General features: G+C 48.1%; 4 protein-coding genes across 15 annotated transcripts; 2 read left to right on the top strand and 2 right to left on the bottom strand.

Moving 5' to 3' along the window:
• The first annotated feature begins 50,724 nt into the window (after positions 1 to 50,724).
• ECI2 (enoyl-CoA delta isomerase 2) lies at positions 50,725 to 68,141 on the top strand. Its single transcript, XM_052649800.1, has 10 exons — positions 50,725 to 50,843; positions 54,040 to 54,193; positions 56,420 to 56,518; positions 56,732 to 56,920; positions 57,143 to 57,212; positions 60,451 to 60,553; positions 61,066 to 61,186; positions 65,699 to 65,788; positions 67,105 to 67,248; positions 67,850 to 68,141. Exons 1-10 carry the CDS (start codon positions 50,788 to 50,790, stop codon positions 68,003 to 68,005), a joined length of 1,182 nt encoding a protein of 393 aa, XP_052505760.1. The 5' UTR covers positions 50,725 to 50,787; the 3' UTR covers positions 68,006 to 68,141.
• PRPF4B (pre-mRNA processing factor 4B) lies at positions 56,953 to 120,677 on the bottom strand. Of its 12 annotated transcripts, none has more exons than XR_008200197.1 (18): positions 120,541 to 120,677; positions 114,158 to 114,253; positions 112,334 to 113,530; positions 110,287 to 110,463; positions 109,769 to 109,924; positions 109,305 to 109,386; positions 107,804 to 108,014; positions 106,809 to 106,882; positions 105,720 to 105,810; positions 105,020 to 105,167; positions 103,751 to 103,888; positions 102,982 to 103,135; positions 100,364 to 100,478; positions 99,651 to 99,802; positions 98,523 to 98,609; positions 96,560 to 97,850; positions 95,965 to 96,047; positions 93,395 to 95,707 (listed from the first exon to the last, which is right to left on the bottom strand). XR_008200197.1 is itself a non-coding variant. In XM_052649796.1 (16 exons), the coding sequence occupies exons 1-16, from the start codon at positions 120,675 to 120,677 to the stop codon at positions 97,647 to 97,649; spliced, it is 3,219 nt and encodes a 1,072-aa protein (XP_052505756.1). In that variant the 3' UTR covers positions 93,395 to 97,646. The 12 variants fall into 12 exon arrangements, 2 of the variants coding, with proteins under 2 accessions (XP_052505756.1, XP_052505758.1); XR_008200198.1 differs by having other exon boundaries at positions 93,395 to 96,047; positions 96,560 to 96,605; positions 97,112 to 97,850; XR_008200199.1 differs by having other exon boundaries at positions 93,395 to 96,040; positions 96,560 to 96,605; positions 97,112 to 97,850.
• Positions 68,170 to 75,125, bottom strand: LOC128056998 (uncharacterized protein C6orf201 homolog). The gene is made up of 3 exons (XM_052649841.1): positions 74,933 to 75,125; positions 69,185 to 69,383; positions 68,170 to 68,443 (listed from the first exon to the last, which is right to left on the bottom strand). Exons 1-3 carry the CDS (start codon positions 75,123 to 75,125, stop codon positions 68,170 to 68,172), a joined length of 666 nt encoding a protein of 221 aa, XP_052505801.1.
• On the top strand, positions 82,651 to 90,788 carry FAM217A (family with sequence similarity 217 member A). Its single transcript, XM_052649799.1, is given in 6 exon segments — positions 82,651 to 82,710; positions 85,814 to 86,021; positions 86,024 to 86,070; positions 86,692 to 86,766; positions 86,856 to 86,923; positions 89,332 to 90,788. Coding segments are annotated over 6 exon segments (1,671 nt in total). The 3' UTR covers positions 90,545 to 90,788.
• Positions 120,678 to 142,320: the final 21,643 nt, after the last annotated feature.

Here is a 142,320-nt window from a genome sequence, read left to right as displayed (position 1 = left end):
TCTTTTAATTGCCTGGCTGCAGTCACCAGTGATTTTGGAGCCCAAGAAAATAAAGTCTGTCACTGTTTCCACTTTTCCCCCACCTATTTCCCATGAAGTGATGGGACCAGATGCCATGATCTTAGTTTTTGAACGTTGAGTTTTAGGCTAGCTTTTTCACTCTCTTCTTTTATTCTCATCAAGAAGCTCTTTAGTTCCTCTTCACTTTCTGCCATTAGAGTGGTATCATCTGCATATCTGAAGTTGTTGATATTTCTAGAAAGGTGCTGACTTTAAAAACTTCCTATGAATTAAACAAACCAAGTTCCTAGAATTAAAAAATAAAAAATCACATGGCCACCAGCTTGCAAGCTCTAGCCCGCAAGATAAGTTGAAAGCCCATCAGCATGGCATCCGCCACCCTTCATGGGTTTGTCTATACTTTGCCTACAAAGGTCCATCTAGCCAAAACAATGGTTTTTCCAGTGGTCATATGTGGATGTGAGAGCTGGACAATATGAAAGGCTGAGTGCCAAAGAATTGATGCCTTCAAACGGTGGTGTTGGAGAAGACTCTTTAGAGTCCCTTGGACTGCAAGGAGGTCAAACCACTCAATCGTAAAGGAAATCAACCCTGAATATTCATCGTAAGGACTGAAGGTGAAGTATCGCTTCCAATACTTTCGCCACCTGATGCCAAGAGTCGATTCACTGGAAAAGACCCTGATGCAGGGAAAGATTGAAGGCAGGAAGAGGAGGGGACAACAGCGGATGATATAACTGGATGGCATCACCGGCTCGATGGACAGGAGTTTGAGCAGACTCCGGGAGATAGTGAAGGACCGGGAAGCCTGGCGTGCTAGGATCGCAAAGAGTCAGAAACGACTGAGCGGCTGAACAACATTTTCTGCCCCGTCAGACTTTCCTCCCCAAACCCCTACGCCCTCCAGTGGCTGCTCACGTTAATACGGAGGATCCAAAGGGGAGGAGACGGGCGTCCGTCGAAGCGGAGCCCACCGCGCAAGCTCACCGCTTCTGGTGAGCGTCTTTCAGGCGGCGCCTAAGGAGCTGAAGGGCCCCAAGCCCCCTCGGGCTCCCTCTTGGCTCACGGCCCCTCCAGCCCTCTCCGCAGGTTTAGGCACCCTGTTTGCTCTCACGGGATGCTCTGCTGCGTGCTTATCCCCGCGGCAAACTTAGACTCGGCTCAGACCTCCCTGAGGACCCTGCGGAACGAACCCGGCGCTCGCCCTCCCGTGCCCGGCTCGCGTCTCCCGGTCGCCCGGGTCGCCCGCTGCTGTGTTCGGTGCTTCCGGCGCCCGGCGCCCCCACGTGAGCTCGGGGCGGAGGGCGGTCACGTGTGACCTGGCTCGGGGCCTGGCTCGCGCGGCCCTGCTTCTGCTTCTGCTTTTCGACCTCTCCGGCCATCCGCAGGCACCCGCACGGCCAGTAGCCGCGTGTGGAGACGGAAGCGAAAGGGGAGCTGAGGCTCCGGGCTCGCAAGGTCCTCGGAGCCGCACCTCTTCCTCCGCACCTCCTAACCCGGACCCTGCGCCGAGCCCCGCAGGCTGCAGCGGGGGCGCTTTGTCCCGAGGCCCGGGCGCACCGTGTGCCCGAAGGGCAGCGGGATGCGGAGGCTCCGGTCCCGCCTGGGGAGCGGCCGGCCGCGGAGGGGCGGGCCTGCGGGCTGGGATAGGAGGCGGGGGTGCGGGGCGCGGGGGCGCCTCCAAACCGCCGTGGGATTTCTGCGAAGGAAGGGTCCTGGGAAAGGCCTTGCTCTGGGCGGATGAAACTGGCTGCTGTTTTTGGCCGAAGCCAAGGGGAGCGACTGCACTGAAATGCCCGGCCTTGTGGGCAGCAGGCGAGTGGGCAGGGCCACCCTCTGTCCACCTCCTGCCCAGGCAGAGAGCGGGAGGAGGCGCTAATCCCTGGCACCAGCTGCCTAAACCCACAGACCATGGCTCATCCCCAGGGGCCGGAGATGAGCGGAGGAAGCAACTCTGACTCCGAGTCTGACCTTCATCCTGGCCTGGAGGGACCCTGTCACTCCTCAGGAAGAATGCGGGGCGGCGGCAGCGGCGGAGGGGTAGCCCAGGGGCCTGTGCTGGAATCACTGGCCTGGTGACGTTTCCACTGGGGCCTCGAGACGTCTTTGGACTACGTGCCTTTAACCAGAAAAGGGGTCTTAACACTTCAATATTTTAAAACCCAGGGGCAAGTGTCTTCTTTGTACCAGGGCTTTGGGGGAGGAGGGGGCATTGTTCTCTGTTTATTTTGCTTTATTTTAATATATTTTTACTTGCCTTACTTCTGTTAATCCTCATGACGTCTTTGGGAGTGGGCGACTTTTTCAACTTCAGGAACTCCTGCAGGTGCCCACCTGTTGTTAGTGAGATGCCCACCAAAATACACAACTCACACACACACTCACACACACATCCTCACACACATCCTCACACACACACACTCATGCACACACGCACACACATCCTCACACACATGCATGCATGCACACGCACCTCACACACACACACCCTCACATTCATGCATGCACGCACACACATCCTCACACACACACTCTCACACTCACACTCACACACACCACATGCTCCTTTTCCCCAGGTGGGCAGGCATTCATTCAAGCTGCTGTCTGGCAACCCTGGAGGAAGGAGGAGGGATGGGGCCGAGGTCATGGAAAGCAGAGGAGAATGGTGGGGGGCCGGGTGGGAGGCCGGGGTGGGGGGCTGCTGCCTTGTCCCCTGGAGTGCTTCAGTCCCACTAGAGTGTGAGGAGGGGTCCAAGGGCCCCAAGCCTACTGGATTTTTCAAGAATTCTGAGAGAGTTGCTGCATTCAGGTGGATAAGACTATTTTCTTCATCTGTGTAGGGACAGCTCTGCTCTGGTGCCCCACAGGGCTAGGAGATTCAAACGAATCCGAAAAAGTGCCCCTGCATGGTCTGGTAATCCAAGGAAGGGCGTCTCCTGGAGACGGGGTGCTGGACGGGTGAAGAAGAGGCAACGGGCTGACAGGCTGGTTCCGGGTGGGTGAGCTGCCCTCCCGGGACTCACAGAAGCACGTGGGGGACAGTGTGAGGGGCTAGACCTGGCGGGCTCAGGCAACTGAGGTTGTCATCAAAGGAAGTGTGATTTATATTAAAGACACAGGCCTGGGAGGTCAGCTGGGCACCTGGATCACACCACGATTATAAAGAGAAAGAAACAGATTCAAAGAAATGCAATGCTTTTTTATGAATTTCACATAAAAGTAGATGAATGGAGAGCAGCCAGGATATGAAAACAGCTCTTGCTTCAACTTTGGGAGAACACAGGAGTGCAAGAAGAAGAGCCTCTCGTTTTCATCTCGAATCCGCCTGTTCTTGTGCGGCAAGTTGGGCAGGGCTCTGAACGCATGTCTTTCGCCCTGGCTTTCCCATCACTAAAACAGAACCGTTCTGGTTGAATAAGTAAGCGTAAGTTAAGTTTGACTGGTAAAAGAAGATGATTCATTTACAAGGATAAAGCGTTCCATCTTTAAAGTCCCTGGAGGAAATAGGAGCTATTGCAGGAAAACTGAAGAATTGTGGGTTGAGTGAGCCGAGTAACTGCTGAAGTTTGCGTTTGTTTTGGTTTTTAAGAGGGGCACGGTGGAAGACTAAATAGCGCTAAGATGGCAGTACTCCTCAAGCCAGTCTACACACTCAACACAATCCTTTTGAAAATCCCAGCTGCCTTTTCTTTGGCATAAATTGACAAATAGATTCGTACAGAAATATAAGGGACTCAAAATAGCCAACACCATCTTGAAAAAGATCAAAGTTGGAAGACAGATTCCCCATTTCATGACTGAGGACAAATCTACACACATCGAGATCGTGTGTACTGGCATAAGGATAGACATATGTTGAGAGTCCAGGAATAAATTCATATATTTATAGGTAACTGATTCTCACCAGGGGTGCCAACACAGTCCACTGTTTTGTGGAAAAAATAGTCTTTTCAACAAGTGGTGCTGGGATAACTGGATATCCACATGCAGAAGGACGAAGTTGGACCTGAACCTCATACCACACACAAGTTGCCTTGGATCAGAGACGTAAGTCCTAGAAGAAGACAGGAGTAAGTCTTTACGACCTTGGGTTAAACATACACCAAAAGCACAAACAACACAAGAAGAAATAGATAAATCAAACTTCATTAAAATGAAAAATGTTCGTATTTCAAAAGATATCACCAAGAAAGTGAGAAGACACCCTGCAAAGTGAGAAAGATACTTGCAGATCTAAATGATAAGAGTCTAGTATCCAGAATATATAAAGAACTCTTACAAATCAATCATTTAAAAAAAACCAAGTTTTAAATGGGCAGAGGATTTGAATATGCGTTTCTTTAAAGGTACACAGATGCCAATAAGCACATGAAGAGATGTTCTATGTCACTAATCGCTAGGAAAATACAAATCAGAATCCCCATGAGATACCACTTCACAGCGACTAGGATGGCCATAATCAAAAAGATGGACACGTGACAAGCGTCAGTGGGGACATGGGGCATTGGGACCTTTCGTGCCTGCTTAGCTGCTCAGTCTGACTCTTTGCGACCCTGTGAACTGTAGCCCACCAGGCTCCCCTGGACTTGGGATTCTCCAGGCAGTCCCAATGCTGGATGTGGGTTGCCATTTTCTCCTCCAGGGGATCTTCCTGACCCAGGGACTGAACCCATGTCTCCTGTGTCTCCTGCATTGGCAGGTGGATTCTTTACCACTGAGCCACCTGGAAAGCCCTATACATCACCGGTGGGAATGAAAAGCGTGTTTCCCTTTGGAATCCTGTTTGGCAGTTCTTCAAGAAGTTAGGCTTGGAGTTAATTCCACTTCTAAGTATATACCTGAGAACTGAAAATATTTGCACACAATAACTTGTATGCAAACGTCCACAGCAGCATTATTCATAAAAGCCAACAAGTGGAAATAACCCAAATGTCCATCAGCTGATGAATGGATAAACAAATGTGGTCTAGCCAAACAATGGAATATTGTTTAGCCATTAAAAAATGAGGTTGTGATACATGCTACAACATGCATGAACCTGGGAAAGATTATGCTAATAGAAGCCAGACACCACAGGACACACGTGCAGACTCCACTTATGTGAAGTCTGGAGTCAGCAAATCTATGGAGACAGAAAAGTTCATGAGTTGTTGCCAGGGGCTGGAGGAAGGGACAATGGAGGCGTGACTGCTAAAGGGTGTGGGGTTTTCGGGGGGTGATGAAAATGCTCTTGAGTTAGATAGTTGTGATGGTTGCACAACTTTGTGATTATATTAAAGCAGTTGAATTATACGCTTTAAAAGAGTGAGTTTATTGTATGTTAATTATAGCTCAATTTTTTTTAATGTTCAGTTGTGGGTAAAAAAAATAAGAAAGAATAACACTCACGAAGTATGGTCTGTCAGTGCAGCCATCAGCTCATGAGACATGAGCCCTGACTCTCCCAAGAAAAGGGGCTGACCAGACCCTCACAGAGAGAGAACCAGAATTAGGATCACCCCACCACCACCCCTCACACTCAAGCAGAGACTGCCTCTCCCTAGAGTTGGTACAGAAAAGAATCCCCATCAGTCTCCTCCAGAAATCTCAGCCACCCTCCCCAGGGCCTCTTGTAGTCCACATCACGTTGTGGACAGCCACAACGTGTTGTGTTACCTTCCAGATACCAGATACCAGCTTGTGTCTAATACTTGCAATGGTTTCCATGTATTCCCCAAGTCTGAAATCTGAACGGCCTTAAAGAATTCAGACTGCAAAGGAGGCAAGCCAGAACTTAGAGGTACGGTCTTTGCAGCATTTTTTGTAACCCGGAAAAACTGGAAACAGCTAACTACCCAACAGTAAGGAATGGGGTAGAAAAATCATGGTGCACCCTTCCCATGGAGCATTATGGAACTCCTGAAAATAGTATCTAATAAATAATTTGCAGTGACATGGGGAAACGCCTATGATAATGGCAAGCAAAAAATGCAAGAGATGTGATTGTATGGGTATCATTTTCTCAACCGTGATAAAAATACACTTAAGAAATGCGCCATACTATTAAGAATGATCTTTAGTGGGTGGATCGCTTCCATCTACATTTTCTTTTCAGGTTGTGCACAGTAAGTATGTGATGTTTTTGTTATTTAATAACTCATTTGGGATGAAATCCAGTGGCAAAGTAGAAGAACAGAGTTTTGACACAGCCTCGGATGACCCATAGGGGTTGAGCAGGAAGACGCAGTTGGCCTCACAGATTCTCTGCAGCGTCCACTTGGGCAGAAGCCGAAAGGGGAGGTGTGGCGTCACCTTGAACGTCAGCCGTGCCCTCCGCAGGGCTTGAGGTGGTGGCTTGTGGTTCCACGACCCCTTCTGCTCGGGGAGCCTGGCCCCAGAGCTGACCTGAGACAAAACCTGTGCATCTAGTACCACTAGCTCTGTGACTAGGCTGATTAGCAACACTGACAATTAGGGCTTTTAGAGTTTCTGGTGGCTTCCTGTACATTATTTCTTTCGATTCTCTAACAACTGAATAAGGCCCATGATGACCTCCTGGTACTGACAAAGAAAACAAACCTGTATTTGTAAACGAAATACAAGACGCAGCAGCAGGTAACCCCTGGTTTCTCAGGGGCTCAGCACAGCTGAAGCAGATGCACTGTTCGCTTAGCAGTCACATCCACAGACCACTTCCGGCGGGGCGGCCTGTCACGTAGCATTTCAGGACCTGGGTCCTGGCCTCTGTGGCTCTGCCCTCTTCTGCGTGCTCAGAGCTTTCTCCCCGCCAGCAGGTGTTGGTTGGAGGTCAGGCAGCTGACCAGAGGCAGAGCCTGTGGTCCCGCCCTCCCCCAGCGCCTCCAAGCCCTCCCCTCTGGGATGTTCTCTGGTCTCCCGCTCCCAGCATCCCTCCAGGGCATTGATGCGGGAATGGTCACCAGGAAGGGCGAGGAAGTCTGCGCAAGCGTTTATGGGAAGAGTTGTGAGCCCTTCCGGTTCCATCATCCACCCCTCTGGCTTGCTTTCTCTCCAGCTTTGCTCTTCCGGGATTACCTCCTTAAACATCAAAAGGGAAGCAGACGCCCGTTTGCAGGCAGTTCATTCCTGGGCTTAGGAGCCACGCTGTCATTTATAGGTTTATTTCTGCAAGAGCAGGACTTCAGAGGCTCTTTCAGGCCACTTAGGGCCTCTCCCCGCCACAGGGATGGGCTGCCTGCCACATGGAGGGCAGTCCTCAGCTCCGCTCCCTGCTCTGAAGGTTAACCTCCCCAGGAAGGTCTTCATTAAAAAAGCCTGAGTAACAACATGAACTTGGTTGACTACTTATCATCATCAAAGGGTCTATAATTCAAACATGCTTTAAGGAAGTGCAGGTACCTGGACATACTTATTAATTCACAAACATTTATTAAAAGAAACGAGAAGGGATCTAACTAACATCATCTCGACACTTCAAAGAGTTTCTTACCTGAACATCACATGAACTCTGCTGAGACAGAGTTCCTATTCTGTGTTATGTAGCTGGAAACTGGTACCTTGACTGGTGAGTGAGGGGACAGGCTTCGTCACCTCTGCAACCTTCGTTCCTGGCTTGTGATCTCCTTGAACCCATTTCCTTGTCTATAAAGTGAAGGAGTAAAAATTAGTCAGTTAATAATGCCTACTTTTCAGAGTTAGGGAGAATGGAATGGGATAAATAAATTCCCTGGTGGTTCAGTGGTAAAGAATCTGCATGCCAGGCGGAAGACCCAGGTTCGATCCCTGGGTGAGGAAGATCCCCTGGAGAAGGGAATGGCAGCCCACTCCAGTATTCTTGCCTGGAGAATTCCATGGACAGAGGAGCCTGGTGGGCTATAGTCCACGGGGTGACAAAGAGTCAAACATGACTGAACGACTTAACAGCAAACAGGAAATCCATAGCATCTGAGACACACGTGTGACGACTGCTTCACTCACAGATAAGGAAACGTGGGCACAGACAGTGTTTTCTCAAAGACAGGCAGCCAGGAGTAATAAGGCTGGTGAGCCTCTGGGTTGAACGCCCGAATCTTCCTCTTCTCCCTTTGTTTTCCAGGAAATGTGATGGATAACGCACAGCCCATAGTTCACAGTTAAGAGTTCTTTCTATTTAATTCATAAAATGTCTCAATCACTGTCTAGTCAAACCGCGCTACTTTTAAAATCATTCTTTATTCCAGCTTCTTGAATTAAAAGCATCTCTCATTTCTCTTCACTCTTTCTTACCCAGGATGAATACTCAGCTGGGCATTCTGGAATTTCCAAGGCCATCTCCTTAAAATGCAATAAGAATTTATCAGCGTCTCCAGCCCCCTCACGAACAGGCCTGGAGGAGAGCAGAATGAAGATGGACGGACCTGCCTCCTGGAGTCCTGAGGCCCAAGGGCCGGTCCACCGGCTGTTGTATCCTTGCAGTTTATTCTGAGTCTTGGGATCCTCAACCATAAACTGGAGATACCTCTTACCTCACAAGCCCACAGGATCAGATGGAGTAAGTGTTAGTCACTCAGTCTTTACAACCCCATGGACTATAGCCCGCCAGGCTCCTCTGTCCACGGGATTTCCCAGGCAAGATTACTGGAGTGGGTAGCCATTCCCTTCTCCAGGGAACCTTCCCGACCCAGGATTGAACCCCTCAGGCCCTGCATTGGCAGACGGATTCTTTACCGCTGTGCCACCACGGAGGCCCCCAGACGGAGTAAAGCTCATGGCAAATTGTAAGTTTCTGTGGGATTGTTTTTTGCTGCCGAAACCGCCCATCCATCACCAGGCACTTCTTCAAATAAGAGCCAGATCTCTTTCCCCTGGCAAGAATCGTGACTAATATATTCCAGGATGCTTTGCGTGATCCCAGCCTTAAAATAAAACTGCACCCAAGCAGGAATGCAGACTTGGTCCTGCATTCTCCAGCTCTCACTGAGTCTCTCCTCTCTGACGGGCTTCGAGCACAGTGCTCCGAGATGACAGGATGAATGCTGTTAGTCCACCCTCGGCGCCTTCCCAGTCCAGTGCAAGAAGCCAGACGTTCGTGTAAAGTGGCTTATGCTTTAAGAGGGGAACGATAACCCAAAAGTGTTAGAAAAGCTGAAAGAAGCAGGGGTTACTTTGAGTTTAGTGAAATCAGGAAAAGCTTTTTGGAGGAGAAAATGCTTGAGTCTTAAAAGTTGGCTCATCTTTGGCAGGTAAAGGGAACCACATGAGTGTGGCTTGGAGGCAGGAAATGGCAGGGTTTGCAGGGACCTGGGAGGAACATTTTGACTTGACTGAATCAAAGGTCCGTCAAGAGCAGAGGTGAGGGAGCTGGAAAGTCAGACAGATGATGTTTTCTAGGAAAGGACCCCACCAGGGATTACAGAGGACCTGGAGTGGGTGGCAACCGGAGGCAGGCAGAGCTTCACAGAGGCCGAGGCAATGGCCCAGATGTGAGGATGGTGGCGCCAGGGACCTAGAGACCCCACAGGCGTGTTTAATAGAATCCACACGACTCATCTGAGTAATATAGAAGGTCTGGGACTCTGCAGACTGGTAAGCAAGTCAGGGTTTGTCTCCATGTTGCAAAATCCCCACATACTCAGCCATTTGACACATCCACATTAGACGTGTGCTGGGGGCTGAGGACACAGACTGGGGCGGGCTGGGGGGCGGGCAGGGAGGTGGACCCTAAACAGGCACTGCTGTCCAGAAACGAGGGACCAAGAAACAGGGTGACAGGACAGTGTCCTGAGGCAGGACACTGCCGCTCAGGTAGGGAGGTGGCACTGGACTGAACTTTAAGAGCCAGGGCAGACAGAGCTGGTGAAAGAGCCATCTACACAGCTTGGAATCCAAATAGCCATTTAGCGTGTTCCCTTTGGCCATCAAGACGCCAAGGTCCCAGATTTCCATTGTAGTCCAGGGGTCAAGAATCCGTCTGCCATCGCCTGGGACACAGATTCAATCCCTGGTCCAGGAAGATTCCACGTGCTGAGGGGCAATTCAGCCCATGTGCTGCAACTACCAAGCCCATGAGCCACCACTACTGAGCCCTGAGCCAGAGCTACTGCGCCCTGAGCCACAGCTACCGAGCCCTGAGCCACAGCTACCGAGCCCTGAGCCACAGCTACCGCGCCCTGAGCCACAGCTACCGCGCCCTGAGCCACAGCTACCGCGCCCTGAGCCACAGCTACTGCGCCCAGGCACCTCAGAGCCCCGAGCTCTGCAACTGGAGAGCAGCCCTACTTGCTGCAACTAGAGGAAGGCCGCGTGCAGCAACAAAGACCCAGTCTCAAAATAAATAAACATATAAAAAGACTCCACAGTCCCTCTGTGGCCCCTAAACAGGGGACGGGCTCTTGTTTTCCATCCTGTAGATGCTTCAGTTGTCTCTTGTGTTTAGTAGACTCTCAATGGCACCCCACTCCAGGACTCTTGCCTGGAAAACCCCATGGACGGAGGAGGCTGGTAGGCTGCAGTCCACGGGGTCGCTAAGAGTCGGACACGACTGAGCGACTTCACTTTCCCTTTTCACTTTCATGCTTTGGAGACAGAAATGGCAACCCACTCCAATATTCTTGCCTGGAGAATCCCAGGGACGGGGGAGCCTGGTGGGCTGCCATCTATGGGGTCACACAGAGTCGGACACGACTGAAGCGACTTAGCAGCAGCAGCAGCAACCTCTAATAACTTCTTTTTTCTCCCACGGTGGTTACAGGCCAGTTTCCCATCTCTTCTTCCAAATAGCTGACCTTTGGGTGTCTGGCTGGGTTTTTATTAAGTTTATCTGAGAGACCAGCTTCATAGGTAAGACTGGGCACTACACAGAAGTGCCCTAAAAGCTCCTAGACATTGGATGGTTGCGACTGGTCCATGGATATATGATAGGGTCATAGGCCACTAGGCGATTTTCACAAAAAGACGAACTTTTCAATCCAAAAGGTGAGTCCACCCATCTGGTCTGACAAATGCTGTTTCTGGCTTGATTCCTTGTCTGAGACCATTTGCCAAAACCCCTTTCATGAATCAGTGGTTAATCTGAGGAGTTCCCAATCAAGTCAGTAGTGCATTGGTTCCAGGCATAAGATATCAATTTGATTTGGTTATAAAATGTAATATTCTCTAATTCACAGAGGATCTAATCCACGTGCCATCTGGCTTTGGAAGAAAGATCTCTGGGAAAATGCAGGGTCTTGCAGGATGAACGTTTCTCATCTTCTTCCTGATGTTACTCCAGACCTTTCCATTCACACTGAAAGATAATCATCTGTTGAGAGTATTGCCCCTCATTTCAAAAACACTAAGCTTGTTCCACCTGGTTTACTTGGACTTGGATTCTCTCGTCCTCTTGCCCTGACTAATCGTCTCAGACCGCATCAGGTGGTCCCTGCTCCATGGTCAAGGGCTGTGAGTGAAAACACCCTGCTTACTGTGACTTGGTTGATCTTCCGAAACCCCCGGTTTAGCTCTCGTGACCTGGAGGTGGGTGGTGGTGGTGGTGGTGGTTTAGTTGCTAAGTCATGTCCAGCTATTGTGACCCCCATAGACTGTAGCCCGCCAGGCTCCTCTGTCCACAGGATTTCCCAGGCACGGATACTGGAGTGGATTGCCATTTCCTATGCCAAGGGATCTTCTGGATTGATCCCGTGTCTCCTACACTGCAGGTGGTCTCCGGCACTGCAGGCACATTCTTGACTGTCTGAGACCCAAGGAAAGCCCCTAACTCCTCTTTCATTGTGTCATTTTGTTCTCACACACGAGACCATTTAAGCCCACAGAGGTGATTTGTCCAAGACCCAGGATCCCTGTCTACTGAGTGCATCCTGCTCAAACATTGAGCAGCCCAGCACCCACCACTGTGTATGGTAACGACCCTTGAACGTCCACGTGGCCTCTCTGCCTGGCTGTCCAGCCTCTTCCCCTCTCCTGTCTCAGCCATCACATCCAGTGGAGCAAGGGTGTCTTGAGTTCTCTGAGCCTGTCGTGACCCAGAGGGCCTTACCTGGCCTCCTTGGATCTGCCGCTCGACTCATGGGTGGGGTTCAGGGAGACTGACTACCCTGGGAGGACATGTGTGGAATTTGTACTATGTGCTTATGTGAGTCTGTCTGGGTAAGAATCCAAAGTTTTCATCAGCTTCTCAAAGAAGTCAGTGGTACCTCCCCTCCAAAAAAAAGTGTTAAAATTCATTTCACACACTGGTTTCCTTCCCCAGAGTGTCCTGGCTCTCCTCCTGACCTGTGATGTAACGTTGCTTTGTCATTTCTCTTCAGAACTTAAAACCAAATACTGACATCAGGACTCAGATTTCCCTTCCCACAGTGGTTTATGGTTCTCTTCTTTCTGAGTTTTCACTCAAAGGGGAGAAGCCAGAGTATTCCTAGGGTGGCGTTTACATATACAACTAATATGTGAGAACCCATTCCAGCTGACCGCATGTTGTCTGTAAACCTTAATCATTCCCCTTGGAGTAGGGTTAAAGCCCCACCTTGGCACAAGGGTCTTCGCAGGTGGTGCCAGTGGTAAAGAATCAGCCTGCCGATGCAGGAACCACAGGAGACCCGGGTTTGATCCCTGAGTTGGGAAGATCCCCCGGAGGAGGGCATGGCAACCCACTCCAGTATTCTTGCCTGGAAAATCCCATGGACAGAGGAGCCTGGTGGGCTGCAGTCCACGGGGTCTCAAAGAGTCAGACACAACTTAGTGACTAAACAACAAAATGATAACACAGACACATGTTGGGGTGTCGCCAGTGGAGGGGTCCTCCCGGGTAGAGCCTGGGAGGATGTTAAGCACCCTACAATATACAGGGCGGCCCCCACAGTAGAGAATCACCTGGACCATAACATCGACGTTGCCGGGGCTGAGGATCTCTGCTCCAGAGCCAGCTGTTCCCATTCTTCATGCCAGCTCAGCTTTCACCTCCACCAAGTGCCCACAGTTCCTTCTCCCCTCCTGTTGCTCCCAGACACCCAAAGTCCCGGTTCCCCCGAGCGTGGATCTCCAGTGGCACTCTTAGCTCTTCGCAGGCTGTAGAAGTCGACAAGGATACATTTATACCTGATCCATCCACACTCTCGCAGAGGCCAGCCTGGAGCTGAGTGCCCTGGGCAAGGGCGCTCAGATACGGATCACCTGCATGCACGGGGAGTGCCTACATCTGCCTCTTCTCCCAGATGTCAGTTCCGAGGAATACGGAAGACAGGAAGTGCTCACTTCAGAGGGGGACCCGCCAGCCGTGTCTGGAAGAGACTCAGGCAGCACCAAGCCTCTACCAGCCACAGGAGAGGAGCCAGCAGAAAAAGAGATGAAGCAACATGGCAAGAAATAAGATTCTGTGTGCAAACAGAGGCTCCCTACAAAAGCACTGCAATCAGGAAGGACGTATGGCTGGGTGGGCGCTTGACCAGATTTAGAGGTGAGTCAGGGCCACTGGCACCTCATTAGTAACCTCTGCTACCCCGAGTCCCAGCCCTAGCAGAGCAGAAACTGGGAGTTTAGGGGCAGCCGCACCCGGGGGCTGGGCTGGCTCCCAGCAGAAGGGCCCGGGCCACCCCTGGGCTGGGGCAAAGACGTGCCAACTGGTAACTCAGCTTTTTCTCTGCAAGTCCCTGAGCTGCGTGTGAGGCTGAGTGTCCCGCAGGCCCGGGAAGCTCAGCGTCTAAAGAACTAGGCTCAGTCATGCCCAGCTCCTGCCCCTCCTCCCGAGCTCTGCTGGACCCCAGCTTTACCTGCCTGGAGGCTGAGATGGCAACACGGTCTGTGGAGTCCCGGCTCTGAACCCCCGAGAGCAGGCAAGGAGAGCTGGCGGGCCTCTTGTGAAAGGACTGATTGGAGACAGGTGGGGACGAAAAAGAAGCTGCTCAAAGCTGCAGTCAGAGCCCAAACCCGCAGAGCATTTGGCGAGTCCTCCGGGGAGCATCTGTCACTTTGCCAGCCTGACGGGCCTCACAATTAATAAAGCAGTGTCCCCCCAGCCAGGCCAGGCCCCCTCCCCCACAGCCAGGTCAGCCTCCCTCCCCCCCAGCCAGGCCAGGCCCCCCTCCCCTGCGCCACCCAAGCCTCTGCTCCCACGTGCCGTCATTCACGCCCAGTCCTGGGCCGATGCGGGGAGAGAGGGAGACGAAAGGAGCCGGCTGTCTGCCTCACCTGGATGCTTGCGGCTGCAGCAGAGACAGGGGAGGGCAGAGTCCAGACGGGGAGGGCTGCTGAGGGCCCCCGCTCCCATCTAGGCTCCAAACCGGCCTCTCAAACTGGAACTCTGAACCAGCCACAAACACAAGCGACATGTGTGCTTTGCAAGTTTCTAGTAGCCACGTTAAAAACACATACCAAGAAATTAGCTCTAATACTACATTTAATCCGATATATCCCCAACATTATCATGGTTGGGATCCCTAACATGCAATCAATATAAACAGTGAGATGGATAATTCACATTCTTTTTATCAGATCAAATCTTTGAAATTCAGTGTGCTTTTTGACACTACAGAATCTCTCCATCCAACCCAGTCACTCATTCCCGTGCTCGCCGGGGTGTGGATCTAGACTGATTCAGCACTTTCAGAAAGCCCCAGTAGACGCCCCAGGCACGAGGGTGTCGTGTGTGTGTGTGTACTCAGCCGCCCGATCACGTCCGACTCTTTGCAAACCCATGAACTGTAGCACCCCCCGCCAGGCTCCTCTGTCCATGGGATTCTCCAGGCAAGAATACTGGAGTGGGTTGCCATGCCCTTCTCCAGGGGATCTTCCTGACCCAGGAATCGATCCCTCATCTCCTGCATTGGCAGGTGGATTCTTTGCCATTGTGCCATTTGGAAAGCCCAAGGTATCATATATATGATGGCGCTAAAATAGCCCCTGAAACAAGGAGAAGGGAATTGTCTAATTTACTAGAATTTCCCCACAAGGGGCGCAGATACCAACTGCGGTTGGGAGACTCGCTTTCGGAAGCTCACTGGGGCAAGAATGCGGGTAGGAGTTGGAGGTGGGACAGTGGCACAGAGAATGTTGGGGTGATTATAGGTGGAGGCGTGAGCTCCAGCCTTTCAGGTGCTCCTGTGACACCTGAAGCCAAAAGGAACCACGAGAGGGGACTCAGGGAGACGGGCCGGCAGTGACTCCTTCATTATTGGAAAGATTCTAACAGCGCCAGTGGCCAGTGAGAGGACACTGAAGAAACTGGGCCACTCGTGAGAAAGGACATCTTGTCATGACTCAAATACTGTTTATTTTATATTCAGTTCAGTTCAGTCGCTCAGTCGTGTCCGACTCTTTGCGACCCCATGAGTCGCAGCACGCCAGACCTCCCTGTCCATCACCAACTCCCAGAGTTCCCTCAGACTCACGTCCATCGAGTCAGTGATGCCATCCAGCCGTCTCCTCCTCTGTCGTCCCCTTCTCCTCCTGCCCCCAGTCCCAAATAAAGAACTGTGAGGTGGGAGAGAAAAGCAGGACTGAGTGGAATCGCTTAGAGAGCTGATCTATATTCAACAAGTGTAAAGGGGAAATGTGACCAAATTGCCATTGTTTTTACTAGGTAGCAGCATTATGGGCAATGGCACCTCACTCCAGTGCTCTTGCCTGGAAAATCCCATGGGCAGAGGAGCCTGATGGGCTGCAGCCCATGGGGTCGCTAAGAGTTGGACACGACTGAGTGACTTCACTTTCCCTTTTCACTTTCATGCATTGGAGAAGGAAATGACAACCCCCTCCAGTGTTCTTGCCTGGGGAATCCCAGGGACAGGGGAGCCTGCTGGGCTGCCGTCTGTGGGGTCGCGCAGAGTCGGACACGACTGAAGTGACTTAGCAGCAGCAGCAGCAGCAGCATTATGGGTAATTTTTCTGGACTTTCCAATGCTTTTCTGATAAACATGTGTTACTCTGGATCTAGAAAAAAGAGCTAGAATGAAAACCAAAATCCAGTGACTCACTTGCCAGAATTCCCCTTCTTGTGTAAACTACTCAGTCACGCGTGGGTGTGGGCAGTGTGTGTGTCTGTGCAGGTATGCAAGTGTGTGTGGGTATGTGTGTCCATGGGTGTATATGTGTCTTTCTGAGCCTGGTCTGAGCCTGGTCCCCACTACCACTCAGCAGATCTGGCAAGAGGCAGCTTCTTCCATTGGAACATAATAGTTTCCTTGGATTCTGTTAACTGGCTGAAATAACCTTTCCGCAGCCATTCTGGATTCATTTCTAATCCCCAGATCCCCAAGTGCTTGTTCAGAGACTTCGTCTTTGGTGAATGCTTCCAGGGAAGTATTGAATGGTTTCCCCCCGCACTTTATGTGTAAATAAGACAATAAATCACCTCAATACAGAGGCAAACAACGCGAGGTGATTTGCAGCAGAACCTGAAGCTACATCGCTGCCCTGCATCTCATCAACAGCAGGCTGAGTGCACAGCTGTTTAGAGGGTCATGTTCCAACTGCCTGATTCATGTTAGAGGCGAAGGGGATAAAGACAGCTGACAGTAAATTGAGAGCAGAGATCTTAAACTATTTAGGAAAAAAAAATCCCAAGTGATGATTAAAAGAACCTTGAATCATTAAACATTTACAGTTGTAACCTATTCGGCTAAGAGACACATGCTCAGAAGACCAGTTTAGAAAACAAAAATCATGTTGTGGGAACTCTTTTTTTCTAGCAATACGGCAGTTGTGGCAGCCCACAAGAAAAGCACATCCTAATGCTTTGAAACGCTGGGTCAGCTCTCTGAGCAAATGCTCCCAGTGAAAAAGAGTTAAAAATCTGGCTTAAAAGAACAGCGGGAGATGAGTGAATAAAGAAGTGGTATTTTATTTCCACATATGTACACACACATATGCGATGGAATATTATCCATCCATAAGAAAAGAAATCTTGCCATTTGCCTCAACATGGAAGGGCACTGCAGGCCTTATGCTGCGTGAGACGAGCCAGATACGTGCTTGCCCATCTCAGCCCTGTGTGACCCCATGGACCGCAGCACTCCAGGCTCCTCTGTCCATGGGATTCTCCAAGCAGGAATACTGGAGTGGGTTGCTGTTTCCTTCTCAGGGGGATCTTTCTGACTGAGGAACGGAGCCCTCCTCTCTTGTGTCTCCTGCATTGGCAGGCGGATTCTTTACCACTGGCCTCACCTGGGAAGCCAAATAAGTCAGATGGAGGAAGACAAATGCTGTGTGCCCTCACATGTGAAATCCTGAAAAACAAAGAGCGCCTGGACGTAGAGAACGGATCAGCGATTTCCACAGGCAAAGGTAGGAGGGAGGGAGCGAAATGCATAAACGGTCAGAAGCTACAAATCCCCAGTTAGAGAATAAAGGAATCATGGGCTGTAACTCACAGCACGGCAACTCTAGCACTAATATTGTACCACATTCTTGAAAGTTACTTGGAGAGTAAATTTTAAAAGTCCCCTTGAGTGGGAAATGGCAACCCACTCCAGTACTCTTGCCTGGAAAAATCTGTAGACAGAGGAGCCTGGCGGGCTACGGTCTGTAGAGTCTCAAAGAGTCAGACCCGACTGAGCACAAGCAAGGGCCTCCCTCAATCCAGTGTGATCTCATCTCAAAATCCACAATCACACGTGCAAAGATTGTTTTTCCAAACAAGATCACCTTTGCTGGTTATGGGGGTTACCACTTTGGCATACCTTTGGGGACACTATTAAACCTGCTGCAATCTGGTAAAAATAAATAAATAAATGCCCTCAACACAAGAAAAAAAAAAGTTTTTTAACTATGTGTGAGGATGGACGCTAACTAGACTTATTTTGGTAATCACTTCTCAATGAATATAAATATCCAATCATTATGTTGCATACCTGAAACTAACATAATGTTACATATCAATTACACCTCAATAAAAAATGAAAAAAAAAACCAAAGAAACTAGAAAAGAATAAGAAATTAAATACAAATAAAATAGAAGGGAGGAAATAATACAGGTAAGAGCAGGAAGCAATGAACTACAAAATAAATGAGCAGGAGAGAAAACCCACAAAGTCAAAGATTGGTTCTTTGGAAAGACTCCTGGTGGCTCAGTGGTAAAGAATCTGCCTGCAATGCAGGAGATGCCTGTTCATTCCCTGGGTTGGGACAATCCCCCGGAGAAGGAAATGGCAACCCACTCCAGTATTCTTGCCTGGGAAGTCCCATGGACAGAGGAGCCTGATGGGCTATAGCCCATGGGGTCACAAAAGAGTCGGACATAACGTAGCAACTAAACAACAATGAAATTGAAACCCTCCCCCAAGTCGGACTTATCAAGACTAAGAGATAAAGAGGAAGGAAGAGAATATAGATGGACAATGTCAAGATTCAATATGTATTAAAAAGATAATAACAGGATATTATAAACAATTTTATGCCAATACATTTGCAACACAGATGAAATGGGAAAATCTCTTGAAAAGCACAACTTACTAAAATTGTCATCAAAAAATAGAAAAGGCCCTCTACATCTGTAAAAGTAACTGAATCCGTAATTAAAAACCTTTCCACAGAGAGAAGTCTAGTCCCAAGCAAGACTGCTTGTAAACTCCCCCGTACATCTCTTACACAAACTCTTTTAGAAAACAGCTAACACAGGAGTACGTTCCAACGTGTTTTACAAAAAGCCTTGATACCATGATCTGGCAAAGATATAACAGGAAAGTAAAATTATAGGCCAATTGCTGTCAGACTAAGATGTAAAAATTCAAAACTGAATAGTAACAAATCAAACCCAGCAAGTATGGTTTATTCCAGGAAGGCAAGATTGATTTAACATTCAAAAATTGTCAGTACAATTCACCACATTAACAGAATGAGGGACACACATAATCATCTCAATAGATTCAGAAAACGTATCTGATAAAATTTCATACTCATTTATAATAAAATTTTGAAAGAACTTAGCAAACTAGACCTAGAGGAATATTTCCTTAATCTGGTAAAGAGAAAATTCAAAAGCCTGCCGCCATAATATGCACAAAATTGAAATATTAAGCACTTTCCCCGACCTTCAGACTGAACCAGATAAGAATGGCCACAATCGTTACTTCTTTTGACTGCTTCAGTTGTATTAGTCTCTGTAAAGTGGCCAGAAAAATAAAAGATATAAACTTTCTGTAAAAAAAATTCTTTAAGGTAAAATAATGGCTGTGTACATAAAATGCTCAAAACCATCCACAAACTCTCAGAATCAGTGGTTGAATTTAGCAAGGTTATTTCATACATGGTTAATATACAGAAGTCCAATCAGGTATTCTAGAAGGTGGCTCAAAGTCTAGCTGCTGCTGCTGCTGCTGCTGCTAAGTCACTTCAGTCGTGTCCGACTCTGTGACCCCATAGACGGCAGCCCATCAGGCTCCATAGTCCCTGGGATTCTCCAGGCAAGAACACTGGAGTGGGCTGCCATTTCCTTCTCCAATGCAGGAAAGTGGAAAGGGAAAGTGAAGTTGCTCAGTCGTGTCCGACTCTTCGCGACCCCATGGACTGCAGCCCACCAGGCTCCTCCGTCCATGGGATTTTCCAGGCAAGAGTACTGGAGTGGGGTGCCATTGCCTTCTCCGAAAGTCTAGCTAACCTTGACCTTACTTTCTCCATCTAGCTGATGTTAGTGGAGACAGAAGCATGGTTGGAGCCACCTCCACGTTCGTTACAGGAGGATGAGGGGGTGCCCCAAAAAGGGGAGCAAGTCCTTTGTCTAGAGAAGCAAGTCTTCGGGGAGTTATTGGTTATGAACAGAAGACCCAAGGTGCTGGCTGCAATGAGGAATTCTGGTAAGAGAAAACTGAAGTTCTGTGTATCGTAATATGAAAGGCTAGTCCCCATGAAGTGGATAATGATCTACTTTTGAATACCTTTCAGCTCCTGGAAAAAGGTCAACAGAGGGCATGAAAAGGACCCTGGCTGTAAGTGGACCCCAGAAATATGCTGAGAGGCAGGGCCTGAGGAGTATTTTGAGTTGTTTCCTAATTTGCATCTTAACTTCTCTCTAGAAACCAAGGAAATGGCAACCCACTCCACTGTTCTTGCCTGGAGAATCCCAGGGATGGTGGAGCCTGGTGGGCTGCCATCTATGGGGTCACACAGAGTCGGATACGTTTGAAGCTACTTAGCAGCAGCAGTAAGCACCAGTGGTTTCAGCAAACGTTTATTAGCTGTTAATTAGGGCCTGGTTTATTTTGGCACTTTCTTAGGAAGCAAAGGAAAGGCTAGGATGGTGCTGGCAGGTGATTGTCCACAGAAAGCCCGGAGGCAGTAAAGAGGTGTTGGGAGGAGCCGGGGAGAGAACCCAGCTGCCCGCGTGGCCAGGACAAGCTGATACCTGAAGACCACAGCTGATACGCGTTCGCTGGGAACCCTCAGAAACACTCAGGAGGGGACTGAACTGGCGTGCTGCAATTCATGGGGTCACAAAGAGTCGGATACCTGAGCGACTGAACTGAATTGAAATGAACTTACTGAAATCAAATATGGGGTGTGGACTAGAGTTATTCTATTCGGTTAGCAAGAGAATGGTTGCCTCTTAGCTATCTGCAGACTTGGGGACATTCAGGTTACACTGAATTACTGTACTGATAATAAGTAACATTCATGGCAAAATAAAACAGTATATAGTTTGCAAAGCATTTCTTTGCTATATCATTTCACAGATGATTCATTACATGTAAGTTTCCAAACCTATCCCGATATTTGGAAAAGAATGTATTTTCCCTGAACAGTGCATGTAAAAACATTTAAACAGACCCTAGCACCTTAGAATAGAGTTACATAGTTATTTGTCCAGGACTAGCTCAGTTGGTAAAGAATCTTCCTGCAATGCCGGAGACCTGGGTTCGATTCCTGGGTTGGGAAGATCCCCCGGAGAAGGAAATGGCAATCCACTCCAGTATTCTTGCCTGGAGAATCCCATGGACAGAGGAGCCTGGCAGGACCCCCATGGGGTCACAAGAGTCAGACACGACTTAGCGACTAAACCACCACCGCCACACAGTTATTCGTTACAATTAGTAAGTAATTCATTCTCTGTGCAATAAAGCCAACCTCCCAACCCTTTTGAAATAAGACTTTGACTATCCCGAGCTCTTCAGGAGCATCATTTTTAGGAGCCTGTTGATCCTCCCTCGTGGCTTAGCCAGGTGGCCTCTGAGCCTCCTCCTCTCAGATGTCAGGACACGTGGAAATGGGGTAGAGAAGATAAAAAAGAGCCTCCGAAAGACTTCCACCGCAAGGACTAACCTGAAAAGACCGCATCGGAGACGCAGGTCCTGATGGTGACGAGAGCAGGGACAGCAGGAAATGGTGTTGGCTGTGTCCGTGAATATACTTCTCTGGCTCTTCTTCCCCTAAACCAGCGGTCACCAAGCTTTTGGCACCAGGGTCCAGTTTCTTGGAAGACAATTTTTCCACCAGACCAGGGAGCAGAGGATGGCTTCAGAATGCTTCAAGCACAGGACGTTTACTACGTACTTGATTTCTGTTATTACTGCCCCAGCTCCTCCTCAGATCATCAGGTGTTAGATTGCAGAGGCTGTGGACCCCCAACCTAAACGGAAGCTCATTGATCAGTCCTCTCCTCCTCAACCAAGCGTTGACCTCATGTTCCCAGGTGGCGCTAGTGGTGAAGAACCTGCCTGCCAGTGCAGCAGACATAAGCGCTGTGGGTTCGATCCCCGGGTTGGGAAGATCCCCTGAAGGAGGGCATGGCAAGCCACTCCAGTGTTCTTGCCTGGAGAATCCCCACAGACAGAGGAGCCTGGAGGGCTACAGCCCCTGGGGTCGCGAAGAGTGGGACATGACTGATAGCGCAGGATCACACACATGCGTTAACTACATTAACCCCAAGAGCACTTAAAAAGTTCAGCCGATGCAGCCACAGCAAGCTAGCAAGAAGCTCTGCACCGTGAACAGGAGACCAGGCCGCAGAAAACTCTTCTGGAGGATAAGACTAGTGCCACGGTATCATCTGTTTAAGTCAAAAACAAGACTGCTTTATACTAATATAGAAAGAACATGCTTCCAAAATTTGCTTTATTCATTAATAAAAAAAACCTGGCAGAACTGAAAAGCTCATTCAAAGAGAGCTGGAAAGACTGAGTCCTGGGCGATATAATGCTGTAATAAGATTGTCAAGTTAGACATAACACGGATTTTCTATCTGCAGAGCAATGAAACCAAAACTTCTGTCACTGTCGTTTCTAAAGAAGAAAATAAAATGTATCCCTCCTGGACACACAAAACCGTCTCCAGCTTGTAAATCTCCACGTCAACGTTTAATTTCTAACACCTGTTGTTGTTGTTGTTTAGCCATTAAGTCCTGTCCGGTTCTTTCGCGACCCCGTGGACTGTAGTCCGCCCGTCTCCTCTGTCCATGGGATTTCCCAGAGAAGAATACTGGGGTGGGTTGCCATCCCCTTCCCCAGGGATCTTCCCAACCCAGGAATCAAACCCAAGTCTCCTGTACTGCAGATTCTCTATCACTGAGCCACCCGGGAAGCGCTTCTGACACCTAAGCAGTCGTAGAAAGTAAGTGAGACAGGGAATGACTCCCTCTAGACGATGCTTGAAAATGACGATTAAAGGACACGGTCACCCTTTTCCTTATCCAACGTGGCGGTATTTTTTCTCAAGACTTAGAATATACAGGACAATGAATAAAATAAGCTTTCGGTGTGTGGCTGGAAGAATTTAGCCCTTTCACCTGCATATTGCAACAAGCTGCTCCGGCATTTCTGTGCTTACTGGTGTGTTTGTTCAAAATGACTCATTTCTACAACAAGCATAGAGACCCCAGGGCTGTCTTGCTCCCCAGAAGGAAGGATCTTTATGGAAACCTCTAAACTGCCTTCCTTTGCTATCATGACGTCGTCAAGGCTCTACCGGAAGGCGCACAGGGTTCAGAGCATTCAGACTTTCCCCTTAACCAGTGAAATTTAAAGAACTTGATGGTCATGTCTTTCAAGAAAAATACAGAAATAGATCTTCAAGAAAACAGGTCAGGCCAACTCAGAAGGGGAAAAAAACCCACCGTATCCTTGGCAGGAACAGTTAGTTCATTTGACTTTTTCTAAGAACTTTGGCCTTGGGGCAGCCTCGGGAGGTGTGCCCACGCTCGCTGGGCTGTCTGCCTCTGGACGCGTCTGGGCCGTTATGATGTTCCCGGGAAAGTGCCATGATGCTCACAGTGGGGGTCTCTCCCCTGCTTAGACCCCGAGCCAGAACTGACCACACAGCTCGTCAGGGAAAGAGAGGAACTGTAGGTCTGCAGCCATAACGTCTTGTAGGGATGTTTGGAGCCAAGCAAAGGCTGCTATAAAAGCCAACAAATGAAAACTTGGTGCTCGGAGACTGCCTCATGTCCAGGCTGGTTTGGAATCTTCCATCAGAGGCCGCGAATGCTAACAATGTTGGTACTGGTAGTCACTTCACCTAAACAGATGTTCTGAGCCCTGTGGGGGCTGTGGCAGGCTGGAGACCCCCTCTTCCCTTGGCAGTGGGAACTTGCTACCCAGGGCCTCTCCCTGTGACCATGTGGGAACAGTGGCTGGGTGTTGCCAAAGCTTCTCGTGTTTTTTAAGCTGGAAACTCAATGTGTGTGTGCAGTCTCCTAGTTTCAACTTTGATTCCTTTTTTTTTTTTTTTCCCTTAATGTTAAGGAAAAGCGAAGAAAACACATCTCTGAGCCAGGAGGTAGTGCCGCAGGGATGGTTCCCTTTCTCTCAGAACCAGCATCCCCAGGGGTCCCAAAACACCCTGCTTCCAGACCATCTGTTCCCCATCCCCGGTACCTCGTCAGCAGGGTATTTTTCTGTCTTGCTTCTTTGGGTGGAAGACGCTCAGGCAAACTTTTTTTAATAGAATTTTATGCATTTATTTTTATTTTTGGCTGTGCTGGGTATTCGCTGCTGCCCGGCTCTCTCGCGTCGCTGTCAGGGGTCTGCCGTCCAGCTGTGACGCACTGGCTTCTTTTCGCGGGGGCTGCTTTTGCTGCCGACCATGGGCTGGAGGGTGCTTGGGCCTCAGCCCTTCAGCGCTCGGGCTCAGCAGTTGTGGCTCCCGGACTCTAGAGCACCGGCTTCAGGAGCTGTGCGGCGTGGGTTTAGTTGCTCCGAGGCACAAGAGATCTTCCCAGAACAGGGATCAAAGCTGTGTCCCCTGCATTGGCAGGCAGATTCTTTACCACTGAGCCACCAGGGAAGCCCCCAGGCAAACTTTTGATTCAGTCTCTCCTAAGGTTTGCCTTTCGAATCATCTTTCTTCGCTTGATCTCTCCTGAAGCCTTTGGATGAGTAACGTTTTACCTCTGTATTTGACCTTGGCATCCAGAGAACACACCCTAATTTGAGCCTGGCATCCCACCACCGCTTGTATGAACAAAGATTCTGGGCTAATGTGTGAATGTGTGAGAGAGAGACAGAGGCGGGGTGTTGGGGGGCGGGGGCCCTGGAGGGATTAGTAATAAGAATGTTGAATTGAGTTCAGAGAAATGGGTTTGTTCCAAAACACAGGCTGGGATATGAAGAGCAAGGAACACTGAGGCCTTGAACCTGAAAGATCACGGCTGTTTTCTTAGCCACATTGCATAAAACTTACTAGCGATGGCTCTCAGCCCTGGCCGCACGTGACGACTCAGGAAGCCTTTATTTATAACATAGAAATCACTGGGCACCACCCTCAAAAATTCTGACTCAACTTGTCTGGACTGCACGACTTGGCTTCAGCACTTTTTAAAAGTTCTCCTCTGATCCCAATGCACAGCAGGGTTACGAACCGCAGAGCGGGGAAAAGTCCCTGAAACCTGGCACTCGCCCTCGGCCTCTGCAAGGATTAGTCACAAGGATTAGGTCACCACTGACCTTCGACACCCCCTGAAACGAGCTCAGGGCAGAGATCAGGAACGGGGCCCCCTGTGCTCCAGGGGAAACTGGCAGAACAAGCCTTCAGACAGTTGTATGTTTCAGGAGAAGCTCTCACGAGCCCAGTTTCTTGCGTCTCCTCATATCTAGAAAAGCACTCAGATCACTGATGGAGACCCCGCTCCTGTGACCAGCAGCAACCTTCTGCTGAAATGTATGCTCGCCTGCACCCACCCCCTCTTCACCAGAGCCCTTACAACACTGATCCTGCCCCTGCCTTCTGGAGCACTTTGCCAGAACTCTCCGAAATGCTGTGTCCTTGGCTAGAGTCCTCGTTTTGCCCCAGAGGAAACAGCATGCTGTTTCGGAAGGCAGATTTTAAAGCCGGCGTCACAGTGAGCTTCGGCTCTGCCTCCACAGCTCTGCGACCTCGGCCAACATGCCTGGGATATCTGAGGCTCACTCAGTCATGGAAACACAGAGACGAGTGCCGACTTCACGAGGCTGTGTGCAGTGAAGCACTGTTGGCAAAGTGCTTAGTAAGTGCACACTGAATTACGGCTGTTATTATTATCAGCAGGGGTGAGGGGGAATTTGCTGACCATTCATTATTTAACAATATTTTAAATAATCTTCTCATTTAAAAATAACATGCTAAGCATCCATATAAAATCCACCTCCGTAAAATGTGCGCTTTCTAAAAGTATTGTCTTGACAAACCATTTTGACAATAACAGAAACTGCAGTTCCACAGCTCCTTCAAGAGTTGTCATGTGGACACCTGAGAAGAATAAGCCCTTCCCACTCATGGTAACATGCTGGGAAGCAGCAGGAAATGAAATGCTCTTGGCTATTATGTGCACGACACGCTATGGAGCCGTCCTAGCAATAACCCAAGTGCAAATTCAAACAATAGTGAAATACCTTTGTGGTGTATCAAACTGTCAAGAACTTTTCTTTCAACAGCAGCACGAAGAAATTTTGGGTTTTATGCACTCGTGATATGATAGCAAATTGGTGCACAGTTCTTACAGAAAAATTTAGTCATGTTTATCAAAAGCTTTAAAAATATGGATATGTTTCAGTTCAAATATTTCACTTCTAGGGATTACTCCTAAAGGAAAAGTAGTCAGAGATCCATGAAGTTTCACATACAATCATCTTTATTGCAATGCTATTTAAAATAGTAGGAAGGTTGGGAAACAAATGCCAATTAAAATTTCAGTAAATTATGGTGCATCTCTATAACGAAGTACCATCTATCATTTCTAAACCATGCTTTCCAAGGTTACCAAATGGAAAAGGAAAATGCCCACCAAACACTGTAAGTAATACACGTACATCCAGATAGGAAAAAAAAAAAAAAATTGGGTAAAAATCCAAAATGTTAATCATGATTATCTTTGGGTGGTGGGATTGACAGACTTCTACATTTTTCCGAATTTTCCAAAACAAACTGACATCACTGTCTTCAGTAGCATATTCTGTAATCTCTCACCCTCTCCATTTAATATTTAATCCGTTTTATGCAAAGCTGAGAATTACAAGAGCAGAGGCGAGATTGTGTACGTCTGTGTGTCTGTGTGTTTGTGTGTGGGTGTATCGCAGAACCTGGAGTGGGAAGGTGCTGGGAACACGATTTCCCAGGGGTTCTGTGACTGGGCTGCACTTTACAATCATTTGGGGGAAATCCGTAAATCCCAGTGCACAGACCCCTCCCCCTTCCCTAAACCAAGTGAATCAGAGTCTCTGGGGTAGGGCAGGCAGCAGCGCTTTTTAAAACTCCCCAAGTGACCCACACATGCAGCCCATGTTGTAACCACAGTCATCTCTCCCAAGTCATCCAGCTTTCTCTCGGATTGTCGCCAACACTATAAAACCATGCCTTGCCACCTCCCATTCCTGCTTTAGAACTTCTCTTTGGACGGAGTTGAGAACCAGGGTGATAGACTGAGTTCCTTTCATTCACCCTGGAGTGGCTTTGTCCTTCTCGCTGCTTATTTTAATACATCACAGAGCAGCCGCGTGAGAACGGATTGGCCTCCTAAAGCCATTCGATTGGCCCTGAAGTGAGAGCTCTACGTGCTTTTCGGCCCAGTGACTCATTCCAGCTCTTGTGTACTTCACTGTGCTCTTCTTTGGGGCGATCATCTGTGTGCATCGGGGTGCGAAGCCCTTAGGGTGGGCTCACCTTTGACACCTGGCCACTCCCAGCACTTTGCATCATGCCTTGCACACACTCTATGTACGGCCCTCCAACATTTCTAGGGTCTTTCACTTCCACTAAATAGAAATATTTTAAATGTTGACATGCTTTTCCGCTGTCTCTGTATTTTGTTTACATTTCTAGAGCAATCCTGAGACCAACATCTCCTCCGCCTCGTGTGGTTTTTACCACACTCTGCTTGACACACTGCCTCTTGAGAATGCTCCCTCTGGGTTTGGTTTCCGTGGAAATCTGTCTCTGGGGGAGACAAGTGTTTTTGCCAAAGGTGAACCATCAAGGCTCATTGCTTCTGGGTGAAGAAGTCACCAAAGGACTTGGAGTTGGGCAGGAGTGGCCCCAGCCCCCGGGGAAGCTGACACACTCCATGCCCGTACAACCCTGCACACTCAACCCAAGACAGAAGCAAACTAACAGGGTCACCTTATCACCTGGAATCAAGCGTGCCAGCTCTGCTTGCTCGTGGTCCAAAACACTTGCTTTTCCAGGAGGGAAGATGGGGAGGGGACGCTGGAGGAGACTGAGGCCTGGGCCGCCCCAAGGCGAGGCAGGTGGGGCTGTTATTCAGAGCAAAGGCTGGGGTGCAGTCCTAGCCATGTCCACAAGGTGTCACAGTCATTCTATAGAACAGGGTCCCCAACCTTCAGGACCTAACGCCTGGTGATCTGAGGTGAAGCTGATGCAGTAATAATAGTAGTAGAAATGACATGCACAGTGGAATCTTCTTGAACCATCTGGAAACCATCCCCTACCCTGGTCCATGGAAAAACTGGTCCCCGATACCAAAAACGCTGGGGCTGTGGCTACAGAAGGTGATTCCTCATCATCTTCATGAGGAAAAACCACACGAGTGCACCATCTTCCAAGACGCAAGGAGACTCAGAAAGCCCAGGGATGTTGGTGTGGAGAAGGGAGCTGCGACTGCACGGACAGAGGCCATGCAGACGGAGCCCCTGGCCCGCCTAGAGCACACCCACGGTTCAGACGGACCCAGGGTCAAGATGCAGCCCCAAAGAGGCACCTGGATTCCCTGCTAACAGGAACAGTGACTGGTAGAGAAATTACAACAGCTGTCTTAACTTTCAGATGCTTTCATCTGTGGTTTTAAATATGCATGCATCCTTAAAACTAACTCCCCAACCTAATAACTAATTCTTGGTCACGCAGGCAATCAGGAATATTTGGAAATAAACTGTCGGAGGAGGCAGGGACAAGAGCACGTGCCCAGCTGCATTTCAGGATTCTCAGAGATCATCCCAAACCGCAGTAGAAACGTCCATCTCTGAGCTCTGCTAGTTGCTTTGACCACAGTGGCAAACTTTTCGATAAACCACTTTGATTACACAGAGAGATTCTCTGAAACCTCTTAATAAATACATATGAGTTTCTACCTAACTATACACACACCACGTGCAAGATACTGAGAAATCAAAGATAAATAATATTGGGGACCTCCTTTCCAGGAACTCAAAATCTAGGTGTTGAGACAGTTTTATAACCAAAGATGCTGGTAGTGGTGGGACCATCAGCTACTGGAGTGAGATATCTACCCCTCTGGGGAAACATGATGGGTACCTTGAGCACTAGTTATGAGTAGTATCTCCTCCCAAGCAAGAAACTACAGAAGATGCCCCTAATTGGGGGAAATATCCTAGGAGGGAAAAACACTTTGTAAGTGATGCCAAGATCCATAGGTTTCAGTCTGACAAGAAGGCTTGTGCTGGCCTCCTAGAGCTGTTACTGTGCCCCAAGCAAGCCAAGAAGTAGGACCAGCAGAACCCGAATCAGTTGGCTCTCATTGTTCAGCCACCGTGGACCATCTGAGGCCTAAGCATTGCAGCAAGTCAGGAGGGCAAAGCTCGTAAATCATAACTCTGTTAGGCATCACATCAGTGTTAGCCTAAAACAATAAAAGTCAGTTATTTTTACCAGCAAAACAACTTGATACAGGTGCGGGGAAGAACTGCAATTTGGGGTTCGCAAGTGGGGCAAAGCCACCTGCAAGGCTGATAAAGCAAAAAGAGGAAGCTTTGAAATGTTTTTCATATTTCATTTACTTTTTTGGTCATGCCGTTCAACGTGTGGGATCTTAGTTCCCTGTCCAGGAATGGAACCCACACCGCTTGTTTTGGAAGCACAGAGTCTTAACCACCTGACCCCCAGGAAAATCCAGAGGAAAACTTGTTTATAGAAGAGAAGAGGAGTCAGGAGGGGCTGTTGTTAATAAAGAGTCCATTGGAGGAAGCCGAGAGTTCGAAGTATGGTGGCTTTTCATTGGCTGCGTTGGGACAGTGCGTCATTGGCTGAGCTGTTGCCAGGCAAGGAGAAAATCTTCCTTCCGGCTGGGTAGTAAAGCAGAGCCACTTCCTGCTTGTGGGGCGAGGTACCTCTCTTCCCGGTGGGATCTGTATTGACAAGGAGGGTTAGGTGATTGAGAGCTCCCCCTCTGGCCTCCAGACCCCATTTTCATGAACTTTCCCCTTATTAAACGCCTGGTGGCTCAGACGGTAAAGCATCTGTCTGCAATGCAGGAGACCTGGGTTTGATCCCTGGGTCAGGAAGATCCCCTGGAGAAGGAAATGGCACCCCACTCCAGTATTCTTGCCTGGAGAACCCCACGGACGGAGGAGCCTGGAGGGCTACAGTCTGTGGGGTCGCAAAGAGCAGACACAACTGAGAGACTGCATTTGTTTTTCTTTTCCCCCTTACTGATGTTCACAGCAGTCAACTGGGATAGGCCTCCAATACCCTTACACCTATAGTACTTGATTCTAATGCAACTGGCTGCTGCTCTTGGGCCCACCTCTTGCCTCCTCCTTCAGCTGCCAGCCCTGCTCTTCTGCTTCAGGTCCTGTATCCCATCTCTTTCATCACCATCTCATTATTTGCTGTTGAAGGGATGTTTCCATGGTGATGCTAGGGCACATCTGCATAGAGATTTGGCTGCAGCAAACGTCGAGGTTCTCAGCACACCAACTGAGTCTGATCATCCAGCTCTGGGATCCAGCAAGCCGTAAGTGCTTGGGTATCTCTCCTTTGTCCCCTGCATCTCTGCGTTCACTGGGTAAAGGGAACCGGCCCAAGATAAGCATTGAGCCCCACACGGGGAGCTCCCTGCCCACATAGCACATTCATGAGGTTTCTGAGTCTAGAAACTTGGGCTTGGCGTGAAGGGATGGTCCTGGGAGTGACCTCGGGTGGTGCTACTCAAATGTCCTCCGATCCAGTCCTTGAGAAAAACACCTCCTGCGGGAATTCACCATAGAGAGCAGCTGCATAAAGGAAAGAACATTTTGTGAGACCTGCTATTGCTAAAAGCTCTGACCACCTGCGAGAACCAGACTTACTAAAATCTGCCCTTCACCCCATTACCCCAGTCGTGATAACTGGAGCAAAAGAGAGAGAAAGAAAGAGAACATCAGACTGCTCTCTAAATGCCAGTTATATTTACTGAGGCCTATGAAATGCCCTGGTGACTCAGACAGTAAAGAATCTCCCCGCAATACGGGAGACCAGGGTTGATCCCTGGGTCAGGAAGATCCCCTGGAGAAGGGAATGGCTACCCACTCCAGTAGTCTCGCCTGGGAAAACCCCAGGGACAGAGGAGCCTGGCGGGCCACAGTCCATGGGGTCACAGAGAGTTGGACACGACTGAGAGACACTATGAAATGCCAAGCTCTGGATAGGGTGGCAGAGCTGTCGCCTTCAGCTGGTGAGAGGGGACAGCAGAAAGGCTGTCCACACAGTGAAACACCTGGAGACTGCAGGCGCGGGCATCCTCGGAACCAGGGCTCCAGGAAGCCCGCGGAAGGGCTGAGCGTGTGCCCACGTGGCCCTGGGGGGCAGGAGAAACCCTGCGCGACAGCGCAGGGTGACGCGTGCAGTTAGCAGAGGCAGAGACGAGGTGGAGCCCAGAAGTCTCCTCCATGCCCTCCCGGCACAGAGAGCAGGAAAGGAAGGGGCTTTGGGTTCCCCGGTGACCGCTCCCAGTGGAGCCCCAGAGGGGCAGGACTCTCTGAGTCGGGCCCTGAGCAGGTGACGCTGGGCCACAGGGCTGACCAACAACCATGTACGGAAATCTCAGGTGGATCCAAGTCATGCTTCCACCCCTGAAACTGCTCCTTGTCCTCCGGAGATGAAGTGCTCTCAGCAGGGGACATACATTTGAAGAGGAAACTGTGCGGATAAATGGTCTACAAAGTATTGAGCTCCCAGGTCTCCGCCACCACCTTCCAATTATCTCAGCAGGAATCTCCTGCTCCTGAATTGCGGCTCTCTGGAGTCCACGGGGCTTTGCAAAATAATCATATCACGTGCTGGAAAGCAGGGGTCCTTCCTCGGGGTAAAAGTGGAATTTAAAGCACCAGGAATAGGGAAAGGAGCTCAGACAACCATGTCCCGTCCTGGCTGGCCTGTGGCTGTGCCCCTGCACCCCTGCACCCCTCTCCCCCAACTCCCCAACCCCTCCCCCAGCACTGCTGTCCTGCACCCAGAGAATTCTAGTCGGGAAATCACTAGCTCCCCATGGAGGAGGCCAGGGGCGAACCAGCCCAAGAAGGGAGGGCCAACCAGTTTGTGATTTTGATGGAAATAACACTTCAAATACTGTGCTGAGAGCCTCGGGCTTCCGGGATGGTTCTAGGGATAAAGAATCCACCTGCCAATGCAAGAGACTGGGGTTCGATCCCTGGGTTGGGAAGATGCCCGGGAGGAGGACATGGCAACCCCCTCCAGTATTCTCACCTGGGCAGTCCCATGGACAGCGGAGTCTGGTGGGCTACAGTCCACGGGGCTGCAAAGAGTCAGCCATGACTGAACACTCAAGCTCGTGAGCACTAACAGCCTCAGAGCAGAAGTCAATGAAAGTGCTTTATCTGAAAATCTGAAAACCACTCCAGGAAGACAGACTCAATGGATTAGTAACTTCACCAAAATTTGCACCAAAAAAAAAAAAAGGAAAGAGTGTCTGAAGCCAGCTTTGGAAGGATATAAGTAAAATAGGTAAAACCCCAATGTCTTTGTCACAAGAATAGTGTTTATTACAGATAAACAGCAACATGGGCAGAGACAAAAAAGCTACCAGAAAAGCTCCTGAACAGTCCTGTGGGGTTTATTGCACTCTTTGGAATCATAATTGGTGCTTTTGCTTCTGTGTCGTTTAACTAATCTCTGCCCTGGGATGAGAGGTTTCGGGGGCCAGAGCCCAGATAACGGGAACCAGGCCAAGTTGGAGCTCAGAAAGAATAACGCATCCCAGGGCTCTGAAAACCTGACCCAGAGGTGGGTGAGGTGGCTCTTCTTGACCTTTCACTCTTTGACCCTCGATGTCCCAAGCCCTTTCCCTGACATTGGTGCCACTCCCTACCATTGTGTGGCCACGTCTTTGCCTCAGACTTGTCACCTGCATTGTAGAAATGTATAATTCTCAGCAGGAGTAGGAAGTGTTAAGGATTCTCATTGGGGGCTCTCTTCCTGATTTTGCTGGCTCTGGACTTTAGATTTTCAACCATGAAGGTTGGGGAAGGGTCCAGATATTTACATATAGCAGTATTGTTTAAAAACGCGCAAGACTTTAAGACCAGCATTAGCTGAGAATGACTACACCTATACCTACACCATGGTTTTTCCAATAGTCAAGTACAGATGTGGGAGTTGGACCACAAAGAAGGCTGAGCGCCAAAGAATTGATGCTTTTGAACTGTGGTGCTGGAGAAGACTCTTGAGAGTCCCTTGGACAGCAAAGAGATCAAACCAGTCCATCCTAAAGGAAATCAATCCTGAATATTCATTGGAAAGACTTTGGCCAGCTGATGCAAAGAACTGACTCACTGGAAAAGACCCTGATGCTGGGAAAGATTGAAGGCAGGAGGAGAAGGGGCTGACAGAGGATGAGATGGTTGGATGGCATCACCGACTCGATGGACGTGAGTTTAGCAAACTCACGGAAACAGTGAAGAACAGGAAAGCATGGTGTGCTGCAGTCCACGGGGTCGCAGAGTTGGACACACAGTGCATAGTAGCAATTATGTTCCAGTCATGACATATGGTTATAAAGGGTTTAGAGTGAGTCCTGAGATCACTTCTAATTCCTCCAAAAAAACTAGAATTCATCACTGTGCCTTCCCTTGGGTGCCCCTGGTGAGCTACAGGGGTGCAAGGTGAAGGGTGTGGATAATCTCTCCAAGCCCGACAAGATTAACACAGTACACTGTGAAGGCTCACCAGCTTCTGTTTGTTCTCTGGTGAGACTGCAGCTTTCTCTTCGAGATACACAGTCAAGACCCAAGAAGGACCCCAGGAGGCACCATGTTGATAATGACCAATTATTTGCACTCTTCTCCAATTCTTTTTTTTTTTTTTCAGTGATAGACTGTGTGCTACCTACCCAAGCCACAACTTGAAGGAAAATCCAAATTATCTAAAGTCACTGTGTTACCCAAAGTGGGGTCCAGCGGCTTGCTGCTCAAGAGCTAATAAAAAGACCAGGCTGGTGAAAAGGAAAGCTTGCTCTGTTTCAGATGCCAGCAACTGAGGGGGTGGTCCTGCCCAAGGGAAAACTGCCCCCCACCCAACCCCCCAATAGACTGCAGCCCGCCAGGCTCCTCCATCCATGGACGTCTCCAGGAAAGAACACTGGAGAGGGTTGCGGTTTCCTTCTCCAGGGGGTCTTCTCGACCCAGGGATCAAACCAGCATCTCCTGCATTTCAGGCAGATTCTTTACCATCTGAGCCATTGGGGAGGGCAAGAGGCTTCCCACGCCTAGGTAGTCCTTGCTCTCCAGAGCATCTCTGTCACTGAGATGACCCCTGATGCACATGTCCCAAACATGAGCACACATCATTCTTCTTCCCCAAAAGTGATCAGTTTCTATCAGGTTGACTTGTTAAGCTCAGGATAAGCCAACCTTGTGACGTATGATATTATTTCATTAACAAATAACCAAATGGTCATTACTAACGTTGACTCTTCTAGGCCATTATTGTATTTACAGTTACATATGTAATTAAAATATCATAAGTGTTTTCATGCCTATGGGCTTCCCAGGTGGCAGAGTGGTAAGAACCCCATTTGCCAACACAGGAGATGCAAGAGCTGTGGGTTCGACCCCTGAGTCAGGAAGATACCCTGGAGGAGGAAATGACAACCCATTCCAGTAGTCTTGCCTGGGAAATCCCGTGGACAGAGGAGGGCTGCAGTCCATGGGGTCCCAGAGTCAGACATGACCTAATGATTGGGCATGTATATATAATTATTTTAAATAACATTTTGTTTTCTAATTGCATCTATAAATTATATGTATGATATAATCGCATTTAACATTTATGCTTGATAATTTCATATATAGAACTGTACATTATATATAATTATAGTAATTACTGGCTTCCCTGGTGGCTCAGAGGATAAAGCGTCTGCCTGCAATGCAGGAGACCTGGGTTCAATCCCTGGGTTGGGAAGACCCCCTGGAGAAGGAAATGGCAACCCACTCCAATACCCTTGCCTGGAGAATCCCATGGACAGAGGAGCCTGGCGGGCTACAGTTCATGGGGTCGCGGAGAGTCAGACACGACTGAGTGAACTCTTGTCCCTGTTTTACAGATAAGTGAACCAGTGCTGGGGTTACAGAGCTTGGCTGGGGTCTCACAAGGACCAGGGAGCAGAGCCGGGTTTAGACCCGTCTTTCTCTGAATCTTCTTCTTTTCAGGGAAAGAGAATTCACGGAGTTCATGGTTCCACGAGCAGACCTCAAGTTTTCATCTCTGTGTTTTTGCTTCTGAGGGTGGATACTGCAGAAGAATAAAAGAATTCTCAAAAAAAGAGATGAAGAGGTCATGGGGTGTGGCTCAGTTTCTGCTGAGAGCAGTGTTGACTGGTGTCTTCATCAGCAGGTGGCATCCTTTGCTAACCTGAGCCATCAGCCTCGCTGCTCCTGCCTGTTCTGTCTGGGCCTCGAGCTGGAGTCAAATCTGGAACCCAGGCCTCCTGGCGACCGGGAGCGCTCAGGACGTCAGCTCCCGCCTCGCTCCCCTCCCTTGCCCTCTGTGACCCCATCTCTGTTCTCCCAGCGGCGCAGGGCTCCCCACCCCCGTGGTCAATGACTCTTTCTTCTGTCGCCTGAAAAACAATTTGTAAATGTGTAACTTTACATCAAAGTGTGTATTTGTACATAAATTAAAAGATTTTTCTAGAAGAAAATGAGCACATATTTTTATCTGAACAGGATTACCTAGAGAGGTTGCAGGATTTCTTTCCCAAAAGGAGCATCAATCTAGCTGCTAGCAAGACCCTTCTTGACTTCAGCATCTGGAAGAATGTGAATGGCGGTGTTCCTTGGGTGGGAGCTCCGGGGCCCCCCATCAATACCCCCCGGGCCCAAGGAAGACTCCCCCTGTGACTCGCTGTTTCTCTTGGAGGGGGGTGGGTGTGGGTAGAGGGCCCTGTGCATTCCTCTCAAACCATTTGTTTTATTTGTTTTTTTAATTTATTTTGTTTATTTGTAAATTTGTTTCCAAATCTACACAAGGATTTGTGACTGTCTGGCAACTTAGTATTTATGAAGTATTTTCTAATCCCTAAAGAAAAAAACCCCATATAACCCAGAAGATTCCTGGCCGCCTGAAATAACAACCTTGTATCTCTCTCTCCTTCAGAACCTGCCAAGAAACTCCCATTTCAATCAAATTCTATGACTATGAAAGAACGGCAGAGAAAAGCCATGGGAACTTCCCCCACTCTTTGCCCCTGCAATCCACCACTGGTTCCCAAACAAACATGTCTTTATGCCTCCAGCGTTCAGAACTTGCAAACTTGGAGCACATTCTGTACACATCTTTCCGTCTGGACGCCGGCTCCTCCACCTCCCTGCAGCGCCTTCGTCCAGGCTGCGGGAAGGACAGCTCCCTGCTGCCTCCTGTCTCCTCCTGGACACAGGGGGACCCAGGCACTCCTTGAGCAGGGAGCTGGCGGCAGGGCGGAGGCTGCGCCTCTGCCTCTGAGTGGTTAGGAGCACACGGGGATGGAACCAGGCCTGGCACTCTCCCAGGACTAGGACAGCCCCCGGGAGCTATGACAGGGTGCAATAGGCTGAAGGAATAGGGGGTAGGAACAGCCGAAACAACGCCGCAAGGGAAGCGCCAACTCTGCCTGATGTCAGAATGCATCGTAGGGACTGCCCTGGTGATCCGCTGGTTAAGAAGCCGCCTGCCCACAAGGGGGAACCAGGAAGACCCCACATTCCACAGAGGAACTAAGCCCGGGTGACACAAGTACTCAGCCTGAGCCCTAGAGCCGGGAGCCACGGCGACTGGAACGGCATCCCCAGGCCCATGCTCTGCAGCGAGAGAAGCCCCCGCGGGGAGGGCGGCCCCTGCTCGCTGTGCCTGGAGAAAGTCCCAGCGCAGCATCAAAGACCCAGCACAGAGGGAGATAAATCTTTCTAAAATAATAACAGAAAATAAATGCAATTAAAAATAAGTAAGAAATACACGTGTAGGAGACAAGCTTATTCACTTCAGTCGCTCAGTCGTGTCCGACTCTTTGCGGCCCCATGGACTGCAGCACGCCAGGCCTCCCTGTCCATCACCAACTCCCAGAGTTTACTCAAACTCATGTCCTTGGAGTCAGTGATGCCATCCAACCATCTCATCCTCTGTCGTCCCCTTCTCCTCCTGCCTTCAGTCTTTCCCAAGGATCAGGGTCTTTTCAGATGAGTCAGTTCTTCGCATCAGGTGGCCAAAGTATTGGAGCTTCAGCTTCAGCATCAGTCCATCCAATGAATATTCAGGACCGATTTCCTTTAGGATGGACTGGTTGGATCTCCTTGCAGTCCAGGGGACTCTCAAGAGTCTTCTCCAACACCACAGTTCAAAAGCATCAATTCTTCTGCGCTCAGCTTTCTTTACAGTCCAACTCTCACATCCATACATGACTACTGGAAAAACCACAGCTTTGACTAGATGGACCTTAGTTGGCAAAGTAATATCTCTGCTTTTCAATATGCTATCTAGGTTACTCAGAGCTGGTTCTTCAAGGAGCAAGTGTCTTTTAATTTCATGGTTGCAGTCGCCACCTGCAGTTATTTTAGAGCCCCACAAAAATAAAGTCTGTCACTGTTTCCACTGTTTCCCCATCTATTTCCCATGAAGCAATGGGACCAGATGCCATGATCTTAGTTTTCTGAATGTTGAGCTTTAAACCAACTTTTTCGCTCTCCTCTTTCACTTCCATCAAGAGGCTTTTTAGTTCCTCTTCACTTTCTGCCATAAGGGTGGTGTCATCTGCATATCTGAGGTTACTGAAATTTCTCCCGGCAATCTTGATTCCAGCTTATGCTTCTTCCAGCCCAACGTTTCACATGATGTACTCTGCATATAAGTTAAATAAGCAGGGTGACAATATACAGCCTTGATGTACTCCTTTGCCTATTTGGAACCCGTCTGTTGTTCCATGTCCAGTTCTAACTGGTGCTTCCTGACCTGCATACAGATTTCTCAAGAGGCAGGTCAGGTGGTCTGGTATTCCCATCTCTTTCAGAATTTTCCACAGTTTATTGTGATCCACACAGTCAAAGGACTGGGCATAGTCAATAAAGCAGAAATAGATGTTTTTCTGGAACTCTCTTGCTTTTTCCATGATCCAGTGGATGTTGGCAATTTGATCTCTGGTTCCTATGCCTTTTCTAAAACCAGCTTGAACATCAGGGAGTTCACAGTTCACATATTGCTGAAGCCTGGCTTGGAGAATTTTGAGCGTTACTTTACTAGCATGTGAGATGAGTGCAGTTGTGCGGTAGTTTGAGCATTCTTTGGCATTGCCTTTCTTTGGAATTGGCATGAAAACTGACCTTTTCCAGTCCTGTGGCCACTGCTGAGTTTTCCAAATTTGCTGGCATATTGAGTGCAGCACTTTCACAGCATCATCTTTCAGGATTTGAAACAGCTCAACTTGAACTCCATCACCTCCACTAGCTTTGTTCGTAGTGATGCTTTCTAAGGCCCACTTGACTTCACATTCCAGGATGTCTGGCTCTAGGTGAGTGATCACATCATCATGATTATCTGGGTCATGAAGATCTTTTTTGTACAGTTCTTCCATGTATTCTTGCCACCTCTTCTTAATATCTTCTGCTTCTATTATGTCCATACCATTTTTGTCCTTTATCAAGCCCATCTTTGCATGAAATGTTCCCTTGGTATCTCTAATTTTCTTGAAGGGATCTCTAGTCTTTCCCATTCTGTTGTTTTCCTCTATTTCTTTGCATGGATCGCTGAAGAAGGCTTTCTTATCTCTCCTTGCTATTCTTTGGAACTCTGCATTCAGATGCTTATATCTTTCCTTCTCTCCTTTGCTTTTCTCCTCTCTTCTTTTCACAGCTATTTGTAAGGCCTCCCCAGACAGCCATTTTGCTTTTTTGCATTTCTTTTCCATGGGGATGGTCTTGATCCCTGTCTCCTGTACAATGTCACGAACCTCATTCCATAGTTCATCAGGCACTCTATCTATCAGATCTAGGCCCTTAAATCTATTTCTCACTTCCACTGTATAATCATAAGGGATTTGATTTAGGTCATACCTGAATGGTCTAGCGGTTTCCCCTACTTTCTTCAATTTGAGTCTGAATTTGGTAATAAGGAGTTCATGATCTGAGCCACAGTCAGCTCCTGGTCTTGTTTTTGTTGACTGTATAGAGCTTCTCCATCTTTGGCTGCAAAGAATATAATCAATCTGATTTCGGGGTTGACCATCTGGTGATGTCCATGTGTAGAGTCTTCTCTTATGTTGTTAAAATGCAAGGACTGAGATCATAAAATCTGTTCCCAGAAACATCCAATGATCTAAAGACCTGTCCCACCAGATTCCCTGGAGCAGAGTGCATCACTCCACCCTGAACTTTCTCAAGGATTTATGGAAGGCAAACAGCTATAGAAGCACAGGGTTCAATCTCCCTAGAGGCAGAGGGCAAAGGCCTTTGCTGTTCAGTGGTTGGCAACGCTCTTGGTACATGCCAGTTTGTAGTTGGCAGTTGCAAGACCAGAATCTGACTGGCCAATGCCAGCAAAAGGAGGCCACATTAGGGACGATCTGAAGACAGATTGGGAAAGACGAGGGCAGAGCAGACGCAGGGCCCAGGGGTCCAGCCAGGACTTACTGAGCATCAGTCAGCGCTTCAAAGCTGGGGAAGAGCTCCTAGCATTTCCTGCCCCTCCTTGAGGCACGCCAGTCACGTTCCAGGTCCTGAGATGAGTGTCCAGGGGCCCAGCCTGAGTCCCACGTGCTCCTCGGGACCAGGAGAGGGCAGAGCCCTTAACAGGCAGATGGACACTCCTGCACATAAGTGTGGAGAGGGAACATCCCCTGCAGAATAAGCAGGAAAAGGTGCCGATCATTAAACAAGAGAAGACCGGTATGCAGGGCGGAAATTAGCTATGGGGAGGAAGGGGAGAGCTCGGCATTCTTACAAAGACATGGCTGCTTGTTTATTGGAGCCAAAGGTCAGAAGTAGGTGATACCACAAAAGAATCTCCCAGTCTGAGCTTTATCCTGACAGTCTGGAGAACCCCTGGAAGGTCTGAGGTTTGAGACTTGATGGGATTTGCATTTTAAAAAACTCCCTGCCTGGGACAACCCAGAGGGATGGGGTGGGGAGGGAGGTGGGTGGGGGGCTCAGGATACAGGGGAGATGCATGTACACCTGTGGTTGACTCATGTCGATGTGTGGCAAAAATCACCACAATATTATAATTAGCCTCCTATTGAAATAAAGTAATTAATTAAATTTTAAAAAGCAAAACTGGAAAAAAAAACTGCTGTATAATAATATTTAATCATGTAACTGATGAGTAAAATATATGATTTTTAAAATAAAAATGCATTTACCAGTGAGGTGTGAAACTTTATAAACTAATGGAACTGAAACAGTGTAAAGATTAGTTTCTGATAATATTTTAAGAGATTAAATTAAATTGAAATTTATTCAGGTTTAGTTATTGAAAGAAAAAGCATTAAATCATTTTCTGATTAAAAAAAAATAAAAAGCTCCCTGCCAGAGCTGGAGCTGGCTGGGAGGCTGCCCCTGGTGGAGGTGGACCTCTTAAGAAACCACTGTGGGATCCAGGTAAAGAGTGATAAGGGGCAAGGTGGGAGGGAGAGGTGGGAGGGCCTGGGAGGTGAAGGGGCAGAGCTCCAGGGCTTGGCTGGCTGAACATGGAAATGAGGACAGTGAGTTATTTCAGACATGAGATTAGCCACACCAATTCCTCCAGCATGATTCATTTTAGTTTCAATTCAGTCAGTGTATCTATATTCACACACATATATATATCACATTGCTACACACACTGAAGAGAGTTGATGGAATAGCTGCATAAAGAGCAAATTGCTGCAAACATAACCTGATACAGAGCCAGGTTGCTCAGTGAACCTGGGTCATCTCATGACCATCGTGGGCCTGGACCCAGAGCAGCCGGGAGTACACTGCGGGCAAGAAGCTGGGCACTCTCTCAGGTCCTGCCTCTGGCCCTGCTGTTCTCCGGCCCTGGACCCAGAGGCCAGTCCCCATGTCTACATGTTCGTGGACACACGCATTCCTGTGGGCCATCTCCAGGAAGCCACGGTGGAGCCTGTCCTGGGAGATGTGCTGTGACGGTATCGCCTGTGCCGTGGCTGCTGTGCAGAGCACACGCACGGGGAAGGCAGTCTTCCTGCCGCCCTGGCCTCAGACGGCAGCCTGCTCCTGATGACGGCCAGTGACTCTCGAGCTGAAAGCCCACAACTGTCCAACAGTGACTGCTGAACACAGGTTCTGAGTGCTTCCTGGTGCCAGCTGCGACAGCTAATTTTATCTGTCAGCATGGCTGGGCCATAGTGTCCAGGTGTGTGGTCAAACATTATTCTGGATGTTTCTGTGTAGGAGACTTTTGGATAAGATTAGCATTGAAATCACTAGATTTTGAGTAAAGCAGATTGCCCTCCATAATGTGGGTGGGCCTCATCAGATCAGGTGAAGGCCTGAATACATCCCCAGAACAAGAAGGAATCCTGCCTGTGACTGCCCCTGCATCAGACGGACACACTTTCCAAGGCCTCCAGCTTCCAGCCCGCCTTGCAAATATCGAGCTCAAGAAGCTTCACAGTCGCAGAAGCCGCTTCCTTAAGCCTGTGCTCCATGCATACGCGTGTCCTGCTGGCTCTGCTTTTCTAGTGAACACTCTTCAGCGGGCGTGCGCACGCTAAGTCGCTTCAGTCGTGTCCGACTCTTTGCAACCCCACGGACTGTAGCCCGCCAGGCTCATCTGTCCTTGGGATTCTCCAGGCAAGAATCCTGGAGTGGGTTGCCATTTCCTTCTCCAGGGGATCGTCTCAACCCAGCGATGGAACCCAGGTCTCTAACATCTCCTGCAACGGCAGGCGGGTTCTTTACCACGAGCGCCACCTGAAAAGCCCCTTGTGGTCCAAATTTTCCACCCCCAGGACCTGCAGTCAGTGCCTCCTTGCCCCAGTTCTGGATGGTTTCCGGAACCTGCCACTTTCTGGAGCAGAAAGTGAGGAGGAGGAAGCCAGGCAGCCATGGCCACCTGCCTGCAGGCTCTCTGCCCTTCCTCTGCCCCTAGTGCCCAGCTCAGACCTGCTCTGAGAGGCGAGCGCTTCCAACCAGGCTGCATGTCACTCGAGAACATGGCAGGGTAAATGAAGGGAATATGCTATGCACAGGCCTGTACTATAATTAACGGGGCTGCTTTGAAAAATAAGAATGACTTTCTCATCACTCCCAGCTGAAGGGCTGGGTGACTGATGGAAAACCATTAGTGACTCTTCCCCTAACCAGAGCCTTGAGGGAATTGCTGAGAAAGGGTGTCACTGGCCAAAAGGCTAAACAGTCCTGAATGGCCTGAAAGTTTGACATTGAGGACTGTGCATTGCATATCTTTATCCCTGATCTGAGATTGTAAAGAACAGATATCTCTAGAGAACGAACAAGGACGCAGATGTTCACAGTAAAAGCCATGCAAGGAATAGGGTCTGGGCTTTTGCCTGTGGATGGCATCAGCCCTCTGATCCCCACTTTATTTCCGAGTCTTCTTTCTCCTTACTCTTCTGCGGCACTGCTCTCTCGGGTCAGTTCGTTGTTGGGCTGGTCCCGACATTTGATGCCCGAGCAGGGACCTGAGGGTGCACGGAGTGTTCGAGGCTCTTTTTCGACACAGCGCCAGAAGATGCAGGGAATTCCAGCCGAGAGATCAGAGGACAGTGAAAGTACTTGGTGAGTACACCCCCCTGGATTTGTCAATCAGGGACACAACGGGGCAATCTCCTTCTAAGCACGCTGACTATATCGTACTTCTAAAAACCTTACTGTGTAGCTCTGGAGTGAAAGTGAAGGAACAGAATTTTCAGGAATTGTTTCAGGCATTCATAAGCACTGTCACTGGTTGGACCCAGAAAAAGGAACTTTGTGTCTTAACGAGTGGAAAGCAGTGACGTGTGGTTTGCGTCCAGCCTCCCAGTCTGGGACCCCATTCCTCTAAGTGTGTGGTCTCCATGTTACCTTATTTATACCACTTTGGCTCTTTTACGATCTGAATGGTCTGACTCTTCCGATTCAGAATCTGATACTCCTTCTCTTCCTGCATCCCAGGAATCGCCTTCGCCTGTCCAGCAGCCTCATGTTTATGAAAATCTGGATAAAGGGAAATATATAATCCTTTGGAAGGGGAGAGAGAGGCTCAGTTTTTGAGTTCTAAATCCCATGTTAACTGTGGTACTGAGCAACATCCTGAAGCTTTCCCTTTATCACCAGTCTTACAGCCTTCGGCTCCTTGGCCGGAGCCCCCTCTAGTTCAGAAACCTCCTCCACTAGATCCCGATACACCATGGGATGATGGGGTATTTAGAGCCGAGGTCACAATTCCGAAGACATCTACGCCAGCTCTCTCATCTTTTCAACAAGCGGTAGGAACAGCAAGGCGAGAAGGTGACCCTGATGCTTTGGTTTTGCCTGTTATCATGACTGAGGTGCCCCGTAATGCTCAGCTTCCACAAGCCAGGGTACAATTTGAGCATACGCCTCTCTCTTTTAGAACTAATAAGGAGATTAAACAGGCATGCATGCGATATGGAGCTTCATCCCCTTACACCACAGGTCTTATTCAGGGCTTGGCTCAGTCTGAACGACTCATTCCATATGATTGGGAAATGATCGCTAGAACTTGCTTATCCACTTCGGAATTTTTACAGTCTCGAACATGGTGGCAAGATGAAGCCTCTCAACAGGCTCAAAGAAATACAGCGACTAATCTTCTTCTTAATATTACTGTGGAGCAATCAATGGGGTCAGGGGCGTATCCAGGGGTTCAGAGACAACTACGATTCGATGATCAACTTATAAGTCAAATCAGATTTATTTGTCTTAGAGAATGGGGAAAGGTTAGCCCCCTGGGACAGTCTCATCCTTCTTCTGTTAATGTAAAACAATCTAATGGAGAAACTTATACTGATTTTATCACCCAATTAAAACAAAATTTGGTGAGAACTGTTGCTCAAACTGAATTATCTGCTATGTTATTACCGATGCTTGTCTATGATAATGCAAATTCAGAATGTCAAAAGGTTTTACAGCCTCTCAAAGCACAAGAAAAGCCTCTAGAGGATTATATTAAGGCTTGTCATGATATTGGATTAGAACCCTATAAGATGCAACCGTTGGCTCAGGCCATTACAGGCTTGAACCAACAAGCGAATCAGCAGGTTAAACGTTTTAGTTGTGGTAAGAGAGGACATGTGCAGAAAAATTGCAAGACTAATAAAAATACACCTAATAAGCCTGCTCCTACAAAGTGAAAAGACACCTGGATTATGCCCCCGCTGTAATAAAGGCCATCATGGGGCTAATCAGTATAGATCTAAATGTCATAAAAATGGATCCCCTTTGTTGGGAAACTGGAAGAAGGGCCCCACTCAGGGCCCATCAAACAATATGAGCTCTCAACAAACCTGGAACGCTGTTCCTTTTGTGTACCCAGCCAGTAAACAGCAACCTCCTCCAAACCATACACCTGCATTGCCAACTTCCTTCCTGCAACATCTGGGAGCTCAGCACTAGATATCCCCGCCAATGATAATTTAATTCTTATGCTAGCTATGGAAATTTATAAAATCCCTACTGGAATTAAAGGTCCAATACCTAAAGGAAGTGTGGGATTATTATTAGGACACAGTAGTTTAACAAGTAAGGGAGTTCAAGCCTTAATGGGGATTATAGGTGAAGATTATGAGGGCAAATTTTCTATTATGATGAAAACAGAGTATCCTTATCAAATAATAAAAGGAGATTGTATAGCTCAATTGTTATTATTACCTTATATCACTACTAGTAAATCTCATATTAAAAGAACTGGAGGAAAACAGGTATATTGGCAAACTTTTGTACCTGATTCTGAAAGGTTGTTGCTGATCCACAAAAAGACGCTGGGATTCTTGGCCTCTGGAGGAGAGGAATTCAATCCGGGGCCAGAGATGAGGCTTGATCGCTCAGAGCTTTTGTGTAATGAAGTTTTATTAAAGTAATAAGGAGATAGAGAAAGCTTCTGACATAGGCATCAGAAGGGACAGAAAGAGTACTCCCTTGCTAGTATTAGCAATGGAGTTATATACTCTCCAATTAGTTGTTACAGTGAATCAAAAGAATGTCTGGAGGTTGTGAAGACCTCACTAGACCAAATCCCATAATTTACACTGTAAGATAACAGGACTGGACAGAGGGTTTAATGCAGAGACTGTCCTCAGGCAGGATACATTATTGTTATATAAGCCTAAGGAATGTAGAGAGAAAAAATGTTTGTCCTTTCTTTCTCCTTGAGAATTACAGACCCCTCTCTCCTTGGGGACCCCCAGACTTCTTATCAACCTGCCTAGGAAATAACTCTCTCAATTCTGGACCCACATTATCTGTATATATTAATAATAAGCAATTTTTAGGACTTGTAGATACTGGAGCTGATGTTTCTATAATATCTAAAAAGCATGGCCAATTTCTTGGACTTTAACAGATGTTCCTATTATGTTAACTGGAATTGGAACTATGCAAAATATTCAAAAAAGTACTAGTATTTTGAACTATTCAGGTCTTGAACAACAACCGGCAACTTTCCAACCTTTACTTGCAGATATCCCTATTAATTTATGGGGACGAGATCTACTGATGCAATGGGGAGCTTCTGTAACAATTCCTACCATATCTTCTCAAGCTAAACAAACTATGGCAAATATGGGATATAATGCTGTTCAAAATACACAGGCTTTTTAGTGAGGGCCACTGCTGAACAACAAAAAACAGCACTTAAATTGACATGGAAATCTGATGAGCCTATTTGGACAGAGCAGTGGCCCCTACCACATGAACAGTTACAGGCCCTTGAACAGCTAGTAGAGGAACAATTATCTCTTAATCATATTGCCTCAACTACTAGTCTTGGAATTCTCCTGTCTTTGTATTAAGAAGAAATCAGGAAAATGAAGAATGTTAACTGATTTAAGAAAAATTAATGCTATAATTGAACCTATGGGTGCTTTACAGCCAGGCATTCCGTCACCCTCTATGATACCACAAAGTTGGAAAATAAAAATCATTGACCTTAAAGATTGTTTCTATACTATTCCTCTACAAGAATCTGATGCTATCCATTTTGCTTTTACTGTACCATCAATTGATAATAAAAAAAAACCCAGTGTCTCAATATTACTGGAAGGTATGGCCACAAAGAATGCTTAATAGTCCTCAGTTCAGTTCAGTCGCTCAGTCGTGTCCGACTCTTTGCGACCCCATGAATTGCAGCACGCCAGGCCTCCCTGTCCATCACCAACTCCTGGAGTTCACTCAAACTCACTTCCATCGGGTCAGTGCTGTCATCCAGCCATCTCACCCTCTGTTGTCCCCTTCTCCTCCTGCCCCCAATCCCTCCCAGCATCAGAGTCTTTTCCAACGAGTCAACTCTTCGCATGAGGTGGCCAAAGTATTGGAGTTTCAGCTTCAACATCAGGAGAATTTTGAGCATTATTTTACTAGCGTGTGAGATGAGTACAATTGTGCGGTAGTTTGAGCATTCTTTGACATTGCCTTTCTTTGGGATTGGAATGAAAATTGACCTTTTCCAGTCCTGTGGCCACTGCTGAGTTTTCCAAATTTGCTGACATATTGAGTGCAGCACTTTCACAGCATCATCTTTTAGGAATTGAAATAGCTCAACTGGAATTCCATCACCTCCACTAGCTTTGTTCATAGTGATGCTTCCTAAGGCCCATCTGACTTCACATTCCAGGATGTCTGGCTCTAGGTGAGTGTGAGTGATCACCTCTTCATGATTATCTGGGTCTTGAAGATCTTTTTTGTACAGTTCTTCCGTGTATTCTTGCCACCTGTTCTTAATATCTTCTGCTTCTGTTAGGTCCCTACCATTTCTGTCCTTCGTAGAGCCCATCTTTGCATTAAATGTTCCCTTGGTATCTCTAATTTTCTTGAAGAGATCACTAGTCTTTCCCATTATGTTGTTTTCCTCTATTTCTTTGCATTGATCGCTGAGGAAGGCTTTCTTATCTCTCCTTGCTATTCTTTGGAACTCTTCATTCAGATGCTTATATCTTTCCTTTTCTCCTTTGCTTTGCACAAGCGCGGGTGGCTGCAACGGCGCACAAGCGCAGCCGAGAGGAGCTACCCCATGTCCGAGGTCAGGGGCAGAAGCCGGGAGGACTCCATGCCCGAGGGCCGGCGGCCAAGAGGAGCAACCCCATGCCCGAGGCCAGGGGCGGCAGCCGGAAGAAGCTATCCCCCTACCCCATTCGAGGCCAGGGGCGGCGGCCGAGAGGAGCAACCCCACATCCAAGGAACGGTGGCTGCGCGGGTGCAGGAGGGCCTAGAGGAGCCATCCCACGTTGAAGGTCAGGAAGGGTGGCAGTGAGGAGATACCCCTCGTCCAAGGTAAGGAGCAGCGGCTGCGCTTTGCTGGAGCAGCCCTGAAGAGATGCCCCACGTCCAAGGTAAGAGAAACCCAAGTAAGACAGTAGGTGTTGCAAGAGGGCATCAGAGGCCAGACACACTGAAACCATAATCACAGAAAACTAGCCAATCTGATCACACTAGGACCACAGCCTTGTCTAACTCAATGAAACCAAGCCATGCGTGCAGGGCAACCCAAGACGGGCGGGTCATGGTGGAGAGGTCTGACAGAATGTGAGTCCAGTGGAGAAGGGAATGGCAAACCACTTCAGTATTCTTGCCTTGAGAACCCCCTGAACAGTATGAAAAGGCAAAATGATAGGACACTGAAAGAGGAACTCCCCAGGTCATTAGGTCCCCAATATGCTACTGGAGATCAGTACAGAAATAACTCCAGAAAGAATGAAGGGATGGAGCCAAAGCAAAAACAACAGCCAGTTGTGGATGTGACTGGCGATAGAAGCAAGGTCCGATGCTGTAAAGAGCAATATTGCATAGGAACCTGGAATGTTAGGTCCATGAATCAAGGCAAATTGGAAGTGGTCAAACAAGAGATGGCAAGGGTGAACGTCGACATTCTAGTAATCAGCAAACTAAAATGGACTGGAATGGGTGAATTTAACTCAGATGACCATTGTATCTACTACTGCGGGCAGGAATCCCTTAGAAGAAATGGAGTAGCCATCATGGTCAACAAAAGAGTCCGAGATGCAGTATTTGGATGCAATCTCAAAAACGACAGAATGATCTCTGTTCGTTTCCAAGGCAAACCATTCAATATCACAGTAATCCAAGTCTATGCCCCAACCAGTAACACTGAAGAAGCTGAAGTTGAGTGGTCTATGAAGACCTACAAGACCTTTTAGAACTAACACCCAGAAAAGATGTCCTTTTCATTATAGGGGACTGGAATGCAAAAGTAGGAAGTCAAGAAACACCTGGAGTAACAGGCAAATTTGGCCTTGGAATATGGAATGAAGCAGGGCAAAGGCTAATAGAGTTTTGCCAAGAGAATGCACTGGTCATAGCAAACACCCTCTTCCAACAACACAAGAGAAGACTCTACACATGGACATCACCAGATGGTCAACACCGAAATCAGATTGATTATATTCTTTGCAGCCAAAGATGGAGAAGCTCTATATAGTCAGCAAAAACAAGACCGGAAGCTATCTATGGCTCAGATCATGAGCTCCTTAGTGCCAAATTCAGACTGAAATTGAAGAAAGTAGGGAAAACCACTAGACCATTCAGGTATGACCTCAATCAAGTCCCTTATGATTAACAGTCCTATATTATGTCAATTGTATGTCTCCCAACCACTTGAATTTATTAGAAAACAGTTCCCTGATGCCTATATTATCCATTATATGGATGACATTCTTTTAGCTTCTTCTTCTGCTGAGGAACTTCAACGTATTTTCTTAAATACAGAGGTTAAATTAAAAGAATAAGGGTTACATATTGCTGTTGATAAATTACAAGAGCAGGAACCATATACCTATTTAGGATATATATTACAAAGAAATATTATTAAACCACAAAAAATACAAATTCAAACTGATTCCTTAAAAACTAAATGATTTTCAAAAATTATTAGGATATTTAAATTGGTTATATTTTATATTCAGGAAGAAAGTCTTCCTCAGTGATCAATGCAAATAAATAGAGGAAGACAACAGAATGGGAAAGACTAGAGATCTCTTCAAGAAAATCAGAGATACCAAGGGAACATTTCATGCAAAGATGGGCTCAATAAAGGACAGAAATGGTAGGGACCTAACAGAAGCAGAAGATATTAAGAAGAGGTGGCAAGAATACACAGAAGAACTGTACAAAAAAGATCTTCACGACCCAGATCATCACGATGATGTGATCACTAATCTAGAGCCAGACATCCTGGAATGTGAAGTCAAGCGGGCCTTAGAAAGCATCACTACGAACAAAGCTACTGGAGGTGATGGAATTCCAGTTGAGCTGTTTCAAATCCTGAAAGATGATGCTGTGAAAGTGCTGCACTCAATATGTCAGCAAATTTGGAAAACTCAGCAGTGGCCACAGGACTGGAAAAGATCAGTTTTCATTCATTTCAATCCCTAAGAAAGGCAATGCCAAGGAACGCTCAAACTACCGCACAATTGCACTCATCCCACGCACTAGCAAAGTAATGCTCAAAATTCTCCAAGCCAGGCTTCAACAATACGTGAACTTCAACAAACAGTGAACTTCCAGATGTTCAAGCTGGTTTCAGAAAAGGCAGAGGAACCAGAGATCAAATTGCCAACATCTACTGGATCATCGAAAAAACAAGAGAGTTCAAAAAAAACATCTATTTCTGCTTTACTGACTATGCCAAAGCCTTTGACTGTGTCAATCACAATAAACTGGAAAATTCTTCAAGAGATGGGGATATCAGATCCCCTGACCTGCCTCTTGAGAAACCTGTATGCAGTTCAGGAAGAAACAGTGAGAACTGGACATGGAACGACAGACTGGTTCCAAATAGGAAAAGGAGTGCGTCAAGGCTGTATATTGTCACCCTGCTTATTTAACTTCTATCCAGAGTACATCATGAGAAATGCTGGGCTGAATGAAGCACAAGCTGGAATCAAGATTGCTGGGAGAAATATCAATAACTTCAGATATGCAGATGACACCACCCTTACGGCAGAAAGTGAGGAAGAACTAAAAAGCCTCTTGATGAAAGTGAAAGAGGAGAGTGAAAAAGTTGGCTTAAAACTCAACATTCAGAAAACGAAGATCATGGCATCCGGTCCCATCACTTCACGGCAGACAGCTGGAGAAACAGTGGAAACGGTGTCAGACTTTATTTTGGGGGCTCCAAAATCACTGCAGATGGTGACTGCAGCCATGAAATAAAAAGACGCTTACTCCTTGGAAGAAAAGTTATGACCAACTTAGCATGTTGAAAAGCAAAGACATTACTTTGCCAACAAAGGTCCGTCTAGTCAAGGCTATGGTTTTTCCAGTGGTCATGTAGGGATGTGAGAGTTGGACTGTGAAGAAAGCTGAGCGCCGAAGAATTGATGCTTTTGAACTGTGGTGTTGGAGAAGACTCTTGAGAGTCCCTTGGACTGCAAGGAGTTTCAACCAGTCCATCCTAAAGGAGGTCAGTCTGTTTATTGGTAGGACTGATGAAGCTGAAACTGCAATACTTTGGCCACCTGATGCGAAGAGCTGACTCATTTGAAAAGACCCTGATGCTGGGAAAGTTTGAGGGCAGGAGGAGAAGGGGACGACAGAGGATGGGATGGTTGGATGGCATCACTGACTCCAAGGACACGAGTTTGAGTAAACTCTGGGAGTTGGCGATGGACAGGGAGGCCTGGCGTGGTGCGGTTCATGGGGTCGCAGAGAGTCCGACATGACTGAGCGACTGAACTGCATCGCGTCAAGCCCCGCCCCCCCGGCCCGCCCCCTGCCTGCCCCCTGCCTGCCCCCTGCCTGCCCCCTGCCTGCCCCCTGCCTGCCCCCTGCCTGCCCCCTGCCTGCCCCCTGCCTCTAACTTGAACTGCATCGCGTCAAGCCCCGCCTCCCCGCCCCGCCCCCTGCCTCTACTTCTACCTATGGCGTCAGGCTCCGGCCCCGGCCCCGCCCCCGGCCCCCGCTTCTACCTATGGCTCGAGGCCCCGGCCCGGCCCCGCCCCCGAGCCCCGGCCCCGCCCCCGGCCCTCGCTTCTACCTATGGTGTCAGGCCCGGCGCCCTGCCGGGCAGTCCCGCCCTTGTCCTCGGGCGGCCATGGCGGGGATGGCCGGCCGGCTCGCCAGGTGCTGGTACTCCGGGTTTCTCCGCAGGTACGTGCTGAGCCGGGCCCAGCGCCGCACTTGGACGCCGCGTCCTCGCGGGAGCTCGCTGCCTGTCTCCTCCTCCTGCCGCAGCGGGCCACGCGGGCTGGCCGGGGAGCGTGACCTCAGGCGGCCGCCTCGCGCTCGCCGTCCTCGGGGCCCGAAGGAGGTCTGGCCCGCCAAGCCCGGTCCCGCCCCGCCGGCCGCTGCCGGGCTCGGAGACGCCGCCCCGGGCGGGTGGGGAGACTTGTGCGCGGCCTGCCGGGTCGGGCCTTCCAGAGGACCGCCCCGCAGTCCGGGGGGTGACTCGGGTGCTTCGCGGAGGACATCCTCCGGGTGACTTCTGGCGGGGCGCGCGGCGGCCCACGTGAGGCCGGACCCGGGGCTCACAGGCGACGGGGAGACCGCACGGCGCGCCAGCCGCCTCCGTGGAGAGGCACGTTCCCGGTTTATGTATTAAACGGTCGTGCTTTGTAATTGTTTTTAAAACTCGATTTTAAAAAAAATACGTTTGTATCGTATTTGGGGGGGAGCACATTTCGGCCTTTATTGACATTTCAAATTTTCTGTTCGTTTTCTACTTGAAACTTGCCAGCTGCCAGATTCGTGTAGGATTCAGAGTTTTTCCTTTTTAGGGGGGAAAAAAATGATTCCGTTAATATAAAACGTGTCCTTTAGTCGCTAAGTCTTTTGTGACCCAGTGGATTATAGCCCTCCAGGCTCCTCTGTCCTTGGATTCTCCAGGCAAGAATACTGAAGTGGTTTGTCATTTCCTCCTCCAGGGGCTCTTCCCGACCCAGGGATCAAACCTGGGTCTCCTGCATTGCAGGCAGATTCTTTACCACTGAGGCACCAGGGAAGCCTAATGTAAAACCAGAAGGCTAATTTTACTGAATGGCATTTAATTCAAAGTTTGGGCTCACTCTTTGAGAATTACATTATTGCAGAGGAGGTGATACATTTGTTATGTTTGGGGTTTATTTGTAACTTGGATGCGAGTCTTTGCTGTGAACATCCATTGTTTGTTGTGACCTCACTGCTGTGCTGTGATGCTTTTCCCTTCCCTCTGCTTACAGTGTGTGCTTAAAAAGGACTTACCTGGCCACGCTTGCTGTCCCCACTCTGCTGCTGGCTCTTTAGACTTCTGGAGGTGAGGACTGAGCGTGTCTGCTCAGGGTGCTTCACAGCCTAGCGTCCAGGCCAAGTAGATTCCCCCAGGTAGGTCCTCCACCTCTCTTAGGAAAGAAGAGCTATCTGCAACACCAACCAGTTTTCCTTCTGAAAACCTACCATTCTTCTCCCCTCCTGTTATCTGTGTGTGTGCTGGGACGCACATGTTTGCTGAGCAGTTAGGCATTGACCTGATTAAAGTTTATACTTTGTTAATCAGTAACTACATCATAGAACGAAAGGCTCTTCTTGTGCCCTTGGAGCAGAAGACCAAGTTCCAGCAGCAGGAGCTGGCAGCAAAGTAAGGATTTATTGCAGAACCCCAAGGGAGTGGGAGAAGCAGCCACAGAAACCCCCTCAGGGTTTTTGCCGGGGGGAGAAGGGGGAAGAGCAGAGAAGCTGAAGTTAATTATTGAAGTGGTGAGAGTAATCACTGGATGTCTCTGGTTTATGACTCTGGCCAGGTGGTCCGTGGCTTGGAGGTCTGTGGGCTTATCCTGCTCTGGAGAAATAGCCTGAGTTTGCATGTTTTGGGGGCTGTTTAGAACGGCAGTTTTAGTGCAAGAACGATAGTATCGGCAGCAGTGGGTTTAGTGGTCTGAGTGGTTTCATAGCGCTGTTTGCCCAGCATTGAGGTCAGAGGGGACGAGAGAGGGGACAGGATTTTGGGCAGGACGACTCACAAAGTCGGTCAGGAAACTTGGTTCCAGAGGGACGCAGGTTCAGCTGAAGACGCGGTTTCCGGACCTTGGGACGCTGCGCTCTTCCCGCGTGCTTTACCCCCGTGGCCTCGGTATCCTCATTTTGTCTGTGGGGTGCATGTGCACTCACTCGTGTCCGACTCTTTGCGACCCCATTGATTGTGGCCCTCTAGGCTCCTCTGTCCATGGGATTCTCTGGGCAGGAATACTGGAGTGGGTTGCCATTATGCTCAGAGGTTGAGACTGTCTTGTCGAGTGTTCTGTTTGACACGGGTTCCTGGCGGGAAGTATAATCATTTCACAAGCCAGAAGTATACAGGATAGTGTCTCTTAATAAGCCAGGAAAGAGTTTTGACTTTGCCATCCAAGAGCTGGGCTTCCCCTGTGGCTCGCTCATCTGGTAAAATAATCCACCTACAATGCAGAAGACCTGGGTTCAGTCCGTGGGTTGGGAAGACCTCCTGGAGAAGGGAAAGGCTACCCACTTCAGTATTGTGGCCTGAGGAGTCGCAAAGAGTCAGACATGACTGAGCAACTTTCTCTTTTCCAAGAGATAATGTCCAGCTGCCAGCCTCAAAATAAAAGTGTCTCGATGCTAGAGCAGTTTGCTGGGGTGGCCAGACAGGCGGATTCCATGGTGCCCCTGTTTAGCTTTTACCACTACTGATAAGAGTCCCCTTCACCATGGCAGGAACTAGTGCCCCCAAGGTCTTGGAGAGTTATTTAGATCAGCAGAGGGGAGCTCTACCCAGGCTGAAACTCAGATCATCCCCACAAACTCTGGGCATTTACAGTCTGAATGTCCCTTCACCAGTTTTGTTTGCTTGTTTTCAGCTGTACCAGGTCTTGCACCGTGTGGGATCTAGTTCCCTGACGAGGGATCAGACCCAGGCTCCCTCCATTGGGAGCGCAGCATCTTAGCCATGGAGCCACCTGGGAGGTCCCTCATAAAACAGCTTTGCTTCTAAAAAGAACATTTTTTTTGCTCTTTGCCATCATCAAGTGGGTTAAAACAACTTCAGTTGCGCAAGAGGCTTGGCAGCCCTCAGACCCTGCCCAGCGCTCCTGCCCCCCTGCCTCCTCCCAGGCCTCTCATTTACTTCCTGCCTCTGGGCTCCCTGGCTTCTGGCTGCTTTTATCTCTGAGGGCCTTCCTTACCGAAGTTAGCTTCTCTCTGGATTTCTTATCTAGGGACCGGTTTGGAAACCACTAACCATTCGCAGCCAGGTGGCTAGGGCAAGTGCGAGGAAAATGAGGAAAATATCACTGGAGAAATGTAGCGTTTTGGCGTGGAGGAATTGGAAACAGTTAGGAACCCGCGTGCCGGTTTGCAGCCCCCTGCAGGTCCCAGCCCTTGGGCTTCACGTGGGTGGCCCCGCCATGCAAACCAGCCAGAAGGACTTTAACAATGCGGTGAGCCAGTTGAAGCTCCTGAAGGAGGATCCTGGCAATGAGGTGAAGCTGAAACTCTACGCACTCTACAAGCAGGTAAGCGCCACGGGTGTTTGAGAGAGAAGCATCTTGAGCACATGGGTCCTCAGATAGACACGCTGTCTGTTGCTCTGAGAAGGCAGCCTGAGTGTGTAGGTGCGTCGCTGCCTTTCCTCTAAAGACTGTATGCGTGAGAGTTTATTAGATAAGATTTCAGAGTGCTGTTAAGGCAAATAGTCACTCCTTAGGATCACAGCGGAGTAAAAGAGACTTCAAAGATACAACAACCGAAACAGCAAGCAACAGCCAGCCGTCAGAGTGGCCTTGAGACAGCTGGGGAAACTTGAATAGGGATTGAGTATTAGATGACGCCTAGAAGGCGATGGCACCCCACTCCAGTACTCTTGCCTGGAAAATCCTACGGACCCGGGAGCCTGGTGGGCTGCAGTCCATGGGGTCACTAGGAGTCGGACACAACTGAGCGACTTCACTTTTACTTTTCACTTTCATGCATTGGAGAAGGAAATGGCAACCCACTCCAGTGTTCTTGCCTGGCGAATCCCAGGGATGGGGGAGCCTGGTGGGCTGCCGAACTGTTCTTAATAGCATCATGGTTATATAAGAAAAGTTGATTTTTTTTTTTTTAGGAGTGCATACTAAGTACATGGAGTGAAAAATGGTGTGGTGTTTGCCATTCTCTAAAAAAATTAAGCAAAACGGAAAAGAAAAGGATGGTTGAAGCAAATATAGCAAAAATGAGAGTTAATTGAATTTGGGGGCTGAATATTGGGAGTTCATTATAATATTCTACTCTTACATATATTTGAAAATCTTTATAAAAACATTTCAAAACTTGAGTTTTCAGTTACAGTGTCTGAAAACTATCCAGAAAGTCAGACCCTCTGGGCTCCTGTGTCCTCTCTTTTTCTTTCTGTGATCCCTGTGAGCCCCTCTTTGATACTAGTGTGTATATTAAAGAATTTAACCTTGCCCCACAGGGGTCTGACCCTCGCCCTTGGCTTCTGGGAGGTAACTTCTAAGCCCTTGAAATGCCAAGCATGCTAGACCGAGTCTTTGTTTGCCTGGAGAGTCTCAGGATGGGATTTAGAGGGGACTGGCCCCCCAGGTAGTAACAGTGGGGTTTGGAGCAGAGGCTGCAGTTACAGAGAATCACTCAGAAGTGGCCGAGCCCCAGGGAAACTCTCAACACCGAGGAGGCCTGGGTGAGCTTCCCTGGTGAGCGGGACTCTGTGTGTGTCACACGCCAGTTCGGAGACTGGGAGGGCACACAGTCCTCACTCTGCAGTGGCCGGTGCGGGCGGGGCACACTCACGTCCGCACTTTTTTTCCCCACCCTGCCTGCAATGACTGGTAACCGAGAGGAGGAGAGTGTGTCCTGTGAGCCATCATTGCCCCGAGTCAGCACTTCCAGGAGCCCCTGGTCTCACACCCATGTGTCAGAAGTGGGGGGCAGTCTTACGGCCCGTGTTGCCTCTAGCATCCCCGATGGCTAACTCTTGAGAAATCAGTCTTTTTCTTCGGACCATCTTAGCCTCCTTTACCGTCTTTGTCTTTCAAAGCCTCTCTCTTCTTCTCTCTTTTAGCTAGTTATATTACGAAAATTAAAAGCATGGTTAGTAAATGGAGTTTTAAGTTGCCATTTCTGGAAAGAATAGTGCATATATATTTTTAATCTCAAAACACTGCACTTACCCCCCTCCAGCTGCATGTCCTTCAGTTAAGTGTCTTAAGGTCCGGTGGCTCTGGTGCCCACCCCCACCCCGGCCCCCCTCCAGGGGCAACTCTGTTGCTCACTTACCAGACATCCACCACCATAGATTTGGGAGGAATTGGTGGGGAGTGGTACCTTTGAATGAGCTTTCAGGATATAGCATGTTTTCTAAATGTTTGTTGGCTAGTTTCCTTTAAAGATTGTTTGCTTGAACCATCAATGCAAACCTAACGAACGATTACTTTTTTGAAAGCATTTCCCCAAACCCTGATCTTGCATTATGTTCATACGCAGGCAGTTATAACTTTAGGGACTGATAACCCATAATAGCATATTTTGGCTCTCCAGTCTTTTTTTCTCCTGTTTGTACATTTTTAGCGGCAGCATCAAAGAGAGGGCAAGGGAGAGGAAAGTTCAGACCAGTCTCTGCCTTGTGAAGCTACCTGGGAGGGGAAGGCACCATCATGCCAGTGTGCATTTTATGGATCTTAGCTGTTTAAGGTACAGTTTGCATGTGCCTTTGACCAGTAATTGCCCCTCTCCTTTCATAGGCCACTGAAGGACCTTGTAACGTGCCCAAACCAGGTATGCTGGACTTTATCAATAAGACCAAATGGGATGCATGGAATGCTCTTGGCAGTCTGTCCAAGGTACATGGACTCCCATCCTGCTTTTATTTCACTTACTGTGCTCCTAAGGGAGGTGGGTGTTTCTCCCTATTAAGATATAATAAAGATGAGCCTTCTGGGGATAGAGGTCCCTATATCCAACCAGGACCTTCATTGCCAGGTGTACTTATTAGGACAGGAAGTATCTCAAAATGCTTGTTCATTAACTGGGCTGAAATCACCATCTCTCTTTAGGAAGCTGCCCGACAAAACTACGTGGACTTGGTGTCCAAGCTGAGTGCTTCCTCTGAGTCCCCCAGCCCAGAGGCCCCTGCAGCAGACAGGAAGCAACCGGGAAGCGATAGCCTGGTGGTGACCTCCGAAGACGGCATCACCACCATCAGGCTGAACCGTCCAACCAAAAAAAATGCTCTCACCACTCAGGTAACACCATCTGCCTGGAAGTCCATCCTGCTTGTCTTGTCTCCTCTGTTTCGCTCAAAAACGGTAGAGTATCAGCATCCTTTTTGGTTCTGTAAATACAGCCCAGGCAAGCGTTTGGCACTTTGCAAAGAGCGGGCTTGCAGACCGACGTGGAGAGGACCCACTGGGTGGGGATGATCGTTTTCAGTTTTCTCCTTTCCTCGTCTTCCCTCTCTCACGCAGATGTATCATGACATCATAGCTGCACTTCAGGCTGCAAGCAAGGATGAGTCAGCCATAACTGTTTTAACAGGTAAGACATTTCCTTGGATTTCTTAATTAGATTTCTGTTTGGGGGCAGGGGAGGATTTTCTCCTAGAAAGGGAATTGAATAAATAAGCTCTATCATCTTTCTAGTGCTGAGATACCCTAATTCTTAAATACATAAACAATATGGGAAGACATAGGACTGATATCTTTATCATGTAAAAAGCAGGTACAATTTGGTAAGAAAAGCGCTAAACCTGTTAGATAAATTGGTAAGTAAAATGAATAGACAGTTTGTATGAGAAAGTCTTGGCATCAAAGAAACAAGGAAAATGCAACCAGAGTAATAAGCAAGAACACAAATACAAACGATGAGATACCAGTTTATATTAATGCTCGTCTGAATTAGCAAAATTTTATACTATACTGAATTTTGACAAGGTCACGGTAGAATGAATGCCCCTAGCTGACAGCAGCATAAATGACTTTAAAAAGTGTTAGGTACCTTTTAAAAAGACAGCATTTGACAATATGTAAAATGTTCACATACTTTGACACAGGAATCTCCCAAAACATTCTAAATCCTCTAAATGACCATAATAAACCACATGACAGAACGTCCTGTAGACTGTGTATTGCAAAAGCATTAAAAAGTGTAACTGTAGAGACTAACCATATAGAAAAACGTTTAAGAAATAAAACATTAGCAATTATATCACCACTGTGAGCATAATTGGAAAACACGGATGCTGGTGGGCCTGGGCTGATGAGAACTTGATGATTGAACTTGGTAGGGGCTTTGCATGTATGTAGCGGTGAAGGCTAAGGTTCTGGACTCAGATCAACTTGAGTTTAAACCCCAGCTTCACTTCTTACTACTTGTGGGTGAATTCTGCTTCCTAAATGGAGAAGACAGTGTCTTCCTAACCTCGCAGAGTGGTCAAGATGGTGACATGAGGCAGTGCAGGGCAGGGCTCACACAGGCACTTGGGGAGTGGGAGCTCCTGCTGTGTGGATTGGCGTGGCAGAAGCAGGAGTCATTTTATTTTATTTATCTTCTTTTTTGGCTGCATCACGCAGCTTGTGGGATCTTAGTTCCCCAGTCAGGGATTGAACTCCGGTCCTTGGCAGTGAAAGTACAGAGTCCTAACCACTGGACCACAAGGGAATTCCCAGGAGTGATTTTAATTCTCATTGAAATTTGTAAAATATATAATATATCAGAGCACTTTTAGTGAAAAAGAGAGAGTGAGAGAGAGGTGAGGAGAAAGATACCTAACAGCTAATGAGAAAGGGTGAAGCAGGGAAGACGCGAAGATGCTCTGGCATCCCACGTGTGTGCCTAGAAGAAGGAAGGCACCAGGAGCAGTCCAGAGGCAGCACTGGCTGGGTACAGGAGAAGAACAGGTTCTGATTTTTTAGTTAACATTTTTTAAACTAAACGTACAATGCAGGCACATCGTTTCTTAAAAATCCAAAGACTATGAAATGGCAAATAACTAAGCTAGAAACCCCAGTCCTGCATCCTAAAGATACCTCAGCTTTTCTTGAGCCTTCTAGAAACTGCCTGTGTGTGTGTGTGGTTCTCCCTGCCCCTCATTTTATAAACAGAAGAGGACACACATAACACACACATACTACACCCACCTTTCTGTCCTAACTGCATGTCCTGAAAATTTGTTCTCAGTCAGCACCTGCACATCTAAGTTTTCCTCTGCAGGACTGCAAAGTATGAAAGTTTCAGGACTCCATAATTTATGTCATCATTCCCCTGTCAGTGAACAGGTGGATTGTACTTATTCTTTTGCTATTAAAATCATGCTGCAAGGAATATCCTCAGACATCCATCTTTCAGTAAATGTGCAAAGATATCCATGCTGTAGAAGTGAAACTGCTGAGTTTCATAATAACTGGTCATAACGGCCAACAAGTGTATCATACTTTATGTTTGCTGAGCACTGGGCTAAGCATTTTAATTTGTTTGGTAGCTTTCTTAATTTGTAACTCTTCTAAGCTTTCTTGCAGTAACTCTATGAGATTAGGCCCTATTATGACTAGTATTTTACAAGTAAGAAAACCGAAAGATTAAGTGCTGAGAAATGGTGCTTATTCTCTGGGCTTCCCAGGTGGCGCTAGTGTTAAAGAGCCTGCCTGCCAGTGCAGGAGACAGAAGAGATACCTGTTCGACCTCTGGATTAGGAAGATCCCCTCCAGGAGGGCATGGCAACTCACTCCAGTATTCCTGCCTGGAGACTCTCCATAGACAGAGGAGCCCAGTGGGCTACAGTCCAACGGGTCACAGAGAGTCAGACGTGACTTAGCTCACATGCTTGTTCCATAGTTATTTTCTATATACCCTTCACTTTGGTTTCCTATTCTATTCCTGTTCCTATATCTAAGCATTGTAATAACAGGTCCTTCAGTTTTCAAAAAGGATTTTTGTTTGTTTTGCAGTTCTGTTATCAATTCCTAGCTTATAATCAGAGATGATCAGTTTTTCTGATTTTTTTTTAGAATCTGTTAAAATTTCATGTATACTAGATATATATTGAAATATCTACCTTGAAGATTAAGAAGCAAAAAAAATGACCAATTTTTTTTTTATATATCATCCAGAAACACTTAAAAAGTAACTTCAGGGACATCCTTGGTGGTCCACTCCCTCCCTGGTCCCAGTGTCAGGCACACAGATTGAATCCGTGGTCAGGGAAACTAAGATCCCATAGGCCACACAGCCTGGTCAAGTAATAACAATAAATGTTTAAATTTAAAAATTTTAAGAATTAAAAGTAAATTCACTCTTGATTGTTAAGGTGTAGAGTTATAATTATGTCGATTAAACTTGCCTTTCTAATTCATGTCATGTAGATTCCCTAAATTCTGCTTTCCCTTCTAACTTACCTGTCTTGGACCGAGAAGAGCAGGCTGAACGCATCCTTTTGTGATGGTGCCTCTCTGGGCCCATCCAGCGCCGGGTGACCCTGCCCAGAGCCTCACACGCGCTGCCAGCTCCGGAGAACACCCCGCCCTGTTCCCGCCCCCGTCCCCCCTCCCCAGTCCGCCCTTCAGGCCTCAGTGCCGCTGTCCCCGCCTCGGCAGATGGGATCAGAGCCCCGCTGCGGCGCTCGCGTCCCTTCGTGGCCCAGCCGCGTTGCTTCGTCCGCGTGTCCTTAGTGCAGCGGCCGGTCAGCGAGGGCGGGCACGCGGCGGGCTCACGGCGCTCTCGCCCAGCGCGCGAGGCGCCCGGCGCGGGGCGCGGGAGTGGCGCCGTGCTTTGTTCGCAGGCAGCGGGGACTACTTCTGCAGCGGGAACGACCTGACCAACTTCACGAACCTGCCGGCCGGCGGCCCGGAGGAGATGGCCAGGAGCAGCGAGGTCCTGCTGAGGTGAGGGGCCGTCTGCCCCGGGCGCTCGCCCGTTCATCAGGGTCTGAGCTTGCGGAAAAGAGAGACACTGGTTCCCTGCGGTCGGCTGTGACTTCCGACAAGCGTGCTTGTCCGGCCGCCGTCAGGAAGGGCGTCTGGTTCCTCGCGGTGACTCCGGTTCCGCTGCGCGCAGGGGACTGGAGACGGGCCCTGCTGCCCAGCACCCTGCTGCCCAGCACGCCGGGACCCCGCGGCCCGTGCCGACTCCGAGTTGGCCGCTGGCTCACGGCCCTGACCGAAGGCCCAGGACGCAGGATCTGGACTGAGGCCGGCCCCGGGGCCCCTGCAGGCACCCCTCCAGTGCCCTGCAGACGGGGCCTGGGTGAATTGCAGGCTGCAGGCCGGGGAGGCGCCCGGAGGTGGAAACGTCCCCAGCCCCCACAGAGAGGCGCGTTCCGGACCCCGGCCCTGCTTGTACCTCGGTGAAGCTGTTGCAAACAGCTCCACACGCTTGTCTGTTTCCGTGTCTGCAGGGATTTCGTCAACTGTTTCATAGACTTCCCGAAGCCTCTGGTGGCCGTGGTCAATGGTCCGGCCGTGGGGATCTCCGTCACCGTCCTCGGGCTGTTTGACGTCGTGTATGCGACCGACCGGGTAAGTCCGCCGGCAGAAGCGAGTGATGTCAGGCTGGTGAAGACATGCTCCTCCAAAGGCTGTTTGGGCGTTGCCGATAGTAAACAGAGGGCATGCGGTCGGGGTTAGAAGGGATGAAAGTTACATTTTCCCCAAAGAATGAGTCTTCCTTGACATGCTTTATTCTTCCTTCACTATTAACCTGAATTTTCCTAAACACCAGTGTTGTCTCGAGCATTGTCCCAGCCCTTTTGGTTCTGTTTACTCTCACCCTTTGACACAAGACTCATTCAACTTTGCTCTAAAATAGTCGGGAGACCTTCAGACTTGCAAGCACGGGTGAAAAAAAAAAAGAGCAGCTTTGAAGGTTATGCAAGTGAGTTATCTGATCTTTTTTTTTCAGTGTAAATGAACCCTGGAGTCTAGAAATCTAGACTATGAAGGACTTTCGGGCGGCATCTACTTTCACGCCCCCCTTAGCAGATAAGAACCCGAAGCTCAGAGAAGGTGCTGCCTCATGCTCACCATTGAATTACATAGATTTGCACCCCAGTCCCTACTGTAGCAGAAAATAGAAATTCGGAAACTATGGGAAAGTACAAGGAAAACCGTTGATTTAGAAATCACTCCTTGGGACTTCCCCAGTGGTCCAGTGGCGAAGACCCCACGCTCGCAATGCAGGGGGCCCAGGTCCACCCTTGGTCAGGGAACTGGACCCCACGTGCCAAGCGAGAGTTTGCATGCCACAGCTAAAGACCCCTCGTGCCACAGTGCAGAGCCTGTGTGCCACCACTAAACCTGCTGTGGCCAGGTAGATAAATGCTAAACATTTTTTAAAAATAAAATCACTCCTCTCCCCACTCAGAGATAAGCAGTGCTAACATTTGGGTTATTTAGCTTACCTAATTTAACCAGTCCCTGACACTGGAACCCTAGCATGTCTAGTTTTTTTCCTTATAAACAAAGATGTGGTAAACATTTATCTTAGCACTTTGACCCTAGAACTTCTCCTGTAGAACTAATAACCACCTCTTAGGGTTATCAGAGTCTTAAAGTGACTCTTGCTTTTGTGGCAATGAAATTTGCTGACGTACACGTATCCTTGCAAGGAACAGTTGGTTTTTGCCGCTGTACAGACTCCTGGTTTTGTTGGAGGTACCTTCTCCAGTAACAGGGCCATTTATAAGGGTCCTTTACTCCTTGCTCCATCTTTGACTGGATTCCTTTCAATCTGATTGGGCATATTGTCAGATCTAATACTCATTAATAATTTCCCCGTAAAAATAGCAAGTGCAATTCTAGACACTTGGCTACCTAACCTTTGTAGGTAGAACTTTCTGCCCAAAGGCAGAAATTCACAGTCTTCAGTCCCATTCTGTGTGGTAGATGACCCATCAGTTGACCTTCTTTGAGCAGGGTGAGAGCAGAAGTTCCTGACCTGAACTTGGTGGTCTCTTTCTGTAGGACTTGAAAGCCAAATAGTGTCATATTTGCATCTTATTCTCCCACTAGATTCCAGGTGACTGTCACGGGCATCATCTTTTTAAAGATTCCCAGGACTCCATCTTATGATACAACTTAAATTAAAACTGAAATCAGAGGGAAATGTGTGTGTATTATATATGCTGACAGATTGGGCCCACAGTAAGATATTTGACAAGTAGTGACTACTGCTGGGAGTTCACCCAACTGAATTAAACCAAGATTTAATTTCAAATCAGAGAAAGACACAGAAGAAAGAAGCTGTGGAGAGGAATTGATTTTATAGGATCTGTTCATTCCTGGCTTCTTGAATGTATACCATATTAAATGTGGGTTAACATTTAACCCATGTAACCAATTATTCTTTATTATGGACAGTAGGTCATGCCTATCTATTAGTGTCTCCATCAGCAAACAGCACATTTCCCCTTTGAGCTCATGAAAAGGTGGAAGTCATAACAATACTAGATAATTGAGTGGTCAGTCCACAGGAGACACTCTGCTGACGCCCATTACATGTATTCAGTAAGTGCCCATAGTAACGGCCCCGTGAGGCAGGGGCTCTCATCCCCATTTCACAGATGAGAAAACCGTGGCACAGAGGTCAAGAAGCTCCAGGGTCACCAGGCAGCCTGACGCCGTATCTAACCGTCTCTGCCTCTATTGCTCTTATTCCTGACAGTTAGCTCAGTGTTGCTTATGATCATGTTTATAAGTGAGTTAAATGCCTCAGATCTTTCGCTTTCCATGTACCTGTTTGTGGCGCTTTCCAGGGTTGGCTCCTTCTTTGTTTTCTGATTATGTTCCTTCCTTCTCAGCACATTTTCTCCAAAAGGCTTTCTTTTGGGGGCAAAAGAGAAGGCAGGTGACTTTGATATCTGTTTTCTTTATACTTTTATTATTTTGACTTGTATGTGTTGCACATCATATGTTTTTATCTTCTAACAGTATTCATTGAAAAAAACCTCAGCCATGTCTGATTATGGAAAATGAAGTCTAAATATGCTGTTCACAGAATTGTCAATTATAAGTTAATTTCCTAAGAACTTTTCATTCATCAAGAAACACAAAAATATTTCTGACATCTAGGAAAACACAGTTATTGTAGTCGAATAACTGACTGACTCTGTAGCCTAAATAACCAATATTAAAGTAGTTTTGGGTATTTAAAGCCAATCAAAAACCTCTGGGGCAAAATCAAGACAATTGAGAAAACAGCAATAGAGGCTAACCTTGCTAGTATAGTTTTTAAAATGAATTAGTAAAGTGATGGATCAACAACGCAAGCTGGAGAGGAATAATACGGCTCACAGAAAAGAAAGTATAACTGGCTCTTGAAAATATGAGAAAGACACCATTAAGAAAAGGATTTGTAAACAGAACACGTAAAGAACTCTTACAGCTCAATAATAAAAAGATAACCAAGCCAACTTAAAAATAGTGGGCAAAGTATTGCAAATTACTTCACCCAAGAAGGCACTAAATAGCTGATAAACACGTGAAAAGATGCTCAGCATCATTAGTCGTTGTTTACTTGCTCGGTCATGTGTGATGCTTTTGTGACCCCATGGGCTGTAGCCCGCCAGGCTCCTGTGTCCATGGGATTTCCCAGGCAAGAATACTGGAGTGGGTTGTCTTTTCCATCTCCAGGGGATCATCCTGACCCACAGGTCGAACCCAGGTCTCCCGCATTGTAGGTGGATTCTTCACCGCTGAGCCACCAAGGGGTTAAAACCACACCAAGACGCCAGGGCACCCCTATGAGAGCAGGCAACACCCTGAAAAGGCTGATGCCGATGCCAAGGCTCAGGGAGGACTTGGAGCATTTGGAGCTTACACTGCTGGTGGTTGAATGGTGCGGCCTCTCTGAAAATAGTCTGGCAACTTCTATGTTAAACCACACATTTACCACACAGCCCAGCAATTGCACGCCTGGGCATTTACCTGAGAGAGTTGAAAATAGACATTCACCGTAAGCTTACAATATCTAGAGTACTGGAAATGCCACCGTGGCTTCAACGGGTGAGTGGATAGATGGCTCCTGACACACCCATCCGATGCAGTACCGCTCAGAAAGAAGAAGGAGCAAAATCCTGGTACATGAGATAGCAACGTGGAGACTCAGGAGCCTTCTGCTAAGGACAGAGGCCTGAAAAAGGAGAAGAGGGTGCAGGATGCACGATTCCATTTGTACACATCTGAGAAAGGGCAAAACTGTAGGAACAGAGCCCAGATCGGTGGTGGCTCAGGCATGAGAGGAACAGGCTGACTGCGGAAGGGCACGAGGAACCCGAGGCTGTGCACTCAGTCTGACCCTGCGACCTCGCGGACTGTGGCTCACCAGGCTCCTCTGTCCACGGGATTCTCCAGCCAAGAACACTGGAGTCGGTGCCATGCCCTTCTCCAGGGGATCTTCCTCACCCAGGGATCGGGCCTCTGTCTCTTATGCCTCCTGCCGGCAAGTTCGTTAGCACTATGGGCAATAGAAAGATTCTATATCTTGACTATGGTAGTGGCTACGTGACTATACATTTGTTTAAAACTCATCAAACTGTGTATGTTCAGAGAGTCAATTTGTGTGTATATGGGCACACGTTGAAGATACTGTGGTCCACTTCAAGACCACTGGGATAAAGCAAGTATCACAATAAAGTGAGTCAAAGGAATTTTTTGATTTCCCGCTGCTTTGAGAAGTTACGTTTACATCATAGTGTAGTCTGTTGAGTGTGCAAATAGCATTGTGTCTAAAAAACCATGAGCTATTTTTAAATGTTTTAAAAACATTTTAATTTGAAAATAGCACTGTTGGGAAAATGGCATGGATAGACCTGCTTGATACAAAGGTGCCACAAACCTTCAATTTATTTTTTGAAGAAAGAAAAAAGCCGTGTCTGTGAAGCACAGAAAGCAAAAGGTCAATGGAGTGAGGTCAGCCTGTGACACGATAAAGTACTTCAGTTAAGCATTGCAAGGAGGACACAGACAGATGGCGATGTTTTTGAAATCACATGTGAAAAGATGATTTTCTTTTCTCTTTTTCTCTCCAAAAAGGCAACCTTTCACACCCCGTTCAGTCACCTGGGCCAGAGTCCGGAAGGCTGTTCCTCTTACACTTTCCCCAGGATAATGGGCTCAAGCAAGGTAGGTCTCAGAAGCCTTAAAAATAAACGTTAATAAGTCTCTCCACTCCAAAAGCCGTCCCGTACTCCCTGTTCTTTCCCTCGATAATAGATAATAGGGACGACACAGAAGCACATGATCTGCCCCGCAGATCCGAGAGTTTTAAAGAGAGGAGCCGGGCCGTGGGGAGGGTCTTGTGTGGAGGGGGTTAGCACTCGGTCTGCCGCTCCGCAGACAGCGGGTCACGCTGAGCTGGGTGCCCCTGCGCCCGGAGCCGCCCTGGCCTCTCCAGCCTTCTCTCCGGCCTGCTCAGGGCAGGGTGGGCACCCAGGGGCCTGTGGCTGCTCCAGCCTGTCCTTGCGCCGGTGGAAGCCTCAGTGCCCACCGTCTGTGTGCAGGACCCCAAGGGGAGTGTGATGGGGCGGGGCACCAGGGGTGGGAGAGGCTTGGCAGACATCCTCTGAGATCTGAGAGAGGAGTGGGGATGGAGCCTTTGCCTGTTGCTGTCAGATTTCCACGGGGAAAAAATGTGGATTTTTTAAAGTTTTTTTTTTTGGCCATGCCGCATGGCTTGCAGGATCTCAGTTTCCAGAGCAGGGATTGAACCTGGGCCACAACAGAGAAAGCCCAGAATCCTAACCACTAGGCCACTGAGGAATCTCCCTTTTAAATCTCTTTCTTCCGACACATTCCCTGAAGTGTTACACAGATTTGAACTTGAAAAGTCGGGCAGACCCAACTCGAAGGCTTAGAGCGTTTGGCTGTGGAACAGTCTTTGAAGAACATAGAGAAAGATACCCACTCAGTGACCCCAGTTTTGTTAGGACCTGAACGTTAGTCTTCATCACCTTCCTCCAGTTAATTAGAGTTCATCTGACTCCCTGGGCAGGCCTCCCAGAGCCAGACCACTGTGTGAATTTCCAGGGAAGGGGATTTTGACCGTTGCTGTTTCTAAACACCGGCTGTCATTCTCTGTGACCATGAGTTGCCATTTTTTGTTGTTGTAATTGTTTATTGTGTACGAAACAAGGAATCATAGCTGCCATTTGTCATAGACCCAGTATCTGGCATTTCTGCTCCAGATCCCAGCTCTTACCTCCCCAACATAGACACACAACAGAAGCAGCAAACTCCACAAGCCTTCTCGAAAGCCTGACGGTCTTGGCACACAGCCTGCACAGCATTGCCTGTGGGGTCATCAATTTCTCCCTTAATGAGAAATGCTGGCGCTCTCAAAGACCAAAGGAAATGGCCACGTGTCTGCTGAGAGGAGCTCACTCTGAGTTACTGAGCCTTTCTTCACTGAAGTCACGTCCTAACCTTGCTTTTCATTCCAGGCGGCAGAGATGCTCCTTTTTGGGAAGAAGTTAACGGCCCAGGAAGCATGTGCCCAAGGACTCGTTACCGAAGTTTTTCCTGACAGCACTTTTCAGAAAGAAGTTTGGGCCAGGCTGAAAGCATATTCAAAGCTCCCCCCAAATGTTAGTATTCAGGATTTTTTCGTTTGTTTGTTTGTTTGTTTTACTTGCAAGAACCGTTTGCCTTAAATAGGCAATTTAAAAACAAACCAGACACCTTCGCTTGCTCTGAGCACATGTAAATCTGATATTAAAAGTAGCCGTAATAACGTTAGAAATACTGACTTTTTACAAAACTTACCAAATGGCCGTTCCACTTCTGGGCTGTGGAGACAGAGGGGCATTTCTTCCTGGGCATGACTTTGAGGAGGCTGACCAGCCGCCTCTGCTGGGACTTCTGGCCTCGAACCCAGGTGAGCAGGCAGATAGATAGGTGAGCTTCGTGAGGACGCTTGCACGTCCACACGTGCCCGCCGGTGAGCGACTCTCTCATATCCTTGCTGCTCAGAATGCAGTCCTGGAGCCAGAAGTGTGCAGTCACAGGGCCCGCCCCACACCTGCCAAGGTGACGTGCGCACACACGAACGCTTGAGAAGCCCTGTCTTCCTTATAAGGTGTCACAAGATCAAAGGAACAACGGAGCCACATAGTCATCAGAATTCTAGAATGATCCTAACTCCTCTTAGAATACCTCGTCAGCTAACTGTTGGTTTTGACTTTTCAGGCCATGAGAATTTCCAAGCAGATCATCAGAAACAGGGAGAAAGAAAAGTTGCACGCGGTCAACGCGGAAGAAAGCAATGTCCTGAGGGAGAGGTGGCTGTCAGACGAGTGCATGAACGCCATCGCGAGCTTCCTGTCCAGAAAGACGAAGCTCTGACGGCCGCGTGGCAGCGGAGCTGGGCGCCTCCAGGGAAGCGTTGTACCGCTGCTCCCGCTTGTCAGCCCCCGAGCCGAATAAAGTTTGCTGTGCCTTCTTTCAGTGCTTAAATACCAGTTGCTATGATTGTATTGTGCTGGAGCCTTGATGGAAGACAAATGATGTCAAGCGCGCTTGGGGAACTTCTGTGGGCCCTTGGTCAGGGGCAGGGTCAGCTCTCGCGACATGAACGGCTGCTGCCAGGCGCACTGGAACAGGCTGCCCGGTGCACTGCTCTGCAACGCACTCACTGCGTTGCAGGCCGAGACCATGTGTTTGAAAACCACCACGGCACTCTGCCGTCCACACAGAGTCACCGACTCTATCGGCCCGAACACCGACAACCTCTGCGTGACCGAGGCAAGGTCTTCGATGGGTCGCATGTTCTTTTTCAGCCATCTGACAGGGAGGAATGGGCAGAAAGGAGCAGGACTGTCAGAGGGTCAATTAGAATCTTAGTTTCGTTCCACCCCTATCATCTGCCGAAAAGATGTGGAGAATTAGACCGTTTCCCAGGAACGTGATATTCCATATCAGTGGTTATTTCCTCATGTTATTGTCCCATCTTCATTCTCATTTAAGATGGTCCCTTATAAAAAACACATCTGAAAGCTGCCTTCACTGTCCTTGTAATCTAATAAAAACACAACTTACGGGGCACAGTAAAATTGGTGCTGAGTGGGAAAATGTATAGCTGTGCGTGCTTATGTGAAAAAGAAGGAAACTGGCGGACTAGGAATATAGGCACGGCTCGGGCACTCAGGGTTGCACCCTGGGTCCCTGGGCGTGTTGGGGCGGGCTGGTGCTTCCTGACCTGTGCAGCACAAAAGCCCTGCGGCTCAGTGGCTGGGTCCCTAGAATCCCACTCCAGCCCGGCTAGGTCTCCACTCCCCGACCTGGAATGTGGCGGCCCACGGGGATCCCACACGCCTGCTCCGTCTCTGAGCACGCCTACAGACGCTGGGTGCAGCGGAGGGTGAAAAGGCAGCTTGTGTTTTATGCAGAGCAGAGCTTGTTTTCACACTCGACCACATACGCCAGAGACGACTTCAAGTCATTTTTTAGCTAAGGCACCAGGGGTTCGCGGTCATCCTGTAACGTCTCTAAACAGGCCCGCCCGGGACAAAGCTAGCCACCTACCTGACAACTATGGTCGACGTCGGAGGCTCCTTTGTGCTTTTACTCCACAGGCGGCATTTCTTCCACCCTTGATTGGCGCTGTTGTTTTGCCTCCTTCTCCACAGGGGCATACTGCTTGGTTTGGGGGTCAGATTAATCTCTCTTGGAAATTGATGTCTTTCCAAGATCCTTTCTAAGCCAGAGAATTCCGAATTCTCACCTAGTAATAGAATAAGTGTTAGTCGCTCAGCCGTCTCCAATTCTGTGACACCTCCCCCTGGACTGTAGCCCGCCAAGCTCCTCCGTCCGTGGAATTCTCCAGGCAAGAATACAGGAGTGGGTTGCCATTCCCTTCTCCAGGGAATCTCAGTCCAGGCATTGAACCCAGGTTTTCTGCACTACAGGCAGATTTATTTTATTTTTTTTGTGTGTGCCAGTAAACAACTTTGTCTTTTATTTGCCTGAGGCCAACTGTGGTAGGCACTGAGGCCCTAAGACTTCCAGAAGAGGGGTGGGGGTGGGGACCCATCCTGCCTGCCCCATCCTGCTTCCTGCAGGAGATGCAAGAACAGATAAGTGTACCCTCACGCCAGCAAGTGTCTCCTCCATTTTGTGCGTCAGTCGCTCAGTCCTGTCCAACTCTGCGACCCCGTGGACTGTAGCCCGCCAGGCTCCTCTGTCCAAGAGCTTCTTCAGGCAAGAGTACCGGAGTGGGTTGCCATTTCCTTCTCCAGCTGGCAGACTCTTCACCACGTGAGCCCCAGGGAGGGCCTGGTGCAGCGAGCATTGGAGTAACTCGGTGTTCCTTCCCATCTCTGTTTGGTTTGAGAACGGCTATTCGTGCCATTTAGTTGCTACTTAGCTCTGCCATTTCTTCATTCCAAAAATACCAGTGAGCAGCATTTAGACCTTAGCCTGGGCCTGGATGTCTGAGAGACGCCCAGCAAGCAGAGAGTGAAGGATTGCACAGGGCAGGCACTGAGGCTCTCTGGTGTGATCTGTCCGTGACTCTCAAAGGGCAAGTGCTTCAGTGATAGTAACCACACACTGCCCCGACGGCACACGCGCTGCTTCACACGGATGGCCCATAATCAGATCGCCCGTCAGCCGTGAGTCAGAACTTGTGTCAGAACGTGTTCCAGGACACTGCTTCCTTCCTTCATCAAAACCATCTCTCCCCCTCCAAAGAAAAGAGGGAGGGAGAAGGGAAGTCAGTTAAAATGCACGTCATTTACTGACAGAGCTGAGTTACCTTGCAGGGCAGGCTTTTTATCTCTTTGCCAACTGGTAACACGTTGAGAAGCAAAAGCCAGTTTGCAGGCCGTGCTCTGAGCATCTCTGCAACCCATTCAGGTGAGAAGAAGCTGTCACACAGCTGCGGCAGGAAGAGGAGCTGAGCCTCAAGAGATTCAGAGAGGCCCTGCATCAGACTCGGAATTAGATCAGAGCTCATCCAGCCCCCGTTATTCCACCGGCTGGATCCCTGAAGGTCCTTCCCGGGCAGGGTAATTGGTAAAGACCCCCAGGAACATTGCCTCATGCAGATTAAGTGAACTAAATGGTATAATGACAGTGATCAGCTTCATCCTTAGAGGCCAGAAAATCACACCAAGTGACTCAAGAGCAGGCCTGAGTATGGGGTTCCCGCCTGCGGACGAAGGCCAGGGTTCTCGCGGCGGTTCCTGAGCCGCATGACCACACAGCTGGGCCGCCCAGCCTCCCTCAGGCTCCCAACAGCAAGAGCGTAGGGTTTGCTTGATTGTCAGGATTTCAAATCTATTGATAATTCAGGGGACCGAAGCCTACATGGCAGGATCACCACCAACTGCTAAAGGCGTGTCAACACCTATTTGTGTCGACACTGGAAGGCTAGGAGAACAAACAATCAACATATAACTGGAATATTGAGAAATCAAAACCCACTTCTCCAACCTCACATAAATGCTCACTCCATTTTCAATTTTAAAACTGAATTTCAATCACAAAAATTAAAGATGGATGGAAAGACTTCCATTAAAATAAAATTTAACAGCTTAAGTATAGTGAGTGAAAGTCGCTCAGTAGTGTCTGACTCGTTGCAACCCCATGGACTGTAGCCCGGCAGGCTCCTCTGTCCATGGGATTCTCCAGGCCAGAATACTGGAGTGGGTAGCCTTTCCCTTCTCCAGGGGATCTTCCCAACCCAGGGATGGAACCCAGGTCTCCCGAGTCGCAGGCAGATTCTTGACTGTCTGAGCCACCAGGGAAGCAGTATGCTGCTGCTGCTGCCAAGTCGCTTCAGTCGTGTCCGACTCTGTGCGACCCCATAGATGGCAGCCCACCAGGCTCCGCCGTCCCTGGGATCCTCCAGACAAGAACCCTGGAGTGGGTTGCCATCTCCTTCTCCAATGCGTGAAAGTGAAGTCGCTCAGTCGTGTCCGACTCTTCGCGACCCCATGGACTGCAGCCTACCGGGCTCCTCCGTCCATGCGAGGTTCCAGGCAAGAGTGCTGGAGTGGGCTGCCATCGCCTTCTCCAGGGAAGCGGTGTACAGCGTGCGGAAAATTAATGAACCTCAGAGCCAGGGGACCAGCAGGGGGCGCTCTCAGCCCCGTGTCCACAGCGGAGCCCAACTCGGAAGAACGACCCGGCCCGCTCCTCTCCCGCAGGGCTCAGCCGGTTTGTTCGCTCCTCTTGTTTCCCTCCCAACCTCCTTTACCTTCCGTAAAAGCGCTCCCCTGTCCTTGCCGTGTGGTGACTTCCTTGTGGTTTGCTGATTTGCACTTCTCCGTGGATACCGAGTAAAGCCATCTTTGCTGGAGAAATACTGGGCGGGCCTTTTAGTTCAAAGTCAACAACAGTCAAAGGAACCTCTTCCTTCCTCTCATCGCTGTCCTGCCACCGTCCCGAATTTGCTGTGTCTCCTTCTAGAACCCTTTTCTAAACAGTCATGTACATATTTACATCTATGAATTTACAGTCTTCTTTTGGCAAAAATGGAATCATTGTTATTAAAACTCTGCAGAGTGTTTTGTAGATATGTTCGTATCGACTGTCTTTTTAACAGTATTTCACAGTATGAATGTGTCTGTTTAACCATTCTGTTGTTGAATGCTAATAGGCTTTTTTAGAACTTTTCACCTGTATAAACAGCGTTTCGACACACACCTTTGTTCTTGCATCTCTGTGCAGGGTGGGCCAGTATTTCTCTAGGTCACTAAGCAGAAGTGGAATTGCCAAGTTGAAGGACACGCGCATCTAACAGGATGTATTGCGGATTTTTCTGTTGGCTCAGTTTTGTTCAAGCCCACAAGGTCTGAAAAGCATCCAGTGGCGCCAGATACCCAACTATGAACAACAAACTTATCTATGTAAGAAAAAGCTAAGCATTCTTTTAGGCACGTGAGGATTTCTTTAGGCAAAGGTGCTGTAGTGCTGGGGACTGGAGCATCTCCTAAGCCCCAGTATCCCCGGATGTGGCCTCACTTGGAAATAACCTGCAGATGTAGTTAAGATGAGGTCATACTGGGGCAGTGTGTGTGCTAAGTCACTCAGTCGTGTACAGCTCTGTTCGACCCCATGGACTGTAGCCCACCAGGCTCCTCTGTCCATGGGGATTCTGCAGGCGAGAATCCTGGAGCGGGTTGCCATTTCCTACTCCGGGGGTTGAGCCCGAGTCTCTTGCGTCCCCTGGATTGGAAGGCAGGTCCTTTACTGCTAGCACCGCCCGGGAAGCCCTCTTCTGGAGCAGAGCAGGTTCTTAATCCAGTATGGTACGCCTCGTAGGAAGACAGACGCGCACACAGAGAAGACGGGTGTCACGTGTGCAGACGCTCCTGAGACAACGGAGGCAGAGAGTCGAGTGATGTGTCTGTAAATCGAGGAGCACCAAGGATTCCCAGCAAACTCAAGAGACCAGGAAGAGGCAAGGAAGGGTCCTCTCCCAGCTGCTTCAGAGCCTGCTGACACTCTGGCTCTGGACTTCTAGCCTCCAGGCCATGAGACCACACATTCGCTGCTTTAACCCCCCAGTCTGTGGGTCTACATTCTGGCAATCCCAGGACACTCTGCTTACTCTTTACTGAGTTCATTCAGTAAGCCAGCAACATACATTTTAAACTTTGACAAAGACTTTCAGATTACCTTCGAAAAAGCCTGAAGCAATGAACATACCATCAATTGTGAGGGTATTAATTTCCCCACGTGTTTATCATTATTGATCTTACAAAATTTGACCCCTCTGATGGCTTAAAAATATCTCCTCAATTTATCTTTTTAAAAATATTTCTTTCTTTCCTTGGCTGCACTGAGTCTCAGTTGCAGCACGGAAGAGCTTGAATCTTTGTCGCTGCGAGCGGGATCTTTAACTGCAGCCTGCAAAATCTCAGCTGTGGCATGTGGGATCGAGTTCCCGGACCAAGGGCTGTACCCAGGCCCCCCACCCTGGGAGCTTGGAGTCTTAGCCACAAGACCACAGGGAAAAACCCCCTCCTTGGTTTTCTGTTACTTCCTTGATTACCAGAGTGTTTGAACACCTCTCATGTCTATTGGCGGTTTGTATTTCATCTTGTGAATTGCCAGTGTATAATGTCTGTCTATTCTATGAGGCCCTTACACTTTTCTTGATTGCTATGTAATCTTCGGATCTTGGGATTGATTCACAATACTGTACAGGGATTAGGGATTAATCAGAAGACAAAATGCAGGAGACCCAGTTCGATTCCTGGCTTGGGAAGATCCCCTGGAGAAGGAAATAGCAACCCACTGCAATATTCTTGCCTGGAGAATCCCACAGACAGAGGAGCCTGGCAGGCTTCTGTTCATGGGGTCGCAAGAGTCAGACATGACTTAGCAACTAAGCCACCACCAGAAGACAAATCACCAAAGCAGCCTTATGTTCTAAAATCATCACCGCGATACCCGCCTTCCTACCCAGGACCTGTGTCTTCATCAGTGTGGCAGCTGCCACTTCACTCCCTAAGGCCCTGGGGGCTGGTGGCTACCATCTACCTCTGCCCTTCACCTGAGCTCGAACAACGCGGGAGGCAGGCTCCACCCAACTCTGCAAATCAGTCCAGTTATCACCTTCCCTAACTGATCCAGGAGGGGCAGCCACTGCACACTGCGAAGCCTGTAAGGCCTGGGGGAGAAGTGTTCCTCCAGGATGGTGCAAGCCTGAAAAAAGGAAGAAGGAGGGGTAGGAAACAGAGCAAGGGGTAAACTTCAAAGCCTGACCTTTAACTGGGAGGTTATCCCACTAAGCTTAAAACCAGATCTAGGAACGAACTTGTACATTCACTGGTCTTTGTCACTTAGGCCCCTTCCCGTCTTTCCAGATTCACAAAAGAGCAGGAGGCGGCGCTGGGAAAGGCAGTGTGTAGGTGACCTGCGCGTGAGCTCTGAGCACGTGGCCCCACAGCACGAAGGATGGACATGGTCGAGGTCTCAGGCGTGAGCCACACCTGCTCTGCAGGACTAGCTTCTCACTCGTGACCAGAGGGGCTTCCCAGTGGCCTTAGTGGTAGAGAACCCGCCTGCAACGCAGGAGATGGTTCCATCCCCGGGTTGGGAAGGTCCCCGGCAGGAGGGCACGGCAACCCACTCCAGCATTCTTGCTGGAGAATCCCACGGACAGAGGGGCCTGGCGGGCTATGGTCCATAGGGTCTCAAAGAGTCAGACGTGACTGAAGCGGCTTAGCACACACCCACGCATGACTACAGAAGGGGCATGGGTACCGCGATAAACTGCAGGCTTCCTAAAGAGTTGGCGCCTGCCCTCTGCCCACATACATTTTTTCCTGTCCTCCTCACTCTGGCAGGAGTGGAGCAGCTCCATCAGATGATTGGGAAGCAGCTTGTGAAGGTTGGACAGAGTCTCAAAGGTGTGACGGAGAACCTCAGGGTGGCTGTAGTTTTTCGGGGTCTTAGGCTTCTCGAGGAGCGGCAGTTTCAGCTCCACTTGGCTGTTCCTGGCTGTCCCCATGATGACCCTCTGAGTTACGGAGAAGAGCGGAAGGAGAGCGGGGCAGGGGAGGCCCTGGCAGCGGCTCGCTCCAGGCTCTCCGTCATCTCCAGGAAGGTGCCATGGGCCCTCTTTTCTGCCCTCTGGCTGCTGAGCGTTCTGAGGGTCACAATGGCCCAGAGCTCAGCCTGGAACCCTGAGTGTGCGCCTCGCATCTTCCACCCAGAGGAAGCTCGCCTTTCACAAATATCCCGAGTCTGAGGGGGATTTTAGGCAGAAACCTGTTTCCTGTCCAGACACGGACGATACCTAAGGAAGGCAGGGTGCTTTCCTACAGGAGGGGAACTCAGTGTGCGCACATCAGTGATATGTTCCCATCCGGCCCCCAGTGGAAGCTGAGCACCTTGTGTGAATCTAACTAAGGCTCTGCAGACCTACCTGGCCCCTGCGAGTGTGGCCACAGCAGCGAGCTCTCCAAGCAGAACCAGGGAAAGAGCGCCATCCTCCACGGCTGAGGGCATGTCCAGATTAACCCAGGTAAGAAGCTCAGCTGCTGCTTATTTCCTTAGACTAACACGAGGAGGCGCAAGGAAGCGAGCAAAAGATGCTCAGCCCCAGCCTTACTAGAGAAGCCGTTCTCGATCGTAGGCCAAAAGCAGACGGAGGATCAAGCAGGCAAAGATCAAGCAGGCAAAGAACAAGCGGCACTGGTGGCACAGAGGGCTGCACTCGGTGGCTTGCAATGGCCTCTCGACAGAATGGAAAGGAATCTCAGAAAAGAATGCATATGTGTGCATGTGTATGTGTGTTGTGTGTGTGACCGAATCGCTTTGATGTACACGTAGGCTCCTCTGCCCGTGGGATCCTCCAGGCAAGAATACTGGAGTGGGTTGCCTTGCCCTCCTCCAGGGGATCTTCCCAATCCAGGGATGGAACCCAAATCTCTTATGTCTTCTGCAGGTTCTTTGCCACCAGTGCCATCTGGGAAGCCCTTTAAAACTAATCCAGCATTGCAAATTACCTACACTTCAATAAAAATAAATGAAGAAATAACAAAAGCAGACATACTAAATGATCTTAAACCACCACACCTGAAAGCACAACCCCCAAAAAAGACAGGAGTTGCCAAGAACTACTCCCAGAAATTGGGCAAAAATGCAAATAATGAAATCTTTTATAGGTAATCCTGGCCAGGCCCCAACCGAGCCAGGCTCACCATAGTTGGTCTGTTCCATGAACTGGCTGGACACTGCCGAATGGTCAGAAACAGGGAAAGCCACGGCAAAAACTGGGCTTCCTGCGTGGCTTTGAGGGTAAAGCATCTACCTGCAATGTGGGAGACCTGGGTTCGATCCCTGGGTCAAGAAGATCCCCTGGAGAAGAAAATGGCAGCCCACTCCAGTACTCTTGCCTGGAAAATTCCACGGATGGAGGAGCCTGGTAGGCTACAGTCCATGGGATTGAAAAGAGTTGGACACAACTCAGCAACATCACTTCAGCTTCACATGGTGAAAGCTAGGAGTGTTTTTAAGTTTTTGTTTGTTTTTCTCCCCCTATTTTTTGGTGGTGCTGCGCAGCACGGGGGATCTTCGTTCCCCGAACAGGTACAGAGCCGCGCCTCCTGCATTGAAACTGCAGCGTTTTAACCACTGGACTGCTGGGGGGGCGTGCCTGAGGGCCAGCTTTTTATCAAACGTCAAAACCCTTGGCCAGGACTATAAGAAAGTCATGATGGTATCATGGTCCCCAGCACAGGAGACACAAAATTCCACTTCTGAATTTTCAACTTGCAAATTTAAAAACTGCAACTTTAAAAAGTAAACAGAAAGGTGCACTTTAAATACAAATACATTTTAAATAGGTGTAGAACTAGCCAGAGCCCCTGGAGTAGAGTGTGAGTCTCATAATTTCACGGGTGCTTTTGGAGAGAGAAAGGAATTGGTGGAGGGGGAGGGCAGAATGTTCTGGAAGCCAGAAGTTTCTCTCTTCCAAGCAGATGTGACTGGGTTACTCTAAATCCTCTTTCACATAGATAGGGAAGAACAAACCATGTTTTAAGCCATTCAAAGGCCAAGGAAGGGAATCTATTAAAATTGATTTTTTCCAGTTCACATAAATTGACCTATATGTTCTTTTTATATTTTTTAATTGAAGTATAGTTGATTTATAATGTGCTAATTTCTGCTGTACAGTGACTCAGTTATACATATACACACACTCTTTTTCATATTCTTTTCCATTATGGTTTATCACAGGATGTTGAATATAGTTCCCTACGCTATACAGGACTTTGTTTCTCCATCTGTATATGACAGCTCACATCTGCTAACCCCAAACTCCAATCCATTCCCCCCTTACTCCCCTCTCCCTTGGCAACCACAAGCCTGTTCTTTATTTGACCCATACATTTTTTTAACATTTTATTTAGTATTCGAGAATAGCTGATTAACAAATAATATTGTGATAGTTTCAGGTGGACAGCAAAGGGACTCAGCCCTGCACACACGTTATCTGTTCTCCCCCAAAGCCAGGCTGCCACCTCACATGGAGCAGAGCTCCGTGTGCTGTGCAGCAGGTCCTTGTTGGTTTCCCATTTCATTTTTAAGACAGTGTCTGTTTTTGGCTGTGCTGGGTTTGGTTGCAGCGTGCAGGCCTCTCTCGTTGTGGCACGCAGGCTCAGTAGTGGTGGCACGTGAGCTTAGTGGCCCTGTGGCATGTGGGATCTTGGTTCCCCGACCAGGGATCGAGCCCACATCCCCTGCACAGCAAGGTAGATGCTTAACCCCTGGACCCCGAGGGAAGCTCCGTCCATTTTTAATATAGTGGTGTGTGCGTGTCGATCTCAGACTCCCTAACTATCCCTTCCCGCCTCCATCCCCCCCACGCCCACCCCAACAACCATTAGCTGGCTCCCGAAGTCTGCGAGTTAATCTATTTATTCTCACTCTTTGCTCTAAATAACAGCTGTTGGAATCTTTCCAGCAATCTGAAGTTTACTGACCTTGGCTGAAATCAGGAGGCCACAATGATTACCTTTTATTTTTAAATAAACTCGGAGGAATAAGTGTTTTCTGCCACAGGTATGTCTTCTTCAAGGAGCTGGATTTCATCCCTTTGCTCCGATGACGGTGCGGTGGCAAGAACACTGTTTGGGGTGGGCGTGAACAGTCTTCACGGGGCAGGTGGGGTGCCAAGCCCAGCTGTGACCTTCAGTTTAGTAGCTGCGTGACCTTCACTGTGGCCAAACTGCTCTCAGCCTGAGGTGCTGATGTTGAGGACACAAACCCCTCCCCTGTGAGCCTTGTTCTGAACCCCTTACTTAAAATTCTGCTCTTCAGTGACCAGTTCACTTACCTTTCAAAACCGAACCTGGGGTCGAGTATTATCTTCTCCCTAGAAAGGATCAGGAAGACCTCCCCTCGGCGTGCCCCTGCTCCTCCGGTCACTGTGATGCCCTGAGTTGCCCTGAAGGGCTGGCAGCCCCCCCAGGAGGGGGGGGAGTCGCGCGTGTTATCAGCGCGATTGCTCCCACAGCACAGCTGCTGCAGGACTGGGCGCTGGTCTTCTGGGCAGGCTGGTCTCTCATTCTTGACTTCCAGGTAACGGCAATTCCTTTCTTTGTCGTTGTTCCCGCAGAGGACTGCCGTGTCTCCCGAGCTCCTCCCACCCCCCCCTTTCCATGGCGGGTATGACAAGCTCAGCTGGCTTCCCGAGGGCAAGGTGTTCAGTAACGTCCAGAGAGAGAGGATCATCTCCAGGTTCCTGAAGGAGAGCGTGCTGAAGAGAGTGTTCCGCTCCAAGCAGCTGAGGTGGGAAGGCCCCAGCTACCAGAAGGAAGATCCAAGCCACAGCTTTCCTGCCAGCAGAAAGTAAGTGCTGTGCTAAGTTGCTCACTGTGTCCAACTGTTTGCGACCCCATGGACTGTAGCCCACCAGGCTCTATGGGTTTCTCCAGGCAAGAATACTGGAGTGGGCTGCCATTTCCTCCTCCAGGGGATCTTCCTGACCCAGGGACTGAATTCATATCTCTTAGGTCTCCTGCACTAGCAGGCAGGTTCTTCACCGTTAATGCCACCCAGAGAGTAAGTTCTGATCCCCAAAACCAAACCCAAATCCAAAGTGAGAGGGGGATATAAAGCTAAGAAAACCCAGCTATGGAGAACAGGCATCTGGAGGACAGGGAGACATATAAAGCAACTCAAACAGTAGAAATCAAATCTTGCAGAAAAATTGAAATAAAGGCGGAAACATGATTGAGAACTGGATCAAAAGTGTGAGCCGCAACAGAGGAAGGTGTGGAACGTCCTGATGTCTGTGCTTATCTTACACTGGAAAGATATTCATGCACACGCCTATCACACACCTTATAGGAGCAGGTTTTTAACAAGATTTCTCACAACACAACTGGGGCCTCCCAAATAAGGAAGGAAAGTGTTCAGCTTAATTTTTCAAACAAAAACACAACTTCTAACTAAAAGTAACTCCATGAATATTTCTTAGAGCAGAATTATACAAATACAAGGAAGTTGGGCTATTTAAGGTAAATCTCACAAAAATGGAGTCTAAGTTGGAGATAAATATAATTGGCCCTGACTGAAAGACAAAGCAGAGGCTGGAAAACGGGGAGGCAGGTGGGGGGGTGGGGTAAGGGAAACCGAGTTACCTGGACACACTAAATGCAAGCTGCCCGTAATTGAGTCGGAGTCTTTCCCACTGTTATAGAGTCTTACGGAGAGCAAAAATCTCTGGGGGTCCAGTGGTTAGGGCGCCAGGCTTCCGCTCCCAGGGGTATGGGTTCGGTCCCTGGTCAGGGACCTAAAATCTCGCGTGCCATGCAGTGTGGCCAAGGAAATGCATATTAGTAATTAGAAAAGATGGTCCTGACTTTCTGAAAGCAAGTCCATAGTTACACTGCACAAGATCCTTCAGCAGAACACAACCTGCCCCAAGTTTGGCAATACCTGGGAGAATCAAGGGAGCAGGAAGGGAATGTATGGAGCCACGGAGGGTGTCGGCAGAGGGGGGCGGATGCAGAGAACTGTTCCCTTCAGGAGAACAAGAAGCTAAGCACTGTTGTTCCTGACCTTGTCCATCAGCCTGGACAAAGAGAAGGAAGGTATGTCAGAGCGCTCTCCAAAGTAGTTGTCAAGAGTCCGCGTCACCTTCCCACAGCAAGAGAGCCTGAGGTGGGGAGAAGGCCCCTGGCCCACAGGGTGACTGGCCCGAGGAGCTTCCCTTCTGCCCACCAGGACCAGCTCCGTCCTGACCGACGGAAGAGCTTGTCCAGTGCCAAGAGACAGAGGCAACCCGGTCCTGCTTCATGGGTTAATAGGGAGGAGCAGGTTGGAAGTAAGGCTACCAGCAGAACCAAATCCCGCAGAGGCTTGGGGCTGGTTAAGAAGGCTCCCAGAAGGCTGGCCCAGGACCTGAGCTGCTCTGGAAAACAGCCACGTCCAGCCTGCGCCTTGACTCTCCGGGCTGAACTAGGGGCAGACCAGCCTGCAGCCAGGCTCTGCCCAGGCTCCCCGGCTGCCACCCCGCATCCTCCACATCCATAGCTTGGCCCTTCCGCCCCTCGAGAGGCCTGGTCCCTCGCTCTCCCGAAACACCCTGTGGGGACTGTGCGGTCACTGCTGTGTTGAACATGTGATGCTAAAAACCTTATCAACTTGGGGGAAGGGAGGCAGGGTTTTGATGCTGATGCAAAGCCTTCAAAAAGTCTCCAGAGACAGGAAGAATCATCAAACAGAGAGAATAGGAGCGTTTTTAAGAATATGTTCCGTCAGGGAAAAAGAGAGGACCTTAGAGGACGTGCTTATCCCTGGGTGCCGCAGCTCAGAAGGGCCTGAAGGGATTAGGGAGCAGGTCAAGTTCTGAAGCTGAAGGAAAAGCAGAAACAGAAAGCAAGGATGGGGGCTGCATAAGCTACACACGTGACGTGCGCACACACATGTGAAACGCACACACGTGTCCACACACACACATCACTTCTGTCTTCCAGCCAGAGAACAGAAAACCCTTTCCCACTTAGATACGTTAGTCAGTGTTAGCTAGGAATATGTGGACACCCACATGTACCCAAGTCACTAGCTTTCAAGAAATTGTAAGTTGGGAAATGTAATATTTAAGGCTGTTGAGTGTTACACTGGTTAATCTCTATGAAATGTTCGGCAGGAGGCCTGAACGTAGTAACCACACCACACAGAAAAACGTCACTTTGGGGGTAATTTAACCCAAACACGTACGGACTGTCTGTTAGGCCAGGCACTCTGCCAGTCAGAGAAAGGCCCGGTCTCATCTTCAAGGTGTTTAAAAGGTAGCGAGTGAGAAATTTAAATCAGTAACTCTGATGCAACAGGTGAGCAACGAACTGAAAGCAAATCCTCCTGTAAACCCAAATCGGGGTCTCGAAGGAGGGAGCAGGCTGGCTGGGCGAGGCAGAGTCGCGGGCGGGGTCGGACGCAGGGTCGGGGTCGGGTCTGCGGTCAGGGGACGGGGCCGGGCTGAAGGTAAGGATGGAGCCTGGACCTGCTGCAGGGTCCGGCGGGAGGCCGGGGCGGGGCCGGGGTCAAGGTCGAGGTCAGAGGTCAGGGGGTGCGGTCAAGGTCGGGGCGGGGGTCGGCGTGCAAGGGGGCGCCGCGCTCTGTCCTCCCCGCAGGCCCGCCGAGCCGGAGGCCCGGCGCGCGGAGCGGCTGGGGCGCCCGGGCGGCAGCGCGCGCGGAGACGCGGCCGGGGACGAGCCGGGGGCCAGCGGCGCCGAGCGGTAAGAGGCGGCCGGGCCGGCCGGACGCCCCCCTCGCCTCCCCTCGCCTCCCCTCCCCTCCCCTCCCGCCCCCGTTAGGAGGCCGGGCACCCCGCCCCGTCGCCCCCGCCTGGCTGCTCCCCGGGCGCCGAGCGTCCCCGAGCGGCGTCCCTCCCGGAGACGCCCGGCGAGCGCCCTGCTCCCCGCGGTAGCTGCCGTCGGTCTGCGTTTTTGCAGCGGGTCCGAACCCGCGCCTTAATCTGCCTCGGCGAAGCCGTGACGCTTGCTGCGCCCGCAGGCTCTGCCTCGAGCGGCGGGGCCCGGGACCAGGGGCGTTTGGCGTGGGAAACAGGCCTTTCGGCGGATCTGAGGCACTTGGCGGGGTGGGGGCGCGGGGCGTCTGCGCTGCCCGTGCGGAAGGTGGGTCCCGCTTTCCAGCGGGGCCCCTGACTCAAATGCTGCACAGCAGGCAGCCCGGCCCTGTGTCTTACTTCCAGACGATTCGCCAGTTTGTGTTTTACTCTTCCGACCTGATAGTAGCTCCCTTCTCGCCTCAGACCTTCGTTTCCGTCTTCTGACACTGAGGTCTTCCCGTTTTCTCTTTTTTGTGCCCCCCTCCCTCTGTCTGGCTGGCCTGGGTTCCCAGTTAACCCCCTCTTGTGAGCCGGCCTGCCCTCAGGCCAGCCTCTCCTCTTCTAAAGCGTTCTCTTACCCTCTGGAGGCTCTCTCTGCCTCCACCGCGGGCCTCGCCCTCCATGTGCTGCCCCACACCTGTGCAGGATTCCCAGGAAACCGAGGAGCAAGATGGGCAGAAAAGCCGGTGAGAGCAGCGGCGCCGGCCCGGGCGCGGCCGTCCCCTGGGAGGTAGGTGCCGCGGAGCGCGGGGGGCGCAGCACCGCCCCCGCCACCCGCCGCGCTCAGCGCCTCTGCGAGGTGCCCCGCGGGCCCTGCGGCTCTCTCTGGGAGCAGTGTGCACTCCACCTCTAGGTGCGTTCGCAAGACCAGACGGAAAAGTTCTCTTTAAAACCTTTTTAAATTTTATATTGGAGTTTAGGCGGTCGGCAGTGTTGTGTTCGCCTCGGGTGCACAGCTCAGGGAGGTTCAGTCATACATATATCCACGCTTTTTTCAATTTCTTTTCCCGTTTATTTACAGAGTACTTCGTAGACTGCCCTGAACATTTTTATGTCCTTTAACAAAGGACAAGTTAACCAGCTTCTCTGCAAATCTCCAAACATTTCTGATTGCAATGGGATTTCATGAAACATGCCACCTTGATTCCTCGAGAGTGCTCACCTGTTTAATATCCTTACATGTTTTCTGTGAAAAATATTGGCAAGGCAGGTGGATATCAAGTAGGAGGGCCCACTTCCCACCTGTAGGGAGTTTACAATGTGGCAGATGTCGTGGGCGACGGCCTTCCTTACCTGGTGACTTTGCTTCCTCTTACGCTGTGATCTCACTGTGATCTGAGTGGGTGACTTCGCTTCCTCTTCGCTGTGATCTCGGTGGGTGACTTCGATTCGTCTTTGCTGTGATCTCGCTGTGATCTCGCTGTGATCTCGGTGGGGCAGTTTTCATTTGCTGCCCTTTATCGTGTTACTGTAGGGCTGTTCTCTCACAGGTTGTTTTGCACCTTGAAGGTGAAGGTGAAGGTGAAGTCGCTCAGTCGTGTCCGACTCTTTGCGACCCCGTGGACTGTAGCCTACCAGGCTCCTCGGTCCATGGGATTCTCCAGGCAAGAATACTGGAGTGGGTTGCCATTTCCTTCTCCAGGGGATCTTCCCGACCCAGGGATTGAACCCAGATCTCCCACGTTGAAGGCAGACGCTTTACCCTCCGAGCCACCAGGGAAGTCCCAGGGAACCAGGATTACAGAGGGGAGAGAAGCCTGAGAATCTGTCAGGAGGCTCTAAAAATACAAGTGTCTGGCCTCATCCTACTTAATCAGCATCTGTGTTTCTCAACTTTTTTTTTTTAATTGCATGTATTTACTTTTTCTTTTTTTTTTTGGCCGTGCTGGGTCTTCCTTGCCGTGCGCGGGCTTGCTCTGGCTGCGGGCTTGCTCTGGCTGCGGGGCCTGCCCTGGCTGCGGGGCCTGCCCTGGCTGCGGGGCCTGCCCTGGCTGCGGGGCCTGCCCTGGCTGCGGTGTGCGGGCGTCTCACTGTGCTGGCTTCTCTGGTTGCGGACCGCCGGCCCTAGTTGTGGCCATGGGCCCGGGAGTTGCAGCTTGCGGGCTCTAGGGCTCGGGCTCAGCTGCGGTGCGCAGGCTTAGTTGCTCCCCAGCCTGTGGAACCTTACCCAGCCAAGGACCAAACTGGTGCCCCCTGCCTTGGCAGGCAGATTCTTAACCACTAGACCACCAGGGAAACCCTCAACTGTTATTTTTGAAGAGCACCCCTGGTGATTCTCATGCAGAGACTAGATCCAAAGCATGTTCTCTCAAAGAACAAAGAATTTTATTAACTTTTTTTTGTAAATAAAAGCCTCTGCTGCTGCTGCTGCTGCTAAGTCGCTTCAGTCGTGTCCAACTCTGTGCGACCCCATAGCCGGCAGCCCACCAGGCTCCCCTGTCCCTGGGATTCTCCAGGCAAGAACACTGGAGTGGGTTGCCATTTCCTTCTCCAGTGCATGAAAGTGAAAAGTGAAAGTGAAGTCACTCAGTCGTGTCCGACTCTTGGCGACCCCATGGACTGCAGCCTACCAGGCTCCTCCGTCCATGGGATTTTCCAGGCAAGAGTACTGGAGTGGGGTGCCATTGCCTCTAGGAAAAGATAAACCAAGGCCCACCTTCCAAAGGTCAGCTCTCCTTCCTGCCAGGAGGTAACTTCCTTGTGGATCAGTTCAATTCTCATCCTGTATTTAAGCTGGTTTGTCCCTCTTTCTCCTTAGTGCAGTCATGATGACCTAATACTACCTAACATTTCATTGGTGTGAATGTTGCTTAAAGTTTAGTTTACGAAGGTTTTCTCATTTGCGGTAACAAAGCTGCTGAGTTCATCCCTCAAATGTTACTTTAAAAAAATTTATTTCTTTCCTTGGTTTGGCTGTCCTCAGTCTCTGCCGCTGCCTGCAGGCTTGGTCTTGCTGGGGCGAGTGGCACTGCTCTCCTCGAAGGGCTGGGGCCCCTTGTCGCAGAGCCGGGCTCTGGGCGCGCAGCTGCAATGGTCCCAGTTTACAGGCTCCGGGACACAGGCTCAGCAGTTGAGCTGCGTGGGCTTAGCTGCTCCGTGTGGGATCTTCCAGTATCAGGGACTGAACCCATGTCTTCTGCATTAGCGGGCAGATTCTTCACCACTGAGCCGTCAGGGAAGCCCTCAAATATTAGTTTTTCTAAAAGTAAACTGCCCACCTCTTCACCTTCTCTTTTCTAGAATGCCTTACTGCAACCCTCTCCTGCACACGCCCATGCCTTTCCCCATAGCGGTCAGCGCAGTGTCTGGAATGTGGGTCCTCAGTAGATACTGCACCTTTACTTATTCATGTCTTGCCTTAAAAAAAAAAAACAAACAGTTCCTGCATGTTTCTCAACATCTGGAGTCTGGACTGAGATGCGGGCTAGTCAGTGTTGAGTATGTGAGGGTCAGAGAATTTTGTTCTGTTGATGGAAAGACTTTCATAGACTCTCAGATCTGATACTCAGATACATAAAATCTAGTGAATGAGCCATCGTGTGCCCAGGACACACTGAACTGGACACTTTCTCATATTTTTAAAATCAGTTTTGAAACGAAGACATCAATTCTTATAAAAGCCTTTCCATTTCCTGAGGTCTTATCCAGCTGATAATAGTTGAAGGCGAACGTTTCTCGCTCCTCAGAAATGCTGAGTGTCCATATGGGGTGGAGGTGGGGGTCATAGAACTTGGTGCCCTTTGTCATATTTTACCCAAAAGACCTATAAAGTCATGTACTTGGGCTTGTAAAATTTTCTTACGTTAAGTTTATTGAAACAAATATTGTTTTAGAGCTTGTCTCGCTGGAATTTGGATGCAGAAGCGCTTGTTCCTGAAAATAAAAGCCCCCCACCTGGGAGGGACAGCGCCGCAGGTGGTAAGAGATCCCAGATGTGTCTGCTTATATTTATAAATATACGGAAACTTACATCCCTATTTGTAACAGGAACAACCACTCATGTTAAAGGGGCTTGTTTTGAGTATCACCAGTTTTATGTAACTATTGTCATCTTTTTCCCGTACACATTCTTTCAGGCAAAATTAACAAGGTAAGGATAAATATTTGGTTTTAAATAATTCACAGCACATTAGCATGACATTGTATGTTCCTTAAAGAAAGCTTCTTTCCTCTAAGTTAAACTTTAAATTTTATTTCTATGGAGTTCTTCAAACAGGTCAAGTCAGTGCTTTCGCTTACTGTTTTACAAAGCTGCAAATAGGTCATTAAGTGAATATCTTATTATATCACATTTTTCAATATAACAATATTATAAATGGAAATTAACATTCTAATGAATATAATATGCTCTAGTCACTGCCAAAAGCGAGGTGGTCTCAGCCCTTAAGATGCCTTAAGGCAGTTGAAACGGTTATATTTTGAAGCAGTGAAAGAATTAGTCTTTCATCTGCTTTTATTGATCAAGATGTAAAACAGTTAACTGTTAATAAAGACAATTTTAATGATAGTCTTATTAGTTAACGGTGCTTAGTTGATCTTTTTAAATGGATTATACTATTCCTACTGAGGTCAGTACAGACCAATACGTATATAAGGGTGAATTATCAGACTCGAGCATATAGTGCTTGGTTAGAACAAGAACTGTACATTCTTAGAACAAGAGTCGGGGGTAGAGATGCTGGGTGTTTAAATGTCTTCTGCCGCTTTATAGACCCGCCCGGAAATTCCAGCAAAGCAGCTCCTGCTGGAGCTCACTTTCTCAGAGTTCGTGCCCCAGAGAACACAGGTGGGGGTTCTATCTGTCACACTCTGAAAGCATTTTATTATTTTTAAAAAGGCATGCCGTTACTAAAACGTCTGTGGTTTTCTTCTCAGAATAGTAAACGAGGGCTCTTCCAGCTGTGGAGCTACCCCGTGAGTGAAGCAGGCACCACGGAGCTCAGGTGAGCGAGTGTTTCTGGCTGTGAGACAGACAGCTACCGACGACTCAGCTCCTCAGTTGAAGTAGGCCGAAGAGCAACCGGGAGCAAAAAGGGCTGTGCGCAAACCCCGGGGAGGCCCCGAGGAGGGGAGTGGCCGCGCGTGTGCGGAAGCCGCGAGCAGGCCTGGCCGCGGAGGGGCTGGGCGAGCAGCGGCTGGCCTTCCGTGCGGAGGGGACGGAGCCCGGGCGAGAGGCGCCCCGGCGAGAGGCGCCCCGGGCGAGAGGCGCCCCGGGCGAGAGGCGCCCCGGGCGAGAGGCGCCCCCGGCGAGAGGCGCCCCGGGCGAGAGGCGCCCCGGGCGAGAGGCGCCCCCGGCGAGAGGCGCCCCCGGCGAGAGGCGCCCCCGGCGAGAGGCGCCCCCGGCGAGAGGCGCCCCGGCGAGAGGCGCCCCGGCGAGAGGCGCCCCGGCGAGAGGCGCGACGCAGGCGCCAGCGACGGCCCGTCGCGTCCCCGGCTTGCTGCGAAGCCGCAGGGCAGCGCCGCTTGGGAGGCCTGCTGGCGCTGCGTCTTTTTACAGGCGAGGACAGCGGGCAGGAGACCCGCGACGGAAGGCTGAGCCGGCTGAGAGCTCGGCCCGCGCCCGCAGCGCCCCGGCCTCACCTCGGACCCTGCGTGGGGCCGGCTTCCTCCTTTGGGTTCTTCGGTGCGCGTGAGGCCCCCTGGAAGGCGTCGCCGCGTCACAGGCCCAGGGGACGGGGGCGTCCCCGTGGACGGAGCGCCGCCGCGAGTCGTCTGCGGGGGCTGCTGAGGTGGGCTGCTCGCCGTCCCCGGTTCGGGCCGTCGGGCGTCTCCCCAGCAGCCGCTGTGCCCTCCGCCGAGGGTCCTCTGCGCGCCCGGGGCGCGGCCCTGCTCGCGCTGAAGCCGAGGCAGCCCGGAGGCGTGCAGCGGGCTGCAGTGGTTCGTGTCCGGGCGGGTGGTGCTGATGGGAGGTGGGGGGAGGCTGCGTTTCAGAGCAGGAGCTCGCCGGATGAGGCCAGGCGACGCAGGAGGACGCGATGGAGTCGGGAGAGGGCAGAGGCTGGAGCCACGGGCGCGGAGCCCTCCGCCCCGGCTTAACCCCAGCTCCGCGGGATGTGTGACCCCGGCCTGCCTGGGCCTGGGATCCCTGATCCGTCCAAGGGAGAAAATGAAACCGCCGACCTCGTGGGCTGTTGGGAGGACTACACAGAGTTGATGGGTGTTCACAGCTGGTGCTGGCGAGGCCTGGTGTTGGTGCAGAGTGGGAAGCTTGAGGGCAGGGAAACATTTTGCTAATGAGATGTTTCTCCTCAATGTCAACGAAGAGTAGAAGCCGTGACAGCTTACGTGAGTGTTTGTTTGCGGAGTGCGTTGGTGTCATTGTCTAGCCTCTCAGACCACCTCCAGGGTGGATAATTTCCACTTTGTAAGCTGGTGGCAAAGGGGTCCAGCCACAGTCTTCCATATTGAGATTCCATGCTCTCTCTTTTTTTTTGCTACATGGATTGTCTGTTATCAAGTATAGATTTAACGTGATTTTCCTGTGATTTTTCAGAGGCAAGTCATTAAACCTAGTGCTTAGCTAAATGAATAGATTTTTACCATTTTCTGAGTTTTTGTAAACCCCTCAAGACTACTTTGTTGACTTGAGTGTAAGTTGGCTTTAAAAGAAGCAAGAAGAAAACGCAACTGTATATATGTCAATTAATGCATCAAATCTTTCCATGGCACTGTTTCTAGTAAGTGTTTAAAACGTAGAACTGTGAATTCAGTATCCTATGGCCTGGCTTTTTTGCAGTTTTCATTTGAATATAATATCTAGAAGTATTACCCCTAAAATGAAAGTGTACCATCAGATGAAAATTGCTATAGACTGTATCTGGGATAATTTTTGTTTATAGCTAGACATTGTTTTGCTTCCTATTTTGGCTAGACTAATTTTTAAAAACCACAGTGGCCCAAGTAGAAGCCTTTCTTAAGTAACCTAACTACACTCTTTGAGAGTTTCCTTTTGTCTAATTCAATAAACATTTCAGTGTAATTTCAGTTTGAGGTGGAGAGCCTCCTTCTCAGACATCCTAGTTACACGTAGGGTATATTCATAGGCGAGCAGCTATGATCAGCCACGTGTAGCCTCATGGCCATTCGAAGTCAGTTAGCCATTTCTAGGTAGAATGGTCTAGTCATCTATGCATGTACAAAGGACTGCCCAGTTATTATTTTAATCTATACTTTTAAAAACATAGATAGCTGTATATAGTTAGAGCGTATTTGAAAATTAACATGTTTCTGTTACAGATAGAATGCCATTGGGGGCTAAACATTAGTCTTTGATAAAGCTTTCTTATTCATTATTTTAATAGCATTTTAATTCTAGGCAACCAACCATTCATTATATGAATCATTTTTTAAGGGATTTCAAAGTATCTTCAGTGGAAACTGGCTGTAATATGACAAATAATCCCATGAGGCTCTTCGGTATGAACCCACTGACAGGTGCTTCAGTGGACAAGCGAGTTGGCTCCCACCCTGCACTGCGGGCACCACTGAGTCTCTGCCGTCCATGTGCTGATGGAGACTCTTTCAAGGACACGAATGAGCCTCATATTAATTTATGCTCAACTCTAGAAAACAACAGTGGAGAACTTTTAACTGCTCCAAACTGGAATCTGAAGTATGGAAATAGCAGTGTGGAGGAAAATTTAACAGATGAAAGTGATTTATCAGAAAATGAAAAAGCAAACGATGCTTTACTCAGCTATTTTAAAAAGATGGACCTGAACTTAAAGCCAGAAACAGTAGAAAATGTTGAAGAACCTTTCACAGAGGAACTGAATGAAGTATTTCCATATCCTGATTTTCTTCCCCCTCCTTTCAGTACTTTGGACTTGCACAAATTAGCCCTCTCAAAATCTGACAGTTGGAAAATGTCAGTGGAGACGCCGGCCAGCTCCCTGGAGCTGCTGATGGCTCGTTTGCTGGACATGGAGAGACTTCAGCACCTGACCATTCAGAGAGAAAGGCCGAGACTCCAGACCTCCTTCTGTGCCCCGGTCGCCACCGAACGACCCCCTTCCTCCAAAGCTGTCTCCAAAACGAGACAGCCCAAACCTCCTGATGCTGTGGGGCTTCAAATGGCTTGTGTAGAGAAAAGTCATGAGAAAATAAAAAACAGTTCTGGTTCTTACAAGCCTGAATACCGTGCTCCCAAGTGGAACTGGAACAGCGCTGGCAAATACAAGTGGAGTTCGAGGCCAGCTCTGAAAACCTCGTCCACCCCGAAACAGGCCATTGCCGTCCATGATGACTTTAAGGATCCCAGCATCTCCGTTTTAAACCCATGCCAAGAACTCACAATCAAGCCCGCCCCTGTCCAGACGACTCAGCTGCTGGTTAAAACGGTCTCGGCCAGATGCCTGCCGCCGAAGTCTCCTACACCGGTTTCACCCACACTCCTGTCTTTTCCTGATGGTCACAGGGAGGAGAGCCAGGCACCGAGGGCCAAAAAGGAACTTTACCGAAAAGGTGTGGTGCTGGGCAGGCCATTCTGTGTTCAGAAGCTGAACTGCTGTTTGTCACCTTCATTAACAGCTAAGGGTAAGTGCTCACCCACTAACCAAAAATAACCCCTCTCTTCTTTCCTGCATCTCAACACGAGCAAATCTACTCCAAGAAGCCTGGCTCAAATATGGTCCCTCCTTCCGAGATACAGGTATTACACAGTCACAAATATGGCTCCTCATTGTGAGATACAGGTATTACACGCACACACACACACACTCGCTCACTCCTGTGCGTATGCACACAGAATCCCTGAATGTGCTGTGGCGTGGAGCTTGTCAGAGCCCCAGCTGAGATGGCTACACGTAAACCATGGGCTTCCCTGGTGATGTATTTGAGTCTCTCACATGTTACGTTTCTAAGGAATGTTTCTCTTAGAAAACCATTCTGCTCAAGGTGGTTCTTTTGTTGTGATTATTTTCCAGTGTAATTCTATCATCAATAAATGGTATAACAGACTTACCACTGGTACGATCATTTTTTTATTCCATTTGAGTCATAGAATCAGTGACTTTTCGTTATAGCTGCTTTAGCGTTTCCGGTGTTCTTTCAGATTTTACACCAATTACTGCAGGTATGGAGCACGGCCTCCCTGTCCTATACAGGAGGTGCCTGTTGGTCATCTGCCTTACGTGTAGTAGTGACTCCAAATACATCCCTCCCTCTTTCGCCACTGGTCACCGTGAGTTTTTCTGTCTGTAGGTCTGTCTGTTCTGTGAAACAGTCCGTGGGCATCATCTTCTTAGACTCCGCTATATAAGGGGCATCATGGCCTTCTTGACCCCCCCTCACCGGTACCCTCTTCTCTTACCCCTCATCTCCACACACCTCCTTTGTCTGTCACTTTGCCCTAATCTTTGGGCATTTGTTTTGCCTTTAAAAGCTAAAGAAGTTGCTATTTTATTAAATTAACATACAAGATCCTCTGGGTCCTTCCTTGAAGCCTCAGAAACTTACCCTTCCCCAGGCCCTTGGTCACAGGCGTAGGCGTGACAGCAAGGTCAGTTCTGAGGCCCGGCTACAGACAGAGGCTTGAAACCACCCTCTTCCCTCGGATTGGATAGCTTTAGGATGTTGAAGGGAAACGGAGAAAGGTCACTGATCACAGAATGGCCCAAATGTCTCCCCAAGACTACTGCTGGAGTCTTAACCCTGGGTAGTTAGTTGAAACTCAAAACAGCTGAAACTTAACTCATCACCTGGCAAACAAGGCAAAAAATGATGTAATTAGCCAGGTGGTGCAGTGGTAAGAACCTGCCTGCCAACGCAGAAGACTTAAGAAACACGGGTTTGATCCCTGGGCAGGGAAGATCCCTTGGAGAAGGAAATGGCAACTCACTCCAGTCAATATTCTTGCCTGGAGAATTCCAAGGACAGAGGAGCCTGGCGGGCTACGGTCCATAGGGTGCAGAGTCGGACACGACTGAAGCGATTTTGCACATGGGCGTAACTGACATCCTTTTCTGCACTTGAGAATCAGGCAAACAAGACAGTCCTGGTTTCTCTTGGAGCCCTGAGGAAACAGGGTCTTTGGGAGGGGCCCAGGGCTCCACTCTGTGAACACAGCATCCCAGGTGAGTTTGATGCAGGTGGCTCTTAGAACAGTTGGAAAACGCTATACAAAGTGAGAGGACTGGTGCAGCCCACCTGGACCAGAGTCTGGGTATTTAAAGGGGTAGTGGGCTTTGGTTTTAGTGGATGGTTGGTGAATTCAAATTAACACTTCAGACATCACCTAGGAAAGGAAAACTAGAAAAGCCTTCCTACCCCCAACCCCCTCCCACAAAGGCAGTCACTATTAAGTTTTTGCGTATTATCTCCCCACTAAGGTGGCATGCTGGAGTGGAGATTAAAGGGCGATTCAAATCAACGTTGAAGAGGCAGCTGTCGTTTGTTTCCTCCATCATCATTAGGAAAAGAACACGATGCAAATAGTACTTAAAGAGGCAGGGGCCAGGGTATGCTTAGTTTTTAGGTTAATTTCAAAGGAAGTTCTGGACCCTTACAACAGCAATAAAAAAAATAAACTTAATTGTTCAGGATCCCTTATAATAGACTCTTACTTGAATCCCACACAATGAGGCTCATTAGCCAAACGGTGTTAACAGCCTTTCCACCGATTTTCACAGAAATGGGCCTGTGCTTTAACTCAATTCCGACCCGGTTCCCCACCGGCGCATCCTTCTTTCCTACAGCTCTGCGTCCTGAACCTACACACCAGCGCGCTCTCCATCTCATTTCGACCTTCACCTGCTTGCATCCCAGGCAGGCCCTCACCTTCAGCGCTGAGATCTCATCTTCATTCATAAACCCTTCGGGGAGCGTGTGTCCCATTCAATGCTGTGTCCTCGTTGTTGCCTGGCACGCTGCACACACCCTTTAGGGTCTCTAGCTAAGATGTGGAGTTCGGCCTCCACACAGGCCTGTGACGTTCCCGCAGCAGCTGCGAGCACCGGCCCCGCTGCCAGCCGTCTGCACGGGGACCCAGGCTCCGCTAACAGTTCTGACTCCTCAGGCAGGTTCCTTGACCTCTCTGTTCTTCCCTTACCTAATCGGTAAAGTGAGTAGGAAACCTTTTCTCTCATATAATCAAGAGCCTGGCAAATTCAGGGTACGTATCAAGGAGAGCAGGAGGGACACGGAGGGCAGAGAGGGTGCCCTGTGCTAAGTTCATGACAGACCATCCACATTCCCGCTTCTCAGAGGCACAGGCACCGGGGACGCGGTGTGCAGTAAGAACGTGAAGCCTGTCTTTCGGAAGCAAGGAGCGGGAGACAGGAATGTCGCTGGGGTTCTGTGACAAGCAGGTCTACGAAGATCAGTGGGAGACAGCAGGTGAGAAACAGTGTTCCTCACTTTACACGTCAGACACGAAACACAGGCAGTAAGACATCACGAGGCAGCAGGGTAACAAGAGGCGTGTTTATTACATTTTCCTAGTAGGTCAATTAGGAACATTGCTGCTGAAATGCAAGTTACAACTCAAAGGACACTGGGAATAATTAGGATACATATTGAGTATTTTCAGAGGTCAGCTTCCGTATCTTGATCACTAAATGGAAAGATTCTTCAGAAGAACAGTCCCTTACCCTACACGTGGAAGAAGAAAAAGATGCCACGATGATGAACTCTATCAAAGTAACTGGAAAGCATTTTAAAACTCAATTTGGTGCACATTAATTGACATAAAAAACAAATGAATTTGTAGTGAACACTTTATAAAAATTCACATCTGAACTAATATGCTATGAAAAAGAAAACACTTTAGGAAGCTCAATTTCTAACGCTGCCCTAACTAACAAAGTGACTGTACGTTGGCCATCTGGCTTCTTTCCTATCTCAGTATTTAGAAGGGAATTCCTTAACTGCTTGGCCTGCATCTGAAGACATGGGATTCCTGTTGCAGAGATTCTCTTTCTCCCCAGCTAGCAAGAGTTCCACTATGAAACCACGATAAACTACAGGTGGAGAGGCGGCGGCGTGCACCCGAGGACTACAAGTCATGTCTCACTGCCTCCACCACATACCAAAGACATGTCCCGAGTATGTCTTAGGGAAAGGAGGTGGTAGTTACAGTGATTAAAGAAAGTGGTTTTTAAACACAAAAAGAGTGTAATGAAACAGGCACTGGGGAATAAAGGAGTAGGGTGCTATTAATAAGAACGGAGGGTGAACTCATGCTGGGAGGGTCTTAAGGTTTATTTAACCTTGGAGGACAACAGGTCTACCCGAAGAATGATCCTAAGATGTGTAGGCTCAACCACTCCAACTACAAAGAAAACTACGCTCTGTGGGTCACGTTCTAGGACTTACAGACCCTCAAGTCTCACAATCACTTGATGCCATTTTTGCCACAAAGTGAAATAAAGCAAAACCTTCCTGAGAGAAATGGCAGAGTGGCCGGCCTAGGCACTGCCCGCCTGCTGGGGACCGCCTGCCCGCTGGGCACGCCCACCTGCTGGGGACCGCCTGCCCGCTGGGCACGCCCACCTGCTGGGGACCGCCCGCCACCTGGCCCCACCCTGCAGGCTCACAGAGCTCCAGGTCTCTGCCTCAGAGACCACGGGCTCCAATACCACTCCGTGCGCGAGAATCAAGACCGCTCACGGAGGCAAACGGAGCCGTGCTGAGTCCGCAGCCCCGGAGACCTAGGGGGCGCCCCCTCACTCCCCTCAGGACCACGGCTGTGCTCGGCACGTGGCCTATTCTAAGACCACGACACCACTGGCTGGGCAGACCCCGCAGGGGTGAGCCGCAGAGGTGGGCGCCCCGGGAGCTGAGCCAGCGCTGAGGGCTTGTTCCTATCCCTGGGCATCGATCAGCCAAGACGACACGACCCCTGTGGCGGAAAACTGCCTCGGGATGGATGCTCTTGGTGGCTGTGGTTTTTCTAGTAGTCCGCCGGGACCGATTCTGACAGCTATGCGCTACGCGGGATCTCCCCGACCACACGGCTAACACTGCTGGGTCTGACTCCTCTCTGCACTCCGGGGGAGGGAAGGGGCAGGGGCAGGAAGCGTGATGAGTGAGCACTTTACAATGAACACGGGAGCACCACTCTCAGTACCAAAGGGCGATGCACCCTCAACCGTCATGCTGAAACTGAAACACCAGACAGAGGTTAGATGGAGGCTCTTTGTTCTTAGACCTCTATGGGACAGAGCCCTGGCTCATGTCTTCTGGAGCCATCATCTTCCACTGAGCTGCACCTACAACACAAAGAACAGGCAACAAGCGACTTCGTTTGCTTTTTAAAGAACGCGCAGCAGTTTTGAAGGCATAAGATGAACTGTTTCTAGTGGAGGTTAACTTACTTAAATAAGTATACAAAAGGAAGCCATGAAAAATCACCAGAAACATACAAATGTAACTACTGTGAGTGACAATCAGCGGGAAACGCTCCACTGTGCAGCAGGTAAGTGGCCGCCAGAGCTAACGTGGCGGGAAGCTGCTATGCTTAGTTCAGGCAGGAGAGCTGCACCTGTGAGCCTTGCTTACAAGGCCTCACCGCCTGAGGACGAGCACGCCTGGCGTTCACGTCGGTTCACGGCTACACCACAAGGAGGGGGGGCACACAGTCAGAGCTGGCCTAGGATAGCATCTGCACCTTCCTGGCTGCAGGTCATTTCATGCCTTTAAATGGAGCAAAACCCACCAGAAGGATGCTGCTACTCTGATTTTCCATTCTCGAATGCACCAAAATGTGCATGCTTGTTGTAATTAGGTGCCTGGGTGAATAAAAAAATCCCATTTACAATTTTAAAATATTATGTTAACCTCTAAAAATCTGATTATTTTCCACACTCCTCAGGGAGATAAGCATTCATTTTACCACCCAACCAGAAAAGATTACATTTCTGAAAATTCTCTGCTACCATGTTAAAAAAGGTTACTAATTCCTTTGCGTTGCAAAACCAAACTGATTGACATGATTTTGATTTAAACCGTTGCTAAATGTTTATCTACACATGCTGTCAGAAATAACCTTGTTAAGAAGGTGCAGCTGGTGTCTCAGCAAATCAGACCCTGGAGAAGGCGGTGAGTGGCCTGTGCCCCGTCTCCTTTTCTCTTTCCGCACCATCAGAAGGAAAAGTGAGAAAACAGCAGAAATATTAGTTAAATCCTGGACTCTACCCCACGACCTACAGGAACTACCTCACTACACTGAAAGCTGACAATACTGTTAGAATTTTTTGATGAAACAATTAGGCTCCTAATTATTAATAAAATTACACATTTCTGGTTAGCTTACACCTCTAACGAGTAATTCCTTCAGGTAAAGAATTAAAGGAAGAAACGCAAGGTTGCTTTTCATTCTACGTGGTTTACCTGACTTACCAGCACTGAAGACAAAAACTGTTAAAAATGGCTGCCAATGCCTTGTTCACAAAAGACTTTATTACCTAGCAATGCATACTGGGAACACACAGAAGCCTGCACGGCCCACGCCGCGTGCAGCAGAGCAATCCCCACTTCACGGCAAGTGAGGCCGACTGGGTATGCAGTGGACAGCACTGTAAGCCACACCCTTACAGGAAAGTTCACTTTACAGAAGAAATAAAAGGTAAGGAAGCAATTACCGCTTTTAAAAAGCAGCTGCTTTGTTCAAGAGTGGAAGGTTTATGCCTGTATTGAAAGACAACATGATCACAAAGAATGAAAACAGTGAACAAATGCAAAACACTTTTTACCGTAAAGCATACACTTTCAAAATGACATACAAATAGTTAAAAATTTCATTACGTTGTCTATCTAACTTTTAAATATGAGGACTTCCAGAATCAGGCCTCAACATTTGTTATCAGTAAAGGGAACTACGCACTGTTTCTGTCACTAGGAACTGCATTTAACAAAATGTGTATAAAGTCTATAGCAAGTTGATTTAAAAAAATGGGTTACTAAGAAACAGTACACTGAAGGCGCTCTATCCATCAAGCACATTCTCTTCAAATCGCAAATGTGATGAATGGAACGGAAACTGTAACTACTCCACAGCTGTGATGCCAAAAAATAAAACAAGAGCAGCTCTCACACATGCGGGGAATTCTGCCACAACGCTAACGTCCCTCATTTGTCAACTCTTCCAGGAAAATAACATCTTACACACCGGTGATGTTGATGGTTCAGCTTACCTTCAGTGTACTGAATGCTGTACACAACCTGCTTTAAAAGAGGAGGCCGTCCCTGCAGGCAGGCTCAAGAAGGAACAGGCCCCTTCGGCACTGACTACACCCAGGGCATGCCGCTGTGGCCTGCACACACACACCTAGGGAAACGTGAATATAAACAGCATTTATGCTGGCCTTTTTATCTGAGGACCAAAATGAAGCCAAGTTTGCTAAAATAAATCAACCACCCATCTCACTACTCATTTTATAGCAGATGCTTCTGTCTTTTATGTGAACTGCAACCATTTACATTAGCACTGGAATTCTGTGCAGTCTTGGCGATTAAAACAGTTCTACAGTGAGATTTCACACAAGACACAAAACAGAGTAACTAACATTTCTAAAAGAAATATCACCCTTGGTGTTAATTCAAATATATCATGCTTCCTCAAATCTGCTGGAGAAATACTTATCAGCTTATATACATTAACAAACTGCTGTGAGGTTTCTTCAGTCTTTGCATCTAATTACTCAAACCCTCGGAGCGTCTTCATCTCAGTTAAATCTTCTCCTGGATGAAGGCATGCTGCAGGGCCTGGTTGATGCTAATCCGTTTAGCTGGGTCCAACATTAGGATCTGGTCCAACAAGTCCTTCAGCTGGTGTACTTTTTTACGTTGGTCTTCAGGAAGTCGCTGGCACCCAATCAAGTCAGCCAACAGGTCCTTAGTTGGATTAATGGTGCTCATGACAGTAACTTTCTCCTACAAATAATTTTTTAAATGTGTATCTCTAAATAAATTACTAGACACATATAACCTAAAAACTTAAATGAAAAAAGGTCAACCCCAAGTTAGCCATGATGGCTTTTTTAAATGTGATTCTGTAATTTTATAAAAAGGTCAGAGGAAGAACAGAAAGGAATTCTATGAGAATTCAAAATCACAGCTCGTGAGGGAACACAGGCATGGGGTCTGCAACAGCGCTCGCCCACTGGCCTACCGCCAGGCGCGGAGTGGCTGGTCCATGGAGTCGCAAGAAGGGGGACGTCCCCCGCCGGGGACAGCAGGCTTTCTGAGGAGTTAAGTACAGTGTTTTACAGGTAAGAGGCGCCAGGGAAGAATTTCTAATCAGGGAGAGGAACACGATCAGATTTGTTTTTAGATCTGGAAGCAGCAAGGAAGCTGAATGCGAAGCCAGACCAAGAAAGTGATCCAAGGAAAGAGAAAAAGGCCTAAATACGGTAAAATAAACTCATGCTAGGCAAACTTTTTTTACACCTTTTCATCACCTGATGTGTCTTATTCAGAAATTGGCCAACAGGAACAGGAATAGATGTGTTTTGAAATATTCATAGCTCCTCGACCATCCAACACCCAATCCATCCGTGAGCTATAAGGTCACCATCTAATGTGGCACACCTGAAAGACACTTACCCTCTCGGTCACTTTATCAACTTCTATGTACATGAAGTTGAGGTTTTGATCAAAATGTTGGTCTTTAAATACGCCTTTCCGAATCATCTGGCAATAAAACATAAGTTGGATTTTGAGCTCTTACAAAACAGTCTGATCTACCGATAACCTAATGTATGTCACACAAATTTTACTATTTAGTCTCTCTGGGTTTGCTTACTTATTTGAAAATGAGCTCAGATTCCCTGCTCTTGAGAAAGTAACACATCTGGAAAAAATGTAAATGTTGTACCTAAAACTACTTAATAACATGAAATTAATTTTCCCAGGCAGTGAGTTAAATAAACCCATTACAATATCAAGTTGTACTTTCATTATTCAAACTGAAGACTAAACGAAGACTTAAACCAGCTGCTCTTAGACAGGAAAACATTACACAAGCGGGGCCTTGTCTCCTGGTAGTTTAAGAAACCGCAGGACACGGAGAAACGTTGTTCTAGTCACAGCCCTGAAATGACACCATTAAAGCAAGACCCAACATAACTAATTTCTGTCTTAGTCTAAACAAGTTCAACACAAGAGAATTTGAGCAGAACCTAAAAAGATGTCATTTCATGTGACTTTTCTTGGCACCTTTTTCTTTGCCCAGCAGTGTCCAACCTTCAGTAAGACGAGTGCCCTTGAGTCCCGCTTCCGACAGCCCCCCACGGTTCCCCGATGACCAGGTCCTTCCTCTGACTCCGTCTAACCTACCAGCATCTGGTTCTCGCCGCACAGTCACCAGGGTGGGGGTGTGTCACCCAGGGGCAGTCAGCGGGACAAGGGAAGGCTGTGGAGATGTGGAACAGCCACGTCCTCTCCCCCCAACACAGCCCCACCCTACACACCCTGCTGCTCAATTCAGGAGGGGAAAGAAATGCACAAGGACAGACTTCAGATAGGAAAAGATGGGATTCTCCCATTCTGTCCTGAGAGCTCTTGGCTGCTTAGACCCAGTAATTTAAGCACCAGAAACACCTAAGGAATCAGAGTAGCCAGCTACCTGCTGCTCAGAAACGTGTACTCTCACCGGGGTGAGCGTCAGCCACCCACGAATCTACAGGATGGTAGGGCTAAGACCTTAAAAAGGAGCTCACCCAAACATCCTACCTTATTTGGCATCTTTCCTTTGAGATCCATGGCGAGCTTCAACATATGGTTATTGGTTTTGCCGGGAAATAAAATTTTTCCAGTATAGAGTTCATATAAGGTGCAACCTACAGACCACATATCTATACCATAGTCATAGCTTTTACCTATAACTGAAAACATAATACAGTTTTAATATACAATGATACTATCAACCAACTACTATTTATTTCCATCAACAGGAGCATTAATTTAACTCGGACGATATAACCATTATCTCAATAGTTCACACTTCAGCATTAGTTTCACGTTCACTCCCACTATTTCTTAACAGAGACTCTTAAAAACCTTAACAGATGAGGGCCTGGGGAGGAACTGAAGAGGTAGGAAAAGCATGTGTTTCTTCTACCTTCTCATTTCCCCTTTTGTGGAGCAGCTAACCGGCCTCAGCCAAGGCCAAAGAGGAGAAACCGCACAGGTGCAGACAAGCCGTGAACAGGACGTGGCGACCAGCCCGGAGTAATGCGGCATCTTCTAAATCCAAGGCCTTCCATGCCCGTTTGCGACTCCTGCCACAACCAACTACCATCACCCCACCTGAGGAGGACGCAGGGCTGCTCTCCTTAGCAATGACTTGAGCGGCTGCTCAAGTGCGGCAGGAAACGGTACTCAGTGAACCGGGTGCTCCCACCGCCCACGATGGCCCAGGCCAAGGAGCACTGGAGGAAACTTACTGATCTCAGGAGCGCGGTAAAATCTACTGACAAGGTAAGGCGTTATGTCATTATCCGCAACATGTGAGGCTGACCCAAAGTCGCAGAGCTTTAATATAGTTTTTGATTCATTAACCTGCAAAACAGTTTATCGGGGAAGTTTGACTCAGGCCAGAAATAATTAAGACATTATCATAAAAATAATTGGCTTTGAGAAGTTATTTCCAATACTGAGAACAAAGTCACTCATTTAAAAATTCCTTTCCTAATTATTTTATAATTCAATTTCCTAATTATGAATAATTAAGAGCTATAGTATTCTAATTAGCGAAATAACTTTCTTCAACGAGGAAATAAGGGATAATACCAAGTGAATCTGATTCTAACCAATGCTATTTAGAAAAGGTTGGAGTAGTGAGAGAAAGCACTGAAGCAAAGTATCTTCTAAAACCCCCCAGAAAACCCAATCTCAGTCAAGTTATTACTTAAAGGAACATGAAGACGGTCATTGAAGAGAGCGGACTTAACTCTCATTTGCCAGAAAATTATGACGGCAATGAAAGCAGAAGGGCTCAGATTAAATTTGGACAGAAACAGAATAGAGACATTCTCCATCGGAAGCTGTTAGGCCATCCCAAATTTAGCACTCAAGTCTCAAAAAAATTAAAATCCCTTAAGTATAAAGCAAGTATTAGTCAAGAAAATGTTAAATACATTTGGCCAAACTGATAAACGTGAACACTATTAGTCATCGTTTCTCTTCCCTTTGCAAATACTTCCACATACACAGTAACAGTGACATCTGCTGAGAAAGGCTGGAGGTGCTCCCATGCCTGCTGCCATCCTGAGTCAGAAGCATGTTCGGGGTTAACAAGTGGAGATAAGTCACATTCCAGAGTCCCTTCCCCCCTTCAAAAGAGACACACACAAATTCCGAGTTGGGACTTGAACTTGGCCTCTTGTTCCCACCCCACAGAAACCCAGCACTTTAAACAAACAGCCCCGGGCCATTCCCAGGCTATTGTAGAGCCTGGTCAGTGTGGACTGGCCCACTACAGGTGACGTCCACAGAACCGAGAGCAACAGAAACGGTCAAGCACCAGGCTTCACCTGGGGAAGTCGGGGGAAAAAGAGATCTTCAAATGCAAAGTGCTTCAACGTTCTTTAACATAAACTGCATTCAGCGACTTACGGATACAGTTTCAACAGTCACTGACAAAAACCCCAGGGCCATTTTCACGGGATGCTGGGTGGACGGAGGGCCTTCACCAGCAGCTGGGGATCCACACCCGGGCAGCCCTCATCCACTGGCCCTCAGGGAGCCTAGTACACTACTCTGTCAGACTGACAGTTGAAATGCTGGGCTAAAAGCTTGGGGTTTTCATTAACAAGCAACTCCACGTGGTCTCTGATACTTATTTTTCTTAGGAAGAATGCCAAACTGTCTGAAATCCACGTGAAAACCTATACTAGTTAAGCACCAAATCAAAGATAAATGAAGTTTTAAAGGCAAGCGGTCCTGAGACAATGGTAAATGTCTTATTATTTAACCTCCAAGTGGTTACAGAGAGGCTGTTCACTGGGTGATTACTTTTGACCGACACATAGTTCATACATTCTTTGGTATGGACAGTGTACTTTGTAATTCAAAAAAAGAAAATTGGGGTAAAAGACAATTATGAAATTGATTAGGCAAGACTACAACTCATACTGTACCTACCATTTCACTGAGAATACTCATCGCCTCAAGCCCCAAGTTACCTTAGAAATGCAATACCTTACATACTCAGACCAAACCTAACAAAACGGAACACCTCAACAATGTGGTAGTCTGGAAGGAAATAGTCTAAGATATTTAAGAAGAAAAACGGAAATCCGAACCAAGCTCTAAGCTACTGATAAGGAGTTTGAAACACACTTTAAAGGGGTCTTTCTTTAAGCACTCCCCGCCCGTGAACACGCCCTCGGCTCTGGACAGCATGACCAGGGCAGAGGACGGGCTGGGGCGGGAGAGGTGTGTGCGGACCAGCCGCCCCACTGGGATGAGGCTTCAGACACACACACTGGGAAACCTGACCACACCAAAGCCACGCACTGGGAGAGACACACCTTCCACACCAGGCCCAACCACGCCTGGGCTTCCCAGGGCGTGGCCCCCGAAGCCACAGCGGCCACAGAGCAAAGAACAAAGGACGGAGATGATTCCTGGGCGTCCTACACTCAGCGCCGCGCATCCACTTCAGAGAGGGCGACTCCCTCATTGCACGAAACTAGAGAACCAAGGGCTGCCTTCCTTTGGTGAGCACGCCTTTCCACAGCAGGCCCCACCTGCAGCACTGCTGCTCAGACACCAGAGGAAGCCCGCCATCGCGCATCCAAGAGCTCTCAGCGTCCGGCGGACGCGAAACCCATCCATCAACCGGAGACGTCTGGGACAGCAGCCTCCTGCCTCTCTCTCCACACATTTCGCTGTAACACTTCATGGCCCAATTTCCAGAGTGGAAAACTGGTAAAGCCATTCGTAATGGGTAATTAATACACGGGATGACTCTTGGAAGATGTAATTTCTAGGACATAGTGGTAATCACGTTACAGAAGAACTGTATGGACGAACAAGGCTGTCTGATCGTTTGACTTACCAGGATATTGTCTGGCTTGATATCTGCATGGAGGATATTGCATCTTTTAAGGAGTTTCAGAGCCAAGAACAACTGCTGACTATAGGATCGGACAGCCTTAATATGAAGGCCAACATCCTTACCGTATTTTTTTAACACCTCTCGTAAATTCATACTTTTAGGAAAGAAACAAAAATCAGAAGTTAAAATGAAAAATGAAAATTTTAAAAAGCAAAAACATTTTCAAGCATGAAGAAAAATCAATTTAGAGTACGAAATACAATACTGTTCAGGAATCCTCCCACCCACTGCCCAAATGTCTGATACATTATTCCACACTGAAACAAGAGCGTATGAACCGTGTCTACACAACACAGTTTCCAAAATGAAGAGGAGGGAAGATACACAGGGGTAAAATTCCCACTGACCTAGAATGGGCAGAAACACGAAGACATGGATTTGAAGCTTGAAATCATATTCCTACTCCATGACTCCCATTCCTGCTCATCCTGGCTTAATCTTTCCTTGGAGTATCTAACTTTCAGGGAACTCTCTGCTGAGCTCAAGGCCACACAAGGTGGGTGTGTGGCACACGGCCAACCACTGTCTACACATTAACAACTGTCAAGGAGCTAACTTTTCACCAACAGTTAAAAGACAAAAGCCACAGCCAACTGGAAAAAAACATCAAACACCCAGAAAACTGGTCACAGTATTTGTCTGAACTGAGGATGGCAAGATGGGGAAGCCTAGTTTTCAGGGTCATGACGTCCAGGTTCAGGCATCATACCTTAGAGGCTCAAACACCAGACACAGATGCTGTTTGTGATAAAAATGTCTGAAGAGTCGCAAGCAATGGAACTTGTCATCAGGATCAGCATCATTAAGTTTTTTCAAGAATTCTAATTCTTTTAGGCCAGTTTTTTGCCTGAAATGAAAAAGAAAACTAGATCAAAGCTAGATACACCAAAACTTCAGGGAAAGTGAATAATGTGCATTTACTTTGTGTGTTTATTTAGCGATGTGTTAGGTTTTTTTAAAGTGTTAATAAACCATCTGCTGAGGAAGGACAAGTCTCCATGTCATTCACGCAATACTTCCCACTTGGCCAAATACTGTTTTCATGGAGCTAATTTCCAAAATAATCAGTGAACAGAACAGAAACTCCGAGTAACAGACCCACCTTGCTTGGAGGGAAATCAATCTGGCACATTTTATCCCAAGACACCTCGATGTAAATATCATCCTCCAAGATTCTAGTTACAATTTGACAATAGGCCATATTTTAAAGCTAGTGTCTATAATACAGAAGTTGAGGATTTCCATCAAACTAACCTTCTAAGCCCAGGACAGCCCAGGACCTCAGCATAAACTAGACACTTCTTTCTAGTGCTTCTAAACCAACGCTAAATTGATTTTAACGCAGCTCAGTGTGTGGCATGCTGCTGCTGCTAAGCCACCTCAGTCGTGTCCGACTCCATGCGACCCCACAGATGGCAGCCCACCAGGCTCCACCGTCCCAGGGATTCTCCAGGCAAGAACACTGGAGTGGGTTGTCATTTCCTTCTCCGATGCATTAAAGTGAAAAGTGAAAGTGAAGTCACTCACTCGTGTCCGACTCTTAGACTCCATGGACCACAGCCTACCAGGCTCCTCCATCCATGGGATTTTCCAGGCAAGAGTACTGGAGTGGGGTGCCACCGCCTTCTCCAGTGTGTGGCATAGATTGTGTTAAAGCAGTATGGCAATGACCTCACTGCTCGTAAAGAGAAAAGGCAGCAGGTAAATGATACAACGCACTCCTAGACCTGAACTGTCACCTTTGGCAGGCGTCATGCTCGGTGACGGCTAAGCAACACGACCCTTCGAACCGAATGCAATCAGTCGACAGTTTCGATGTGTCACATGTAACACGTGACTATAAATTAAATACCCACAAAGAGCTGCTCTGCTGCTTTATAAGCCCCAAGCTGTCCTACACAGACTGCTGTCACTGTTTAAAAACACGCTTGTTTGTGAACGCCTGTGTTGAGCTGGTTTCGCAGCTCCCTGAACTCACATGAGCTCGTTGTTTCTGATGATCTTCACGGCCACCTCCTGGTTGGCCCTCGCGTTATCCCTGGCTCGGACCACGTTACTGAACACACCTTGACCCGTGTAGCCATACACGTTGTAACGCTTATCCAAAACTTCACCTATGTTCACACCTAAAAAGGTAAACTGAAACATCAGAATTCTGACCAGGATACATTAATGAACAGAACCTTGAGACACATCAGAAGTCAAGAGGCAGGGAACACAGCATGTTAATAGCGTGCCCAATCCCTCCGGCGTGCTGGGCTTCCTGGACACCAGAGTCCCAGGGCCTTGCCTCCACACTACATGCTCAAAGCCGCAGGCCTCCAAGCATTACAGAAGTTCAGGGAGCACCTCCGGCAACTGCTGACGCCCCGAACCCCGAGGGGGCAGTGCCGTGGTTGCTGCAGTCTGGCGTGGCTGGCACTGCCCCCTCCGGAGGATTACCTGAGGCCTGCAAGTAACTGAGCAGATTTAAGGTGCACGTCAGGTCTCGCTGCACTTCAGTCTGCAGGGCTTCTGGGCGGCGGTACGGGCACATGCAGCTGCTAGCGGAGCCGCACGCTCGAGTGATGGCACTGGGGTGTGACCTCCAGAGTCCTCCCAAGTGGGAAGGCCTCGAGCCACACAACTTTACAAAGTACTACGATAAACTCTGAAACGAGCAAGGACTGTGAACTTACGGTAATAGCCTTCAGCATCAGTCCAGTTATCCCTGAGGTTGGGATTTTCTTTGAAATCTTTTCCAATGCCAGCAGCCCGCAGACGCGCACTCTGAAATTAAGGGAGTAACATGAGCTACTTATGCCCAATTTAGGCAGACATTTAAAGCACTTCCTTTAAACTCTGACAGGAAGATTTCATGCCAAGTTAAATAAACTCTCACCATGACTCACTCAAATGCAACACAACAGAAACGTGATTCCTAAGTCCCTCGTATCACAGTGATGCTCAGGGAAAAAGTTAACATTGCCTTCACGTTTCTTCTACCGCCCCATTCATGTAACACCCCGTGTCTCTTCCCATCTCCATATGAAATGTCACTGGCTGCACTGCAAGAGTACCTGGTACTTCTGAAGACCTTTTCCTTACGCATCACTCTCCAGGACACCCGGAAAACCCTTCACACCCAGGCAAATGAAGCTTCCTCAGATCACCTCATCCTCTCCTAACCCACTGCCCGTGAGCGTGGCTCACACTGTAGACGCGACTGCTGCCGACGCCGGCCGCTGGTGTCCTCAGGGTCCTGGACCCACTGCTCCCCCGTCCACTTTAATCCCCCGCCGTGTGCTCGCTGCGTGCGTGCATGCACCCCACTGCCCCGACCAAAGCCTCCATGTTTCTCACACCTCCTAAGTTTATGATGGAAATGGTCTGCTGCTTTTGAGACCATTTCTCAAGGAAAAAAACTGATAAAATGCTTAAAAGAAAAAATTTCTTAACCCAGTCCTTACAACATTCCCAGTTCTTCAATGTATTCCATTAAGCTCCAAATCCTAAGTTTCCAATCACCTACAATATAGAAGCCCTGAGTTGAAGGCCTGAAAATTACTCATGTCACCTGGTCCCCCGCTAACCACAACAGACACAGACATCTGTAAATCCAAGAAAGGAGCTGTTTAAAAAGAAAATAACTACACATTTAAGTCATTTTGTATTTAACTTTTATGAAGCCCTGATTCTTTTTTTCTCACTAGGTATGTACATACCATCCAAATACATATTTGCTATATGTACTTAACAGTTATATTTTTATAACTAAAAATACTCACATCAAAATAGGCAGCAAACATATCATCAGATTCTGTAAACATATCAGGTGCCAACAGCTTCTTCTGAGATGAGCCTGAATGGAAATCAGCATCAGTATTTGGAAAATGGAGAGATACAAACCGCAACACAAAGAATCAATCAATGGAGAATCACAAACAGCAATCCAGGCTTTTTCCTCTTGTGTATCAGTGTTTCATTAAAACCCAACTTAGTATCACTTCATAACACAAGATATACAAAGCTATCCACTTTTTACTGAGAATGCATTCCAGAAAATTAAAAAACCTAGTATCGATACTTTCACTAACACTGAACTAATATGCTAATAACTAAGCAACAACTGGGCTTGCCAGGTGGCTCAGTGGTTGAAGCAACCACCTGCCAGTGCAGGAGACTGGAGTCCGGTCTCTGGGTGGGGAGGATCCCCTGGGGGAGGGATGGACTACTCCCTCCAGTAGTCTTGCCTGCAGAAGCCCAGGAGCAGAGGAGCCTGGTAGGCTACAGTCCCTGGGGCTGCAAAGAGTCAGACATGACTGAGCACACACAAGTAACACTTATACACCGCCAGGAAAGCTCCTCTTTAAACGGCCAATTCATACCCCAAAAGGTTAGACCCCGCATCTGGATCATGATTCAAACCAACGAGCTACAGACATGAGATATTTAAAAATCATCAGTTTTACCAAGTGTAAGTAATGTTTTTCTTTAGAAATCTTATCTAACACAGATACAAACTGGACTTTTCCCAGGTGAAATTAATCACGGCTTGGACTTGCTTTCAAATATTCCAGCAAGCAGAACCAAAGGTACAGAGCACGCATGGTGGACCGAGCGTGAGCTCCAGTCGCGGTTACGGGGACACTCACTGGGGTATTCTGCACACGGCGTTCCTCGTCTCCTTCCTTTCCCCTGCCGCAAATAGCCTCTCCTCTGGGTGAAGTGACGGAGCTGACCACCCGGGTAAGAAGAGCCCAGTCACAGAAACCTAGCTCACCGTTATTCTGCTCGACGGCCATCAGATTGTGCTTGGCTTTGACCGAGGCCTCAAACGTGTCGACGTTCTCGCGCTCGTACTCCTTGACGTCGGCAGCCACGCGCTCCAGGATGTCGTCGGGAGACGGGGAGCGGGAGCGGGAGCTGCTCTGCGGGCTGCTGGGCTCGGACGGCACCGACAGGTTGCTGTCGTCAGCAAGGTACTTGTATTTCTGTAGCGACAACACAGAGCATCATCGTCACCAATCGAGGGAGCTGCACTAAAAACCTGAGTGTCAAATAATGCTAAAAAATAAAAATAAAATAAAGGTATTGATGCCTCAGCTGAATTAGATCCACAATCCCTTATATGCGATTCCAAACCCACAGAGCTGCGGGAGGCTTTCTACGGCTGGTGCATGTTCATCAGGTGGCAGAATCTGACCTGAAGCCGTGACTCTGAATGTCCCCAGTGTGAACACGAGGCGTCTCACAGCAGAGCGCTCCCAGTGTCGGGTAATGGGGTGCTGTGCTAGCCCCCACTCAGGGGCTAAGTAAGATACATGTATGCACCACATTACCTTTCTAAAATTCACATATTTCTCAGTTCTGAAGCACATCTGGCCCAAAAGTTGGAGATAAGGGATTGTGGACCTGGGTAAGAACAGAAAAAGATTCAACCAAGTCTTCAGGGGTGCCCAGTAACTGCTCAGTACCAGTTTCCGCAGTGCCCCAGGGAGGGAAGTCACCTCTGGAATTCCAGGTACACCCCACGTACTCTGGTAATTCCAGTTCTGCCCTTTGCTCTGAGATGCTGAGGTTGCTGCCAGTTCACAGGCTGCTACAACTGCCCTTTCCTGGTCTGCTGTCCTGCTTACAGCACCCAAGCATCTTTCGTGTCTTCCAGAATTCTTCTCACCTCCACCCTCACCTCCCATCACGTGACGGTGAGAGAAGGCACTGTACGAGGACGGCCATGCTCACAGGGCCGCATGGCCAGGCCTCCTCTCAGGACAGCCAAGGAGAGCCAGCAGCCCTCTGCACAGCTCACCGTCTGAGGCCTACATGACACCCTTTCCCGCCCGGCTCCTGCATCACTCGGCTTTCAAGGAGTCTTAAATTTATCGGGACGTTCCATTTAAACATGCACATCTGTATTAGAAAATCTACCATTTTTACTAGGCGTTAAAGAAAAATCTTTCTCACATATAATAGGCTATAATATATACAATTTTTATGCTAAAGGAAATTCTTCCAAGTTGTACTCATTTGAGGGTTCTCCTGTTTATCAACATTAAAAAAAAAAAAAGCACACTCCAAATTTTGTCTTACAAAAGGGCTTTATATGGGAATCCTATGTATACAAAAAAGATAAATATTTCAATTTTATTAAGAAACTATCTTTTTTTCAAGACCTATTCAAGTGCTCTAACAACATTTAATTGTTAAAGTAAAAATCCTTAATTTTGTTTAAATAGTGGTTATTTAAGGACTGTTGATCAAAATGTTACTAAAATCAATACCTGAACGATGGCCTGTCTTTGTATTCTTCTCTGTTCTATCAAGGCTTCTTCATCTTCCTCCTCAACATCGAAGTCTTCAAGGCTTAGGAAAAGTTACATCCATACATGTTAATTCCAGACATCCTTAGAGAGTCCAAAACTGTTAACTCTCATACATTAAAAAAAATAAAAGCTGGAAAATGGCGGTCATCAGTAAGTTTGAACAGGAACCTTAAGCCACCTCACTCTATGCTTGCTTTTAAACTGTCCTGGTTTGGAATCCCGGCAAGTAAATTTAACCTTCTATGTCTCCTTTTTCTCCTCACCTATTTCACTGCACAAAGACTGGAAACAAAAGAAGGATCCTTAAGCTTAAAAGTCATCACTAGCTGTGATCAAAATTACAGATGGAAATTAAAGACTTTCAAGTCACACCGTGTTTGTCTAATTTGCAAAAAGAAGTTATAGGAAAGTTCCATTCTTACTTGTCATCAGATGAAGATTCCTGCTCAACCTTCATTCCTTCAGAAAGACTTCCTTTAAATTTGTCTTCCTTTACTTTGCTTCTGCTCCTACGTCTACGACCACCCCGTGATCGAGACCGCCTTCTCAGGCGTGATCTGCTCCTCCGACCTCTGTCCCTATTTGAGGAGAACAGAGAGATATAATACATAGAAAAGGTAAACTGAAGTTAGGGAGCTCTGAGTGTGCTGGCACACAGGTGTTACAGGAACTCCCAGTACTTTTCAAAAGCTCGATTTTGTTATAAATCCAAAACTGTTCTAAAAATAAAGTCTTTAAGGGGCCAGCAGAAATGTTTTAATGAACACTGATTTAAGTTTAAAGCAAATCTCAACAATCTGTGTGTGTGAAATATCGCACGCTGGCGACAGAAAGATTGCACGGCGCCACAGCTCGTTTCTCAGAGAAAAGCAGCTGTTAAGGAAACCCACCCACTGAGCTTCAAAAGCTCCGGTCTGATGGACCAAAGGGGCGGCTTTACCTTCTCCGAGGAGACCTGCTTCTTCTTCTGGGAGACCGGCTCCGTCTGAGAGGGGAACGGGACCTCCTCCTAACAGGAGATCTACTGGCCCGTCTGCGGGCTGGAGACCACCTACTGATCGGGCTGGCATCCTTGGACCTTTCCCGCCTGCTGAGGATGTCATCTCGAGGTCGTGTTCTTAAGGGGACCAGATATAGGTTCAGAGAAGAATAAATCAAATCAGAATAAGCAAACTTCTCCTACATGTAAAGGCACTTTAAGAAAGGGCACAGTAACCTAAAGATTGCAAACACAGAATAACGTTTTGTAACAAAAATTCTGACGACAACAATAACATTTTGGTGTAATGATTGACACACAAGAGAAGGTCTATTTCCTCTGGTCTCACAATTTGAAGAATTAGCAAAAATTATTTATATTGTTTATCTTTTTCTCATTTCAGATAAAACTTGCCCATATAAGGAATAATATTCCATTCCCTTGGTTTGAGGACTGTTTTCTTTCTAAATTGTCGACATTTTTTTGCAATTAAGACCCTTATTTTTAATGTATCAATTAAGAATAAAATCCCTTTACAATCAACATTAACCTTAGAAGAGAGGAACTTTAGGTAAGAGTTAAGAGAAAATGCCAGTCCACCAAGTCATGGAAGTAAATACTGGTATAACTTATCTGGACGGAAATATGGCAGTGTCTTTCTGAAATGTAAATATACGTAATCTCAGGCTGTGTAATTCCACTTCTATGAAACTACCCTAAAAGAAGCTTTACACAGACTCAATGGATATCTCTGCACACAACTGTGAAAAACTGGAACCAATCTCAATTTTCATCAGTCTCAACAAAGGAAGCTGAATACATTATGATACATCCACAGCGTGAAGTATCATGTTATTACGTAACAAACACCCCTTACACACTGCCACTCAGTGTTTGATGAGATAAGAAAACCACGGCTAACATGAACAGTATGAATCCTATTTTTAAGAAGTATTATGCGCGTAGAGAAGGGGCTGAAGAGAGACTGCTGTCTCAGGAGTGGCAGCAGAGGAGGGATGGAAGAGTGCGTTTACAGGCTTCCTGCAGGATTTAAACGTCTCTTTAATTAGCATGCATTTCTTCTGCAAACTAACAATAAAAACTGGTTTCAAATATTCAACTCTAGTCCCTTAATGAACTCATAAGAATTTCCTTTTCAAACTGAAAGCAACTGAAAGAGAATAGGATCCTTAAGAAAAGATATTAAGACAGTAATACGGTCTCCATGCAGAGCTACAGGCAGGGGACCATTCCATCACTCAGAAGGAAAGAAGCAACAGTAGCTCTTATGAGAATTGCATTCTTGAAGCTTCTCAAAACAGGATAATTTAAACTTCAACATCAATTCATATTTATACCCATACACAGTAGATGGCTAGGAGTTCATGAAATTATGAGACAAGAATTGGTGGATCAAATGTATTATGTAAATATGAATTATTTTTATTACGACTGATTAAAAAAATCATTTTAAGAGCTCCTATGTTTTTCAACAATGAGACTACAGGTATATGAGTTAATAACAAAAAAATTTCCCATTTTCAATTGTATTTTGGGGGCCAAAAAAACCAACTGTAGTTCCAACTATGTTGTTATGATTCAAAATCACACCAATTCAAAAGAATGGACAGGTCACAATCCTTAAACTGATACCTCCATTTTTAAAAATTCCAGCACACACTATTCAAAATACAATCCCTGCTCTAGAAACTAACACCTTTCCCATAAAATGCGTAGACTCAGACTTATCAACCAAATTTCTTGGATTTAAAGGTGCGGTGCTGCACGTTAGATACTAAATTAAGAACTTAGAGTAAGTTCAACATTTAAAAGCCACCTACAGGCAAGATACTGACAGAAGCAAACGTTAGCAGTTAGCAGACAGGACAGGTTACACCGAACACTATCAACTCTTCATCACCTCTGTTTCTATTGTCCGCAAGTTTTAGCTTCTCCACTGAAATCTGCTGCAATGGTAGGAACCACTAGCGCCCTGAAATCAAGTTACCTTGGAGAAGAGAGGCGTCTCCTTTCAGGCTCCCTGCGTTTTCTTTCCAAAGACCGGCTCTTGGCTCTCCTGCCAGGCGACAGGGTTCGAGAAGGTGACTTGCTCTGTTTAGACCTCCTGTCATTCAAGAGTGGGGATCGACTTCTCCTGGACTTATCACGCTGTTTCGGAGACAAACTTCTTCTTTTGGGACTGCGACCAGGTCTTCTACTGGGTGACCTGTTTTCTTTCCCAGAGGAAGCATCTTTAGAGGGAGACTTGACCGGCTTCTTCTCTTTATCGGCTTCAGACCGTCTCGATTTCCTCTCTTTGGACCGCGACCGTCTGTCTTTGGATTTGCCTCTCAAGTCGACTGGGGATCTAGATTTCTTGCCTCGATCACGACTTCTACTTTCATTTGTAACAGGGGATTTTTTCCTATCCTTTGACTTAGTTTTATCTTCGACTTTAACCTTGTCATCGACAGGAGATCTGGCCTTCCCAACTTTCTCTTGAGAGCGCCGTCTGAGGGTGGGCGACTTGGACTTTCTGGCTTCATCTTGAGACTTACTTCTTTTGGAGGGGCTTTTTGACTTTTTCCTCTCCTTTGACTTACTCCTTGTCGCCTTCTCTTTAACGATTTCAACACCTCCCTTACTTTTCTTTTTATCAGACCTATGTCTAGTCCGTTCTTTGGATCTGCTTTTACTCCGCTTTCTTGTACTATTTTTATTGTCCACAAGTTCAAGTTTCCCCTTCGTACTTGAAGATCTAGTGCTCGACCTATTTCCATTTCTTGCCTTTTCATGAATCTCCCCCTCTTCTTCAGAGCCGGACTCATAACCTTGTAATATGAGCCCCATCCCAGACTGGACCTTTCCTTCCATGAGCTCATTATCGAGCTCAGCTTTAATCAAGGCTCTCTGCTTCTCCAGGTCTTCCAGGAGAGCTAAATCGTCAAGCTTAGTTCTTTTTGCTGGAGACACGCCTTCTCTGTCAGAAGCATCAGCGGCCTCTTTCCGTTTGTGCTTCTTGTGCTTATGCTTATGTTTATGCTTCTTATCCTTGTCTTCTTCTGAAGAATGTTTATGTTTCTTATGCTTACTTCTGTGTTTATGTTTCTTTTTCTTGTGACGACTGTGCTTATTTTGAGACTGGTCTTCTGATACTTCTCCATTTTCTTCATTAACACTCTTTTCAGAATTAGCATCTTCCATCCTATAAATGTATCAAACATTTAAAAGACACATTACTTATGGAGCATTCAGTCATAACAAAACAGCAATGATAAAATATATCTCGATGTGATACATGAAGTTAGCCACTGAAATATTTTATTTCAAAGGTATAAGGCAAGAACTGAGCTGAACAGTGATTTAACTCTGTTTCTAAGGGTTGAACTCAAATACTGAAAGTATTAAAGGAAATACATAATAGGGTAGGTTAACATAATTATACTTTGTAGAAAAAGGAAATTCAAACCAGTAGTTTTTGCAGTAAGTTAACACTGACTTTCTTAAACAGCCACTTGGAAACTTGGTTTTTAAATCAGCATTTCCCATACCGCTCCACACTAAAGGAACCTGCCCATTCTTTTTCCATAAAATGTTAGTAATAACATCCATTGGGACACTAATCTCTTTCCCCACTTGGAATTCGGAAACACACACATACATATATACTTAAATCTCTAGCGCCAAAACGAGCTATACTCAGAGTCATTCTGGGCCTGTAGGCAGCATCTTAGCCACCGTGTGCCACAGCAGTACCACCAGCCCCCCCACCCCACCCCCCGCTCCGGGCAGCGTGATGAGCTCGCCGTGCCATCCCGCCCTGGGCCCTTACCAAGGACGCTGTCTGCTGCTGACCCTGACCAGCCACATCCTCAAGGCTGAGGCCCCAGGGTCACCAGAAGCAGGTGATCCTCCTCCTGACATCCAGCTGGAACAAGATGGATTAATTTGCTCAAGTCCTCCAAATTATATACTCTTGTACTTTTAATAAGTTTAATGTTTTAATAGTAAGTTTAACGTTTGTACCATATACTACAAACAGCTCCTTGCAAGTTAACAATTAATGGGTCTATTCAATCTCTTTTTAACATGTCGAAGAAAATCACCTACACATAACGTAGGCATTAAGTCAGGTAGCAGGAAAATAAAAATCTCTTGCTTCTCGTAAGGAAACTTCCAGTGGAAAAGAATCGCATGCCTCACTGGAGAACTGCAACGATGAAGACCTGAGTAAGGGCATTATGGGAATGCTGATGGGTCACTTTAAATCACTCTGAAACGGTCAAGGAAGGTATCTTGTGGATCACCGAAAAACCCAAGCGATTTATTCAGCAGCGACTTTGGGGGAGAGAAGTTTATCAACAAGGTATTTATTTGGATTAAAAAATAGGCTGAGGAACACTGACCTGAAGAATGAGTATGACATTAACGAGAAAGGTTAAGGGGTATTTTAGAAAAAGGAAAAAAGATCAATGTTGCCAGGGTGTCAAACCTGGTGAAGAGACTCGTCTAATGGAAGCTAAGCACTCAAGTGGACCGACCCCAGGAGAGGGAGGCGTGCAGCACAGACTCCGGGAGCACACAGCTGAGACAGCGGAGAGGCCCAGGGACTGCAAGGTCGGGCTGCTCGACGCACGGCCCCCCAGCCTGGTCTCAGTCTTCAGTAAACTTGGCGGGGCAGGGGCACAACACAGTGGAGGACGCTTGAAAAGCTACTGGCTCACAGTAGTGAGGGGCCGTGGAGAACACACAGCCACCACATGGCAGGGACGTGGGATCTGGGGTGTCACACTGCCAACGCCCTTTTCTGGCCCTGGGGACCACGGGGAAGGAGAGAGTACTAGCGAGCTACAAGCAAGCGGTGTCTTCAGCTGAGTCAGGTCTCAGTCTGGGCTGACCTCTCTAATAGAGTATAAGAGGGCACAGGATAAAGAGTCTTTGAGAAAAGACTATTTTCAAAGACTTGGAAAAAGTCTTTGGACTTTTCTCAAAGACTTGGAAAAACAGTGTAGTATCTTTGTATATTAAAAATACCCAACAACATGGCTCTATCAAGGAGGCGAGGGGACATCACAGATTTAAGGTGAAGATACAAAGGCATTTCAACTCTGTTCCTCGTATAGGCTACGACCTCATACAGGCAACCGTCTCCCTTTCCTAGACTCTCCCATCCCACAGTCTAGACGGTCGGCTATAAGTCTGTTTTTCTGAGCCTTGACTTACGGGGGGAAAGTGTGAGATAAGCAGAACTAGGCTAATTCAAGATATAGAGATAGGCAGGGAGGACCTTTATGAAGGTTGAGAAGGATTTTCAGGAATATAAAAATCCAAGTGCCCAAAGTGCAAAATTCTACTCAGTAAGCTAGAACTCAACCTAAAGACCCTCTAAGAACGGCCCAGAGAACAGACAGCTGGTTGGTGAAGTCTGCAGAGCCAGGCTCCAGGGGCTCAAGCCCCGGTCCCACTACTGACTAGCTGAGTGGCCTCACTGAGTGTGAGATTCGTGGGGAAAGGAGCAGGACCTGCCTCTGAGCACACGGTGAGGACCGCACAGTTAACAGGCACAGCTCGTAAGGCCCAGCACAAATCTCGTGCCCAAAGTCAGTTTTGCTTACTGTTCAGACACCGGGCAAATTTACTCCCCATGGCGCTGGGGAGCTGCCCACGGACACTCAGAATGTGATTTAAAGAGCAAGGGTCCTGATCAAACCGCCTTGCTCCGACGCCGCCTGCAACAAGATACCCCCAGTGTGCCCTCAGACAAGCCACTCCCGTGCGTCAGCGTCCCCCACTGTAAAAGCTGGGCAAGTAGCACTTCTGACCAACCACAGGTATGTCACTGCAATGAGTTCATCCACACCAAAGCAGTCACTCAAGTGCCCAAGAAGCCCTGTCTCTGCCTGTGTCCCTGCGACAGATGTGACGCCACATTCAAGGAGGCAGACAGGACTCATCTGAGGCATGGGCACACCCAGCGGGTGGGAAGGCTGGTGCTACAGCTGACATCAGAGCTCTTGCTTCTGCGTGAAGGTGCTTTTACAACATCAGGTCATCATCAGCCCCAAGAGAAAGCTGATTACTGCTTCCTGCCTCGTCCAGAGTGAAAACCTGAACCCTCCACCAGACCAATAGCATCAGCCCAGCCTCCCTTCAGCCGAGCCTGCTCCCCCCAACACCACGGCTCTCCTCCCCTGCACGTAAGGGCCTGGGCGCTCCCCCCAGAAGTACACACTGCCGGCCCCCTCACCTACCTCAGGTCTTGGCTCAAGTTCCACTTTCTCAGTCAAGTTTCCCTGACCAGCTCCCTTTAACTACAACCCCTCCCTTTCACAGGCAGACTCCCTCCCTCCCCTTCACTGCCCTCCACCTAGCACAACTGCCGTCTGTGTCCCCCTGTTACAACATAAGCCCTGTGGGGCAGGATCGTAGTCTGCTTGGCTCACTGCTCCATCCCTGAGGCCCAGAAGATGATTTAACCCTGAGCGGGTACTCAGTAAGCACTTCTGTGTCAAGGGAGTGATTCACAGAGTAACAGCAGGCGGCTCAGTGCTAAAGAATCATCTGCCAGTGCCGGAGATGCAAGAGATGTGGGATCGACCCCTGGGCTGGGAAGATCCCCTGCAGGAGGGCATGGCAACCTGCTCCAGTCGTCTTGCCTGGAGCATCTCACGGACAGAGGAGCCTGGCGGGCCACGGGGTCCCAGAAGAGTCGGACACGACTGGGCGACGACGCAGCGACATCGCTGGGCACGGCTGGTCTACGCTGTCTGTGCACGTGCTCAGCTCTTGAAGGGGAACACTTGGTTTTTGGCTCACTTACGCTCCAGCGCATACGCCTATTTCTTGACCACAATACCCTCAAATGATTTAAATTTAATCATCTCCCCGCAGAAAAATCTCCTCTTCTGACCCTTTTCCAATGCTACTTATAATTTACAAGTTTTCCAAGGCATTTCAAATCCAAATACTGAAGGGTTTACCTTCAGAGGAAGTAATTTCCTCCGAAAGAGAACCTAGCACCTAAAGTTTCTGAGAATCAGGATCAACATCACAGTGGTGCCCAAAGTTACTGCCATTCCCAGGAGTAATCCCAGTTTTCATTGTAACTTAATGAATGTTACCTCAAGAAATAATGACTGGGTTACTAATAAAATGCCACCTAAGTGCCTTAGGGCCAGCTAGCTTAACCTTAACTCCAGAGTTCTCCTACATTGGGGTTAGGCAGAGAGCAGACCTCCAGCCTCTTCTGTTGATCTCTTAGAGCAAATTTCAAAGAAATTAACTGAAGTCTGACTAGGCACATGAGGAAAACTTGAACTCAGCCCATCAATGGCACCCATGTCGCATATAATGAGCGCGCTTGTGCTAGGTCACTTAATTCAGGCTCATTAACAACTTTCTTCTAAAGTTTTAGGAAAAGGTTTCTTGTAAAGAAACCTGATCACTTTCTTGGACGATTTACATTTTGCAATCTAACACTACACATTTAGTAGGTATATTTCTATACCAAACTGGTCTACAACAGGTTTGTCATAAACCAGTACTTACTGAGAGCTGAGTAACATCCCTCAAATCTCATCTGGAAGGAAAGCTGCATTCGGAGTGCAGACAGCATGGTGGTGTCAAACAGTATTTACTCATAGGTTAGCTTATTTCATCCTTCAAACCACCCAGAGTCTTGGGGGCATCTGGCACAATAAAAATAGCCATGGAACAACTTTAAAATAAAGCGACCAATTACCAACCACTAGCATTATTTTAACTTCCCTCTTCACATATATATATACTTTTAAAGAATATTCCTAATAACATCTTATATGGGAGGCATTCGATTCATGCTTTGGAGCTGGGGGCAATGGGGAGCAAAGTGAATGCCACTGCTTTCAACAAGGAAAATAATTATAACTAAGCCTGTTTCTCTGACAAGTGAGACTCCTTTAATACAGAATTAATGTAGATGCAAAAATAAGGATGGATTCAAAAGACCAACCAGTCTCAAAAGGAACCATTCCACCCTCACTCTTTCCAAATAGGATATTAAATTCCAAAGAGTTGGAACTGTCATATCATAAAAACGAACCTTTCTAGGATACTGAAAATAAATAAAAATTATTTCAAATGTTAAAGGCTAGTAATATTTTAAATAAAAGGAGCCACGAAGTAGAGTGAGAGACCAGAGCACAGAGCAGGGCTTCACAGCGGGGCTGCACGGGTGTAAACCCTACACCTGTCACTTAGTGTGACCTGGGCAAGCTAACTTAATTTCTCTGTACTTCCAGATTCTCAACTGTACAATGTGGGGAGTGTCAGGACCGCCTCCACAGGGCTGTCATAAAGACTGAATGAGGTCCTATTTGCTCAGTACTGGTCTGGGTAAGTTCAAGTAAGTCAATGCATATAAAAATTTAAATGCCTGAAACTATGAAAAAACATTGAGATAAAGACATTGACAAACTTAAAAGCCACTAAAAAGCATTCAGGGAGCTTTACTTTTTCAAAATATTTCACTTGGAGTAGATTCCAAGTAACTGTGAACTCCTCGGTGTGTCTTCAAAAAAAAACCTACTCAGACATTACATTTCAGCATTCACTCTGGGCAGCCAACATGGTACTTGCTTTCCTAGTAAACTGTCATTTTCTATATTAAAACGTTTCAAATAAGTGAAAGTCGGACACATACAGATGGAATATTCTGTGCGTACCAAGTGTGTGTGGGGTGTGTGTGAGTGGGGAGGTGCAATAAAGACCATCTCAGTGCCACTCACCTTGCAGGAGCCTAAATAAATAAGATTAAAGCTAGTGTTATTTGAGTATCTAAACAAACACGGCTGCATCCTTCCTGAAAAGGAATCTAAACCGTCCCTGAAATCAAATTAATGGACATAATACTATAGAACTTTAAACAGATTACTAGAAAAATCAGCTGCATAGCCTAAGATTTTCATAGGATCTTCTCATGAAGCCAGGAACAAGGCCTCACTGTGAACTCCGTGAAAGACAAAAAGAGGCAAAATCTACTTCAGAACCCACCTGCCCTCTTTTACGTCAAATTGTGAAGATAATGGAGCAGCTTTCAGAGGCCCTAAACGAAAAACTTCTGGTAACTGTCTCTGCCTAGATGAGCAAAGCAAATCCCCAAGCAGTCCGGCACTGGACGCACAGCGGTGAAGCGATGGGCCGGGTGGGGACGTGCAAAGATTTTTCCTCTTGTCAGTCCAAAGGTGCCGGGAGACTATCTCTACCTCTTTCTCAAGACAGCTGGAAACAAATCAAATAATGAGGATGCAAGCAAAAAAAAAAAAAAAAAAAAGGGCGCTACAAGAATACTGTCTTAAAATCCATTCCCTCTCTTAGGTTCCTGAGCTTTCCTAGCAAACACACGGAAAACAGAACACACTGCTCTCAGTAAGGAAGGGTTACCCTAGCAGAATATACGAGGATGCGTCCACTCGACCGCATCGATGCTTACGTTAGCTTGATTACAGACACGAACCGCTCGGGTTTGCAAGTAGCTGACGGTTCCCATTCTTTATTCCACTGGGGCTCCCAGAGAAGCGCTGTAAACTCGGGCCAAAAACCTTAGTTCTCAGAACCGAGGACTTGGTCTTACTTTGCCTCGAGTTTGCGAGCTGGCACACCAGCTGCACTAGGCAGAGGAGGAGAAAACACCACGGGGACGCTGGGGCCGAGAGCACCGGGCGGGAAGGAGGGAGAGCCGCGCCGGCCGCCAACCGCGGCTTCGGGCGGTGAAGGAGGCGCGCCCGGCGCCCCTCTGCTCCCGGCTCCCAGCCCCGAGGGCTGACACCGGCGGCGGCGCGGGAGCCGCCTGCGGAAAAGAGCGCTCGGGGATCGCCGCCGCGCGGGCCGCGCCGCCCGGGCTGCTCCGGAAGACCCGCTCGTCGCCTCAGAGGCGGGCAGGCGCGCCCGCGCCGCGGCGTCGCGCTCGGGACCCGCAGAGGCCGCTCGCGCCCTCGCCTCCCGGGGCAACGCCGCTGCGGGCCCCGGCCGCGCTCGACCCAACAGCTAGGCCCTCCGGGCGGGCGGAGCGCCGAGGCCGCCCTCCCGCGCCCCCACGGCGCCGCGCGGGAGGCAAAGTTTGGCTGCGACCGCTGGGCCGCGAACTTTCCCGCCCGCTCGCCCGCCCGGGCGGCGCTCCGCCCGTCCCCTCTCGGCCGGCCCCCCGGCGCAGGCCCTCCGCGCCGCCGGACTACTTACTCCGGCTGTTCCCGCAGCGACGGCGCCTCCGCGGCGGCCATCTTGAACTTCCTGACTCCTCGGCAGCGGTGGCGGCGGCTCCGCGGACGGCGGAAGCCAGGGGAGGCGGAGGAAGCGGGAACAGGGCCGTCGCGCATGTGCCGACTGCGTCGGGACCCGTGGAGCTCAGCGTCGCTCGAAGAATCCGGATATACAAGTGCATCCGGGGACAGAGCGCACGAGCGTCGTGACGCACTTCCGGAAGGGGCGGGACCGCGGCGGCCCTGGTCGGGGCTTTAAAGGTGCGCGCTGATTGGGTAAAAACCGTCGTCAAGTTCTAGGAACCTGGAGAGGGTTTGGAAGGCAGACGACTCTGTATCCTGGGCGCAGTTCCGAGAACTGGTCTCGTTGTGGGACCCGGACTCGGGTGAAAATTTTCAAGCTGGGCAAACAAGATGATTTTGCTTTTTAAACAGCTTCTTATCCCTTAGATAACTCAGTGTGAAGCGGTATTAAGAGAAAGTTTGTAGACAGGCATCTTGAGAATACTGCAAGCTAGGGCTGTACCTGGAACGTAGGGAACTACTAGTATTGGCACGTTCGTTTGAAACTGTTGGAACTTTGTTTCAGGTTTGGCTGAGTCCACAGGTCAGGAGTCCGTTACTCCTGTCCAGGTTCTCTGGACCTGTAAACTGAATTTTTAAGTAACATTTCTGGTCCAAATAAATTTATGATTTTGTTTTTCTATAATAATGGAATCTACAGGAATGAGACAAAATGAAATACAGTATGTGAAAAGTTACTGTCTCTTGGTTAAATTTACTGTCTCTAGCTGACTCATTTGAGAAGCCCCTGATGGTGGGAAAGATTGAAGGCGGGAGAAGAAGGGGACGACAGAGGATGAGATGGTTGGATGGCATCACCAACTCATGGACATGAGTTTGAGTAAACTCCGGGAGTTGGTGATGGACAGGGAGGCCGGGCGAGCTGCAGTCCATGGGGTCGCAAAGAGTTGGACAGGACTGAGCGACTGAACTGAAATGAACTGTCTCTTGGAGAGCTTTCAATAACATGTAGGTTTTTACCTTCTCTTTGTTTCTCTGAAGAGTATCTTTCTTCATACTTGAGCCTGAAAGCAAGGTGATGATCACTTTTATTCTTGTAATCAACTGAGTTTGGGTTTGATTTAGAAATCTGAGTTCAGAATAGCTGAGCTTCTTATATGTCTCTTGATTGTCAGAGGGGAAGAGTTACAAATATTCTTGTAAGTCTCTAGTTGGCTGAATCCCAAATGTGTTAAAATGTTTAGCATTTTCCCCTCATGGACTTTATTAATACAGAATACTAAATCCTGGGATGTTTACTGACTTCTGTGGGTTCTCCTACCCTCACCCCACACCCATTGCTGCATTTCTTTGAATGGTCCTTAACTGTTTTCTTCATGAAGGGTTTCTTTCATGGAAAATTCCATGGACGGAGGAGCCTGGTAGGCTACAGTCCATGGGGTTGCAGAGTCGGACACAACTGAGCAACTTCACTTTCTTTCTTTGTTTCTCCTCAATTATCAAATTCAAGTATAATAACTTAGGAGGCTTCTTTCAAAGGAAATAGTTTTAAGAAAATGGTTTATATTTTCACCCATATATTTATTGATGTACTAGTAGTGTGTAGGTTGGAATTTCAGAATTATGCTAATTGTTCCTATCTCTAGATTCTCATCCAGGTATATCTTTTTTAAAGGTATTATGTATACAGCAATACAGCACTCTTGTATTTACACTTCATTATATTATATTCTCTGTCCCACGAAGGCAAGGCCATGTGTCACTGTGTTAATAGCTCACATGTTATTAAAATAACATTAGTCCATTATTTTTAAATAAATGATTTTAAAGTGAAAATAAACATGGTGTATGTAGTACAAAGCTATTACAGACCTCTTCTCGGAAGTGAGTACAAGCCTGTAAGAGATCTCATCTTGGATATAAAGTAGAATAATACACGTTAAGCCTAGTAAACTGACACTCAGAGGTAAGGTGACTTGATTGTGATGACTCAGTTCTGAGGTGCCAAGCCATGGTTTGAACTGAAATTTCTCTTGTCTGCACTCTTCCTTCTTATTGTGCTGTTTCCCACAGAAAAGTCGTTTATTTAGCATCTGTCTATAGTGCACCCATCCACACAGTTCTTTGGTTTTCAAATGCTTTTTGAATATAAGTAATGGAAAGAGTGAGTACGGCATGTCAACCCACTCTAGTATTCTTGCCTGGAGAATCCCATAGACAGTAGCTTGACAGGCGACAGTCCCTAGGGTCACAAGAGTTGGACATGGCTAAAACGACTTAGCATACGTGCGATGGAAAGAGTACTAGATTGGCACCAGAAATTCCTTATTTTCCCTAGGTCCAGAAACTGTCGTCTCTTTCCTGATGATTAGTGGAGCGCTTAAACATCAGTCTGTTTCCTCAGCCTTAATGTGGTCTCCCTGGGCCCCGCCCCACTCTCCATTTCTTTGCAGCATGTTTAACGTGGAGCTTAAACGAAGCATCCTGAGTATGGGGAAGGATAGGTGGGGAACAGAGGATCTAAGGTTCAGGTTTGAAGCCTGATTATGGCTGGCTCAAGTTGAGACTTGGACAAATCATTCAAGTTTTAAAAGAGAGCATAGTGAAAGTCAAGCTGCAGAAAGTGATGCTGGCAAACATCTCCTTTAAAAATGTCTCACCAAATTCGCTCGCACGGTGCTACTTTCGGAGAGTGAACTAGGACAGGGCTTGCCAAGGACACACTCCAAACTGTAGTTTTGGAAGAAGCGGCGCTCTCTGAAGGCGGAGTTAAAGCAAACGTCCGCTTCTTACTTTAATCATTCAGCAGACGTTTCCAAAGCAACAGACTTAAGCTCGACTTTTCATTTTGAAACCCGAAGCCCATCGTTGCAACCGCGCGGCTCTCTCTCGCGTCCAGAAACCTTTGCACCGGAAAGCTGCCAGGGCAGAGCCGTGAGGGAGGGCTGGCCCCGCCCACTGGAAGTCCATGGAGGCGGGGCGGGGCCTCGGCGGCGGGGCGGGGCCTCGGCGGCGGGGCGGGGCCTCGGCGGCGGGGCGGGGCCTCGGCGGCGGGGCGGGGCCTCGGCGGCGGGGCGGGGCCTCGGCGGCGGGGCAACGGCTTGGTTGCTCCGAGAGGCGTGGGATCTCCCCTGACCAGTGATTGAACCCGTGTCTCCTGCATTGGCAGGCGGATTCCTGTCCACTGTGCCACCAGGGAGGTTCCTAAAGTGTTTTTTAAAAAGCTCAGTTTTCACTTTTGTGAGGTTGTGAGTATATGAGGGGAGTGTTTTTGTAAACTGAGTGGAATCGCAGATAACTATATCTCATTTCAGCAACGTTTTCCCACCACATTTATAATACATTGTAAAATTGTGTGCCTTGCAGTGCAAATTTAACACCCAGTTGTATATCAATCATCTCAATAAAATTGGAAAAAAGCAAATTTAACGCCAGCTTTTAAAAATGCCTTTGTATGCATTTCTTTTTTTTTTTTTCTGTTTGCAGGTATGTATTGTTAAACTAATGAATTCAAATGTAAATTCCAGTACGTATCCTGTGATCCTGACATTTAGCAGAGGAAAACATAACTTCCATCCTTCTTTCCTCGGGGAAGACTTTGAAACTCAAATTGCGCCCTTCGGAGAAATACTGCCTTAGAGATAAGTGGGTTCAATCTTTACCAAATCACCAGCAGCACAAAGAACAGCCTCAGGAGCCACATTTTAATTTCCTGTTGAATGACAGGTGGTATTACAGTTTTGAACCAGAAATGAAAACCCAGTCAGATGAAATCTTCCAAGTTTTAGAATGTAGAAATGTCAGAAAACAGAGGAAATCTGGAAACAACGCAACAGTGTGCCAAGTGCCCTCAGACCCCAGCCCCAGGGGCCGCAGCAACGGTCCTCACCTGACGGAGAGACTAGCACATGAAAGAAGCCGGAGGGTGCCTGTGAACTGCCTTTCTCTCCAGTGGCTTGTCCTCTGTGCTAAAAGCAGGCAGGAGAGACGGAGACCCAGCAGAGCCCTCCCTAACTGTTGTTCTGTGCTGAATTTCTCCTGCACAACCTCAGAACCATGGGAGAATTCAGTGTCCATAGTAGTTTCAAAATGAGAACTGATAAAAGTCAGAAAAGGAGGAAGAAATGACAGTCGAGTTCACCTCTTAAAATGTAATGAAAGAAGCCTTCCATGTAGCCTATTTTATATATATATATATTTATTTACTTGGCTGCATTGGGTCTGAGTTGGGCCAGATCGGATCTTTCTTTGCAGCTCACAGACTCTCTAGTTGCATCGTGCAGGCTCAGTAGTTGCGGGTGGGGAACTTACCTGCTTCCACTGCATGTGGGATCATTCCCCAACCGGGGATGGAACCAACGTCCCCTGCATAGCACAGCGGATTCTTACAATGGACCACCAGGGAAGTCCTTGTGTAGCCTACTTGAGGCTGCAGTTGTACTAAATTATGTTGTGTATGTCAAAAGAGACCTTTTGGAATTGCGAGTTTCTATTGTAATTGAGAGCTAAGTAGAGTTTAACAAGAAGACACCATTTTTCACATGCTAGTAAAATTACCTGTCAGTGCCTGATAGAGAAAAAGTTTTCTTGACACAGAATGGTTGGGGGAAACATGGGAATCAGTCATCTAGGAAAGGAGTCAGTCATTGTGGTGTTTTTAAAAATTATCCAAAGTGGCTTTCCTTGACACTGAACACCTAAGAAATCTCAAGGGAGTTCTCATTATGACAACTGACTTCTCATTATGATGACTGACTTCTCATTGTGATAGCTGACAATTTTATGATAGCATTTCTTTTTTGTTGCTGCTGTCCTTATTCAGTCATTTTAAATGAAATTCAGCAAATTGTACTTTGGATGTGAACAGTCACAGCACCTGTGTTTCACAGTACAGCTGGTTTCCGTTAGCCTTTTGTAACTTGCATAATTTGGGGCAGTTTGATATAATTCAGTATAATCAAAGTGTGTGGGGATAGAAAATGATTTTCTAGCATATGCGTTGTATTGTCTCCTTTTAATATTTGTTTGAAAATATGCCCATAATTTATTTGTTTGCCTGTGCGTGGTCTTAGCTGTGGCAAGCAGAATCTTCAGCTGCGGCGTGCAAACTCTTGGGTGCTGCAAGTGGGCTCTAGTTCCCTGACCAGGGATCGAACCTGGGCCCCTGCACTGGGAGCGCGGTGCTATTGCCTTGATGGGTACTGAGGTGGCGGCACTTTTACAACCTTTGATTTTGCACCATCAGCACGATGGCAATGCAGCCAAAATGGCAGGCAGCATCTCAGCGTTGTTGTAAAGTAGTTTCGACATTGTAGCCCCCATTGCAGTCTTCTGGGAGCCCCTAATGATTCATGGACCACTCTTGGAGAACCGAGACGGTCGTTAGAGAATCTAGTCAAGTATATGGAATACTGAGGGACTGCACGGTGCCGGGGTTCTCAATGCCAGGGGAGGGCTCTCGCTGGCGGAGGGCAGCAGAGCTCAGCACGACATGGTCTAGCGCTGGATGGAACAGCACAGAGAGGAGACGGAGGGAGACGAGCTCCAATACTTGGGGTGTGTTGGTCCCCTCGCCCAGCAGGTCCCACCCTGCGGACGCGGGACAAATGGCCCGCACACGGCCCGCACGTGCTGCGGCGGAAGGACACGCCCCTCCCCTGAGGAGTGTGAGCTACTGAACGCTGGGAGCCCGTCCGGGCCATCGAGACACCCACTGGAGCAGAGCAAAGGAGCAGCCGGTGAGCCCGAAGCAGGGACATCCATCCCCGCGCGAGGCAATAAAGGACCAGGCTGTGCGGCTTCTTTGCCTCGGCGAGGAAGCGTCCAGGGCCAAGGCCGGTTCTCGTGTGTGGCCGAGCGGGCGGAGGGGCTGGACAGGAGGACCTTCTCAACAGGAGTGTGCGAGCCGCGCCACGACAGCCTGACCTACTGCTTCTCTGTCTAACCGCATCTGTTAACAGTTGCCTTCCTTCCTTTTTTTTTTTTTTTTGGTCAAATTATTTTGCCTTAATGTATTCTGTAATGCTTTCTCGTTCAAAATTATTATAAAGCTTAATCATATAGAGGTTTGCTTTTAAACATTAATACTGGAGGAAATAGGCATCATTTAAAACTTATAACCTAATAGCAGTGAATCCAAAGCAGTAAATAAGTGCCAGATGCCGTGTTTTACAGGCTTCCCTGATGGTTCAGGGGCTGAGAATCCATCTGCAGTGCAGGAGGATCAGGAGACTGCGGGTCAAGCCCTTGGTCGGGAAGATCTCCTGGAAAAGGAAAGGGGAACCCACTCCAGGATGTGCCTGGGAAATCCCAGGACAGGGGAGCCTGGCAAGTGCAGTCCACGGGGTCGCAAGAGTCCGACTGAGCGACTACACTGCCACAGCTGTGTATTACAAATGCCTTCAAGGGGGACAAAGGAATAAAACTCAAACTTCCAGGACTCCTTTCGTCTTCATATCTGGGGAGGCATGTGGTCGGTTTCTGTCATTACCTTCTCCTCTTGTTCTCTGCCTTCTTAGAGCCTCTTGCTATTTTCACAGACTATTTGGCATAAATAATGCTGGATCCTGTCTACTCTGGGTGCTTTTTAAACTGAGAACCGACTTCTTGCTGTACAGAGGCTTATCAGCAGAGAATGTGAGAGGCATGGACCTCTGCTACAGAACTGGGTGGTTTCTCCCCTGTTCCTACATGGGAAGTAGCCCTGTGTTTCTCTCCTTCTTGAAAGAGATCGCGGCTACTGGGGTCCTCCCGCTCACTTCAGTGGAGGCGCGTTCTCGCCTCTCTCAAGGGCAGCTTTGGTGTGCCCTGCTAAGCAGCAGCAGCAGCTAGCAGGAAGGCATCGGTTTCCCTCTGAGTGGTGGGCACTGCCTCAAGTTTGAAGTCCCAGGTAGAGTTTGGGGCAGAATTTGAATTGTTTTCGATTGTTGTTGTTCAGTTGCTCAGTCGTGTCAGACTCTTTGTGACCCCGTGGACTGCAGCACGCCAGGCTTCCCTGTCCTTCACTGTCTCCTGGAGTTTGCTCAAACTCATGTCCATTGAGTCAATGATGCCATCCAACCATCTCACCCTCTGTCGCCCCCTTCTCCTCTTGCCCTCAATCTCTCCCAGCAACAGCATCATGTTTTAGATTAAATTCCTAATGTATAAGAATGGCTTGTAAACTCTGAAATGGTATCCACTGGAGAGGTGCCAGTGAGACAGTTTCCAATTTTTAAGTACACATGAGTTCATTCATCTTGCCAGGGACGAAAGTTACAGATGTCAGGTTACATTTCTGCAACAAGAACCATCCATAGACAATCTGAAACATTCTGCCTTGTTTGTCCTATTTGGATAATATGAACGGTTTCCCTAATTACACAATTTATATGAAAAGTACTTTGTAATCGATAAGGTGTGTACAGATATTACTGGAAGTTAGTAAAGAGGAAGGCAACTGAGCAAGGGTCAAACCCTTGCCAGAAAAAAGGCTACCTAAGACACACACACGAGGCAATAGGAGTCTGCAAGGTGAATTTCCTCTTGAGACCATCTTTCAGTGTTGCTCCTTTTTATAAACTGTAAGTTTGTTCTTGTGCTTTTTTCATCAGGACTTAGTTTTGATACAGTCAATATGTATTAATCTGTAGATATATGTACAGACTTATATTGTGTCTATACTAATTATAATTCATAGAATTAAAATGAGTATTTCTGATTGGTCTTCATGATCATTTTGAAGATTAGAGAGCATCTAAATATGCAGACCAGGGAATATAACCATGGTTTTATGATAACTTTAACTGGTGATATTATCTATAAAAATATTGAATCACTGTGATTCACAATGGAAACTAAAACAGTATTGTACATCAACTATTTTAGGAAAGGAAGCAAAGGTGCTTGAACAAGTGATTAAAGTGAACTTTTTAGATTATGATTTTTATTTGTGAATTTTATGACTATTGCAAATTGGCTACATGATGCAATTTTATAATGTTAAATAAACACAATATATGCCAATCTGTATACCATAAAGTTTAAATTGGAAGGTGTTTAGTCATTTAACAAAATAATTTATCGTAAGATTCTTAAAAAAAGCAAACTCCTGATACATATCAGAGATTCAGCCAATCAAACTTTCAGTTGAGTTCTGCGAATATCCATCGAGTCCCTCTCATGTGCCAGCTGCTTTGTTTTAGAAACTCATCTGCCACTTAAACCTAGGTGGTGGTGGTTCAGTTGCTCAGTCGTGTCTGGCTCTTTGTGACCCCACAGACTGCAGCACAGCAGGTTTCCCTGCCCTTCACTGTTATCCCGGAGCTTGCTGAAACTCATGTGCATCGAGTCAGTGATGCCATCCAACCATCGCATCCTCTGTTGTCCCCTTCTCCTCCTGCCCTCAATCTTTCCCAGCCTCAGGGTCTTTTCCAATGAGTATATCTGAAATAATTCAGTTAGGGCAAAGTGACCCTGCTCTGTGTGTGTGTGTGTGTGTGTGTGTGTGTGTGTGTCTATGGACATCTTCCACCAGAGGGCAGTTAGGACAAAGTGACCCTAGGTGACCCTGGTGTATGTGTCTCTCTCTCTCTCTCTCTCTCTATCTCCCTATCTCCCTCCCTCCCTCCCTCCCTCCCTCTCTCTCTCTCTCTCTCTCTCTTTATCTCTCTCTGGACATCCCCCACCAGAGGGCAGCAAAGGACCATCCTGGGATGTGTGTGTGTGGCGTGTGTGTGTGTGTGTGGTGTGTGTGTGGTGTGTGTGTGTGGTGTGTGTGGTGTGTGTGTGGTGTGTGGTGTGTGTGTGTGTGGTGTGTGTGTGTGTGGGGTGTGTGTGTGGTGTGTGTGTGTGTGGTGTGTGTGTGGTGTGTGTGGTGTGTGTGGTGTGTGTGTGTGGTGTGTGTTTGTGTGTGGTGTGTGTGTGGTGTGTGTGTGTGGTGTGTGTGTGGGGTGTGTGTGTGTGGTGTGTGTGTGGTGTGTGTGTGGTGTGTGTGTGTGGTGTGTGTGTGGTGTGTGTGTGGTGTGTGTGTGGGGTGTGTGTGTGGGGTGTGTGTGTGGTGTGTGTGGGGTGTGTGTGTGTGGTGTGTGTGTGTGGTGTGTGTGTGTGTGGTGTGTGTGTGTGGTGTGTGTGTGGTGTGTGTGTGGGGTGTGTGCGTGTGGTGTGTGTGTGTGGTGTGTGTGGGCTGTGTGTGGTGTGTGTGTGGTGTGTGTGTGGTGTGTGTGTGTGGTGTGTGTGGGCTGTGTGTGGTGTGTGTGTGGGGTGTGTGTGTGGTGTGTGTGTGGGGTGTGTGGGGGGTGTGTGTGTGGTGTGTGTGTGGGTGTCTCCCTCTCCTCTATGGACATCCTCCACCAGAGGGCAGCAAAGGACCATCCTGGGATGTGTGTGTGTGGTGTGTGGGGAGTGTGTGGTGTGTGGGGAGTGTGTGGTGTGTGTGTGTGGTGTGTGTGTGGTGTGTGTGTGTGGTGTGTGTGTGTGGTGTGTGTTTGTGTGGGGTGTATGTGTGGGGTGTGTGTTTGTGTGTGGTGTGTGTGTGGTGTGTGTGTGTGGTGTGTGTGTGGGGTGTGTGTGGGGTGTGTGTGTGGGGTGTGTGTGGGTGTGGTGTGTGTGTGGTGTGTGTGTGTGGGGTGTGTGTGTGGGGTGTGTGTGGTGTGTGTGTGGTGTGTGTGGGGTGTGTGTGGGTGTGGTGTGTGTATGGTGTGTGTGTGTGGTGTGTGTGTGGGGTGTGTGTGGGTGTGGTGTGTGTGTGGTGTGTGTGTGTGGTGTGTGTGTGGTGTGTGTGTGTGGTGTGTGTGTGTGGGGTGTGTATGGGTGTGGTGTGTGTGTGGGGTGTGTGTGTGGTGTGTGTGGGGTGTGTGTGGGTGTGGTGTGTGTATGGTGTGTGTGTGTGGTGTGTGTGTGTGGTGTGTGTGTGTGGTGTGTGTGGTGTGTGTGTGGTGTGTGTGTGGTGTGTGTGTGGGGTGTGTGTGTGTGGTGTGTGTGGGGTGTGTGTGGGGTGTGTGTGTGGTGTGTGTGTGTGGTGTATGTGTGTGTGGTGTGTGTGTGGTGTGTGTGTGGTGTGTGTGTGTGTGGTGTGTGTGTGTGGTGTGTGTGGGCTGTGTGTGGTGTGTGTGTGATGTGTGTGTGGTGTGTGTGTGTGTGGTGTGTGTGTGTGGTGTGTGTGGGCTGTGTGTGGTGTGTGTGTGGGGTGTGTGTGTGGTGTGTGTGTGGGGTGTGTGGGGGGTGTGTGTGTGGTGTGTGTGTGGGTGTCTCCCTCTCCTCTATGGACATCCTCCACCAGAGGGCAGCAAAGGACCATCCTGGGATGTGTGTGTGTGGCGTGTGTGTGTGGTGTGTGTGTGTGTGTGTGGTGTGTGGGGAGTGTGTGGTGTGTGGGGAGTGTGTGGTGTGTGTGTGTGGTGTGTGTGTGGTGTGTGTGTGTGGTGTGTGTGTGTGGTGTGTGTGTGTGTGGTGTGTGTTTGTGTGTGGTGTGTGTGGTGTGTGTGTGGGGTGTGTGTGGGGTGTGTGTGTGGGGTGTGTGTGTGTGTGGTGTGTGTGTGGTGTGTGTGTGTGGGGTGTGTGTGTGGGGTGTGTGTGGTGTGTGTGTGTGGTGTGTGTGTGTGGTGTGTGTGGGCTGTGTGTGGTGTGTGTGTGGCGTGTGTGTGTGGTGTGTGTGTGTGTGTGTGTGGTGTGTGTGTGTGTGGTGTGTGTGGGCTGTGTGTGGTGTGTGTGTGGGGTGTGTGTGTGGTGTGTGTGTGGGGTTTGTGGGGGGTGTGTGTGTGGTGTGTGTGTGGGTGTCTCCCTCTCCTCTATGGACATCCTCCACCAGAGGGCAGCAAAGGACCATCCTGGGATGTGTGTGTGTGGCGTGTGTGTGTGGTGTGTGTGTGTGTGTGTGTGGTGTGTGGGGAGTGTGTGGTGTGTGGGGAGTGTGTGGTGTGTGTGTGATGTGTGGGTGGGGTGTGTGTGGGGGGTGTGTGGGGTGTGTGTGTGTGGTGTGTGAGTGTGGTGTGTGTGTGTGGTGTGTGTGTGGTGTGTGTGTGAGGGGTGTGTGTGGTGTGTGTGTGTGGTGTGTGTGTGTGTGGTGTGTGTGTGGTGTGTGTGTGAGGGGTGTGTGTGGGGGGGGTGTGTGTGGTGTGTGTGTGGTGTGGGTGGGGTGTGTGTGTGGGGTGTGTGTGGGGTGTGTGTGTGTGGTGTGTGAGTGTGGTGTGTGTGTGGTGTGTGTGTGGTGTGTGTGTGAGGGGTGTGTGTGGTGTGTGTGGGGGGTGTGTGTGTGTGTGGTGTGTGTGTGGTGTGTGTGTGAGGGGTGTGTGTGGTGTGTGTGTGGTGTGTGTGTGGGGTGTGTGTGTGGGGTGTGTGTGGGTGTGGTGTGTGTGTGGGGTGTGTGTGGGGGGTGTGTGTGGTGTGTGTGTGGTGTGTGTGGGGTGTGTGTGGGTGTGGTGTGTGTATGGTGTGTGTGTGTGGTGTGTGAGTGTGGTGTGTGTGTGTGAGTGTGGTGTGTGTGTGGTGTGTGTGGGGTGTGTGGGTGTGGTGTGTGTGGGGGGTGTGTGTGGGGTGTGTGTGTGTGGTGTGTGTGTGGTGTGTGTGTGAGGGGTGTGTGTGGTGTGTGTGTGGGGTGTGTGTGTGTGTGGTGTGTGTGTGAGGGGTGTGTGTGGTGTGTGTGTGGGGTGTGTGTGTGGGGTGTGTGTGGGGTGTGTGTGTGGGGTGTGTGTGGGTGTGGTGTGTGTGTGGTGTGTGTGTGTGGGGTGTGTGTGGGGGGTGTGTGTGGTGTGTGTGTGGTGTGTGTGGGGTGTGTGTGGGTGTGGTGTGTGTGTGGTGTGTGTGTGTGGTGTGTGAGTGTGGTGTGTGTGTGTGAGTGTGGTGTGTGTGTGTGGTGTGTGTGTGGTGTGTGTGTGTGGGGTATGTGTGTGTGGTGTGTGTGTGTGGTGTATGTGTGTGTGGTGTGTGTGTGTGTGGGTGTGTGTGTGGTGTGTGTGTGGTGTGTGTGTGGTGTGTGTGTGTGGGGTGTGTGTGTGAGTGTGGTGTGTGTGGGTGTGGTGTGTGTATGGTGTGTGTGTGTGGTGTGTGTGTGTGTGGTGTGTGAGTGTGGTGTGTGTGTGTGAGTGTGGTGTGTGTGTGTGGTGTGTGTGTGTGGGTGTCTCTCTCTCGTTCTCTATGGACATCCTCCACCAGAGGGCAGCAAAGGGCCATCCTGATTTCGTCCACTAGACAGCTCACGTTGCAAGCAAACATCAGGCGTCTTCAAAGAGGGAGGAAAACAGAGGGCAAGGTTACGGCCGCACTTGGTCTGCGTGCTGTCTTCCGCGTGGTCTAACGTGGTGTTTGTCCTACAGAGTGTATCACACCGGGCCGCGGGTTCGGAGAGAGCCTTGTAACCGAAAGCTGGCTGTGGGGTCAGCTGTGGGCATTTGAGTGCTGGAAGCATGGCTTACCAGCTGTGTAACCTGGAAAGGCTACTTAAACTTTCTGAGGCTGTTTCCCCATTTAGTAAAAAAAAAAGCTGGGGCCTGAGTAGAATAGCAAAGCCTCTTTCACGTGGTTTCAATAAGCACAAGGGAATTTTTATGTCCAGGAGAGGCTGAGGACACTGAAGGGGGTAGAGCTGGAAACGACTAATCTGATGGCCCTGCTCACCCAGAGGAAATCCCGCTAAGGGTCTGAAAAGGAAAGCATAGCCCGTTACGGAGGTGGCTACATATGATAGATTTTAGGTTAATTTTTGGCCGTGCTGGGCCTTTGCTGCTGCGCCTGGGTTTTCTCTAGTCGTGGTGAGCAGGGGCTACTCTCTCGCTTCAGGTGTAGAGCAAAGTGATTCATCTACGTATGTTCTTGTTCAGATTCTTTTCCATCACAGGTTATTACGAGATGTTGGATATCGTTCCGTGTTCTATACAATAGGTCCTTGCTGTCCATCTGTTTTACGCATAAGACAGTGTCATTCCCGGTCACAGAGAAAGGAAGAAATCGGGAGAGCAATTGTGGGTCGAAGCTTTCCTCTGACTGGATCAGAGCTTCTTCCCTCATACATACTCCCCTTTCCATTTTTGTTTATCAATCATTATAGTTTTCAAAGCAGTATAATTCTGTATCCAAAACCTAATATTTTAACTTGTTTGTATGCTTGTTGTAGGGCATTTACAAAGTATAAACATTAAGAAGAAAAGCGCCCACCATCTACTAAAGGCTGTATGTCTTCTCGGTCCTGTCTGTCCTGTCTGCCGCCCCACACACGGGCCCACGCTCCTGAAGGGTCAGAACATGCCGGCTGTGTGTGACCACCTTCTTCACGTAGTAATGTATGATGGCATGGCTCTCGACAGGCTATGTCGATGCGCGTCGTGGCTGCAGAGGTCGCATGGTGTGGACTGCCCGGGAATGATGCTCTCCTCGTCCCTCCCACCCTGCAGGGACAGCCACACTGGCCGTTAAACTATGAAAGGACCTCCTCGCTGCTGGGGAAGTGGCGCTACCTGAGTCCTCAGGCCCCACAGAACCTCGCTGGCAGCCTCAGGGCGGAATGGCTGGCCCATCAGGGGACTCATGGGTCCTGCTCCGGTGCTTGGCTGCCCTGGTTTCCAAAGGTCAGCGCCCACCTCAGTGGTCTTGGCGACCGTTCTTGAATGTAACGTGATGTCGCATTTTCTTAGTAATATTTACTCTGTTTTTAAGAAAGTGTTTTTCTCTTAAACATGTATTTTAAAGTCTTCTTGGCAGATTTCATTGAGATGTTATGATATCTTGAGAAGTCGATAGGTTTTCTTTAAAAAAAACTTTTTATTTTGTATTGGGGTATAGCTAATTAACAATGTTGTGATAGTTTCAGGCGGACAGCTAAGGGACTCAACCATACATAAACATGTATCCATTCTCCCCGAAACTCCCCTCCCATCCAGGCCACCACATAACCCTGAGCAGAGTTCCCTGGGCTGTCCAGCAGGTCCTTGCTGGTGACCCATTTTAAATACTGCAGTCTGTACACGTCCACCCCCAACTCCCTAACCCTTCCCCTCATGCTTCCCTCCAGGTAACTGTAAGTTCGTTCTCTAAGTCTGTGAGCCTTTTTCTGTTTTGTAGGTAAGTTCATTTGTATCAGAAATCCATAGGTTTTCATGGGTAATTGGCCTCTCAAATTATCACAATTAATGTAACAATACATAACTGATTGGAACAGTGGTTTGGGCATATAAAAATCCAGTTTAAACATAGAGTGTACCTGACTTTATTTCCTTCTTGATAGAGCAGAAACCATGACATTTGGGTGGGATTCATTGTTTTTGTGTAACTTTAAATTCAGACATTCAATGCATTTCTCTTTTGAGTATGATTTTTTTACTGTAATAGTATATTACACTTCAGCATCTTTCAATACTGTTCTCATTTGTTCTTTCCTCATTTATCCATTCCTAACACAGCCATAAATGTGTTTTCAGATGTCTTTTATATTTTTCCAGTCTTGACTAGAATATCATATCTCACATCATTTGGTTAATTTTTCTATAATATAATATCCGCGTTTGTCCTCATATTACTTACCGGCTTTTATCTATTTTAAATAGACAGTTTTGTTATCAGGCCTGTATTTAAAAAAGAAAAAACAACTTGCAAATTTTTATTTATCCGAATCTTCAGAGTGTGTCTTTGATTGTTTTGTCTGTGTTATGAAACGGCTATGAGTTTTGCTGTTGTTTGGCCATACCATGTTGCATGTGGGATCTTAGTTCCCCGACCAGGGATCGAACCAGCAACCCCTGCGGTGGAAGCAGGAAGTCTTAACCACTGCACAGCCAGGGAAGTCCTGCCTGTGAGTTCTTATTGAAAATTTCCAAGTTGTCTCTCTCTGGCCCCAGGAGGAGAGGTTTTCTTTAGTTCTCAGATGATGTCATCTGTTGCCATCAGGGTTTGAGGTCAGCCCACACCTGCTCCTGCAGTGACGTTCTAGTTAGCTTCGGTGAGGGGATGGCACGCGCCTGCCTGTTGACTTTACTGTAAAGTTTGCTGCACGACTTTGCCTCGCCTTCATCTCCATTTCTACCATCCTCATCTAAGCCACCAGAATGTCTCTCTGCTTGCATTTCTTTACTCCCAAAGCAGCAGAGTGATGTTTAAAGCATTAATCAAAGCAAAGATCCCTCAGCGTTTTCTCCGTGTATATCAAATGAAATCCAAATTGCCTATTGTGGTTCAGAAGCCCTTAGATGTTCGGCCCTCCCTAAATTTTCTCTTGAGCTCTTTAAGCTCCAGACACACCCTCTTCTCCTCTATTTCAATCTCTAAGCTTCTTCCAGTCTTAAAGTCCTCCTGGTGTTTCTCCTTTGCCAAGACGTCTCTTCCTTTCCTCTCGAGTGTTCACTTGTCCTGGCTTTCCAGTCTTGGCTGGAAGGTCCCATCTTCAATGCCTCTCAGTGTCAAGTAGCCTCTCACCAGTCACCTTCCCCTGCTGCCCTGTTTTATTTCCTCCTCATGACTCAAGACTGTATACATCCTCCTTCGCATGCTTCCCCAGCGGCTCAGCAGTCAAGAGTCTGCAGGAGACACAGGAGACGCGGGTTTGACCCCTGGGTCAGGAAGGTCCCCTAGAGTAGGAAATGGCAACCCACTCCAGTATTCTTTCCTGGGAGATTCCATGGACAGAGGAACCTGGCAGGCTATAGTCCCTGGGGTTCCAAAGAGTCGGACACGACTGAGCAAGCCCCTGCCGTTGTCACGTAAGTCCCAATCCTCTATAGAAAGTGGCTGAATCTCGCTCCTGAATAATAGCTCTTCTTAGGAAAATTTTAGACACGTACTTTATTTCTGTAGTTGCTGACAAGTGTTTTCTTTTACAGAATAAAGGCATCTCGCCTGGGCTAAAAGCACAGGGCCCTGTCTCTGTGGGCTTTCCTTTCTGTTGCAGTGTTTTAGCGGCTCTGGGTCATGGTAATTCTCTGTTGTGAATTCTCCCATGTGAATTCTCTGTTGGAGGGCTAGGGTTTTTGGTTTCCTTGATGTTCCTCGGCTTTGAGGTTTTGTTTAAGATTTGTGTTTTAGGATGAAACATTTCCATGGTTACACCCACTTCTTTACCATCCTTGGGGAGGGGGGGAACATGATGACAAGTAGACTGCTCCGATTCCTGGATTTCTACACAGATGTCTTTTGTGTCTGCCTACGTATGAAGCTTCTTGGGCAACTTCCATTTCCGAGCATTTATTCCCTTGAATGCTTTTCTTAAATGAAGCATGTTTCAAGATTAGGAATAAATGACTTGGATTGGCAAATTAAACAGGGATGGCCTATGTTATGTTAATGGTCTAAATTCAATGTGAGATGAATTTAGAGGTAAGTGTATGAAGGGAGAGATTGTTTCAGAGGCAAACCTGAAGAGCAGCATCAGGCAGTAATCACACACGTGTGTAAAGAATCAATACTGCATTCAGAAAGACCGTGTTCAGAAATAGCATTCCGTTTTTTAAGTATAAGATTTCATGTCAAAATATTAGAACGAACGTCTGTGCTTTTACTGAGGCAGAGCCGTGAAACTCATTTTTCCTCAGACAGTCTGTATGCTTGTTGTGACTCCACTGGTCCAGACACACAGACTCCAGCACTTGGGGAGCATCGCAAAGCGTTTGCACAGATGCACCTGAATTCACGCTCATGAGATAATTTCAGCTGAGATGAGGGAGCAAGCGAGAGACCTCAGCGCTGATGCAAAATCTAGATTATGGAAAAGTAGTGCAGGGTTTTTTTTTAAGTTAAAGTAATAGTAACCGCACAACTGCACTCCTCTCACACGCTAGTAGAGTAATGCTCAAAATTCTCCAAGCCAGGCTTCAGCAATAGGTGAACCGTGAACTTCCAGAGGTTCAAGCTGGTTTTAGAAAAGGCAGAGGAACCAGAGATCAAATTGCCCACATCCGCTGGATCATGGAAAAAGCAAGAGAGTTCCAGAAAAACATCTATTTCTGCTTTATTGACTATGCCAAAGCCTTTGACTGTGTGGATCACAATAAACTGTGGAAAATTCTGAAAGAGATGGGAATACCAGACCACCTGACCTGCCTCTTGAGAAACCTGTATACAGGTCAGGAAGCAACAGTTAGAACTGGACATGGAACAACAGACTGGTTCCAAATAGGAAAAGGAGTATGTCAAGGCTGTATATTGTCACCCTGCTTATTTAACTTATATGCAGAGTACATCATGAGAAACGCTGGGCTGGAAGAAGCGCAAGCTGGAATCAAGATTGCCAGGAGAAATATCAATAACCTCAGATATGCAGATGACACCACCCTTATGGCAGAAAGTGAAGAGGAACTCAAAAGCCTCTTGATGAAAGTGAAAGAGGAGAGTGAAAAAGTTGGCTTAAAGCTCAACATTCAGAAAACAAAGATCATGGCATCTGCTCCCATCACTTCATGGGAAATAGATGGGGAAACAGTAGAAAGAGTGTCAGACTTTATTTTTTTGGGCTCCAAAATCACTGCAGATGGTGACTGCAGCCATGAAATGAAAAGACACTTACTCCTTGGAAGAAAAGTTATGATCAACCTAGATAGCATATTCAAAAGCAGAAACATTACTTTGCCATCTAGTCAAGGCTATGGTTTTTCCTGTGGTCATGTATGGATGTGAGAGTTGGACTATGAAGAAGGCTGAGCACCGAAGAATTGATGCTTTTGAACTGTGGTGTTGGAGAAGACTCTTGAGAATCCCTTGGACTGCAAGGAGATCCAACCAGTCCATTCTGAAGGAGATCAACCCTGGGATTTCTTTGGAAGGAATGATGCTAAAGCTGAAACTCCAGTACTTTGGCCACCTCGTGCGAAGAGCTGACTCATTGGAAAAGACTCTGATGCTGGGAGGGATTGGGGGCAGTAGGAGAAGGGGACAACAGAGGATGAGATGGCTGGATGGCATCACTGACTCGATGGATGCGAGTCTGGGTGAACTCCGGGAGATGGTGATGGACAGGGAGGCCTGGCATGCTGGGATTCATGGGGTCGCAAAGAGTCGGACACGACTGAGCGACTGAACTGACTGAATAGCTTATACTGTATTATTCAGGGAGGGGATGAAAATTTTAATTCAAAACTTAACTGTTCATGTGCAGACAGTTTGGCTGTGGTTTACCGTCAAGTATTTAGTGACCTTCACCACCTGCTATCGCCCCAATTTGCCTGAGCCTTAGGTCCTGTCTTTTCCTCCCAAGAAACCTCCTCCTTTTCTTTTTTTAGAAATTTATTTGGCTGCGTCAGGTCTTAGTTGCAGGGTCCTTTGTTATGACACAGGCCCAGTTGCTCCCACAAAATATGGGATCTTAGTTCCCCAACCAGGGGTCAAACCTGGGCCCCTGCATTGCAAGGCAGATTCTTTACCCCTGGACCATCAAGAAGTTGTTAGAGACCTCCTCTTTTACTTTGATATCTCTCTCCTCCCCTGACCTATTTCAATTATCAGTTCAGTTCAGTTCAGTCACTCAGTCATGTTCAACTCTTTGCGACCCCATGGACTGCAGCACGCCAGGCCTCCCTTGTCCATCACCCAACTCCTGGAACTTACTCAAACTCATGTCCATTGAGTCGGTGATGCCATCCAGCCATCTCATCCTCTGTCGTCCCCTTCTCCTCCTGCCTTCAGTCACTTCCAGCATCGGGGTCTTTTCCAATGAGTCAGTTTTTCGCATCAGGTGGCCAAAGTATTGGAGCTTCAGCTCCAGCCTCAGTCCGTCCAGTGAACGTTCCTTAAGTGTTTCAGGAAATAAACTCCCAGAAGTGGAGCCACGAGGGCAAATGAGTGGAAAGATGTAAATTCAAGAAACACCAGGAAATCACCTTAAAGAGTACACCAAAAAAAACAAAAGTACACCAGTTTATGCTCCAAATAAAATGTAAGATGGTGACTTTTTTTTTTTTTACTACATTCTTACTGGCTCAGAACATTACTCTTTTAAAGGAAATATTTGCCGATCTGATATGAGCTGATGGTTCAGGACATGTCCCCAGTGTATGGCATCTTAGCACATTGAATAGTTTAAGTTGAAGGACTTTAAAAATGGCATACTTTTTGCCCCAGCCTCTTTAAAAGTTCTATTTTATTGAAGAATAGTTTGTTTACAATGTTGTGTTAATTTCTGTTGTAAAGTGACTTAGTTGTACGTATATATATTATATATATTCTCTGTTATACGTATATATGTATTTCTTTTCCATTATGGTTTATCCTAGGATACTGAATACAGTCCCCTATGCTATATGGTAGGACCTACATAACAGTTAGCATCTGCTCATCGTAAACGCCAATGCTTCTCTCCCCCACCCCCTACCCCTTGGCGACCAGAAGTTTGTTCTCTATGTCTGTGAGTCTGCTTCTGTTTCTTAGGTGTGTTTATTTGTGTGGTATTTTAGATTCTGGCCTTCCCTGATGGCTCAGTGGTAAAGCTCCACCTGCCAGTGCAGGAGACACAGGTTTGATCCTGGGGTCAGGAAGACCCCCTGGGGAAGGAAATGGCAACACGATCCAGTGTTCTTGCCTGGGAAATCCCATGGACCGAGGAGCCTGGTGGGCTACAGTCCAGGGGGTCACAAAAGAGTCGACACGACTCAGAGACTAAAGCACAACAACATTTAACTGATTCCACATATCAGGTCAGCCACTCGGTCGTGTCTGGCTCTTTGCGACCCCATGGACTGCAGCACACCAGGCCTCCCTGTTCTTCACCAACTCCCAGAGCTTGCTCAAACTCGTGTCCATCAAGTTGGTGATGCCATCCAACCATCTCATCTTCGGTCGTCCCCTTCTCCTCCTGCCCTCAATCCCTCCCAGCATCAGAGTCTTTTCCAATGAGTCAGTTTTTCGCATCAGGTGGCCAAAATATTGGAGCTTGAGCTTCAGCATCAGTCCTTCCAGTGAATATTCAGGACTGATGTCCTTTAGGATGGACTGGTTGGATCTCCTTGCAGTCCAAGGGACTCTCAAGAGTCTTCTCCAACACCACAGTTCAAAAACAGTTCTTCTGTGCTCAGCTTTCTTTATAGTCCAACTCTCACATCCATACATGACCACTGGAAAAACCATGGCTTTGACTAGATGGACCCTTGTTGGCAAAGTAACGTCTCTGCTTTTTAATATGCTGTCTAGGTTGGTCATAGCTTTTCTTTCAAGGAGCAAGTGTCTTTTAAATTCATACTGCAGTCACCATCTGCAGTGATTTTGGAGCCCAAGAAAATAAAATCTGTCACTGTTTTCATTGTTTCCCCATATATTTGCCACATATAAGTGATATCAAATGGTATTTGTCTTTCTCTTTCTCAACACCTTTGTTGAAAAATCTCCCCCCATGAACTGAGGTTTCAGTTTTATAAGATGCAACACAGTCTATGTATTTGAGTCTATGTCCATGCTCTCTCTTCTTGTATAAAGAAATGTAGCTGACTTTGTATAAAAACCTTATGCTTGTCTACCTCATTAAAATCTCTTACTGAAAGATCCTGCGTGCCTCAACTAAGACCCAATGCAGCCAATAAATAAATAAAATAAAATAAAATAAAATGTCTTACTATTTCTAACATCATGCCTGTTGATTCTTTGTGATTTTCTGTCAAAATGACCACACCATTCTCTAATTAAGATTATCTTAATTCTCTAATTAAAAGATTCTCTATTTTTTAGAGATCTATTAAAAGATTCCTTAATTAAGAGTATCTTCAGTCCTTTTCAATCTTTCTAATCCTTTTCATTCAATTTATCTTTCTTATGTACTTAGATCCTTCAAGTCACGGTTGCTCATTTTTAATTTTTTTTAAACTTGAAAATACATATAAAATAAATATGAAAACACACAAAGCCAAAAAAGAAAAAAACCCCACCTCTTCTATATTTTAACCCTAAGGCTGAAGCAGCTGAAAATTAAACTCAAAATTTGAAATTTAGAGTTGCTGAATTACTCTAAAGTCACCATTCACGTAAGTAAAAGTTAGAACACAGAGTTGGAAAAATCAAGACATGAATTGGCAGGTGACACTTGAGAGGGTGCAGAGAACCCCACAGGGAACTCATCTACGGACTACCAATAACAACAAACATTTGCTTAAAAGATGGGCAGAGGGACTAAACAGACATTTTTTCAAAGAACACGTTTCACTGCATCTGAATCACATCAGCAAAGAAAACACAACTTCTTTTTTAAAGACACCAGTGATAAATTTATTGGCTAAAGAAATGTGTCACTCAGCTTCTCGCTTGCAGACAGCCTCCAGGTTAGATTATTGGGACGTTAGCAGACATGACTAGTATAGAATATGTTCCAATTTTTATGTGTTCATGTTCAAGCTAGTGTGTAATAATCCCTTGATGAAGTCATTAAATAATGTAGGCTTCTAAGGTGGATGTAGGTGAAACAAGCTTGCTCCACGACTAACTTCTCCATCCATGGATGTTATCCGGTGGGCGAACGACAAAGGCCTGCTTTTGTGTTCCTGCTTCCTCTTCTCCAGTTCCTCTGTCCTGTTATTTTGTTCTCGTACAGCCGACTTCTTTTACGGGCAGGAAAGAATATCTATGCAGGGCTTAACCCAAAAAAGCGTGGCAACAGCGGAGCTGGCAGAAAATCAAGGGGAAGCTTGTAAAAGAGAACTGCCTGGATTAACCGTTCTGTCCTTTCCTCCCTGACGGCACTTGGGCCGCACAGAGGTGGACGATCCTGCTGACCTGCATGCCTCGGCCACTCCCGGCCAATTTCCTTCTTGTATAAGCCAAGCAGTACCTCTATCCTCAGGCTGGCTTCCCTTAAGAACCGAAA

Source organism: Budorcas taxicolor, chromosome 11 (genome assembly GCF_023091745.1).
Source record: "Budorcas taxicolor isolate Tak-1 chromosome 11, Takin1.1, whole genome shotgun sequence".
Classification (NCBI taxonomy): domain Eukaryota; kingdom Metazoa; phylum Chordata; class Mammalia; order Artiodactyla; family Bovidae; genus Budorcas; species Budorcas taxicolor.
Note: the sequence above shows the minus strand (reverse complement) of the source record. Positions and strands in the feature narration are given on the sequence as shown.

Excerpts from the sequence above, each read along its gene's own strand:
- ECI2 (XM_052649800.1), top strand. The coding sequence starts at position 50,788 with ATGGCGGGGATGGCCGGCCGGCTCGCCAGGTGCTGGTACTCCGGGTTT. Across the intron at positions 60,554-61,065 it reads AGCAGCGAGGTCCTGCTGAG|GGATTTCGTCAACTGTTTCA; the intron begins GTGAGGGGCCGT and ends CCGTGTCTGCAG. Across the intron at positions 67,249-67,849 it reads ATTCAAAGCTCCCCCCAAAT|GCCATGAGAATTTCCAAGCA; the intron begins GTTAGTATTCAG and ends TTGACTTTTCAG.
- LOC128056998 (XM_052649841.1), bottom strand. The coding sequence starts at position 75,125 with ATGGGGACAGCCAGGAACAGCCAAGTGGAGCTGAAACTGCCGCTCCTC. Across the intron at positions 69,384-74,932 it reads TGAGGAGGACAGGAAAAAAT|GTGAGAATTCGGAATTCTCT; the intron begins GTATGTGGGCAG and ends TTCTATTACTAG. Across the intron at positions 68,444-69,184 it reads ACGTCGACCATAGTTGTCAG|ATGGCTGAAAAAGAACATGC; the intron begins GTAGGTGGCTAG and ends CCTCCCTGTCAG.
- PRPF4B (XM_052649796.1), bottom strand. The coding sequence starts at position 120,677 with ATGCGCGACGGCCCTGTTCCCGCTTCCTCCGCCTCCCCTGGCTTCCGC. Across the intron at positions 105,168-105,719 it reads TGATGCTGAAGGCTATTACC|GTGTGAACATAGGTGAAGTT; the intron begins GTAAGTTCACAG and ends TTACCTTTTTAG. Across the intron at positions 103,136-103,750 it reads CTGGTGTTTGAGCCTCTAAG|TATGAATTTACGAGAGGTGT; the intron begins GTATGATGCCTG and ends CTTTCCTAAAAG.